The sequence below is a fragment of the Oncorhynchus mykiss genome, chromosome 2, assembly GCF_057628025.1.
Source record: "Oncorhynchus mykiss isolate SJ-2025 chromosome 2, ASM5762802v1, whole genome shotgun sequence".
Lineage (NCBI taxonomy): Eukaryota > Metazoa > Chordata > Actinopteri > Salmoniformes > Salmonidae > Oncorhynchus > Oncorhynchus mykiss.
The window spans coordinates 378,704-517,500 of record NC_143023.1 but is presented as its reverse complement, the minus strand read 5'-3'; the positions used below and the strand labels follow the sequence as shown (position 1 = coordinate 517,500).

The window sequence follows — 138,797 nt, the reverse complement described above, 5'->3', positions numbered from 1 at the left end:
GGTCGCTGGAGGACAGTGTGAGTATCCCCTCTACTCGTCTGTTTTACTTAACCCAGCAACTTCCTTTGGGTCGCTGGAGGACAGTGTGAGTATCCCCTCTACTCGTCTGTTTTACTTAACCCAGCAACTTCCTTTGGGTCGCTGGAGGACAGTGTGAGTATCCCATCTACTTGTCTGTTTTTTATATACTTAACCCAGCAACTTCCTTTGGGTCGCTGGCGGACAGTGTGAGTATCCCCTCTACTTGTCTGTTTTTATATACTTAACCCAGCAACTTCCTTTGGGTCGCTGGCGGACAGTGTGAGTATCCCCTCTACTTATCTGTTTTTATATACTTAACCAGCAACTTCCTTTTTTAGAAAAAAGGAATCTCTTCTTCTGCGTTGAACTGTAGCCCAATGCAGGAACGTTCCCTTTTATTAGAAATTCATGCGTTATTGGTAATTTGGTAATGGACCTCATCACATTATCTGATGGGTTCCCCCCCCCTCCCTCCTTTTCAGCATTCTTTGGTGCACACATGAACGCAGCCATCCATGTCCTGATGTATCTGTACTATGGGCTGGCCTCCTTTGGACCCAAGATCCAGAAGTACCTGTGGTGGAAGAAGTACCTGACTGTCATCCAGATGGTAAGAGATCCGTTTACAGTAACTCGATTCTGATGGATTGACAGTAAGTCAGTCATGGCATTATGTCATATCATAACTACTGGGTTGCTGGACTATTCAGTTAATGAACCTCGAAGGCAGAAGCTGTTCTTCTTCTCTACCCTGGAGAGATCATGAAAACCAGCTGGTCTTCTTCTCTACCCTGGAGAGATCATGAAAACCAGCTGGTCATCTTCTCTACCTGGAGAGATCATGAAAACCAGCTGGGTCTTCTTCTCTACCTGGAGAGATCATGAAAACCAGCTGGTCATCTTCTCTACCTGGAGAGATCATGAAAACCAGAAAGGTTGTGTTTCACCTTCTTCCCTCAGATTGCCTTCTACATGTCCTCAGTTGAATATCCCTGTCGTACTGTACAGAGCATTCGGGAAGAATTCAGACCCCTTATTCCACATTTTGTTACGTTACAACGTTTTTTTTCTCCACTCATCAATCTACCCACAATATCTCAGACAGGCTGGCACTAACAGGCCAAGCTGTTTGATCTTATTATACCTCCCACATAGCACCCTATTCCCTATACAGCACATGACTTGTAGGTGAAAAAAAAACAGGTTTTTAGACATTTTTGAAAATGTTTTTTTTTTTTTACGGAAATTTGTCACACCTGTATTTGGGGGATTCTTCTCCCATTCTTCTCTGCAGATCCTCTCAAGCTCTGTCAGGTTGGATGGGGAGCGTCGCTGCACAGCTATTTTCAGGTCTCTCCATAGATGTTCGATCGGGCTCTGGTTGGGCCACTCAAGGACATTCAGAAACTTGTCCCGAAGCCACTCCTGCATTGTCTTATCTGTGTGCTTAGGGACGTTGTCCTGTTGGAAGGTGAACCTTCACCTCAGTCTGATGTCCTGAGTGCTCTGTAGCAGGTTTTCATCAAGGATCTCTCTGTACTTTGCTCCGTTCATCTCGAACCTGACTAGTCTCCCAGTCCCTGCTGCTGAAAAACATCCCCACATCATGATGCTGTCACCACCATGTCACCACTGTAGAGATGGTGACAGGTTTCCTCCAGACGTGACACTTAGCATTCAGGCCAAGGAGTTCAATCTTGGTTTCATCAGACCAGAGAATCTTGTTTCTCATAGTCTGAGAGTCCTTTAGGTGCCTTTTGGCAAACTCCAAGTAGGCTGCCATGTGCCTTTTACTGAGGAGTGGCTTCCGTCTGGTCACTGTACCATAAAGGCCTGATTGGTGGAGTGCTGCAGAGATGGTTGTCCTTCTGGAAGGTTCTCCCATCTCCATAGAGGAACTAGGGAGCTCTGTCAGAGTGACCATCGGGTTCTTGGTCACTTCCCTGACCAAGGCTCTTCTTCCCCGATTGCTCAGTTTGGCCGGGTGGCCAGTTCTAGGAAGAGTCTTGGTGGTTCCAAACATCTTCCATTTAAGAATGATGGAGGCCACTGTGTTCTTGCGGACCTTCCAGACATTTTTTGTTACCCTTCCCCAGATCTGTTCCTCGACACAACCCTGTCTCTGAGCTCTACGGAAAATGCCAGCGGTTTAGACATGAATGGCTGTGTGTTGAGTTATTTTGAGGGGACAACAAATTTACACTGTTATACAAGCTGTACACTCACTACTTTACATTGTAGCAAAGTGTCCTTTCTTCAGTGTTGTCACATGAAAAGATATACTCAAATATTTACAAAAAAATGTGAGGGGTGTACTCACTTTTGTGATATACTGTATGTCACTATGGGGTATTGTGATGTCACTATGGGGTATTGTGATGTCACTATGGGGTATTGTGATGTCACTATGGGGTATTGTGATGTCACTGGGGTATTGTGATGTCACTATGGGGTATTGTGATGTCACTATGGGGTATTGTGATGTCACTATGGGGTATTGTGTATAGATTGATAAGGAACATGTTTTTTAAAAATTTAATCCATTTTAGAATAAGGCTGTAACGTAACAAAATGTGTTAAAAGTCAAGGGGTCTGAATACTTTCCCAGAAGACCCTGTAATATAATAAGGTTTGAACTGATCCCTCCCTCCGTCTACCTCAGGTCCAGTTCCATGTTTCTTTCCCCGAAGGCCCTGTAATATAATAAGGTTTGAACTGATCCCTCCCTCCGTCTCTACCTCAGGTCCAGTTCCATGTTTCTTTCCCAGAAGGCCCTGTAATATAATAAGGTTTGAACTGATCCCTCCCTCCGTCTCTACCTCAGGTCCAGTTCCATGTTTCTTTCCCAGAAGGCCCTGTAATATAATAAGGTTTGAACTGATCCCTCCCTCCGTCTCTACCTCAGGTCCAGTTCCATGTCACTTTCCCAGAAGGCCCTGTAATATAATAAGGTTTGAACTGATCCCTCCCTCCGTCTCTACCTCAGGTCCAGTTCCATGTTTCTTTCCCAGAAGGCCCTGTAATATAATAAGGTTTGAACTGATCCCTCCCTCCGTCTCTACCTCAGGTCCAGTTCCATGTTTCTTTCCCCGAAGGCCCTGTAATATAATAAGGTTTGAACTGATCCCTCCCTCCGTCTCTACCTCAGGTCCAGTTCCATGTTTCTTTCCCAGAAGGCCCTGTAATATAATAAGGTTTGAACTGATCCCTCCCTCCGTCTCTACCTCAGGTCCAGTTCCATGTTACTTTCCCCGAAGGCCCTGTAATATAATACGGTTTGAACTGATCCCTCCCTCCGTCTCTACCTCAGGTCCAGTTCCATGTTTCTTTCCCAGAAGGCCCTGTAATATAATAAGGTTTGAACTGATCCCTCCCTCCGTCTCTACCTCAGGTCCAGTTCCATGTTACTTTCCCAGAAGGCCCTGTAATATAATAAGGTTTGAACTGATCCCTCCCTCCGTCTCTACCTCAGGTCCAGTTCCATGTTACTTTCCCAGAAGGCCCTGTAATATAATAAGGTTTGAACTGATCCCTCCCTCCGTCTCTACCTCAGGTCCAGTTCCATGTTACTTTCCCAGAAGGCCCTGTAATATAATAAGGTTTGAACTGATCCCTCCCTCCGTCTCTACCTCAGGTCCAGTTCCATGTTACTTTCCCAGAAGGCCCTGTAATATAATAAGGTTTGAACTGATCCCTCCCTCCGTCTCTACCTCAGGTCCAGTTCCATGTTTCTTTCCCAGAAGGCCCTGTAATATAATAAGGTTTGAACTGATCCCTCCCTCCGTCTCTACCTCAGGTCCAGTTCCATGTTACTTTCCCAGAAGGCCCTGTAATATAATAAGGTTTGAACTGATCCCTCCCTCCGTCTCTACCTCAGGTCCAGTTCCATGTTACTTTCCCAGAAGGCCCTGTAATATAATAAGGTTTGAACTGATCCCTCCCTCCGTCTCTACCTCAGGTCCAGTTCCATGTTTCTTTCCCAGAAGGCCCTGTAATATAATAAGGTTTGAACTGATCCCTCCCTCCGTCTCTACCTCAGGTCCAGTTCCATGTCACTTTCCCAGAAGGCCCTGTAATATAATAAGGTTTGAACTGATCCCTCCCTCCGTCTCTACCTCAGGTCCAGTTCCATGTTACTTTCCCAGAAGGCCCTGTAATATAATAAGGTTTGAACTGATCCCTCCCTCCGTCTCTACCTCAGGTCCAGTTCCATGTTACTTTCCCAGAAGGCCCTGTAATATAATAAGGTTTGAACTGATCCCTCCCTCCGTCTCTACCTCAGGTCCAGTTCCATGTTACTTTCCCAGAAGGCCCTGTAATATAATAAGGTTTGAACTGATCCCTCCCTCCGTCTCTACCTCAGGTCCAGTTCCATGTTACTTTCCCAGAAGGCCCTGTAATATAATAAGGTTTGAACTGATCCCTCCCTCCGTCTGTACCTCAGGTCCAGTTCCATGTTACTTTCCCAGAAGGCCCTGTAATATAATAAGGTTTGAACTGATCCCTCCCTCCGTCTCTACCTCAGGTCCAGTTCCATGTTACCATCGGCCACACTGCTCTGTCCCTCTACATGGACTGTGAGTTTCCCCACTGGATGCACTATGCCCTTATCTGCTACGCCCTCACCTTCATCGCCCTGTTCGGTAACTTCTACTACCAGACGTATCGCCGCACGCCGCGCCAACCCAGGGAGCCCAAGGCCGCCAAGGCTCTGTCTAACAACTGGGTCTCCAACGGGCTGTCCAAGGGACTGGGGAACGGAGCGGGGGTGGTGGTGGTGGGGGGCAAGGTGGAGGCAAAGGAGAGGTCGTCGGGGGTGGACAACGGGAATGGAAGGAGAAAGAGGAAGGGGAGGGCCAAGAGGGATTAGACGGAGGGGAGGGGTGTAGGGCTGAAGGAGGCTGGCACTAACAAGCCTTGCTGTTTGATCTTATTATACCTCCCACATAGCACCCTATTCCCTATACAGCACATGACTTGTAGGTGAAGGTGTGGTAAGAGGCAAGGCTGGAGTCAATTCCATTTCAATTCAGTCAATCTGTGACATTCAAAATTTACAATTTTCCTCATGGGCTTTGATTGGGGAAAATTTGAATTTCAGTTAACTTTCTGCGTTTGGCTGAATTGAAAGGGAAATAACCCCAACCCTGGCAAGAGGTCGCGACGTGTCCAAGGTGACCGTCATTACAACTAATCCAACGTTCAGTAGTTTCTGGTCTGGAAAACAATAACATCAACATGTTCTCTCTCTGTACTGCAGTGTTGAGGTTTGTAGCTAGCTAACCGACTGGGGTATAGCTAGCTAACCCACTGGTTTGTAGCTAGCTAACCCACTGGTTTGTAGCTAGCTGACCGACTGGTTTGTAGCTAGCTGACCGACTGGTTTGTAGCTAGCTGACCGACTGGCTTGTAGCTAGCTAACTCACTGGTTTGTAGCTAGCTGATTTAATGGTGTTTAGTTAGCTGATTCACTGGTGTTTAGCTAACTAACCCACTGGTTTGTAGCTAGCTAACTCGTTGATTCACTAGTTTGTAGCTAGCTGATTCATTGGTGTGTAGCTAGCCGATTCCCTGGTTTGTAGCTAGCTAACCCATTGGTTTGTAGCTAGCTAACCCACTGGTTTGTAGCTAGCTAACCCACTGGTTTGTAGCTAGCTAACCCACTGGTTTGTAGCTAGCTGATTCACTGGGGTGTAGCTAGCTAACCCACTGGTGTGTAGCTAGCTAACCCACTGGTTTGTAGCTAGCTAACCCACTGGTTTGTAGCTAGCTAACCCACTGGTTTGTAGCTAGCTAACCCACTGGTTTGTAGCTAGCTGATTCACTGGGGTGTAGCTAGCTAACCCACTGGTTTGTAGCTAGCTAACCCACTGGTTTGTAGCTAGCTGATTCACTGGGGTGTAGCTAGCTAACCCACTGGTTTGTAGTTAGCTAACCCACTGGTTTGTAGCTAGCTGATTCACTGGTGTGTAGTTAGCTAACCCACTGGTTTGTAGCTAGCTGATTCACTGGTGTGTAGTTAGCTAACCCACTGGTTTGTAGCTAGCTAACCCACTGGTTTGTAGCTAGCTGATTCACTGGTGTGTAGCTAGCTAACCCACTGGTAACAGTTACACTGCTATCTAGAGACAGGAACACACCACACACACACACATAGTTTAAACATTCATTGTGTACGTATGCCTTTTAAAGAATATGACTTACTCATACTGTCATTTTTGTCCTTTGTCCAGATTTGTTGATTCATATTATGTGAGGTAGGCCATTGAATTCTTCAGCCCACCCACACTGTTGCCATAAGCAGAGAGAGAGAGATAGAGATCGGTCAGTTTACATGCCCCATACATGATGTAATTGTTCATTTTTCTCAATAAGACAGACTCAGCTGTTGGCAATCCTAGCCACATGTTGAGATTGCATTAAAAAAAAATGGAGCTCTTGAAATGCAAGCTAAGCTTTATCCAATTACAACTTGGCCAGTTAGACTTGTTTACTTACTGTACATGCTAATAAAAAGCATCACTCATTATTATTAGAAGTGACATTCAGTTAGAGACAGTGGAATCTAGAAGTGACATTCGGTTAGAGACAGCGGAATCTAGAAGTGACATTCGGTTAGAGACAGTGGAATCTAGAAGTGACATTCGGTTAGAGACCGTGGAATCTAGAAGTGACATTCGGTTAGAGACCGTGGAATCTAGAAGTGACATTCGGTTTGAGACAGTGGAATCTAGAAGTGACATTCGGTTTGAGACATTGGAATCTAGAAGTGACATTCAGTTAGAGACAGTGGAATCTAGAAGTGACATTCAGTTAGAGACAGTGGAATCTAGAAGTGACATTCAGTTATAGACAGTGGAATCTAGAAGTGACATTCAGTTAGAGACAGTGGAATCTAGAAGTGACATTCGGTTAGAGACCGTGGAATCTAGAAGTGACATTCGGTTTGAGACATTGGAATCTAGAAGTGACATTCGGTTTGAGACAGTGAAATCTAGAAGAGACATTCAGTTAGAGACAGTGGAATCTAGAAGTGACATTCGGTTAGAGACAGTGGAATCTAGAAGAGACATTCAGTTAGAGACAGTGGAATCTAGAAGTGACATTCAGTTAGAGACAGTGGAATCTAGAAGAGACATTCAGTTAGAGACAGTGGAATCTAGAAGTGACATTCAGTTAGAGACAGTGGAATCTAGAAGAGACATTCAGTTAGAGACAGTGGAATCTAGAAGTGACATTCGGTTCGAGACAGTGGAATCTAGAAGAGACATTCGGTTAGAGACAGTGGAATCTAGAAGTGACATTCGGTTAGAGAGTGGAATCTAGAAGTGACATTCAGTTAGAGACAGTGGAATCTAGAAGCGACATTCAGTTAGAGACAGCGGAATCTAGAAGTGACATTCAGTTAGAGACAGCGGAATCTAGAAGTGACATTCAGTTAGAGACAGTGGAATCTAGAAGTGACATTCGGTTAGAGACAGCGGAATCTAGAAGCGACATACGGTTAGAGACAGTGGAATCTAGAAGTGACATTCAGTTAGAGACAGTGGAATCTAGAAGTGACATTCAGTTAGAGACAGTGGAATCTAGAAGTGACATTCGGTATGAGACATTGGAATCTAGAAGTGACATTCGGTTTGAGACAGTGGAATCTAGAAGAGACATTCGGTTAGAGACAGTGGAATCTAGAAGTGACATTCGGTTAGAGACAGTGGAATCTAGAAGAGACATTCAGTTAGAGGCAGTGGAATCTAGAAGAGACATTCAGTTAGAGGCAGTGGAATCTAGAAGAGACATTCAGTTAGAGACAGTGGAATCTAGAAGTGACATTCGGTTAGAGACAGTGGAATCTAGAAGTGACATTCAGTTAGAGGCAGTGGAATCTAGAAGAGACATTCAGTTAGAGACAGTGGAATCTAGAAGTGACATTCAGTTAGAGACAGTGGAATCTAGAAGTGACATTCAGAGACAGTGGAATCTAGAAGAGACAGTGGAATCTAGAAGAGACATTCAGTTAGAGACAGTGGAATCTAGAAGTGACATTCAGTTAGAGACAGTGGAATCTAGAAGTGACATTCGGTATGAGACATTGGAATCTAGAAGTGACATTCGGTTTGAGACAGTGGAATCTAGAAGAGACATTCGGTTAGAGACAGTGGAATCTAGAAGTGACATTCGGTTAGAGACAGTGGAATCTAGAAGAGACATTCAGTTAGAGGCAGTGGAATCTAGAAGAGACATTCTGTTAGAGGCAGTGGAATCTAGAAGAGACATTCAGTTAGAGACAGTGGAATCTAGAAGTGACATTCGGTTAGAGACAGTGGAATCTAGAAGTGACATTCAGTTAGAGGCAGTGGAATCTAGAAGAGACATTCAGTTAGAGACAGTGGAATCTAGAAGTGACATTCAGTTAGAGACAGTGGAATCTAGAAGTGACATTCAGAGACAGTGGAATCTAGAAGAGACAGTGGAATCTAGAAGAGACATTCAGTTAGAGACAGTGGGATCTAGAAGAGACATTCGGTTAGAGGCAGTGGAATCTAGAAGAGACATTCAGTTAGAGACAGTGGGATCTAGAAGAGACATTCGGTTAGAGACAGTGGAATCTAGAAGTGACATTCAGAGACAGTGGAATCTAGAAGAGACAGTGGAATCTAGAAGCGACATTCGGTTAGAGGCAGTGGAATCTAGAAGAGACATTCGGTTAGAGACAGTGGAATCTAGAAGCGACATTCAGTTAGAGACAGTGGGATCTAGAAGAGACATTCGGTTAGAGGCAGTGGAATCTAGAAGAGACATTCAGTTAGAGACAGTGGGATCTAGAAGAGACATTCGGTTAGAGACAGTGGAATCTAGAAGTGACATTCCGTTAGAGACAGTGGAATCTAGAAGAGACATTCAGTTAGAGGCAGTGGAATCTAGAAGAGACATTGGAATCTAGAAGAGACATTCAGTTAGAGACAGTGGAATCTAGAAGCTACATTTGGTTAGAGACAGTGGAATCTAGAAGAGACATTCGGTTAGAGGCAGTGGAATCTAGAAGAGACATTCCGTTAGAGACAGTGGAATCTAGAAGAGACATTCAGTTAGAGGCAGTGGAATCTAGAAGAGACATTGGAATCTAGAAGAGACATTCAGTTAGAGACAGTGGAATCTAGAAGCTACATTTGGTTAGAGACAGTGGAATTTCGTCCGAAATGTTTTCTTGTTTTTTTTATTTCACTGTTCTGTCCTGGTTGCCTCCACATACAATATCACTAGTTGTCTTACTCAGTGAACGTGGAGCTGTTGAGCAGAGCCAAGTAGACATACAGTAACTGTGAAGACGCTGCTATGGAATTTCAGGGCAATTTCAGGGCAAATCAACCAACTAGTCAACTGGGAGACGCTGTTTTATCAACCAATCAAATCGAATGATCGATTGCTGGATTGATTTGATACGCTGTTTAGGCAATATCAGCCGGTCAATGTGTTTAGTTAGTGTACTGTATATATATACTGCTACTGAAGGACCGTGTGCTCTACCTAACCGTGACACGTGTAGAGTACAACGCGACGCAGTCTACTCTAAGAGCAGCAAATTCAACCATGGTATCACGTCATGTAATAATAATGTTATTTCTTGTTTTTTTATTGATTTTTATTGTTCCTGTCTTAAATATAAATAGTTGTTTTCTTCTCCTTCTGAATGGCAAAGTGCTTGTCTGTGTTTCAGTGTTCTTGAAGACTTTTTTTAATTTGTATATTATTGCGTGTTGTATATATTATACGCTGTGTGATTTTGTACATTTTCTGCTTTTTGGGGGGGGGGGGGGGGGCGGAAAAGTTCCCAACTGAATGCCACGATGAGGCAGATATTTCTCTTGCACGTTCTTTTCAAAATGATCATGACTTATTTCAAAACTCACAGATACAAAATAAACAGAATGCCTGTACATACAGTATGTGTTGTCCTCTCCTTCAGCCATTTTAAAAGATATGTGTATGTCTTCGATCACTTCATTATTGTTGTTGAATTTATTACTGCTCGGGGGACAGGAATGGAGTGTGTAAATCGTCACTGCTCTCTGCACCAAGGTCATGTTGAGGCTTGGTCATTCTGAGTAGAGTGCCTTGTCATTCTACCAAGTGAACACCAGAGGGCGCAGTGGTCATTCTGAGTAGAATACCTTGTCATTCTACCAAGTGAACACCAGAGGGCGCAGTGGTCATTCTGAGGAGAATGCCTTGTCATTCTTCCAAGTGAACACCAGAGGGCGTAGTGGTCATTCTGAGTAGAATGCCTTGTCATTCTACCAAGTGAACACCAGAGGGCGGAGTGGTCATTCTGAGGAGAATGCCTTGTCATTCTACCAAGTGAACACCAGAGGGCGTAGTGGTCATTAGAACAGAACAATGTTTTAAAGTCTCCAGCTCGAGAGAAGAATGGGGTTTACACTCCAGAGACTTGTCAATATCTAACCTGTATGTCCACCATGTTTCTGTCTCCTATCCAGTCCAGTCCAGTATCTAACCTGTATGTCCACCATGTTTCTGTCTCCTATCTAGTCTAGTCCAGTATCTAACCTGTATGTCCACCATGTTTCTGTCTCCTATCTAGTCCAGTCCAGTCCAGTATCTAACCTGTATGTCCACCATGTTTCTGTCTCCTATCTAGTCCAGTCCAGTATCTAACCTGTATGTCCACCATGTTTCTATCTCCTATCCAGTCCAGTCCAGTATCTAACCTGTATGTCCACCATGTTTCTATCTCCTATCTAGTCCAGTCCAGTCCAGTATCTAACCTGTATGTCCACCATGTTTCTGTCTCCTATCTAGTCCAGTCCAGTATCTAACCTGTATGTCCACCATGTTTCTATCTCCTATCTAGTCCAGTCCAGTATCTAACCTGTATGTCCACCATGTTTCTATCTCCTATCTAGTCCAGTCCAGTCCAGTATCTAACCTGTATGTCCACCATGTTTCTATCTCCTATCTAGTCCAGTCCAGTATCTAACCTGTATGTCCACCATGTTTCTATCTCCTATCTAGTCCAGTCCAGTCCAGTATCTAACCTGTATGTCCACCATGTTTCTATCTCCTATCTAGTCCAGTCCAGTATCTAACCTGTATGTCCACCATGTTTATATCTCCTATCTAGTCCAGTCCAGTATCTAACCTGTATGTCCACCATGTTTCTGTCTCCTATCTAGTCCAGTCCAGTATCTAACCTGTATGTCCACCATGTTTCTATCTCCTATCCAGTCCAGTCCAGTCCAGTCCAGTATCTAACCTGTATGTCCACCATGTTTCTATCTCCTATCTAGTCCAGTCCAGTATCTAACCTGTATGTCCACCATGTTTCTATCTCCTATCTAGTCCAGTCCAGTTCAGTATCTAACCTGTATGTCCACCATGGTTCTTTCTCCTATCTAGTCCAGTCCAGTCCAGTATCTAACCTGTATGTCCACCATGTTTCTATCTCCTATCTAGTCCAGTCCAGTATCTAACCTGTATGTCCACCATGTTTCTATCTCCTATCTAGTCCAGTCCAGTTCAGTATCTAACCTGTATGTCCACCATGTTTCTTTCTCCTATCTAGTCCAGTCCAGTCCAGTATCTAACCTGTATGTCCACCATGGTTCTATCTCCTATCTAGTCCAGTCCAGTATCTAACCTGTATGTCCACCATGTTTCTATCTCCTATCTAGTCCAGTCCAGTATCTAACCTGTATGTCCACCATGTTTCTATCTCCTATCTAGTCCAGTCCAGTATCTAACCTGTATGTCCACCATGTTTCTATCTCCTATCTAGTCCAGTCCAGTATCTAACCTGTGTAGAGCAGTGACCAGTCAGGGGTTAGTCCTCACTGTCTAACAGTAGGGTAAATTGGTCACATACACATCTTTAGCAGATGTTATTGTGGGTTTAGTGAAAAATGCTTGTGATTTCAGAGGAGATGTTGACACTGCAGTCAGTGAGGAAATAGAAGAGTGTTTTAAATGGCAGCCTATTCCCTACATAGTGCCCTACTTTTGACCAGAGCCCAATGGGTGCATCTAGTACCCTATAAAGGGAATAGGGTCCCATTTGGGGATGCAGCCTAGCTGTTTAATAGATGTGTGGTCCAGGAGGTCACCTACTCCTTCGTGTCACTGATCAGGAGCTCCAAGGACCAATCAGCATCCTTCTTCCTCAGCCCCACGCTTCCTTCACGGAGACAAAGGTTTCCATGGTAACCGTACACCGGCCCGTGGTTCTAAATTAAACTGAGCGTGCCTCTCACACCTCCCTACCACACACACACACACACACACACACACACACGTACGCATACACACACAACCCTCTTCTGTAATCCGTGAGGGCCCCCCACACAGTTGGATGTGTGTGTGTGTGTGTGTGTGTGTGTGTGTGTGTGTGTGTGTGTGTGTGTATATATATATATATATATATATATATATATATGTATATATATGTATGTGTGTGTGTATGTGTGTGTGTGTGTGTGTGTGGTCATGCACTACTAGACAAGAGAGGTGGGTGTTTGTATTGCCAGAGAAGGTTCTTTGTCATTCTGTTACCCAGTACAATAATACTTTATAACTCAATACATGACAGCTGTAATTTTAACAAGCTTCTCCCCTTCAGGCTCCTACATTTCCTCACTGACTGCAGTCTCAACATCTCCTCGGATACAGAGAGAAGATTCCCTGGCCTCACATTCATCTGTGCTTCTTCCTCAGACTATTTAGGCACGTAGAAACGTCTCTTTATAAAAAAAAAAGTCTCAAATATCTGTCCTAGTTCCTGTTATTGGATGGTCCAGAGGACTAATTATGCCTCCATTGTTCCCTCCGCCCCCTTTGTCTCCTCCCTCACACAAGGAGGAGGGGCCTCCTTCAGGGCCAGGCTAGAGCAGACAGGTGTTCATCTATATGCCTGCCTGAAATTATCAGGGAGAGGAGAACAGAGCAGTAGAGACCCAGTAATAAGTCAGATACATACAGTTGATTTATCTCTCAGAAAATCGGATTAAATTGGATCGATGTAAACGTAAGTATTCTTGTGGCGTTTTTCCTTAGCCTACAGGATGTCCTATTACGAAGCAGTAGCTCTAGAATCTGTAGCTCCTCCTACCCCACAGCTTCATTAATTGCTTCATTAATCGCGCATTAATTCATTAATTTTTAATTGCTTCATTAATCGCGTAGCATTTTTTCATGATCCTCACCTATTGGTGTCTGGGCCCCAGACACGCTACACAAACCATGAATAAACATGAAGGATGCAGTCTCAGATGACTCTTCAGATTTACAACAATGCAAGCAGTCTGGATGAGTCTGGGCATGAGGTCATTGTGCTGGTGTTGGGGAAGGAGGAGGGGGAGGTTGACAGAGGGGGGAGGAGGGGGAGGTTGACAGAGGGGGGAGGAGGGGGAGGTTGACAGAGAGGGGAGGAGGGGAGGTTGACAGAGGGGGGAGGAGGGGGAGGTTGACAGAGAGGGGAGGAGGAGGAGGTTGACACAGGGGGGAGGAGGGGGAGGTTGACAGAGGGGGGAGGAGGGGGAGGTTGACAGAGGGGGGAGGAGGAGGAGGTTGACAGAGGGGGGAGGAGGAGGAGGTTGACAGAGAGGGGAGGAGGGGGAGGTTGACAGAGAGGGGGAGGAGGAGGAGGTTGACACAGGGCAGGGTGAAACAAGGTGATAGTATTATTTTTGGGGATGTGAGTTAATCAAGGCCTCTCTGTCTCTACCTCTCTCCCGTGGCGGACCTACGATCAGGCTGTCAAGGGCTGCTCAGCTCATCGCTGATAAGTGTGTGAATTGGACCATGTCCTGTCCTGCTAAGCATTCAAAATGTAACAAGTACTTTTGGGTGTCAGGGGAAAATGTACGGAGTAAAAAAGTATATTATTTTCTTTACGAATGTAGTAAAGTAAAAGATGTCAAAAAAATAAATAGTAAAGTACAGATACGCCAAAACACTACTTAAGTAGTACTTTATAGTACTTTATAGTATTTTTACTGAAGTACTTCACACTACTGGGAGGTTTTGCCTGGCCACTGTGCCCAAGTTAATGAGGCCACATTATTTGGGGATGAACGTGCGAGGTAACCTTCTTTTTGGAGTGATTTGTTTGACAATCAGATGAAAACATCACGTCTGTTTGTGTTTATGGGCACATTTAAAGGTAATACATTTTTACAGTTCAATTACCGTAAAACTTAAATTACCGTAAAACTTAAATTACCGTAAAACTTAAATTACCGTAAAACTTCAATTACCGTAAAACTTCAATTACCGTAAAACTTCAATTACCGTAAAACTTAAATTACCGTAAAACTTCAATTACCGTAAAACTTCAATTACCGTAAAACTTCAATTACCGTATAACTTCAATTACCGTAAAAGTTCAATTACCGTAAAACTTCAATTACCGTATAACTTCAATTACCGTAAAACTTCAATTACCGTAAAACTTCAATTACCGTAAAAGTTCAATTACCGTAAAACTTCAATTACCGTAAAACTTCAATTAAACACAGAATTTCACGATTCTCGCCTGTCCCTTTTAATAGCCGGGCAACGTCACACATTTCAGCAAATAAAAGCCTGTTTCAAATATACGCTGAGTCTAAATTAATTGTTTACGAGGTTACCATGTGTAACAGTTCAACTTCCGTCCCACTCGCCCCGACCCGGGCTCGAACCAGGGACCCTCTGCACACATCAACAGTCACCCACGAAGCATCGTTACCCATCACGCCACAAAAGCCATGGCCCTTGCAGAGCAAAGGGGGAACTACTACCTCAAGGTCTCAGAGCGGGTGATGTCACCGATTGAAACACTATTAGCGCGCACCACCGCTAACTAGTTAGCCGTTTCACAATGGTTACACATGCATTACCATGAATTGTTTACGAGGTTGCCATGCTTTACCTTGAATTGTTTATTAGGTTTAATGTTTGATTTGTTAGATTTAATAATTCAGTAACGACTCTAAAAATTATGGCAATCATCCATTTTATCAACAGTAAGAAACTGCTATCCATTGGCTGCTAAAAGCAGATAACTGCTAGCCATTGGCTGCTGACAGCAGATAACTACTAGCTATTGGCTGCTAACAGCAGATAACTGCTAGCCATTGGCTGCCAACGGCAGATAACTGCTAGCCATTGGCTGCTAATAGCTGAGAACTGCTAGCCATTGGATGCTAACAGCAGATAACTGCTATCCATTGGATGCTAACAGCTGAGAACTGCTAGCCATTGGCTGCTAATAGCTGAGAACTGCTAGCCATTGGATGCTAACAGCAGATAACTGCTAGCCATTGGATGCTAACAGCTGAGAACTGCTAGCTAACTGGCAAGCACAAAAACAGGGAGTACAGACCCCTAGAAATCGGCTGATCGCCCTCTAGTGGCGAAAGTAAGAACCGACGAAAATGCACAGTCAAAGAGGAGAATAGTTGTCGTGTCAAGGAAAAGTTGAAAATAAATCTAAATAGAGGCATACTAAGTCCAAAGATATGTGACACAGTGTGTAACCGATAACACTTTAGTGCAGGAAATTAAGAAATATATTAATACTGGAAGTGAATGCTGGAATTTAAACAATTTAACTACTTAAATGAGCAAAGTTAATAGACGCCTGGCTCAGACAGAAGCCTGTCTCTGATAAGTGCCTGTTGTGTTCGGGGATTTAACAATTCCTGCGCAATTAATTGAAGTTTTACGGTAAAACCCATTATAGGGGGGGCCCTTAGACTGCCCTCTGTCTGGGGCCTCCAAATCAATAAGTCTGCCCCTGTCTCTCTCTGTCTCTCTCTCTGTGTGTGTGTGTGTGTGTGTGTGTGTTTCGCCCTCTCTGTCTGTGATGTCCTCCCATGCTGATACAGCTGTCCTTCAGACTGCAGTTACACAATACCTCAGAATCAGACTAGAGATACACAATACCTCAGGATCAGACTAGAGTTACACAATACCTCAGGATCAGACAAGTTACACAATACCTCAGGATCAGACTAGAGTTACACAAGACCTCAGGATCAGACTGGAGTTATAGGATCAGACTAGAGTTACACAATACCTCAGGATCAGACTAGAGATACACAATACCTCAGGATCAGACTAGAGTTTCACAATACCTCAGGATCAGACTAGAGTTACACAATACCTCAGGATCAGACATGTTACACAAGACCTCAGGATCAGACTAGAGATACACAATACCTCAGGATCAGACATGTTACACAAGACCTCAGGATCAGACTGGAGTTATAGGATCAGACTAGAGTTACACAAGACCTCAGGATCAGACTGGAGTTATAGGATCAGACTAGAGTTACACAATACCTCAGGATCAGACTAGAGTTACACAATACCTCAGGATCAGACTAGAGATACACAATACCTCAGGATCAGACTAGAGTTATAGAATCAGACTAGAGATACACAATACCTCAGGATCAGACTAGAGATACACAATACCTCAGGATCAGACTAGAGATACACAATACCTCAGGATCAGACTAGAGTTACACAATACCTCAGGATCAGACTAGAGTTATAGAATCAGACTAGAGTTACACAATACCTCAGGATCAGACTAGAGTTACACAATACCTCAGGATCAGACTATGTTTACAGGATCAGACTATATTTACAGGATCAGACTGGAGTTACAGGATCAGACTGGAGTTACAGGATCAGACTGGAGTTACAGGATCAGACTGGAGTTACAGGATCAGACTATATTTACGGGATCAGACTATATTTACAGGATACCTCAGGATCAGATTAGAGTTACAGGATCAGACTATATTTACAGGATCAGACTGGAGTTACAGGATCAGACTATATTTACAGGATACCTCAGGATCAGACTGGAGTTACAGGATCAGACTATATTTACAGGATCAGACTGGAGTTACAGGATCAGACTATATTTACAGGATACCTCAGGATCAGACTGGAGTTACAGGATCAGACTATATTTACAGGATCAGACTGGAGTTACAGGATCTACTACAGGAGTTTCTATTGCATCCGGCTAAATCTCATCTCGTTTTTAGGCTTATACATTTTTCTATGTATTGCTTATAAGACATCAAAGTTGGAATAATAACTGGACAATGGCTAACATGTAATCAACTTTTCACTATTTGAGGATGCAGAATATAGAGGCTGAACAGGGTTGATTGGATAACAGGAAGATACAGGAGACATGTTCAAGGGTTCATTTAATGTTGAGTGGATTTCATTTGAGGGGAGGATGGGCCCTGCAGGGATGTAGACATCTGTCATAGTTGACAGGGAGGGTATGGGAGTGGAGAGGTGGGGGAGGAGGTGGAGGAGGTTGGGGGGAGAGGAGAGGAAGAGGGGAAGATGGGTGGAGAGGAGGAGGGGGAGGTTGGGGGGAGAGGAGAGGAAGAGGGGAGGATTGGCCCTGCAGGGATGTAGACATCTGTCATAGTAAGGTCCTCACAGTTGACAGGGAGGGTATGGGAGTGGAGAGGAGGGGGAGGAGGTTGGGGGAGAGGAGAGGAAGAGTGGAAGATGGGTGGAGAGGGGGAGGGGGAGGTTGGGGGGAGAGGAGAGGAAGAGGGGAGGATGGGAGGAGAGGAGGGGGGGTTTGGGGGAGAGGAGAGGAAGAGGGGAGGATGGGAGGAGAGGAAGAGGGGAGGAGGTTGGGGGAGAGGAGAGGAAGAGGGGAAGATGGGTGGAGAGGAGGGGGGAGGTTGGGGGGAGAGGAGAGGAAGAGGGGAGGATGGGAGGAGAGGAAGAGGGGGAGGAGGTTGGGGGGAGAGGAGAGGAAGGGGGGAAGATGGGTGGAGAGGTGGGAGAGGTGGGGGAGGAAAAGTTGGGGGAGGAGGTTGGGGTGGAGAGGAGAGGAAGAGGGGAAGATGGGTGGAGAGGTGGGAGAGGTGGGGAGGAAAAGTTGGGGGAGTGAAACAGTTTCACAACACAGCTTGAGAGAGAGAGAGAGAGAGAGAGAGAGAGAGAGAGAGAGAGAGAGAGAGAGAGAGAGAGAGAGAGAGAGAGAGAGAGAGAGAGAGAGAGAGAGAGAGAGAGAGAGAGAGAGAGAGAGAGAGAGAGAGAGAGAGAGAGAGAGAGAGAGAGAGAGAGAGAGAAGAGAGAGAGAGAGAGAGAGAGAGAGAGAGAGAGAGAGACCCAGAAGGAGAGAGAGAGAGAGAGAGACCCAGAAGGAGAGAGAGAGAGAGAGAGAGAGAGAGACAGACAGACAGACAGACAGACAGACAGACAGACAGACAGACAGAGAGTCTCAGTGACAAGTCGGGAATAAATGGAAAGTGACAATGTTGGCTGGATGTCTTTGGTACTCAGCTTGTTTTGAAACACGGAGGCAGAGTGATAGAATATGCCTCCTTCCAACTGCATGGCAACAGAATGATGTTTAAATGTACACCAAACCAAAACCAATCGATTTCACATTTTAACAAACCATACAACTGGTTGTAGACAGGAACCACGTGTTCAAGGAGGGACACCCCCTTGTTTATCCACCATCAAAAGCCTCTGATATGACTGCCTCTCTCTCTATCTCTCTCTCTCTCTCTCTCTCTCTCTCTGACAATCTTTAAATCAACAAGGTAGTTTTGGTGGCATTATCACCAATTATGGTGCCATAAATCTTTCATTCAGTGAATGCATTATTTGTGTATATCATCATGAGTCCTGCCAGGTGCCAACTAAGCACTTCCAACTTCATCTTCCGGTTAGTCTCTTTGTGCGCCCCTCCCCGAGGTGACGTAATGTACTGTACATTGAAACAGTTTCATTGGTGGTTGGGGCCGTGCGCTCAGAGATTCAGAGGAGGGGAAGTCTCCTCCTCCCCATCACTGTCGCCGGGACACTGCTGGTAAGATGCCCTTTAAATGATAATCATTGTTTTCAATTGGTTAACAAAGAACTCTACTTGTACGAATAACATCAATATATGTTTGTGCTTAGAGAGGACAAAGGGTTTTTAATTGTGTCAATCAATTTGAATCTTGATGCTCGTTAGACCCAGTGTGTGTGTGGTTTCTGTCGGAAACTCACCTCTATTTAGACTACACACTAGGCTGACCATCGAATTCTACACGGTATTCAACTATTGAGTGTACAACAGCGCTCGCATCGTGTAGATTGACCCTTTTTTTTCTGTCGCTCGCTCCTTTATATGCGGGTTTATCCGTTCCATCCGGTTGAGTAATGTCTCATCGGACGTGTCGGACGGCAGGAGTGGAATGACTGCCACGAGCCGGACAGATATTCAAAACACTTTCCCTCGAGCCTCTCGACGATGTTTACTTCTAGAGGTCAAGGCTCCGAAGAATCCTGTCTTTAAAAGAGAGGGAGGGGGGGGAGAGAGAGAGAGAGAGAGAGGGGGGGAGAGAGAGAGAGAGAGAGAGAGAGAGAGAGAGAGAGAGCGAGAGAGAGAGATCTACAGTAGAATGGCTGGACACATGCTTCAGCCTAGTGCAATTTAATTGGCTGATGAGATTTCCAATTACTGCAGCCATTCCCTGCGTGCGTGCGGGCTAGTAGCCTAGTCTGATGGTGTTGGGAGATTCAAATGCTGGATTTAGATGGTTTGCCTCTACTGCAACCTTATTGTGGGTGGATTGGGCCAGTGTTGTTATGAAGGTGCGCTTTACATAGAATATTAATTTCAAATATGCTCTATATTTAAACACCTCTCAAAATAGAGTGGCCTCTCGTTTAGCCTACTTGAGTCTACTTTCAAGAAACGCATGAAAGCAAATCACCACCGGCTTCTCGGCTTCTTTTTCTTTGCATTCGTACTTAAAATAACTATGTGTTCACTGGATTATTTTTCAGACAGAAGAACACAGCGCAGGGAGGGACTGTCTGGGTGATGTGATGTGGATGTAGACTAGGCTATTGAACTGAACGTCCATCCTCTCTGTATGACACCATGAACCCTGCCTCGGGCGGCGCTGCCGACTCCCGCAGCCAGCTAGACAATAGCAACAGAAAGCAGCAGCAACAGCGCGCTTCCTCCCCGGCTGGCGGCAAAGACATTGGATGTAAAGAGACACCGAAATGCAGCACTCCGTCAAAGATCATCACGTCAAAGCAGTGCGGAGGAGGGAGAGGCAACCGCGGCAGCTCCCCGGTCTCCACGGCAACCAGCAAAGACAGACTGTCTTCTTCTTCTAAAGGCGCGGCAAGCGCGGCAGGCGCGGCCCCTGTCCAGTCCGATGGTGCTGAAATCCATACGTTGACCAGGGCGGCGGCGGCGGCTGGGATCGGCAGAGGAGCGGCAGAGGAGCGCAGTAGTCCGTCTGAAGACTCGCGTTGTACTGATATATCGTGTTTGAAGGGGGATACAATACGAGTTGTTTCTGATCAGCCTTGTTCATCCAAATCTCCTAAATTGAAGAACAATAACCCGAGAGGAGGGGGAGGAGAAGGCGAGGCTAGCAGCACAGCGGCCGGCAACAAAAAGAGCTCCGGTAAGAGCAGTGTGGGCTGCGGCCCTGGCTTCTGGAGAGAGGGATGTTTGCAGTCGGAGCTGATCCAGTTTCACCTGAATAAAAGCTTAAAGAAAGGAGGAGGAAAGATGAAGGCGAAGACACCGTCTCCCCCGGAGCCGGTCACGGAAACGGCGGAACCAGAGGATCTCTCCCCTGAGGCCATCGTTAACGAGCCCGAACCGGTACCTGAGCCCGACCAGCTATTTCAGGAGGAGATAGAGAAACTAGAGGATGAAAACGATGAACTAAAGGTATGTCTATATGTCTGCCACTGTCACATCTGTATGGGTTTAAATAACAGCATGTTTTAACAGCTTTAACCTGTTACCCAGGGGCGTCATGCACCCCCAAAATCTGAGGGGCAGAAAGTACATGAGGATGGCTGGGGGGGTTCCGGAGAGGGGCTATGCCCCTGTCCATAAATTGGAGAATTTTGCATTTTTCAAACATCTGAAACAGCTTTTTCCGGCAATCTAGAGCCATAATCATCATGCTTAATTCTATGTCCAAAATGTGTCTTTGTTCCGCATATCTATGTGTACCTCTTGTGTCTGTATCCTCCTGACTGGTGGTTCTTTTTTCAAAGAAACTAAATATGCTTTTCTGCATCTCTGCTCAAATCTTGGTAGAAGATTGAAAGGAATATGAGTCTTATTCAGTACATTTAGTTATTGCTTGATTTTCTAAAGTCTACCAACCTTTACCAGCAGGCATGCCAGCTAAGATAGTTAGACAGGCTAGCTGCTCTAACTTGATAGCCTGAAAATGGCTCCTTGGTAGTTATGAGGTTGGGAGATTGGGAACCTATCTGGGCTAACTAAATAAAATAAATAAATAAATAATAATAAATAAATAAAATAGATAAATAAATACTAGTATTATTAAATAAAATAGATAAATAAATACTAGTATTATTAAATAAAATAGATAAATAAATACTAGTATTATTAAATAAAATAGATAAATAAATACTAGTATTATTAAATAAAATAGATAAATAAATAATAATAATAAATAAATAAAATAGATACATAAATAATAATAATAAATAAAATTGATAAATAATAATAATAATAAATAAAATTGATAAATAAATAATAATAATAATAATAAATAAATAAAATAGATACATAAATAATAATAATAATAATAAATAAATAAAATAGATACATAAATAATAATAATAATAAATAAAATTGATAAATAATAATAATAATAAATAAAATTGATAAATAAATAATAATAATAATAAATAAAATTGATAAATAAAACGTGCTAGTTGTATTACAGAGAAAAAATGAACAAAAAATGTGTACAAATTTGTATTAATACTTAAAAAAAATCCAATTTAAACAGCACAAATCTGAGGGGCACGTGCCCCTGTGCCCCTCCCTATAGGGCATAACGTCTTTGCTGTTGCCTCTATAATGTTGAATTGATTCCTCTAATTGCTGTGTCCCTCTCCATCTTTCTCTCTCTCTCTCATTCGTTCCCATTAGACTGAGATAGAGGAGATGAGAGCGGAGATGGACGAGATGAGAGACACGTTCTACGAAGAGGACGCGTGCCAGCTGCAGGACATGCGTCGCGAGCTGGAGCGAGCCAATAAGAACTGCCGGATTCTCCAGTACCGTCTGAGGAAGGCGGAGAGGAAGAGGATGCGGTTCGCTCAGACCGGAGAGGTAGACGGAGAGCTACTGAGGGCCCTGGAGCAGGACTTGAAGGTAAGACGCCGTCTAGACTCTAGGATAACTAACTTCCTGTAGCTCAGGACCTAAAGCAAGGATATGGATATTATTGATACCATTTGAAAGGAAACACTATGAAGTTTGTGGAAATGTGAAATGAATATAGGAAAATATAACACAGTAGATCTGGTAAAAGAAAATTAAAAGAAAAAAACAACAGTTTTTTGGTATTTTTTTATACCATCATCTCTGAAATGCAAGAGAAAGGCCCATAATGTATTATTCCAGCACAGGCGCAATTTAGATTTTGGCCACTAGATGGCAGCAGTGTATGTGCAAAGTTTTACACTGATCCAATGAACCATTGCATTTCAGTGAGGGGCCAAGTCTCGAGACACCCACAACTTGTTCATTCATCAAAACCAAGCCCTTTCGCGCCAAAGCCAGCAAGTGCGCCAATAATTGAGATCGTGAAAATAGCTAAAATATCTCTAACACCCCAATGAACTTACTGCCTGCACTTAGATTTACCAATGCGTTAGGCTTGTTAAAATACCTGAAGTTGTCTAGACTCTATATGTCACAAGGTAATGTTGTCTAGACTCTACATCTCATAGGTTGTCTAGACTCTATATGTTATAGTTTGTGTCCTGAAGGTAATGTTGTCTAGACTCTATATGTCATAGGGTGTGTCCTGAAGGTAATGTTGTCTAGACTCTGTATGTCATAGGGTGTGACCTGAAGGTAATGTTGTCTAGACTCTATTTGTCATAAGGTAATGTTGTCTAGACTCTATATGTCATAAGGTAATGTTGTCTAGACTCTATATGTCATAAGGTAATGTTGTCTAGACTCTATATGTCATAGGGTGTGTCCTGAAGGTAATGTTGTCTAGACTCTATATGTCATAGGGTTTGACCTGAAGGTAATGTTGTCTAGACTCTATATGTTATAGTTTGTGTCCTGAAGGTAATGTTGTCTAGACTCTATTTGTCATAAGGTAATGTTGTCTAGACTCTATATGTCATAGGGTTTGACCTGAAGGTAATGTTGTCTAGACTCTATATGTCATAGGGTTTGACCTGAAGGTAATGTTGTCTAGACTCTATATGTTATAGTTTGTGTCCTGAAGGTAATGTTGTCTAGACTCTATTTGTCATAAGGTAATGTTGTCTAGACTCTATATGTCATAGGGTTTGACCTGAAGGTAATGTTGTCTAGACTCTATATGTCATAAGGTAATGTTGTCTAGACTCTATATGTCATAGGGTTTGACCTGAAGGTAATGTTGTCTAGACTCTATTTGTCATAAGGTAATGTTGTCTAGACTCTATATGTCATAGGGTTTGACCTGAAGGTAATGTTGTCTAGACTCTATATGTCATAAGGTAATGTTGTCTAGACTCTATATGTTATAGGTTGTGTCCTGAAGGTAATGTTGTCTAGACTCTATTTGTCATAAGGTAATGTTGTCTAGACTCTATATGTCATAAGGTAATGTTGTCTAGACTCTATATGTCATAGGGTGTGTCCTGAAGGTAATGTTGTCTAGACTCTATATGTCATAGGGTGTGTCCTGAAGGTAATGTTGTCTAGACTCTATATGTCATAGGGTTTGACCTGAAGGTAATGTTGTCTAGACTCTATATGTTATAGTTTGTGTCCTGAAGGTAATGTTGTCTAGACTCTATTTGTCATAAAGTAATGTTGTCTAGACTCTACATCTCATAGGTTGTCTAGACTCTATATGTTATAGTTTGTGTCCTGAAGGTAATGTTGTCTAGACTCTATATGTCATAGGGTGTGTCCTGAAGGTAATGTTGTCTAGACTCTATATGTCATAGGGTGTGTCCTGAAGGTAATGTTGTCTAGACTCTATATGTCATAGGGTGTGTCCTGAAGGTAATGTTGTCTAGACTCTATATGTCATAGGGTTTGACCTGAAGGTAATGTTGTCTAGACTCTATATGTTATAGTTTGTGTCCTGAAGGTAATGTTGTCTAGACTCTATTTGTCATAAAGTAATGTTGTCTAGACTCTACATCTCATAGGTTGTCTAGACTCTATATGTTATAGTTTGTGTCCTGAAGGTAATGTTGTCTAGACTCTATATGTCATAGGGTTTGACCTGAAGGTAATGTTGTCTAGACTCTATATGTTATAGTTTGTGTCCTGAAGGTAATGTTGTCTAGACTCTATTTGTCATAAAGTAATGTTGTCTAGACTCTACATCTCATAGGTTGTCTAGACTCTATATGTTATAGTTTGTGTCCTGAAGGTAATGTTGTCTAGACTCTATTTGTCATAAAGTAATGTTGTCTAGACTCTACATCTCATAGGTTGTCTAGACTGTGTCTGCTGTAAACTGTGGACTTTATGAATGCAATTTGATTTGATCCAAATGCCATTCTATTCCCAAAAGGCTTGTGTCTATACAGTTACATATGCATTGCATTCAGAAAGTGTTCAGACCCCTTGACCTTTTCCACATTTTGTTACGTTACAACCTTATTCTAAAACGGATTAAATAAAAACAAATCCTCATCAATCTACACACAATATCCCATAATGACATCACAATACCCCATAATGACATCACAATACCCCATAATGACATCACAATACCCCATAATGACATCACAATACCCCATAATGACATCACAATACCCCATAATGACATCACAATACCCCATAATGACATCACAATATCCCATAATGACATCACAATACCCCATAATGACATCACAATATCCCATAATGACAAAGCGAAAACAGGTTTTAAGAAATCCTGTCAAATGTATAAAAAAATAAAAACAGAAATACCTTATTTACAGAAGTATTCAGACCCTTTCCTGTGAGACTCGAAATTGAGCTCAGGTGCATCCTGTTTCCATTGATCATCCTTGAGATGTTTCTACAACTTAATTGGAATCCACCTGTGGTAAATTCAATTGATTGGACATCATTTGGATAGGCACACACCTGTCTATATAAGGTCCCACAGTTGACAGTGCATGTCAGAGCAAAAACCAAGCTATGAGGTCGAAGGAATTGTCTATATAGCTCCGAGACAAGATTGTGTTGAGACACAGATCTTGGGGAAGGGTACCTAAACATTTCTGCACCATTGAAGGTCTCCAAGAACACAGTGGCCTCCATCATTCTTAAATGGAAGAAATTTAGAGCCACAAAGACTCTAACTAGAGCTGGCCGCCCAGAAGGGCCTTGGTCAGGGAAGTGAACAAGAAACTGATGGTCAGTCTGACAGAGCTCCAGAGTTCCTCTGTGGAGATGGGAGGACCATCAAGGAGGACAATCATCTCTTCAGCACTCCACCAATCAGGCCTTTATGGTAGAGTGGCCAGACGGAAGCCACTCCTCAGTAAAAGGCACATGACAGCCCGCTTGGAAATTGCCAAAAGGCACCTAAAGGACTCTCAGACTATGAGAAAAAAGATTCTCTGGTCTGATGAAACTAAGATTGAACTCCTTGGCCTGGATGCCAAGTGTCACGTCTGGAGGAAACCTGGCACCATCCCTACGGAGAAGCATTGTGGTGGCAGCATCATGCTGTGGGGATGTTTTTCAGCGGCAGGAACTGGGAAACTAGTCAGGATCGAGGGAAAGATGAACGTAGCAAAGTACAGAGAGATCCTTGATGAAAACCTGCTCCAAAGTGCTCAGGACCTCAGACTGGGGTGAAGGTTCACCTTCCAACAGGACAACGACCCTAAGCATACAGCCAAGACAATGCAGGAGTGGCTTCGGGAAAAGTCTCTGAATGTCCTTGAGTGGCCCAGCCAGAGCCCAGACTTGAACTCGATTGAATATCTCTGGAGAGACCTGAAAATAGCTGTGCAGTGACGCTCCCCATCCAACCCGATCGGCAGAGAAGAATGGGAGAAACTCCCCAGATACAGGTGTGCCAAGCTTGTAGCGTCATACCCAAGAAGACGCAAGGCTGTAATCGTTCCCAAAGGTGCTTCAACAAAGAACTGAGTAAATGGTCTGAATACTTATGTAAATGTGATAATTCTGGGTTTTTTAAAACTTATTTTTGCTTTGTCATTATGGGGTATTGTGATGTCATTATGGGTTATTGTGATGTCATTATGGGGTATTGTGATGTCATTATGGGGTATTGTGATGTCATTATGGGGTATTGTGATGTCATTATGGGTTATTGTGTGTAGATTGGTGAGGGTAAAAAACATTTGAATCCATTTAAGAATAAGGTCGGAATACTTTCAGAATGGACTGTAGACTAATAGACCATGGCCCATCTCTCTCACTGTCCCTCTCCCCTCCCTGTCCCTCTCCCCCTCCCTCCCTGTCCCCCTCCCATTTCCTCTCCCTCCCGCTCCCTGTCTGTCTCCCTCTTCCTCCCTGTCTCTCACTGTCCCTCTCCCCTCCCTGTCCCCCTCCCATTTCCTCTCCCTCCCTGTCTGTCTCCCTCTTCCTCCCTGTCTCTCTCCCTCCCCCTCTCCCCTTCCCTTTCCCTCTCCCCCTCCCTCACTGTCTTTCTCCCTCTCCCCTTCCCTCTCCCTCCCTGTCTCTCTCCCCCTCCCTCCCTGTCTCTCCATCTTCCTCCCTGTCTCTCTCCCTCCCCCTCTCCCCTTCCCTTTCCCTCTCCCCCTCCCTCACGGTCTTTCTCCCTCTCCCTTTCCCTCTCCCTCCCTCTCCCCCTCGCTCCCTGTCTCTCTCCCCCTCCCTCCCTGTCTCTCCCTCTTCCTCCCTCTCTCTCCCCCTCCCTCCCTGTCTCTCTGCCCCTCCCTATCACCCCCCCCCCCCTAGGTAGCGAAGGACGTGTCAGTGCGTCTGCACCATGAGTTGGAGAATGTGGAGGAGAAAAGGACGAAGACGGAGGAGGAGAACGAGAAACTAAGGCAAAAGCTGATAGAGGTGGAGGTGACCAAACAGGCCCTGCAAAACCAACTGGAGAAGGCCAAGGAGGTGATGAGGGGGAGGGAAGGGGTGAGGTGGACGGGGGGGGGGGGGTTTAGGGGTAGACAGGGGAGGGTTTGGGTGGTGGGTTAGGGTTAGGTGGAAGTGACCGAACAGGCCCTGCACAACCAGCTGGAGAAGGGGGTGATGAGGACACCTGCTGTCAAGGAGGGCAAGGTTCTGCAGTGTCATGTGGCCGTCTGTGTTCAAACCCAGGTCTCCTGTGTGCCACAACACTGTGTTAGCCTGCCGAGCTAAAGCCGAAGACGTAATAGCTCAGGGAGTTAACACAGGGTCCTGGTTACTCATCACAAGCTTGTTAGTTAAGAGGTTCTGAGAGTCGTGTTTTAATGATCGACAGTCTGTCTGTAAAGCACATTTAACTGTCCACAACAGATTACACCAGCCACGTACAACAGGTAACAGGTGGGCTGATGGTGTGATGTCATCTTTATCCTCTGCAGCTGTCACTGAAGAGGAGAGGAGGCAGGGATGTTCAGAAAGAGAAAAGGATTCCACAGACTCCAATAGAGGTACGGCATCATCGTTATTCGTCAAACTATAATGATGAGAGACAAGACCAAAAAATATCTTCTTCATTCTTCTTCTCTCCTCAGGAGGACAACGAAGATCTGAAATGCCAGCTAGCCTTCATCAAGGAGGAAGCCATTTTAATGAGGAAAAAAATGGCTAAAATTGACAAGGAGAAGGACCGGCTGGAACACGAGCTGCAGAAGTACCGCTCTTTCTACGGGGATGTGGACAGCCCTGGGCCCAAGGGAGAGGCTGGAGGACCAGCCACCACCCGGGAGTCAGAGCTGAAACTGAGACTGAGACTGGTGGAGGAGGAAGCCAACATCCTGGGGAGGAAGATCGTAGAGCTGGAGGTGGAGAATAGAGGACTGAAGGCTGAACTGGAGGACATGAGAGACAGGTAGGCCCAATGGACCCCTAAACCCTAAACCCTTAACCCTACACCCTATAGACTTGATGCACTGAGAGGATTTGACAGGTGTCAGCAATATGGTAGTAGCTCCACCCTGCTCTCTGATAGGCTAGATAGAAGTTTCACCATCTTGCTTATACCAATCAAATCCTCTCAGATCTCCATGTCTTTGTAAATAAACAAGATACATTTGATTGATTGATGCATTGATTTATGTATTGATTGATCAATGTATTTATTGATTTATTGGTTGATTGATGTATTGATTAATGTATTGATGTATTGATGTATTGATTAATGTATTGATGTATTGATTGCTCGATGTGTTGATTGATTGATGTATTGATTGATGTATTGATTGATTGATGCATTGATTGATTGATGCATTGATTGATGTATTAATTGATTGGTGTATTGATGGATTTATTAATGTATTGACTGATGTATTGATTGGTGTATTGATTGATTGATGTGTTGATTGATTGATGTGTTGATTGATTGATGTGTTGATTGATGTATTGATTGATGTGTTGATTGATTGATGTGTTGATTGATGTATTGATTGATGTATTGATTGATGTGTTGATTGATTGATGTGTTGATTGATTGATGTATTGATTGATGTATTGATTGATGTATGTATTGATTTATGTATTGATTGATGTATTGATTGATGTATTGATTGATGTATTGATTGATGTAGTGATTGATTGATGTGTTGATTGATTGATGTATTGATATATTTATTGATTGATGTGTTGATTGATGCATTGATTGATTGCTGTATTGATTTCTGTATTGATTGATGTATGTATTGATTTATGTATTGATTGATTGATGTATTGATTGATGTATTGATTGATGTATTGATTGATCAATGTATTTATTGATGTATTGATTGATGTATTAATTGATGTATTGATTGATTTATTAATGTATTGACTGATGTATTGATTGATGTGTTGATTGATTGATGTGTTGATTGATGTATTGATATATTTATTGATTGATGAATTGATTGATTTATTGATTGATTGATGTATTGATGTATTGATTGCTCGATGTGTTGATTGATTGATGCATTGATTGATGTATTAATTGATGTATTGATTGATTTATTAATGTATTGACTGATGTATTGATTGATGTGTTGATTGATTGATGTGTTGATTGATTGATGTGTTGATTGATGTATTGATATATTTATTGATTGATGTGTTGATTGATGCATTGATTGATTTCTGTATTGATTGATGTATGTATTGATTTATGTATTGATTGATGTATGTATTGATTTATGTATTGATTGATTGATGTATTGATTGATGTATTGATTGATGTGTTGATTGATTGACGTGTTGATTGATGCATTGATTGATTGATGTGTTGATTGACGTGTTGATTGATGCATTGCCAGGGATGAGGTGGCAGGAGGCTCGGCTGAGCATGGCTGCAGCAGGGAGCAGGGAGAGGAACTCAGGGAGCTGAGACAGCAGCTACAGCTGGTGGAGGACGAGGCAGAGCTACTTAGGAGGAACCTGCAGGACGCAGAGGAGGACAACAACAAGGTGGCTCCCAAATGGCACCCTATTCCCTATATAGTGCACTACTTACTACTGCAGGATGTAGAGGAGAACAACAGTGTTAGTCCCAAATTGCACCCTATTCCCTATATAGTGCACTACTTTAGATCCGGGACCAAAGGGCTTTGGTTGAAACTAGTGTGCTATATAGGGAATTAGGGTGCCATTTGGAAAGCAGCTGTTTACATTTTACGTGTGAGTCATGTAGTAGAGTATTTGTCGTTACTGATCACATTTAGCTCTCTCTCTCTCAACACCCCCTCGTAGCAACGTATCGTCAGGTCAAATGGCCACTCATAAGGTTTACCATGTATCTCCTGGGGGAAGGACACCTGGTCTCATAAGGTTTACCATGTATCTCCTGGGGGAAGGACACCTGGTCTCATAAGGTTTACCATGTATCTCCTAGAGGAAGGACACCTGGTCTCATAAGGTTTACCATGTACCTCCTGGGGGGAAGGACACCTGGTCTCATAAGGTTTACCATGTATCTCCTAGAGGAAGGACACCTGGTCTCATAAGGTTTACCATGTATCTCCTAGAGGAAGGACACCTGGTCTCATAAGGTTTACCATGTATCTCCTGGGGGAAGGACACCTGGTCTCATAAGGTTTACCATGTATCTCCTAGGGGAAGGACACCTGGTCTCATAAGGTTTACCATGTACCTCCTGGGGGAAGGACACCTGGTCTCATAAGGTTTACAATGTATCTCCTAGAGGAAGGACACCTGGTTTACCATGTATCTCCTGGGGGAAGGACACCTGGTCTCATAAGGTTTACCATGTACCTCCTGGGGGAAGGACACCTGGTCTCATAAGGTTTACCATGTACCTCCTAGGGGAAGGACACCTGGTCTCATAAGGTTTACCATGTATCTCTTGGGGGAAGGACACCTGCTCTCATAAGGTTTACCATGTATATCCTAGAGGAAGGACACCTGGTCTCATAAGGTTTACCATGTATCTCCTGGGGGAAACACACCTGGTCTCATAAGGTTTACCATGTATCTCCTAGAGGAAGGACACCTGGTCTCATAAGGTTTACCATGTATCTCCTGGGGGAAGGACACCTGGTCTCATAAGGTTTACCATGTATCTCCTAGAGGAAGGACACCTGGTCTCATAAGGTTTACCATGTATCTCCTGGGGGAAACACACCTGGTCTCATAAGGTTTACCATGTATCTCCTAGAGGAAGGACACCTGGTCTCATAAGGTTTATCATGTATCTCCTAGAGGAAGGACACCTGGTCTCATAAGGTTTACCATGTATCTCCTGGGGGAAGGACACCTGGTCTCATAAGGTTACCATGTATCTCCTAGAGGAAGGACACCTGGTCTCATAAGGTTTATCATGTATCTCCTAGAGGAAGGACACCTGGTCTCATAATGTTTATCATGTATCTCCTGGGGGAAGGACACCTGGTCTCATAAGGTTTACCATGTATCTCCTAGAGGAAGGACACCTGGTCTCATAAGGTTTATCATGTGTCTCCTGAGGGAAGGACACCTGGTCTCGTAAGGTTTACCATGTATCTCCTGGGGGAAGGACACCTGGTCTCATAAGGTTTACCATGTATCTCCTAGAGGAAGGACACCTGGTCTCATAAGGTTTACCATGTATCTCCTAGAGGAAGGACACCTGGTCTCATAAGGTTTATCATGTATCTCCTAGAGGAAGGACACCTGGTCTCATAAGGTTTACCATGTATCTCCTGGGGGAAGGACACCTGGTCTCATAAGGTTACCATGTATCTCCTAGAGGAAGGACACCTGGTCTCATAAGGTTTATCATGTATCTCCTAGAGGAAGGACACCTGGTCTCATAAGGTTTACCATGTATCTCCTGGGGGAAGGACACCTGGTCTCATAAGGTTACCATGTATCTCCTAGAGGAAGGACACCTGGTCTCATAAGGTTTATCATGTATCTCCTAGAGGAAGGACACCTGGTCTCATAATGTTTATCATGTATCTCCTGGGGGAAGGACACCTGGTCTCATAAGGTTTACCATGTATCTCCTGGGGGAAGGACACCTGCTCTCATAAGGTTTACCATGTATATCCTAGAGGAAGGACACCTGGTCTCATAAGGTTTATCATGTATCTCCTAGAGGAAGGACACCTGGTCTCATAATGTTTATCATGTATCTCCTGGGGGAAGGACACCTGGTCTCATAAGGTTTACCATGTATCTCCTAGGAGAAGGCCTGATTTAAGCTAAGGTAGTTTTAGTCAGCGTAGTTGAGGGCAGAACTTGAGTCAAGAAAGGTTGCAGGACATAATGGGCTGTGTTCCCATTAGATCCGCTCTTTTTTTGACAGAAGGTAGTTTTATAATTTAAAGTACATCCTGTTTCAATCCCCCCCCCCCACTACTAAATCTGTCTTTTAGGTGACGGGGGAGCTGAACAAGCTGAAGTACAAGGAGGGCTCCAGGCACGGCGCCGGGGGTGGAGGAGGTGGCGCCGGGGCGGCTGCAGACCGGGCCAAGGTGGAGGTCCTGCAGGAGGAGCTAAAGGCTGCCAGGCTGCAGATCAACGAGCTGAGTGGCAAGGTGAGACAGCGTGATGGACTACACTACCCACGATGCTCTGTGGGGGTTTCTAAATCAAATCAAATCAAATGTATTTATATAGCCCTTCGTACATCAGCTGATATCTCAAAGTGCTGTACAGAAACCCAGCCTAAAACCCCAAACAGCAAGCAATGCAGGTGTAGAAGCACAGTGGCTAGGAAAAACTCCCTAGAAAGGCCAAAACCTAGGAAGAAACCTAGAGAGGAACCAGGCTATGTGGGATGGCCAGTCCTCTTCTGGCTGTGCCGGGTGGAGATTATAACAGAACATGGCCAAGATGTTCAAATGTTCATAAATGACCAGCATGGTCGAATAATAATAAGGCAGAACAGTTGAAACTGGAGCAGCAGCACAGCCAGGTGGACTGGGGACAGCAAGGAGTCATCATGTCAGGTAGTCCTGGGGCATGGTCCTAGGGCTCAGGTCCTCCGAGAGAGAGAGAAAGAGAGAAGGAGAGAATTAGAGAACGCACACTTAGATTCACACAGGACACCGAATAGGACAGGAGAAGTACTCCAGATATAACAAACTGACCCTAGCCCCCCGACACATAAACTACTGCAGCATAAATACTGGAGGCTGAGACAGGAGGGGTCAGCGGTCACTTCCATTTTAATTCCTTCCATTCATGTCATTACCTGGAATTCCAATTTCCCTCCATGCTTCTCTGTGAGAACACATTGGAAGTGGAATTTCAGTTTACTTTCCTGAATTGATTGACATGAAATGAAGCTGACAGTTGATGCTAACATAATGCTATCCATCTCTGACGCTAACATAATGCTATCCATCTCTGATGCTAACATAATGCTAATCATCTCTGACACTAACATAATGGTTTCCATCTCTGAAGCTAACATAATGCTATCCTGTCTCTGATGCTAACATAATGCTAATCATCTCTGATGATAACATAATGCTATCCATCTCTGACGTTAACATAATGCTAATCATCTCTGATGCTAACATAATGCTAATCATCTCTGATGCTAACATAATGCTAATCATCTCTGATGCTAACATAATACTATCCTGTCTCTGACGCTAACATAATGCTATCCTGTCTCCTTACCTCTACAGGTGATGCAGATGCAGTATGAGAACCGGGTCCTGCTGTCCAACATGCAGCGCTACGACCTGGCGTCACACCTGGGCATCAGGGCCAGCCCCCGGGAAAGTGACGCAGAGAGTGACGGAGGAGATGACGCCTCCACCTCATCGCGCTTCCCACCCCACCGTAAACGAGAAGGCCCCATCGGAGGGGAGAGCGACTCGGACGAGGTGATACAGCATCGTGCACCACCACAGTGACCCATAATGCTTTGTGTATTAAATATGGTGACAAGCTGACACGCTAAGGTTATCCCGTCTCCCTACCAATCCAGGTGCGTAACATCCGGTGCCTGACCCCAACCCGCACCCTCTACTCCCCCGAGGGCCATTTCCTCCCCCGCAGCCTGAAGGACCGGCAGCAGATGGTAGACATCCGTATAGAAGCAGAGCGGCTGGGCCGGACCGTCGACAGGCTGATAGCAGACACCAGCACCATCATGGCCGAGGCCCGGGTCTATATGGTCTCCAACGGGGAGCTTTACGAGGAGGAAGGGAGCACCGTCAGGGAGCACGAGTTGTTGTACAGGATCACCGCTCAGATGAAGGCCTTCAGGAAGGAGCTGCAGGGTTTTATAGACAGACTGGATGTCCCCAAGCCAGAGGACAAAGAGGAGGAGGAACCACTGTCCGTAAGTTGAACAGAGTTAGAAGCACACCAGGGTTTCCGTTGGCCGGTAATAGTTCCATTGTTTAGTATGCATTGTGGACATGTCAGTATCTACTGTAGGACAGGCCTCTATTTGGTCTGAATGTCAGTATTACATCTACTGTAGGACAGGCCTCTATTTGGTCTGAATGTCAGTATTACATCTACTGTAGGACAGGCCTCTATTTGGTCTGAATGTCAGTATTACATCTACTGTAGGACAGGCCTCTATTTGGTCTGAATGTCAGTATTACATCTACTGTGGGACAGGCCTCTATTTGGCCTGAATGTCAGTATCTACTGTAGGACAGGCCTCTATTTGGTCTGAATGTCAGTATTACATCTACTGTAGGACAGGCCTCTATTTGGTCTGAATGTCAGTATTACATCTACTGTAGGACAGGACAGGCCTCTATTTGGTCTGAATGTCAGTATTACATCTGCTGTAGGACAGGCCTCTATTTGGTCTGAATGTCAGTATTACATCTACTGTAGGACAGGCCTCTATTTGGTCTGAATGTCAGTATCTACTGTAGGACAGGCCTCTATTTGGTCTGAATGTCAGTATTACATCTACTGTAGGACAGGCCTCTATTTGGTCTGAATGTCAGTATCTACTGTAGAACAGGCCTCTATTTGGTCTGAATGTCAGTATTACATCTACTGTAGGACAGGCCTCTATTTGGTCTGAATGTCAGTATTACATCTACTGTAGGACAGGCCTCTATTTGGTCTGAATGTCAGTATTACATCTACTGTGGGACAGGCCTCTATTTGGTCTGAATGTCAGTATCTACTGTAGGACAGGCCTCTATTTGGTCTGAATGTCAGTATTACATCTACTGTAGGACAGGCCTCTATTTGGTCTGAATGTCAGTATTACATCTACTGTAGGACAGGACAGGCCTCTTTGGTCCGAATGTCAGTATTACATCTGCTGTAGGACAGGCCTCTATTTGGTCTGAATGTCAGTATTACATCTACTGTAGGACAGGCCTCTATTTGGTCTGAATGTCAGTATCTACTGTAGGACAGGCCTCTATTTGGTCTGAATGTCAGTATTACATCTACTGTAGGACAGGCCTCTATTTGGTCTGAATGTCAGTATTACATCTACTGTAGGACAGGCCTCTATTTGGTCTGAATGTCAGTATTACATCTACTGTAGGACAGGACAGGCCTCTATTTGGTCTGAATGTCAGTATTACATCTGCTGTAGGACAGGCCTCTATTTGGTCTGAATGTCAGTATTACATCTGCTGTAGGACAGGCCTCTATTTGGTCTGAATGTCAGTATTACATCTACTGTAGGACAGGCCTCTATTTGGTCTGAATGTCAGTATTACATCTGCTGTAGGACAGGCCTCTATTTGGTCTGAATGTCAGTATTACATCTACTGTAGGACAGGCCTCTATTTGGTCTGAATGTCAGTATCTACTGTAGAACAGGCCTCTATTTGGTCTGAATGTCAGTATTACATCTACTGTGGGACAGGCCTCTATTTGGTCTGAATGTCAGTATTACATCTACTGTAGGACAGGCCTCTATTTGGTCTGAATGTCAGTATCTACTGTAGGACAGGCCTCTATTTGGTCTGAATGTCAGTATTACATCTACTGTAGGACAGGCCTCTATTTGGTCTGAATGTCAGTATCTACTGTAGGACAGGCCTCTATTTGGTCTGAATGTCAGTATTACATCTACTGTAGGACAGGCCTCTATTTGGTCTGAATGTCAGTATTACATCTACTGTAGGACAGGCCTCTATTTGGTCTGAATGTCAGTATTACATCTGCTGTAGGACAGGCCTCTATTTGGTCTGAATGTCAGTATTACATCTACTGTAGGACAGGCCTCTATTTGGTCTGAATGTCAGTATCTACTGTAGGACAGGCCTCTATTTGGTCTGAATGTCAGTATTACATCTACTGTAGGACAGGCCTCTATTTGGTCTGAATGTCAGTATTACATCTACTGTAGGACAGGCCTCTATTTGGTCTGAATGTCAGTATTACATCTACTGTGGGACAGGCCTCTATTTGGTCTGAATGTCAGTATCTACTGTAGGACAGGCCTCTATTTGGTCTGAATGTCAGTATTACATCTACTGTAGGACAGGCCTCTATTTGGTCTGAATGTCAGTATTACATCTACTGTAGGACAGGACAGGCCTCTTTGGTCTGAATGTCAGTATTACATCTGCTGTAGGACAGGCCTCTATTTGGTCTGAATGTCAGTATTACATCTACTGTAGGACAGGCCTCTATTTGGTCTGAATGTCAGTATCTACTGTAGGACAGGCCTCTATTTGGTCTGAATGTCAGTATTACATCTACTGTAGGACAGGCCTCTATTTGGTCTGAATGTCATTATTACATCTACTGTAGGACAGGCCTCTATTTGGTCTGAATGTCAGTATTACATCTACTGTAGGACAGGCCTCTATTTGGTCTGAATGTCAGTATTACATCTACTGTAGGACAGGCCTCTATTTGGTCTGAATGTCAGTATTACATCTACTGTAGGACAGGCCTCTATTTGGTCTGAATGTCAGTATTACATCTACTGTAGGACAGGCCTCTATTTGGTCTGAATGTCAGTATTGTTTAATCTGCTTTTAATCTGTTCTCTCTTCCTGTCTTTCTACCATTCTGTTTTCCTGACTCGTCCTGACTCGTCCTGGTCCTGACTCGTCCTCCTTCGCCTCGTCCTGACTCGTCCTGGTCCTGACTCGTCCTCCTTCGACCGTCCTTATTAATCCCACCTAGATGTTTCAACCCATCATTCTGCTCATCCTCATCCTCGTCCTGTTCTCTTCACTCTCCTACGCCACCATCTTCAAACTCGTCTTCCTCTTCACTCTCTTCTTCGTCCTGTAACGTCCGTCTCACTTTGACATAGACACTAATTTTTGTTTAGTCATATTTTTTATTTATTTTATTTTATTTTTATTTTGGAATATTCCCATCTAAGGTCACAAGGGATACGGGACACTATTCCACGTTTCAGCAGTTACTATTTACAAGCTTTCAACACACACTGGAGGAGACCACACACCTCTGGGGCTGAGACACTGGAGGAGACACCACACCTCTGGGGCTGAGACACTGGAGGAGACCACACACCTCTGGGGCTGAGACACTGGAGGAGACCACACACCTCTGGGGCTGAGAGCCTGGAGGAGACCACACACCTCTGGGGCTGAGACACTGGAGGAGACCACACACCTCTGGGGCTGAGACACTGGAGGAGACCACACACCTCTGGGGCTGAGACACTGGAGGAGACCACACACCTCTGGGGCTGAGACACTGGAGGAGACCACACACCTCTGGGGCTGAGACACTGGAGGAGACCACACACCTCTGGGGCTGAGACACCGGAGAAGACAACACACCTCTGGGGCTGAGACACTGGAGAAGACCACACACCTCTGGGGCTGAGACACTGGAAGAGACCACACACCTCTGGGGCTGAGACACTGGAGGAGACACCACACCTCTGGGGCTGAGACACTGGAGAAGACCACACACCTCTGGAGCTGAGAGCCTGGAGAAGACCACACACCTCTGGAGAAGACCACACACCTCTGGGGCTGAGACACTGGAGGAGACACCACACCTCTGGGGCTGAGACACTGGAGGAGACACCGCACCTCTGGGGCTGAGACACTGGAGAAGACCACACACCTCTGGGGCTGAGACACTGGAGAAGACCACACACCTCTGGGGCTGAGACACTGGAGAAGATAACACACCTCTGGGGCTGAGACACTGGAGAAGATAACACACCTCTGGGGCTGAGACACTGGAGAAGACCACACACCTCTGGGGCTGAGACACTGGAGGAGACCACACACCTCTGGGGCTGAGACACTGGAGAAGATAACACACCTCTGGGGCTGAGACACTGGAGAAGATAACACACCTCTGGGGCTGAGACACTGGAGAAGACCACACACCTCTGGGGCTGAGACACCGTATATTATTAGGTGAGTAGACAAGGTTAACAGTGAATGGTCTCTCATCTAACCTTATTTCAGAGGTCCCCCAGAACTCTGATGCAAAAGGCAGGAAGGAACAACCGTGTGCTGTGGGTGAATAGGAGTCCCAGTCTGTAAACCCACACAGTACCTACCTATGTATAGTGTCCATGCATGTACAGTATAGCAGTGTTAGGGACACCTAATCCATCAACAGAGCCTGGAGTACTGTGAAATAGTTACTTATGAGTCCTTAACCAACAATGCAGAGTTTTAAATAAGTAAGTAATAAACTTTTGCTAAATAAACTAAATGAAAACTAGTAAATGCTGCTCCATGTACATAGTCATTGAACATTGGTCACTTTAATAATGTTTATATACTGTTTTACCCACTTCATATATATATATATATATATATATATATATATATACAGTGACTTGCGAAAGTATTCGGCCCCCTTGAACCTTGCGACCTTTTGCCACATTTCAGGCTTCAAACATAAAGATATAAAACTGTATTTTTAAAAAAAAATATATATATATATATATATATATATACATGTATATAACGGATGTGAAACGGCTAGCTTAGTTAGCGGTGGTGCGCGCTAAATAGCGTTTCAATCGGTGACGTCACTTGCTCTGAGACCCTGAAGTAGTAGTTCCCCTTGCTCTGCCGTGGCTTTTGTGGAGCGATGGGTAACGATGCTTCGTGGGTGACTGTTGTTGATGTGTGCAGAGGGTCCCTGGTTTGAGCCCGGGTATGGGTGAGGGGACAGTCTAAAGTTATACTGTTACATATATATATATATATATTGTATTCTAGTCAAGGCTCCTCCTATATAACTACTGCTGAACACTCCTTTTCTATTCCTATACTGTCATAATGTGTATATATATACACACCATCATATACTGAGCATACATGCCACTGCTCGTTCTGATATTTTTGGGGTGTTTTGTTGTGTTTTTGTTAGTGGTTACTGCACTGTTGGACCTAGAGAACATACGCATTTCGCTACAACTGCGATAACATCTGATAAAATATGTGCGCATGACCAATAACATTTGATTTGTGCTGGATATGGACTTGTTTATCCCGTAAATTCTACTGGTTACTGAGACGGTGGGGGCGGGGCGGGGGCGGGGCGGGAACACACGGCGATTCTCATCGGGATATGACGTCATACACGGTATTAAGACCAGCTGTGAGGGAGAAGTACGCGGGGCTTTCGTGGCTCGTCTGGTCGAGTTGTCCAATGCAAAAAAAGGCATCAGGAAAAGATATAGAGAGCTCTGACCAAGACGGTTATTTCCGTTGGATTTAGGGACCACTCTGATTTTCATTAACAATTGACCAGAAAGACCAGTTTTTCTGGATAGCTTATTTTGGTGTTTTTGGTTTTTTGGAGATCTTTAATAAGATATTACACAGCTGGACATTGCATAACAGGTAAGATGTTTTCAGATGTCCCGAATCTATTCAGAGATTTGAAGGCAATGACGGTTCTTGTGAAATAACGGAGCACAGCCTTATATCAAAATAGGAGGCAAACTAACTGCGAATACAGAAACGTGGTTCCAGTGTTTGGCTTGGCTACTGTGTGTGTGTGTGTGTGTGTGTGTGTGTGTGTGTGTGTGTGTGTGTGCGCGCGCGCGCGCGCGCATTGACAGGCTGTGCAACATTTGGCTTCTGATTCTGCGTGTGAAGCCAATAAACAACCGTTAGGCTATAACCAGCGAGCTGAACACATTTATCGCTATGGTCCCGGTCACAACCCGTTTGGATAGCCCGAGTCTACCACTTGATTCACATTCCGCAGTCACAACTTCTTTAGAGCACGCGACACAGTGGTCCCGGTAGTAAACAGACGTGATTAATACCTCTTCAACCGGGTGGCTTCCCGCGCGACCTACTCCCGGCTCCGTTACTTAGTAGTCTACGCTACACAGTGGGGTTATTGAGTAAAAGGATATGCGTGGTTACAGGGTGTAAAAATAGTCCTCAGCTCTTACATCAGTGGGCTATGTGTATTATTGGGTACTCGTCCTGTCCACGTAACAACAACCTACTGGGTGTTCTTCACCCACACGGTGCACTGCACAGGGCAGTAGCCTAGGCGATAACCGTAGCATTTTACTATACTTTTCAATGTAGGAATAATGAATAGCCTACATACGTTTGGATAATAAATCCAGATAGCATCAGTAGAGTTCCGCCGCATAATGACCGATTGTTGACCTTGGCGCGGCGCGGTGACATGGAAGGGACAAATACGCACATCGCTGCATGGGCTGGAGCTGCTGCTGGTTCAGCGTTGAGAGACACGGACACCGCCGGGGAAATCGCCGGCTTCGGATAATTATGCTGCTGCTGCTGCTGAAACTACAACCGAAGGCACCGGTCAACCGAAGGCTGTCATCAGTTTGTGTTTGTTTGTCTCTGCACGTTGAGAAATGTGGAATGCTGCGTTCGGAAATGGGTCAGATTTGCGTAGTGGAGGAGGCGGCGGCGGGTACGTGCCAGCGCAGGACTGGGAATTCGTTCCCTGCTCGCGTCTGGAAAGAGAAAGAGAGAGGGGCAGAGGGAAGAGTCGCAGCCCGTTCAGGACGTTCTCCTCCCCGCCAACAGTCACTCAGTTCTACGAACAGTCTCATCCTGGAACGGTCGGAACATCACCGGAGCTTCCTCGGGGACAAGTTCGGGCGCAAGAGCCAGGGACTCATCACTCCCGTCTGAAAAAGAAGTTTGAACACTTTAAGAAACGCCACGGACAGGACAAGGAAGAATGGATACGAGAGAAGGAGATACTTTTAAGACAAGTTGCTGAGATACAAGTAGGCCTAATTGAAATAATTTCACACTTCAGCACAGGGAGATATTTTATTCTAAGTTTTAGATGATACATCTGGTTCACTACTTGTTGCACCACGATTTTGTTTTTTGTTTCTGAATGTATGTATTGTGGGTCACCAACTACAGCTAACTCTGTTTTGCTGTGTTGATTCTCAGGGCGGGGAGAACAGAAGGATTTTGTTGGATCTGAAGACTGTAGTGGAGGAGGTGCAGCTAGAGGTGAAGAGAGAGGAGTCGAAGAGGTGCGAGCTACAGCTGCAGTACACTAAGGACAGATGTGCCTGGGAACTGGAGAGAGCTGAGCTGAAATGCAGAATCGCACAGGTAAGACTACACTATATGATACTATATGATACAACACTATATGATACAACACTACACTATACTATATGATACTATACTATATGATACTACACTATACTATACGGTACGCCGCTATACTATACTACACAATATGACACAGTACTATACTATATGATACAACACTATACTATACTATATAATACAACACTATACTATACTATACTATATGATACAACACTATGCTATACTATATGATACACCACTATACTATACTATATGATACAACACTATGCTGTACTATACAATATGATACAACACTACACTATACTATATAATATGATACAACACAATACTATACTATATGATACAACACTATACTATACTATACTATATGATACAACACTATACTATATGATACAACACTATACTATACTATATGATACTATACTATATGATACTATACTATACTATATGATACACCACTATACTATACTATGCTATACAATATGATACTACACTATACTATATGATACAACACTACACTATACTATATGATACTATACTATATGATACTATACTAAAATCTTTATACTCTCTTTGGATAATTCATTCCAATCATTTAAAAGTTAACAGCAGGTATTTTGCATGTAAGTTTAAGTATTTTGATACACCACTATACTATACTATACTATACTATACTATACAACACTATAGAATGCAATAGGATGCCTACTTCATCAATTCAATCATACTGCGTAGCAACAGGCAGGTCTTTTCTCATCATGCATAGTCCTTATATATTATCACTATCCACTAGACAGTATTCCATTAGTCTCTTTAGGACACAGTCAGTCATCTCTCTCTATGATATCTCTCTGTGTCAGTACTGTAGGACACAGTCAGCCATCTCCCTCTATATATCTCTCTGTGTCACTACTGTAGGACACAGTCAGCCATCTCCCTCTATATCTCTCTCTGTGTCACTACTGTAGGACACAGTCAGCCATCTCCCTCTATATCTCTCTCTGTGTCAGTACTGTAGGACACAGTCAGCCATCTCCCTCTATATCTCTCTCTGTGTCAGTACTGTAGGACACAGTCAGCCATCTCCCTCTATATCTCTCTCTGTGTTACTACTGTAGGACACAGTCAGCCATCTCCCTCTATATCTCTCTCTGTGTCACTACTGTAGGACACAGTCAGCCATCTCCCTCTATATCTCTCTCTGTGTCAGTACTGTAGGACACAGTCAGCCATCTCCCTCTATATATCTCTCTCTGTGTCACTTCTGTAGGACACAGTCAGCCATCTCCCTCTATATATCTCTCTCTGTGTCACTTCTGTAGGACACAGTCAGCCATCTCCCTCTATATATCTCTCTCTGTGTCACTTCTGTAGGACACAGTCAGCCATCTCCCTCTATATCTCTCTCTGTGTTACTACTGTAGGACACAGTCAGCCATCTCCCTCTATAATATCTCTGTGCCAGTACTGTAGGACACAGTCAGCCATCTCCCTCTATATCTCTCCCTCTGTGTCAGTACTGTAGGACACAGTCAGCCATCTCCCTCTATATATCTCCCTCTGTGTCAGTACTGTAGGACACAGTCAGCCATCTCCCTCTATGTCTCTCTCTGTGCCAGTAACGTAGGGCTCAGTCAGCCATCTTTCAGAGACCTGTGATGTGGTTAGAAGAGTCATGCTGGCATCACATGATGCCAGAGAGAATCAGTGGCTACACAGACTGGGATCTGTGAATGTGTGACCAATCAATTGGATGAGGGGATTCAGGGTCTGAAGAGAGACAGACAGAGACAAACAGAGACAAACAGAGACAGACAGAGACAGACAGAGAGACAGAGAGACAGAGAGGACGGACGGTGTGGAAAGCCCGTCTGGGAAAGTACACAGCTTTTCTCTAAGCTTTCATGTAAACAGGGGATAGATATGACTGATACTAAACATGATATGGACTCATACTAAACATGATATAGACTGATACTAAACATGATATAGACTCATACTAAACATGATATAGACTCATACTAAACATGATATAGACTCATACTAAACATGTAAACAGGGGATAGATATGACTGATACTAAACATGATATGGACTCATACTAAACATGATATAGACTGATACTAAACATGTAAACAGGGGATAGATATGACTGATACTAAACATGATATAGACTCATACTAAACATGATATAGACTCATACTAAACATGATATAGACTCATACTAAACATGATAAAGACTCATACTAAACATGATATAGACTCATACTAAACATGATATAGACTCATACTAAACATGATATAGACTGATACTAAACATGATATAGACTCCTACTAAACATGATATAGACTCATACTAAACATGATATAGACTCATACTAAACATGATACAGACTCATACTAAGCATGATATAGACTCATACTAAACATGATATAGACTCATACTAAACATGATAAAGACTCATACTAAACATGATATAGACTCATACTAAACATGATATAGACTCATACTAAACATGATATAGACTCATACTAAACATGATATAGACTCATACTAAACATGATATAGACTCATACTAAGCATGATATAGACTCATACTAAACATGATATAGACTCATACTAAACATGATAAAGACTCATACTAAACATGATATAGACTCATACTAAACATGATATAGACTCATACTAAACATGATATAGACTCATACTAAACATGATATAGACTCATACTAAACATGATATAGACTGATACTAAACATGATATAGACTCCTACTAAACATGATATAGACTCATACTAAACATGATATAGACTCATACTAAACATGTAAACAGGGGATAGATATGACTCATACTAAACATGATATAGACTCATACTAAACATGATATAGACTCATACTAAACATGATATAGACTCATACTAAACATGATATGGACTCATACTAAACATGATATAGACTCATACTAAACATGTAAACAGGGGATAGATATGACTCATACTAAACATGATATAGACTGATACTAAACATGATATAGACTCATACTAAACATGATATAGACTCATACTAAACATGATATAGACTCATACTAAACATGATATAGACTCATACTAAACATGATATAGACTCATACTAAACATGATATAGACTCATACTAAACATGATATAGACTCATACTAAACATGATATAGACTCATACTAAACATGATATAGACTGATACTAAACATGATAAAGACTCATACTAAACATGATATAGACTCATACTAAACATGATATAGACTCATACTAAACATGTAAACAGGGGATAGATATGACTCATACTAAACATGATATAGACTCATACTAAACATGATATAGACTCATACTAAACATGATATAGACTCATACTAAACATGATATGGACTCATACTAAACATGATATAGACTCATACTAAACATGTAAACAGGGGATAGATATGACTCATACTAAACATGATATAGACTGATACTAAACATGATATAGACTCATACTAAACATGATATAGACTCATACTAAACATGATATAGACTCATACTAAACATGATATAGACTCATACTAAACATGATATAGACTCATACTAAACATGATATAGACTCATACTAAACATGATATAGACTCATACTAAACATGATATAGACTGATACTAAACATGATAAAGACTCATACTAAACATGATATAGACTCATACTAAACATGATATAGACTCATACTAAACATGTAAACAGGGGATAGATATGACTCATACTAAACATGATATAGACTGATACTAAACATGATATAGACTCCTACTAAACATGATATAGACTCATACTAAACATGTAAACAGGGGATAGATACAGACTCATACTAAACATGATATAGACTCATACTAAACATGTAAACAGGGATAGATATGACTCATACTAAACATGATACAGATTCATACTAAGCATGATATAGACTCATACTAAACATGATACAGACTCATACTAAGCATGATATAGACTCATACTAAACATGATATAGACTCATACTAAACATGATAAAGACTCATACTAAACATGATATAGACTCATACTAAACATGATATAGACTCATACTAAACATGATATAGACTCATACTAAACATGATATAGACTCATACTAAACATGATATAGACTCATACTAAACATGATATAGACTCATACTAAACATGATATAGACTCATACTAAACATGATATAGACTCATACTAAACATGTAAACAGGGGATAGATATGACTCCTACTAAACATGATATAGACTCATACTAAACATGATATAGACTCATACTAAACATGTAAACAGGGGATAGATACAGACTCATACTAAACATGTAAACAGGGGATAGATAGATATAGACTCATACTAAACATGTAAACAGGGATAGATACAGACTCATACTAAACATGTAAACAGGGGATAGATACAGACTCATACTAAACATGTAAACAGGGGATAGATACAGACTCATACTAAACATGTAAACAGGGGATAGATACAGACTCATACTAAACATGTAAACAGGGGATAGATACAGACTCATACTAAACATGTAAACAGGGGATAGATACAGACTCATACTAAACAGACCTTTCACTTAACAGAGTAACACAACATCTCCTTACATAGGTCTGGATTTAAAGCATGACTGAAGCATAGAAACTGAATGTGTGTGTACATGCAGAGGGGGTGTGTGTGTGTACATGCAGAGGGTGTGTGTGTGTGTGTGTGTGTACATGCAGAGGGTGTGTGTGAGACAGTGATTGTGGGTGAAGCATGTACTGTAGGCCCCTGTACTGTAGGCCCCTGTACTGTATGACCTAGTCATCTGTCAGGATTCCATGTTGGACCAGTACTATGAATATAAACAGTACAGTCTGTTCACTAACTATTTATGAAGAAGAACTATGCCCAATGTTAAAACTATTCCATGTTCAAAACCCTCCCAGCTTCTAGAATTCACTTGTTGTTGTTCCCCAGGGTTCTGATGGTTCTGTGTGAGTCCACAGTGTTCTATATGAATGAATGATAGTCAGACCACATCAGCTTCTAGAATTCACTTGTTGTTCCCCAGGGTTCTGATGGTTCTGTGTGAGTCCACAGTGTTCTATATTAATGATAGTCAGACCACATCAGCTTCTAGAATTCACTTGTTGTTCCCCAGGGTTCTGATGGTTCTGTGTGAGTCCACAGTGTTCTATATGAATGAATGATAGTCAGACCACATCAGCTTCTAGAATTCACTTGTTGTTCCCCAGGGTTCTGATGGTTCTGTGTGAGTCCACAGTGTTCTATATGAATGAATGATAGTCAGACCACATCAGCTTCTAGAATTCACTTGTTGTTGTTCCCCAGGGTTCTGATGGTTCTGTGTGAGTCCACAGTGTTCTATATTAATGATAGTCAGACCACATCAGCTTCTAGAATTCACTTGTTGTTCCCCAGGGTTCTGATGGTTCTGTGTGAGTCCACAGTGTTCTATATTAATGATAGTCAGACCACATCAGCTTCTAGAATTCACTTGTTGTTCCCCAGGGTTCTGATGGTTCTGTGTGAGTCCACAGTGTTCTAAATGAATGAATGATAGTCAGACCACATCAGCTTCTAGAATTCACTTGTTGTTCCCCAGGGTTCTGATTGTTCTGTGTGAGTCCACAGTGTTCTATATGAATGATAGTCAGACCACATCAGCTTCTAGAATTCACTTGTTCCATCAGAGTTCTGATGGTTCTGTGTGAGTCCACAGTGTTCTATATGAATGAATGATAGTCAGACCACATCAGCTTCTAGAATTCACTTGTTGTTCCCCAGGGTTCTGATGGTTCTGTGTGAGTCCACAGTGTTCTATATGAATGAATGATAGTCAGATCACATCAGCTTCTAGAATTCACTTGTTGTTCCACCAGTGTTCTGATGGTTCTGTGTGAGTCCACAGTGTTCTATATGAATGACTGGAATGTTGGTCTGGCATAGCCTGGCGATGTGCAGGGAGGGGTTAGCTCCATTGTAAAAGCTGTTTTCTCCTCTCAGCCACATTTTAGTTTATAGACAGTTATACAAAGCCTGTGGTTGTCTCAAAGAGCTCCCTATTTCCTATGGGTCCTGGTCAAAAGTAGTGCACTAGTCAAAAGTAGTGCACTGCTGTATGTAGGGAATAGGGTGCCATGCATCCTGTGCCTTCAGGCTACCAGGAGTTACCACTAATCATCCTGTGTCTTCGGGCTACCAGGAGTTACCACCAAGCATCCTGTGTCTTCAGGCTACCAGGAGTTACCACCAAGCATCCTGTGTCTTCAGGCTACCAGGAGTTACCACTAAGCATCCTGTGTCTTCGGGCTACCAGGAGTTACCACCAAGCATCCTGTGTCTTCGGGCTACCAGGAGTTACCACCAAGCATCCTGTGTCTTCGGGCTACCAGGAGTTACCACCAAGCATCCTGTGTCTTCAGGCTACCAGGGTTTGCCACCAAGCATCTTGTGTCTTCGAGCTACCAGGGCCTACCACCAAGCATCTTGTGTCTTCGAGCTACCAGGAGTTACCACCAAGCATCCTGTGTCTTCGAGGCTACCAGGAGTTACCACCAAGCATCCTGTGTCTTCGAGCTACCAGGGCCTACCACCAAGCATCCTGTGTCTTCGGGCTACCAGGAGTTACCACCAAGCATCTTGTGTCTTCGAGCTACCAGGGCCTACCACCAAGCATCATGTGTCTTCGGGCTACCAGGAGTTACCACCAAGCATCTTGTGTCTTCGAGCTACCAGGGCCTACCACCAAGCATCTTGTGTCTTCGAGCTACCAGGGCCTACCACCAAGCATCTTGTGTCTTCGAGCTACCAGGGCCTACCACCAAGCATCTTGTGTCTTCGGGCTACCAGGAGTTACCACCAAGCATCTTGTGTCTTCGGGCTACCAGGGCCTACCACCAAGCATCCTGTGTCTTCGGGCTACCAGGAGTTACCACCAAGCATCTTGTGTCTTCGAGCTACCAGGGCCTACCACCAAGCATCCTGTGTCTTCAGGCTACCAGGGCCTACCACTAAGCATCCTGTGTCTTCGAGGCTACCAGGGCCTACCACTAAGCATCCTGTGTCTTCGAGGCTACCAGGGCCTACCACTAAGCATCCTGTGTCTTCGAGGCTACCAGGGCCTACCACTAAGCATCCTGTGTCTTCGAGGCTACCAGGGCCTACCACTAAGCATCCTGTGTCTTCGGGGCTACCAGGGCCTACCACCAAGCATCCTGTGTCTTCAGGCTACCAGGAGTTACCACTAAGCATCCTGGGGCTCAGCCGGATATTTGCAGGCATATTTGTCCACATACTTTAGATGTTTGTCGAGCAGAAACATCTCAGTCGTCCTTCCAGCCCCACCGCTCCCTGAGGAATGTACTTGACGTTGTAACTCTGTACAGCGTTGGCTGGTTGGTTGAGTCTCCTATTAATAGAGAGAGACCACCATGACACGGTCACTTTTACACACACTCACACTAACAGAGAGAGAGAGACACACACACACACACACACACACACACACACACACACACACACACACACACACACACACACACACACACACACACACACACACACACACACACACACACACAGAGACACACACACACACTGTCCAGTCCTACAGTAGCAGGAGATGGCTGCTCCTGTGTGTTTATTATATGTCTACCAGCCTGTCTCCTCTGTGTTTTACTGTCTGTCTGTCTACCAGCCTGTCTCCTCTGTGTTTTACTGTCTGTCTGTCTACCAGCCTGTCTCCTCTGTGTTTTCCTGTCTGTCTGTCTGCCAGCCTGTCTCCTCTGTGTTTTCCTGTCTGTCTACCAGCCTGTCTCCTCTGTGTCTTACTGTCTGTCTACCAGCCTGTCTCCTCTGTGTCTTACTGTCTGTCTACCAGCCTGTCTCTTCTGTGTCTTACTGTCTGTCTACCAGCCTGTCTCCTCTGTGTCTTACTGTCTGTCTACCAGCCTGTCTCCTCTGTGTCTTACTGTCTGTCTGCCAGCCTGTCTCCTCTGTGTCTTACTGTCTGTCTGCCAGCCTGAACTGTAAGCCTCTAGTCTCTTGTTGATACAGGTCCTTCTGGAATATTCATCCCTCACTGCCAAGAAGAGCATCAGCCTCCGTCTCAGTTTAACCTCTGAGTTACAGGGGTAGCAGCTCTCTCTCTCTCTCTCTCTCTCTGTCTCTCTCTCTGTCTCTATCTCTGTCTCTCTGTCTCTGTGTGTGTGTGTTCATGTTTGGGTCAGGAATAAACTGGACAGCGCCAGTCCCATCCTGCCACTGCAATTACACTGAGCGTTCAAGGACCTCAGACAGACAGAGGACGCTTCCCAAATGGGACACTAGTCCCTATATGGTGCACTATCGGCCCTGGTCAAAAGTAGTTCACTATATATTGAATAGGATGCCATTTTAGATGGTAGTCTATGTCTACTTACTACAGAGAGAGGCATTGTCCTGGTCTCATTCCAGCTCCACAGACAGAGTAGTTTCTCTAATGGATATATTGACCAGACAGAGTAGTTTCTCTAAGGGATATATTGACCAGACAGAGTAGTTTCTCTAAGGGATATATTGACCAGACAGAGTAGTTTCTCTAAGGGATATATTGACCCGACAGAGTAGTTTCTCTAAGGGATATATTGACCAGACAGAGTAGTTTCTCTAAGGGATATATTGACCAGACAGAGTAGTTTCTCTAAGGGGTATAATGACCAGACAGAGTAGTTTCTCTAAGGGATATATTGACCAGAGTAGTTTCTCTAAGTGATATATTGACCAGATAGAGTAGTTTCTCTAAGGGGTATAATGACCAGACAGAGTAGTTTCTCTAAGGGGTATAATGACCAGACAGAGTAGTTTCTCTAAGGGATATATTGACCAGAGTAGTTTCTCTAAGGGGTATAATGACCAGACAGAGTAGTTTCTCTAAGGGGTATAATGACCAGACAGAGTAGTTTCTCTAAGGGATATATTGACCAGAGTAGTTTCTCTAAGGGATATATTGACCAGAGTAGTTTCTCTAAGGGATATATTGACCAGACAGAGTAGTTTCTCTAAGGGGTATAATGACCAGACAGAGTAGTTTCTCTAAGGGATATATTGACCAGAGTAGTTTCTCTAAGTGATATATTGACCAGATAGAGTAGTTTCTCTAAGGGATATATTGACCAGAGTAGTTTCTCTAAGGGATATATTGACCAGAGTAGTTTCTCTAAGGGATATATTGACCAGACAGAGTAGTTTCTCTAAGGGGTATATTGACCAGACAGAGTAGTTTCTCTAAGGGATATATTGACCAGAGTAGTTTCTCTAAGGGATATATTGACCAGACAGAGTAGTTTCTCTAAGGGATATATTGACCAGACAGAGTAGTTTCTCTAAGAGATATATTGACCAGACAGAGTAGTTTCTCTAAGGGATATATTGACCAGAGTAGTTTCTCTAAGGGATATATTGACCAGACAGTGGTTAGAGGGGGGTGACAGGGTAGCCTAGTGATTAGAGCGTTGGACTAGTAACCGAAAGGTTTCTAGTTCAAATCCCCGAGCTGACAAGGTACAAATCTGTTGTTCTGCCCCTGAACAAAGCAGTTAACCCACTGTTCCTCGGTAGGCCGTCATTGTAAATAAGAATTTGTTCTTAACTGACTTGCCTAGTTTTTTAAAAATGTACTCCCCTTTTCAACAACTACTCTGTAGATGGGTCCAGAGGCTGTATCTGTCCAGAGACAGGGAGATAGCTGTAAATGGGTCCAGAGACAGGCAGGGAGATAGCTGTAGATGGATCTACAGCTATCTCCCTGGGTCTACAGCTATCTCCCAGGGAGATGGGTCCAGAGACAGACAGGGAGATAGCTGTAGATGGGTCCAGAGACAGACAGGGAGACAGCTGTAGATGGGTCCAGAGACAGACAGGGAGAGAGCTGTAGATGGGTCCAGAGACAGACAGGGAGACAGCTGTAGATGGGTCCAGAGACAGACAGGGAGACAGCTGTAGATGGGTCCAGAGACAGGGAGATGGGTCCAGAGACAGACAGGGAGATAGCTGTAGATGGGTCCAGAGACAAACAGGGAGACAGGACCACAGACAGGAAAGGAACTGTGTAGAGGCAGCTGTGATATCCTGTCAGATGATGAGAGAGGGAGACAGAGGGAGGAGAGGTTGACCATGAACTCCTCTGAGTTATGATCTTTTAATCCCTTCCATCCGTTCTCTGAATTCTCCCTTTTCCTCTCCTCCCTCTGGTCCTTCTCTCCCTCCGTCCCTCTTCCTGACACTCCCTGACATTCTCTCCCACCTAATTCTCTTGCCTGCCATCTCTCCCTGCCTGCCTCTCTCTCTACTCCCCCTTCTCCATCTCCCTCCCTCTCTCTCTCTACTCCTCCATCTCCCTCTCTCTCTCCCTGCCTGCCTCTCTCTCTACTCCCCCTTCTCCATCTCCTTCTCTCCCTGCCTCTCTCTCTCTCTCTCTACTCCTCCTTCTCCATCTCCCTGTCTCTCTCCCTACCTGCCTCTCTCTCTACTCCCCTTTCTCCATCTCCCTCTCTCCTTGCTTCTCTCCATCTCCTTCTCTACCTGCCTCGCTCTCTACTCCCCTTTCTCCATCTCCCTCTCTCCCTGCCTGCCTGCCTCTCTCTCTACTCCTCCTTCTCCATCTCTCTCTTCCTGTCCAGTTGGAGGCTAGAGGAGGTCCTGTCATTGAGCTGGGGCTGAGAACTCAGAGTCCAGAGCCCAGGGAGAGTCCTCTACAGCGGGGGGACAGAGAGCAGCAGAGGAGGCTGCTGGTCGACACCCACACGGCCGCCATGGACCTGCGCTGTCGGCTGGAGCTCAGCGAGAAGGGCTGGGTCCGAGAGAAGTCTGAACTGATGGAGAGATTCAACTCTGAGAGGAAGGAGTGGGAGAGCCAGCTGGGAGACATGCAGAGGAAAATAGAGGAGGTGAGAGGAGGGAGGAGGGGAGGGGAGGAGAGGAGGGGAGGGGATGAGAGGAGAGGAGGGAGGGGAGGGGAGAGGAGGTGAGAGAGGAGGGGGGGAGAGGTGAGAGGAGGGGAGGGGAGAGGAAGGAATGGGAGAGCCAGCTGGGAGACATGCAGAGGAAAATAGAGGAGGTGAGGGGAGGGGAGGTGAGAGGAGGGGAGGGGAGGGCAGAGGAGGGGAGGAGCGGAGAGGAGGGGAGGAGGAAGGAGTGGGAGAGCCAGCTGGGAGACATGCAGAGGAAAATAGAGGAGGTAAGGCGAGGGGAGGTGAAAGGAGGGGAGGAGAGGAGGGGAGGGGAGGTGAAAGGAGGGGAGGGGAGGTGAGAGGAGGGGAGGAGGGGAGGGGAGGGGAGAGGAAGGAATGGGAGAGCCAGCTGGGAAACATGCAGAGGAAAATAGAGGAGGTGAGAGGAGGGGAGGGGAGAGGAGGGAGGAGGGGAGGGGAGAGGAAGGAGTGGGAGAGCCAGCTGGGAGACATGCAGAGGAGGTGAGAGGAGGGGAGGAGGAAGGAGTGGGAGGAGAGTGAGAGGTGGGAGGAGAGTGAGAAGGGGGCGGAGAGAGGTGGGAGGAGAGAGGTGGGAGGAGAGTGAGAGGGGGGAGGAGAGAGGGGGAGGAGAGTGAGAGGGGGAGGAGAGAGGGGGGAGGTGAGAGGTGGGAGGGGAGGTGAGAGGTGGGAGGAGAGAGAGAGGTGGGAGGAGAGTGGGGGGAGGAGAGTGAGAGGGGGGAGGAGAGTGAGAGGGGGGAGGAGAGGTGGAGGAGGGAGGAGAGTGAGAGGGGGGAGGAGAGTGAGAGGGGGAGGAGAGTGGGGGGAGGAGAGTGAGAGGGGGGAGGAGAGTGGGGGGAGGAGAGTGAGAGGGGGGAGGAGAGGTGGAGGAGGGAGGAGAGTGAGAGGGGGGAAGAGAGTGAGAGGGGGAGGAGAGAGGGGGGAGGAGAGAGGGGGGAGGAGAGAGGTGGGAGGAGAGAGGGGGGAGGAGAGGTGGAGAAAGGGAAGGAGATGAGAAGGCAGTGGGTTGCTAGTGAATGGAGGAGCCATCCAAAACAAAAGGCTTCAAATCTGAAACACTCAGGCTAGGAGTAGCTAGGAGAGGCTAGGGGAGTCTAGGGGAGTCTAGGAGAGGCTAGGGGAGGCTAGGAGAGGCTAGGAGAGGCTAGGAGAGGCTAGGGGAGTCTAGGGGAGTGTAGGAGAGGCTAGGGGAGGCTAGGAGAGGCTAGGAGAGGCTAGGAGAGGCTAGGGGAGGCAAGGAGAGGCTAGGAGAGGCTAGGGGAGGCTAGGGGAGGCTAGGGGAGGCTAGGGGAGGCTGGGAGAGGCTAGGGGAGGCTAAGGGAGGCTAGGAGAGACTAGGGGAGGCTAGGAGAGGCTGGGGGAGTCTAGGAAAGGCTGGGAGAGGCTAGGGGAGGCTAGGAGAGGCTAGGGGAGGCTAGGAGAGGCTAGGAGAGGCTAGGGGAGTCTAGGAGAGGCTGGGAGAGGCTAGGAGAGGCTAGGAGAGGCTAGGGGAGGCTAGGGGAGGCTAGGGGAGGCTAGGAGAGGGGAGGCTAGGGGAGTCTAGGAGAGGCTAGGGGAGTCTAGGGGAAGCTAAGGGAGGCTAGGAGAGGCTGGGAGAGGCTAGGGGAGGCTAGGAGAGGCTAGGGGAAGCTAAGAGAGGCTAGGGGAGGCTAGGAGAGGCTAGGCGAGGCTAGGAGAGGCTAGGAGAGGCTAGGAGAGGCTATGAGAGGCTAGGAGATTAGCTTCCTAATGAGAAGAGAAATACAAAAGGAACAATCTGCTTTGAACCAACATGTGGCTCTCATTTGGCCTCCCGAGAAAAAAAAGAAACACAGAGGAAAAATAGAGAGACAGAGAGACATGTTTACCACAGCATAGTCCTCACCTCACTACAGAGAGACATGTTTACCACAGCATAGTCCTCACCTCACTACAGAGAGACATGTTTACCACAGCATAGTCCTCACCTCACTACAGAGAGACATGTTTACCACAGCATAGTCCTCACCTCACTACAGAGAGACATGTTTACCACAGCATAGTCCTCACCTCACTACAGAGAGACATGTTTACCACAGCATAGTCCTCACCTCACTACAGAGAGACATGTTTACCACAGCATAGTCCTCACCTCACTACAGAGAGACAGAGAGACATGTTTACCACAGCATAGTCCTCACCTCACTACAGAGAGGCACAGAGACATGTTTACCACAGCATAGTCCTCACCTCACTACAGAGAGACATGTTAACCACAGCATAGTCCTCACCTCACTACAGAGAGACATGTTTACCACAGCATAGTCCTCACCTCACTACAGAGAGACATGTTAACCACAGCATAGTCCTCACCTCACTACAGAGAGACATGTTTACCACAGCATAGTCCTCACCTCACTACAGAGAGACATGTTTACCACAGCATAGTCCTCACCTCACTACAGAGAGACATGTTTACCACAGCATAGTCCTCACCTCACTACAGAGAGACATGTTTACCACAGCATAGTCCTCACCTCACTACAGAGAGACATGTTTACCACAGCATAGTCCTCACCTCACTACAGAGAGACATGTTTACCACAGCATAGTCCTCACCTCACTACAGAGAGACATGTTTACCACAGCATAGTCCTCACCTCACTACAGAGAGGCATGTTTACCACAGCATAGTCCTCACCTCACTACAGAGAGACATGTTTACCACAGCATAGTCCTCACCTCACTACAGAGAGACAGAGAGACATGTTTACCACAGCATAGTCCTCACCTCACTACAGAGAGACATGTTTACCACAGCATAGTCCTCACCTCACTACAGAGAGACATGTTTACCACAGCATAGTCCTCACCTCACTACAGAGAGACATGTTTACCACAGCATAGTCCTCACCTCACTACAGAGAGACATGTTTACCACAGCATAGTCCTCACCTCACTACAGAGAGGCATGTTTACCACAGCATAGTCCTCACCTCACTACAGAGAGACATGTTTACCACAGCATAGTCCTCACCTCACTACAGAGAGACATGTTTACCACAGCATAGTCCTCACCTCACTACAGAGAGACATGTTTACCACAGCATAGTCCTCACCTCACTACAGAGAGACATGTTTACCACAGCATAGTCCTCACCTCACTACAGAGAGACATGTTTACCACAGCATAGTCCTCACCTCACTACAGAGAGACAGAGAGACATGTTTACCACAGCATAGTCCTCACCTCACTACAGAGAGACATGTTTACCACAGCATAGTCCTCACCTCACTACAGAGAGACATGTTTACCACAGCATAGTCCTCACCTCACTACAGAGAGACATGTTTACCACAGCATAGTCCTCACCTCACTACAGAGAGACATGTTTACCACAGCATAGTCCTCACCTCACTACAGAGAGACATGTTTACCACAGCATAGTCCTCACCTCACTACAGAGAGGCATGTTTACCACAGCATAGTCCTCACCTCACTACAGAGAGACATGTTTACCACAGCATAGTCCTCACCTCACTACAGAGAGACAGAGAGACATGTTTACCACAGCATAGTCCTCACCTCACTACAGAGAGACATGTTTACCACAGCATAGTCCTCACCTCACTACAGAGAGACATGTTTACCACAGCATAGTCCTCACCTCACTACAGAGAGACATGTTTACCACAGCATAGTCCTCACCTCACTACAGAGAGACATGTTTACCACAGCATAGTCCTCACCTCACTACAGAGAGGCATGTTTACCACAGCATAGTCCTCACCTCACTACAGAGAGACATGTTTACCACAGCATAGTCCTCACCTCACTACAGAGAGACATGTTTACCACAGCATAGTCCTCACCTCACTACAGAGAGACATGTTTACCACAGCATAGTCCTCACCTCACTACAGAGAGACATGTTTACCACAGCATAGTCCTCACCTCACTACAGAGAGACATGTTTACCACAGCATAGTCCTCACCTCACTACAGAGAGACATGTTTACCACAGCATAGTCCTCACCTCACTACAGAGAGACAGAGAGACATGTTTACCACAGCATAGTCCTCACCTCACTACAGAGAGACATGTTTACCACAGCATAGTCCTCACCTCACTACAGAGAGACATGTTTACCACAGCATAGTCCTCACCTCACTACAGAGAGACATGTTTACCACAGCATAGTCCTCACCTCACTACAGAGAGACATGTTTACCACAGCATAGTCCTCACCTCACTACAGAGAGACATGTTTACCACAGCATAGTCCTCACCTCACTACAGAGAGACAGAGAGACATGTTTACCACAGCATAGTCCTCACCTCACTACAGAGAGACATGTTTACCACAGCATAGTCCTCACCTCACTACAGAGAGGCATGTTTACCACAGCATAGTCCTCACCTCACTACAGAGAGACATGTTTACCACAGCATAGTCCTCACCTCACTACAGAGAGACATGTTTACCACAGCATAGTCCTCACCTCACTACAGAGAGACATGTTTACCACAGCATAGTCCTCACCTCACTACAGAGAGACATGTTTACCACAGCATAGTCCTCACCTCACTACAGAGAGACATGTTTACCACAGCATAGTCCTCACCTCACTACAGAGAGACATGTTTACCACAGCATAGTCCTCACCTCACTACAGAGAGACATGTTTACCACAGCATAGTCCTCACCTCACTACAGAGAGACATGTTTACCACAGCATAGTCCTCACCTCACTACAGAGAGACATGTTTACCACAGCATAGTCCTCACCTCACTACAGAGAGGCAGAAAGACACAGAGAGGCAGAGAGACAGAGAGGCAGAGAGACAGAGAGGCAGAGAGACAGAGAGGCACAGAGACAGAGAGGCACAGAGACAGAGAGGCACAGAGACAGAGAGGCACAGAGACAGAGAGGCACAGAGACAGAGAGGCACAGAGACAGAGAGACATAGAGGCACAGAGACTGAGAGGCACAGAGAGGCAGAAAGAAACAGAGAGGCAGAAAGACACAGAGAGGCAGAAAGACACAGAGAGGCAGAAAGACACAGAGAGGCAGAAAGACACAGAGAGGCAGAAAGACACAGAGAGGCAGAAAGACACAGAGAGGCAGAAAGACACAGAGAGGCAGAGAGACAGAGAGGCACAGAGACACAGAGACAGAGAGGCACAGAGACAGAGAGGCACAGAGACAGAGAGGCACAGAGGCAGAAAGAAACAGAGAGGCACAGAGACAGAGAGGCACAGAGAGGCAGAGAGACAGAGAGGCACAGAGACAGAGAGGCAGAAAGACACAGAGAGGCACAGAGGCAGAGAGACACAGAGAGACATAGACACAGAGACAGAGAGACCTATATAGGGAACAGAGTGCCATTTGGGAGGCATCCATTATGAAATATTTCTCCAGATTGGGGGGGTGGTAGGAGGGGAAAGGTCATTCGTTCAGTTTAGCACTCTGAGTCTGTGGTCAGTTGTATTTTTCTCTGGGTGCGTATCCTAAGGAGTGAGTTGTGTGTTTCTCTGGGTGTGTATCCTAAGGAGTGAGTTGTGTGTTTCTCTGGGTGTGTATCCTAAGGAGTGAGTTGTGTGTTTCTCTGGGTGTGTATCCTAAGGAGTCAGTTGTGTGTTTCTCTGGGTGTGTATCCTAAGGAGTGAGTTGTGTGTTTCTCTGGGTGTGTATCCTAAGGAGTGAGTTGTGTGTTTCTCTGGGTGTGTATCCTAAGGAGTGAGTTGTGTGTTTCTCTGGGTGTGTATCCTAAGGAGTCAGTTGTGTGTTTCTCTGGGTGTGTATCCTAAGGAGTGAGTTGTGTGTTTCTCTGGGTGTGTATCCTAAGGAGTGAGTTGTGTTTCTCTGGGTGCGTATCCTAAGGAGTGAGTTGTGTTTCTCTGGGTGCGTATCCTAAGGAGTGAGTTGTGTGTTTCTCTGGGTGCGTATCCTAAGGAGTGAGTTGTGTGTTTCTCTGGGTGTGTATCCTAAGGAGTGAGTTGTGTTTCTCTGGGTGTGTATCCTAAGGAGTGAGTTGTGTTTCTCTGGGTGTGTATCCTAAGGAATGAGTTGTGTTTCTCTGGGTGTGTATCCTAAGGAGTGAGTTGTATTGTAGTGGTTTCTGTCGTGTTTTCCAGTTGTGTTTCTCTCTGGGTGCGTATCCTAAGGAATGAGTTGTGTTTCTCTGGGTGTGTATCCTAAGGAGTGAGTTGTATTGTAGTGGTTTCTGTCGTGTTTTCCAGTTGTGTTTCTCTGGGTGTGTATCCTAAGGAGTGAGTTGTGTGTTTCTCTGGGTGTGTATCCTAAGGAGTGAGTTGTGTTTCTCTGGGTGTGTATCCTAAGGAGTGAGTTGTGTGTTTCTCTGGGTGTGTATCCTAAGGAGTGAGTTGTATTGTAGTGGTTTCTGTCGTGTTTTCCAGTTGTGTTTCTCTGGGTGCGTATCCTAAGGAGTGAGTTGTGTGTTTCTCTGGGTGTGTATCCTAAGGAGTGAGTTGTGTTTCTCTGGGTGTGTATCCTAAGGAGTGAGTTGTGTGTTTCTCTGGGTGTGTATCCTAAGGAGTGAGTTGTGTGTTTCTCTGGGTGTGTATCCTAAGGAGTGAGTTGTGTGTTTCTCTGGGTGTGTATCCTAAGGAGTGAGTTGTGTGTTTCTCTGGGTGTGTATCCTAAGGAGTGAGTTGTGTTGTTGTGGTTTCTGTCGTGGTTTCCAGATGTGTTTTTATGTATGGGATCAATGCCTTTATTTCTATGGCTGTGTACTCCATACTTCTGTAACCTAAATGTCATCTACTTCAGCACCAAAAGTCATTATATCACGAGAGGGCCATAAACAATGGCTAGTAATGCCACGTACTCCATGAAAGGTAAAAGTCATTATATCACGAGAGGGCCATAAACAATGGCTAGTAATGCCACGTACTCCATGGAAGGTAAAAGTCGATATATCACGAGAGGGCCATAAACAACGGCTAGTAATGCCACGTACTCCATGAAAGGTAAAAGTCGTTATATCACGAGAGGGCCATAAACAATGGCTAGTAATGCCACGTACTCCATGAAAGGTAAAAGTTGATATATCACGAGAGGGCCATAAACAATGGCTAGTAATGCCACGTACTCCATGAAAGGTAAAAGTCGATATATCACGAGAGGGCCATAAACAATGGCTAGTAATGCCACGTACTCCATGAAAGGTAAAAGTCGATATATCACGAGAGGGCCATAAACAATGGCTAGTAATGCCACGTACTCCATGAAAGGTAAAAGTCGTTATATCACGAGAGGGCCATAAACAATGGCTAGTAATGCTGCGTACTCCATGAAAGGTAAAAGTTGTTATATCACGAGAGGGCCATAAACAATGGCTAGTAATGCCACGTACTCCATGAAAGGTAAAAGTCGATATATCACGAGAGGGCCATAAACAATGGCTAGTAATGCCACGTACTCCATGAAAGGTAAAAGTCGATATATCACGAGAGGGCCATAAACAATGGCTAGTAATGCCACGTACTCCATGAAAGGTAAAAGTCGTTATATCACGAGAGGGCCATAAACAATGGCTAGTAATGCCACGTACTCCATGAAAGGTAAAAGTCGTTATATCACGAGAGGGCCATAAACAATGGCTAGTAATGCCACGTACTCCATGGAAGGTAAAAGTCGATATATCACGAGAGGGCCATAAACAATGGCTAGTAATGCCACGTACTCCATGAAAGGTAAAAGTTGATATATCACGAGAGGGCCATAAACAATGGCTAGTAATGCCACGTACTCCATGAAAGGTAAAAGTCATTATATCACGAGAGGGCCATAAACAATGGCTAGTAATGCTGCGTACTCCATGAAAGGTAAAAGTCGATATATCACGAGAGGGCCATAAACAATGGCTAGTAATGCCACGTACTCCATGGAAGGTAAAAGTCGATATATCACGAGAGGGCCATAAACAATGGCTAGTAATGCCACGTACTCCATGAAAGGTAAAAGTCATTATATCACGAGAGGGCCATAAACAATGGCTAGTAATGCTGCGTACTCCATGAAAGGTAAAAGTCATTATATCACGAGAGGGCCATAAACAATGGCTAGTAATGCTGCGTACTCCATGAAAGGTAAAAGTCGATATATCACGAGAGGGCCATAAACAATGGCTAGTAATGCCACGTACTCCATGAAAGGTAAAAGTCATTATATCACGAGAGGGCCATAAACAACGGCTAGTAATGCCACGTACTCCATGAAAGGTAAAAGTCGATATATCACGAGAGGGCCATAAACAATGGCTAGTAATGCCACGTACTCCATGAAAGGTAAAAGTCGATATATCACGAGAGGGCCATAAACAATGGCTAGTAATGCCACGTACTCCATGGAAGGTAAAAGTCGTTATATCACGAGAGGGCCATAAACAATGGCTAGTAATGCCACGTACTCCATGAAAGGTAAAAGTCGATATATCACGAGAGGGCCATAAACAATGGCTAGTAATGCCACGTACTCCATGAAAGGTAAAAGTCATTATATCACGAGAGGGCCATAAACAATGGCTAGTAATGCCACGTACTCCATGAAAGGTAAAAGTCATTATATCACGAGAGGGCCATAAACAATGGCTAGTAATGCTGCGTACTCCATGAAAGGTAAAAGTCGATATATCACGAGAGGGCCATAAACAATGGCTAGTAATGCTGCGTACTCCATGAAAGGTAAAAGTCGATATATCACGAGAGGGCCATAAACAATGGCTAGTAATGCCACGTACTCCATGAAAGGTAAAAGTCATTATATCACGAGAGGGCCATAAACAATGGCTAGTAATGCCACGTACTCCATGGAAGGTAAAAGTCGTTATATCACGAGAGGGCCATAAACAATGGCTAGTAATGCCACGTACTCCATGAAAGGTAAAAGTCGATATATCACGAGAGGGCCATAAACAATGGCTAGTAATGCCACGTACTCCATGAAAGGTAAAAGTCATTATATCACGAGAGGGCCATAAACAATGGCTAGTAATGCCACGTACTCCATGAAAGGTAAAAGTCGATATATCACGAGAGGGCCATAAACAATGGCTAGTAATGCCACGTACTCCATGAAAGGTAAAAGTCGATATATCACGAGAGGGCCATAAACAATGGCTAGTAATGCCACGTACTCCATGGAAGGTAAAAGTCGTTATATCACGAGAGGGCCATAAACAATGGCTAGTAATGCCACGTACTCCATGAAAGGTAAAAGTCGTTATATCACGAGAGGGCCATAAACAATGGCTAGTAATGCCACGTACTCCATGGAAGGTAAAAGTCGTTATATCACGAGAGGGCCATAAACAATGGCTAGTAATGCCACGTACTCCATGAAAGGTAAAAGTCGTTATATCACGAGAGGGCCATAAACAATGGCTAGTAATGCCACGTACTCCATGAAAGGTAAAAGTCGATATATCACGAGAGGGCCATAAACAATGGCTAGTAATGCCACGTACTCCATGAAAGGTAAAAGTCGATATATCACGAGAGGGCCATAAACAATGGCTAGTAATGCCACGTACTCCATGAAAGGTAAAAGTCGATATATCACGAGAGGGCCATAAACAATGGCTAGTAATGCCACGTACTCCATGGAAGGTAAAAGTCGATATATCACGAGAGGGCCATAAACAATGGCTAGTAATGCCACGTACTCCATGAAAGGTAAAAGTTGTTATACATTTCTGAGGTCTCGTCATTTTTCAGGACACAAACTCAAGTACACAGTACAAATATGATCCAATATTTTCAGTATTTTATACAGCGTATTTCCTATTCAACAAATCTGTATATGAATAAGGCTTGAAATGACTTATATTTTTTTCAAAATATACTAGAATGGATTTTATAAAATGACTTTAACCTGTAGAGTATGCCTTGTTAGTGGCTCAACCAGTAAGGTTTCAGCCAGGACTTGATGGACAGTCGGAAGACCGAATGAAATGGTAGGAGGGAGGGACATGCAGGCGGTTAGAGACGTACTCCTGTGTCCGTGGTAACCAGGGCTAGGTCTTTTCCATCTACGGTGTCCACAGATCGATTTATAAAACGTGAAAATGTCTGTCGGGAAAAAACCCGGTACCAGAACTACGCAGGACTTTTACATTGAAGAGTTTGAAGCTTAAACATAATATTAACACTCACAGACCTGGAATGAGATTCTGTTTCTGTGGTAACACCTTACTTCACGCCTTACAGATGTGAAACGTTGTGATTCTGCCCTAATGCATCGTGGGCAAGACCTGTGAAAGCATTTCCCACTGGCCACACACTGGTTGAATCCACGTTGTTTCTAGTCGTCATTTCCCACTGTCCACACACTGGTTGAATCCACGTTGTTTCTAGTCGTCATTTCCCACTGGGCACACACTGGTTGAATCCACGTTGTTTCTAGTCGTCATTTCCCACTGTCCACACACTGGTTGAATCCACGTTGTTTCTAGTCGTCATTTCCCACTGTCCACACACTGGTTGAATCCACATTGTTTCTACATCATTTCCCACTGTCCACACACTGGTTGAATCCACGTTGTTTCTACATCATTTCCCACTGTCCACACACTGGTTGAATCCACGTTGTTTCTTGTCGTCATTTCCCACTGTCCACACACTGGTTGAATCCATGTTGTTTCTAGTCGTCATTTCCCACTGTCCACACACTGGTTGAATCCACGTTGTTTCTAGTTGTCATTTCCCACTGGCCACACACTGGTTGAATCCACGTTGTTTCTAGTCGTCATTTCCCACTGTCCACACACTGGTTGAATCCACGTTGTTTCTAGTCGTCATTTCCCACTGGCCACACACTGGTTGAATCCACGTTGTTTCTAGTCGTCATTTCCCACTGGCCACACACTGGTTGAATCCACGTTGTTTCTAGTCGTCATTTCCCACTGTCCACACACTGGTTGAATCCACGTTGTTTCTAGTCGTCATTTCCCACTGTCCACACACTGGTTGAATCCACGTTGTTTCTACATCATTTCCCACTGTCCACACACTGGTTGAATCCATGTTGTTTCTAGTTGTCATTTCCCACTGTCCACACACTGGTTGAATCCACGTTGTTTCTACATCATTTCCCACTGTTTCTACATCATTTCCCACTGTCCACACACTGGTTGAATCCACGTTGTTTCTAGTCGTCATTTCCCACTGTCCACACACTGGTTGAATCCACGTTGTTTCCACATCATTTAAATGATATGACTCTCTCTTCCTAGATGTACAAGGAGGTGAAGGTGAGGCGCGAGGTATCTGGGGAGATGAGAGAACCTGTCGGAGAGATTACAGAGGAAGTCACCCTGAATGTCAGCGTACATACCACCAGCACAGGATCCAGCATGCTTAGCGACAACTCGACTTCCGACCCCCAGAGCAGCAGCAGCAGCCAATCAGAGCCCACCAACCAACGCGGCTCCTACCCCCGTCGTCACCGCAACGACGACTTCGCCGCCCACAGAAACCGGGCGGATCACCGTGGCGACAGAGGAAACCCCCGTAACTATGACGACTGTGTCGGTAACCAGGAAGTGGACATGGCGGAACTGGAGGCCATCCTGCGAGGGGTTGACAGAGACTCTCCCTCTAAAGGGGGTATGGTTAATGTCCGTCGCTCCTCCCACGGTGGATCTAGTGTAGGAGTGACCCACAACACAGGGATGATCTCCGGGACATGGAGTGACAAGATGGAGAATACTACAGCCCTCAATGCCGTGAGTCACCACAACGTTCTGTCGTCTATGGCTCCACCCTCTGAAGTCTATTTTGGTCTTTAGTAATGTACATCTCTCCTTCTCTCTCCCTCTCTCCTCTACTCTCTCTCTCCTTCTCTCTCCCTCCCTTCCCGCTTTCTCTCTCCCTCCCTCCTCTACTCTCTCCCTCTCTCCTTCTCTCTCCCTCCCTCCTCTACTCTCTCCCTCTCTCCTTCTCTCTCCCTCCCTCCTCTACTCTCTCCCTCTCTCCTTCTCTCTCCCTCCATCCTCGCTCTCTCTGTCCTTCTCTCTCCCTCCCTCCTCTACTCTCTCCCTCCTCTACTCTCTCCCTCTCTCCTTCTCTCTCCCTCCCTCCTCTACTCTCTCCCTCTCTCCTTCTCTCTCCCTCCATCCTCGCTCTCTCTGTCCTTCTCTCTCCCTCCCTCCTCTACTCTCTCCCTCTCTCCTTCTCTCTCCCTCCCTCCTCTACTCTCTCTCTCCTTCTCTCTCCCTCCCTCCTCTACTCTCTCTCTCTCCTTTTCTCTCCTTCTCTCTCCCTCCCTCCTCTACTCTCTCCCTCTCTCCTTCTCTCCCTCCCTCCTCTACTCTCTCTCTCCTTCTCTCTCCCTCCCTCCTCTACTCTCTCTCTCTCCCTCCCTCCCTCCCTCCTCTACTCTCTCCCTCTCTCCTTCTCTCTCTCTCCCTCTACTCTCTCCCTCTCTCCCTTCCTCCCTCCATCCTCGCTCTCTCTGTCCTTCTCTCTCCCTCCCTCCTCTACTCTCTCCCGCTCTCCTTCTCTCTCCCTCCCTCCCTCCTCCTCTCTCCCTCCCTCCTCTACTCCCTCTCTCCTTCTCTCTCCCTCCCTCCTCTACTCTCTCTCTCTCCCTCCTCTCTCTCCTTCTGTCTCTCTCTCTCTCCTCTCTCTCTCTCTCCTTCACTCTCTCTCCCTCCTTTCTCTCTTTCTGTCTCTCTCCTCTCTCTAGGCCCTGAAGGAGATAGCCCGTGTGAGTGAAGAGCTGTGTAGCTACCAGGATGAGATCAGCAGGAAGTCCGGAGGGGACAAGAGGTAAAACTATATCAACAAACTGTTCCCTGTATAGGGCACTACTTTTGACCATGGCCCATAGGGCCGAGTACTGGTTAGATCCAGCCAAGTGCCATAGGGCTCTGTATAGGGAATAGGGTTCCGTTTGGTATACAGACACTGTCTACCGATGGCTGGATCTAACCAGTACTCGGCTGGGAGCACCATGGCACTTGGCTGGATCTAACCAGTACTCGGCTGGGAGCATCCTGGCACTTGGCTGGATCTAACCAGTCCTCGGTTGGGAACACCTTGGCACTTGGCTGGATCTAACCAGTACTCGGCTGGGAGCACCTTGGCACTTGGCTGGATCTAACCAGTTCTCGGCTGGGAACACCATGGCACTTGACTGGATCTAACCCCTTCTCTGTGTTAAATACCTGGGATACACGCTGTGCTTTTTAAACCCTCCATCCAGAACTAAAATGTTGCATTACGAACCACTGGTTCAAATACCAGGCATGCTTGGTCTGCTCCATTTGCCTTAGCAGCCACCAGTCATTATATGAAATACCTGAGAATCCTGGGATGCTGGCTGTGCTTTGTAACGGTATGGACTTCCTCTCTCTCTGTTCCGTCCTCTGCTCTAGGAGTCACTGTTTCAAATACCTGGGCTGTTTGCTGGGCTTTGTGAGCCCATTCTGCTTGATCTCTCCTAGAGTTGAATTGTTTGAAATAGCTTAGATGCTCGCTGTATTTTAGTAATGTAATGACCTTTTGCTTTCTCCCTGTGTTTTGATTCCCTCTGCCTTAAGGGGTCGAACCGAGTCCTCGTATTTCCCCGAGGTTGATCATGTTACGACCAGAGAGAGAATGGAGGACCCTGCCTTCAACCTGACGCAGCTGGTAGCTGACCTCAGGGCCCTGGAAGAGGAGAACTGGTTGTCCATCAAGAAGGACCCCACCAGGGGCCCCAGTCACCTCAAGGACCCCGCCAGGGGCCCCAGTCACCTCAAGGACCCCGACAGGGGCCCCAGTCACCTCAAGGACCCCGCCAGGGGCCCCAGTCACCTCAAGGACCCCACCAGGGGCCCCAGTCACCTCAAGGACCCCACATCCAAGCCCTCTGAGAGGGAGAGAGAAGCACCTCCGCTCCCCCCTCTGCTGGTTCCTCCTCCTATCCCTCCTCGGACAACATCATGGTACCTCGCCAGCCCCTCCCCTGAACTACAACTACACGTCCCAGAATCCCTCAGTGGCTCAGGCAGGAAGTGCCACAGCCCCTGTCTCCCGTTAGACAGGAAGTGCAGCAGCAGCCCATCGATAGTGAGGAAGTTCGAGGCGATGCTGCAGGAGAACGAGGGGAAAGTTCTGACGGAGGCGGGGTTTACCACCTGCGCTGTTCCCGTTAACTCCCGTTGCAACGTGGGCTGTTGCCACAACCGCTGGCCCTGCGACGGCAGCAGCAAGTCGTCCACCTACGTGCCTGTCCATAAGAGCCTGTCTGAAGTCAACATAGTGAGTGCTGCTGGGAAGGACTTGATCCACGACTACAGGCCCGTTGAGAAACCTAGAAGTCCTAGAAGCCCTGAGAGAGAGAGTCATATACAACCTGGAAACAAAGACCTAGCAGTTTCACACATCTGTCTTGACCTTACCTTAGAGTTACCCCCTCCAGGCTCCAACCCTCCAGACTCCAAACCTCCAGACTCCAACCCTCCAGGCTCCAACCCTCCAGGCTCCAACCCTCCAGGCTCCAACCCCCCAGGCTCCAACCCTCCAGGCCACAGTAGGAATATGATGCTGGAACAGGCCACTGCTGAGTTTAACAGGACTCTCTTCCAGGCTGAGATGGGTCGAGGGATGGAGGACGATGATGTAGAGGACAGTTTTACATCAGCGGGTGTCTCTAAAAGGGGCATACCAGACGGTACGACGGTATGTGGCGAGGTCACACACGGGGTCAACAGGGAGACGAACTTTGACCTCCCGCCACGGCACGCCACAGAGGTCAGACAGAAGGAGGTGATCTGTGACATCACAGCTCAGAAGCTGAGTTCAGGGATCAAACTGAGCCAGGCCCTGCCCCCATCTGACCCTCATCCAGGGGTCACTGTCAGGACCTTTGATCCCCCTGCCACCTCTGACCTTTCACCCCAACACCCAGAAGTTGCGTTTAGGAACATGCCTTCTAACCCGGCAACACACTGCCCTGAGGTCAAACACAAAGCTGGCCCCCCCAACAGCCTGTCTAAGCCCACACTGCACAGGTCCATCTCTAGTGAATACAAGCAGCCTGCCCAGACTACACACACGGCTCCAGGACCAGAGGTGAGTGCCAGTCCTAAGAGGGACATCAAGGCCCAAGGAGCGAGGCCTCATTCCGTTAAGTCATGCCCAGCTCCCCAGCCTCCTACAAACCTCAGGCCGAGGCAGGTTGGGCAACCTGGGTGTCGCTCAACCACAACGCAGGACATCCTTAAAGCTGGATCTGTGGGGTCAGGACTCCGTGTGCCTGGGGGGTCAGGACTGCGTGTGCCTGGGGGGTCAGGACTCCGTGTGCCTGGGGGGTCAGGACTCCGTGGTGTAATGAGCGACCAGCCCTGGAAGCCCTTGACTCTGGCTGCGTTACGTCCATCTGACTCCAGGTCTAATTACGGAGCTGTGGAGAGGATCCTGAAGAGCTATGAGAACACTGCCTGGAGCCAGCGGTACCAGAACCATACCCAACCCACTGAGTCCAGTCCTAACCCTGGTCTCAGCCCCAGTCCTAACCCTGGTCTCAGCCCCAGCCCTAACCCTGGTCTCAGCCCCAGCCCTAACCCTGGTCTCAGCCCCAGCCCTAACCCTGGTCTCAGCCCCAGCCCTAACCCTGGTCTCAGCCCCAGCCCTAACCCTGGTCTCGGACCCAGCCCTAACCCTGGTCTCAGCCCCAGCCCTAACCCTGGTCTCAGCCCCAGCCCTAACCCTGGTCTCAACCCCAGCCCTAACCCTGGACCCAGCCCCCGTCTCAGCCCCAGCCCTAACCCTGGTCTCAACCCCCGTCTCAGCCCCAGCCCTAACCCTGGACCCAGCCCCCGTCTCAGCCCCAGACCAAACTCTGGTCTCAACCCCAGCCCTAACCCTGGTCCCAGCCCCAGCCCTAACCCTGGTCCCAGTCCCAGACAGGAAGAGGAACTCATGGATCTTCTGGAGGAGATGATAGACAAGGATTACTGGGATCAGTCAGGCCCTGCCTCTGGACACTCCTCCCACACACACTCTCACCACAGCCAGCTGACCAGCTCCCACAGAGAGACAAGGCTAACCATGCAGGTGGGTACAGCGTTAAAACGCAAACGCATGAATACACACACACACACACACACACACACACACACACACACACACACACACACACACACACACCATTGTGTTTATTCTGTGGAATAGTTTGACTTGTTGATCAAACCTCTCTAAAACATTTAACTGGCAAAATCTGCATCCCAGAATGGTTCCTCTGGGTCCTGGTTAATGGTCCCCTAGTTCCTATGGGTCCTGGTTAATGGTCCCCTAGTTCCTCTGGGTCCTGGTTAATGGTCCCCTAGTTCCTATGGGTCCTGGTTAATGGTCCCCTAGTTCCTATGGGTCCTGGTTTATGGTCCCCTAGTTCCTATGGGTCCTGGTTAATGGTCCCCTAGTTCCTCTGGGTCCTGGTTAATGGTCCCCTAGTTCCTATGGGTCCTGGTTAATGGTCCCCTAGTTCCTATGGGTCCTGGTTAATGGTCCTCTAGTTCCTATGGGTCCTGGTTAATGGTCCCCTAGTTCCTATGGGTCCTGGTTAATGGTCCCCTAGTTCCTATGGGTCCTGGTTAATGGTCCCCTAGTTCCTATGGGTCCTGGTTTATGGTCCCCTAGTTCCTATGGGTCCTGGTTGATGGTCCCCTAGTTCCTATGGGTCCTGGTTAATGGTCCCCTAGTCCCTATGGGTCCTGGTTAATGGTCCCCTAGTTCCTCTGGGTCCTGGTTAATGGTCCCCTAGTTCCTCTGGGTCCTGGTTAATGGTCCCCTAGTTCCTATGGGTCCTGGTTAATGGTCCCTATGGGTCCTGGTTAATGGTCCCCTAGTTCCTATGTGTCCTGGTTAATGGTCCCTATGGGTCCTGGTTGATGATCCCCTAGTTCCTATGGGTCCTGGTTGATGGTCCCCTAGTTCCTATGGGTCCTGGTTGATGGTCCCCTAGTTCCTATGGGTCCTGGTTGATGGTCCCTATGGGTCCTGGTTGATGGTCCCCTAGTTCCTATGGGTCCTGGTTGATGGTCCCCTAGTTCCTATGTGTCCTGGTTAATGGTCCCTATGGGTCCTGGTTGATGGTCCCCTAGTTCCTATGGGTCCTGGTTGATGGTCTCCTAGTTCCTATGGGTCCTGGTTAATGGTCCCCTAGTCCCTATGGGTCCTGGTTAATGGTCCCTTAGTTCATATGGGTCCTGGTTAATGGTCCCCTAGTTCCTATGGGTCCTGGTTAATGGTCCCCTAGTCCCTATGTGTCCTGGTTAATGGTCCCCTAGTTCCTATGGGTCCTGGTTAATGGTCCCCTAGTTCCTCTGGGTCCTGGTTAATGGTCCCCTAGTTCCTATGGGTCCTGGTTAATGGTCCCTATGGGTCCTGGTTAATGGTCCCCTAGTTCCTATGTGTCCTGGTTAATGGTCCCTATGGGTCCTGGTTGATGATCCCCTAGTTCCTATGGGTCCTGGTTGATGGTCCCCTAGTTCCTATGGGTCCTGGTTGATGGTCCCCTAGTTCCTATGGGTCCTGGTTGATGGTCCCTATGGGTCCTGGTTGATGGTCCCCTAGTTCCTATGGGTCCTGGTTGATGGTCCCCTAGTTCCTATGTGTCCTGGTTAATGGTCCCTATGGGTCCTGGTTGATGGTCCCCTAGTTCCTATGGGTCCTGGTTGATGGTCTCCTAGTTCCTATGGGTCCTGGTTAATGGTCCCCTAGTCCCTATGGGTCCTGGTTAATGGTCCCTTAGTTCATATGGGTCCTGGTTAATGGTCCCCTAGTTCCTATGGGTCCTGGTTAATGGTCCCCTAGTTCCTATGGGTCCTGGTTAATGGTCCCCTAGTCCCTATGTGTCCTGGTTAATGGTCCCCTAGTTCCTATGGGTCCTGGTTAATGGTCCTCTAGTTCCTATGGGTCCTGGTTAATGGTCCCCTAGTTCCTCTGGGTCCTGGTTAATGGTCCCCTAGTTCCTATGGGTCCTGGTTAATGGTCCCCTAGTTCCTCTGGGTCCTGGTTATAGGTCCCCTAGTTCCTATGTGTCCTGGTTAATGGTCCCTATGGGTCCTGGTTAATGGTCCCCTAGTTCCTATGTGTCCTGGTTAATGGTCCCTATGGGTCCTGGTTGATGGTCCCCTAGTTCCTATGGGTCCTGGTTGATGGTCCCCTAGCTCCTATGGGTCCTGGTTAATGGTCCCCTAGTCCCTATGGGTCCTGGTTAATGGCCCCTTAGTTCCTATGGGTCCTGGTTAATGGTCCCTATGGGTCCTGGTTAATGGTTCCTATGGGTCCTGGTTAATGGTCCCCTGGTTCCTATGGGTCCTGGTTAATGGTCCCTATGGGTCCTGGTTAATGGTCCCTATGGGTCCTGGTTAATGGTCCCTATGGGTCCTGGTTGACAGTAATACCATCCAGGGTTCCATTAATGGTCCCTATGGGTCCTGGTTAATGGTCCCCTAGTTCCTATGGGTCCTGGTTAATGGTCCCTATGGGTCCTGGTTAATGGTCCCCTAGTCCCTATGGGTCCTGGTTAATGGTCCCTTAGTTCCTATGGGTCCTGGTTAATGGTCCCTATGGGTCCTGGTTAATGGTCCCTATGGGTCCTGGTTAATGGTCCCTATGGGTCCTGGTTGACAGTAATACCATCCAGGGTTCCATTAATGGTCCCTATGGGTCCTGGTTAATGGTCCCTATGGGTCCTGGTTAATGGTCCCCTAGTTCCTATGGGTCCTGGTTGATGGTCCCCTAGTTCCTATGTGTCCTGGTTAATGGTCCCCTAGTTCCTATGTGTCCTGGTTAATGGTCCCCTAGTTCCTATGTGTCCTGGTTAATGGTCCCCTAGTTCATATGGGTCCTGGTTAATGGTCCCCTAGTTCCTATGTGTCCTGGTTAATGGTCCCCTAGTTCCTATGGGTCCTGGTTAATGGTCCCCTAGTTCCTATGGGTCCTGGTTAATGGTCCCCTAGTTCCTATGGGTCCTGGTTAATGGTCCCCTAGTTCCTATGTGTCCTGGTTAATGGTCCCCTAGTTCCTTTGTGTCCTGGTTAATGGTCCCCTAGTTCCTATGGGTCCTGGTTAATGGTCCCCTAGTTCCTATGGGTCCTGGTTAATGGTCCCCTAGTTCCTATGGGTCCTGGTTAATGGTCCCCTAGTTCCTATGGGTCCTGGTTAATGGTCCCCTAGTTCCTATGGGTCCTGGTTGATGGTCCCCTAGTTCCTATGGGTCCTGGTTAATGGTCCCCTAGTTCCTATGGGTCCTGTTTAATGGTCCCTATGGGTCCTGGTTGACAGTAATACCATCCAGGGTTCTATTAATGGTCCCCTAGTTCCTATGGGTCCTGGTTAATGGTCCCCTAGTTCCTATGGGTCCTGGTTAATGGTCCCCTAGTTCCTATGGGTCCTGGTTTATGGTCCCCTAGTTCCTATGGGTCCTGGTTAATGGTCCCCTAGTTCCTATGGGTCCTGGTTAATGGTCCCCTAGTTCCTATGGGTCCTGGTTGACGGTCCCCTAGTTCCTATGGGTCCTGGTTGACGGTAGTACACTCCAGGTAAAAGGGGACCTCACTCTAGTCTGAGGACAACACCGCTGGGAATGGTGTTTATGTGCAGAAGGACAGAGGCCAAAGCCTACTGGTTGGCTGCAATGCGGCCCATTTCACTTTTAACAGCCTTGTAACAAAGGAACCAAGAAGTTAACTTGGCAGGAAGACACTCTAACCTCCAAATCCAACCGTTTCATCTTAAGTCTCTCACTCTCTCACTCTCACCCCCCCTCTCGCTCTCTCACTCTCACACCCCCCCCCTCTCTCTCTCTTGCTCCCCCTCTCTCTCTCTTTCTCTCTCTCACCCCCCCTCTCGCTATCTCACTCTCACCCCCCCCCCCCCCCCCTCTCTCTCTCTTGCTCCCCCTCTCTCTCTCTTTCTCTCTCTCACCCTAACTCTCAGTTGGAAGCGAAAGGTTTCTGGTCCTGTGTTTTGTAACTACAGAAATATCTCCAGCCAGCCAGCTGCCTCTGAGCCCCCCCCCCTCCCCCCAGACCACAGGAATGAAACCTCCCTTTAGATGAAACTGCTGTAATGTAATGCAAATGTTTCTGAAAGCATGAGAGTCAGTCAGTGATTAGCAGACCTATTAGATTGGCCATCAGAGAGAGAGAGAGAGAATGTAGTGGAACTAGAAGCTCAGAATGAGATGGTCATCAGAGAGAGAGAGAGAATGTAGTGGAACTAGAAGCTCAGAATGAGATGGTCATCAGAGAGAGAGAGAGAGAGAGAGAATGTAGTGGAACTAGAAGCTCAGAATGAGATGGTCATCAGAGAGAGAGAGAGAGAGAGAGAATGTAGTGGAACTATAAGCTCAGAATGAGATGGTCATCAGAGAGAGAGAGAGAGAGAGAATGTAGTGGAACTAGAAGCTCAGAATGAGATGGTCATCAGAGAGAGAGAGAGAGAGAGAGAATGTAGTGGAACTAGAAGCTCAGAATGAGATGGTCATCAGAGAGAGAGAGAGAGAGAGAGAATGTAGTGGAACTAGAAGCTCAGAATGAGATGGTCATCAGAGAGAGAGAGAGAATGTAGTGGAACTAGAAGCTCAGAATGAGATGGTCATCAGAGAGAGAGAGAGAGAGAGAATGTAGTGGAACTAGAAGCTCAGAATGAGATGGTCATCAGAGAGAGAGAGAATGTAGTGGAACTAGAAGCTCAGAATGAGATGGTCATCAGAGAGAGAGAGAGAGAGAGAATGTAGTGGAACTAGAATCTCAGAATGAGATGGTCATCAGAGAGAGAGAGAGAGAATGTAGTGGAACTAGAATCTCAGAATGAGATGGTCATCAGAGAGAGAGAGAGAGAATGTAGTGGAACTAGAATCTCAGAATGAGATGGTCATCAGAGAGAGAGAGAGAGAATGTAGTGGAACTAGAATCTCAGAATGAGATGGTCATCAGAGAGAGAGAGAGAGAATGTAGTGGAACTAGAAGCTCAGAATGAGATGGTCATCAGAGAGAGAGAGAATGTAGTGGAACTAGAATCTCAGAATGAGATGGTCATCAGAGAGAGAGAGAGAGAGAGAGAATGTAGTGGAACTAGAAGCTCAGAATGAGATGGTCATCAGAGAGAGAGAGAGAGAGAGAATACAGTGGAACTAGAAGCTCAGAATGAGATGGTCAACAGAGAGAGAGAGAGAATGTAGTGGAACTAGAATCTCAGAATGAGATGGTCATCAGAGAGAGAGAGAGAATGTAGTGGAACTAGAATCTCAGAATGAGATGGTCATCAGAGAGAGAGAGAATGTAGTGGAACTAGAATCTCAGAATGAGATGGTCATCAGAGAGAGAGAGAGAGAGAGAGAATGTAGTGGAACTAGAAGCTCAGAATGAGATGGTCATCAGAGAGAGAGAGAGAGAGAGAGAATGTAGTGGAACTAGAAGCTCAGAATGAGATGGTCATCAGAGAGAGAGAGAGAGAGAGAGAATGTAGTGGAACTAGAAGCTCAGAATGAGATGGTCATCAGAGAGAGAGAGAGAATGTAGTAGAACTAGAAGCTCAGAATGAGATGGTCATCAGAGAGAGAGAGAGAGAGAGAATGTAGTGGAACTAGAAGCTCAGAATGAGATGGTCATCAGAGAGAGAGAGCATGTAGTGGAACTAGAAGCTCAGAATGTGATGGTCATCAGAGAGAGAGAGAGAGAGAGAATGTAGTGGAACTAGAATCTCAGAATGAGATGGTCATCAGAGAGAGAGAGAGAGAATGTAGTGGAACTAGAATCTCAGAATGAGAAGGTCATCAGAGAGAGAGAGAGAGAATGTAGTGGAACTAGAATCTCAGAATGAGATGGTCATCAGAGAGAGAGAGAGAGAATGTAGTGGAACTAGAATCTCAGAATGAGATGGTCATCAGAGAGAGAGAGAGAGAATTTAGTGGAACTAGAATCTCAGAATGAGATGGTCATCAGAGAGAGAGAGAGAGAATGTAGTGGAACTAGAAGCTCAGAATGAGATGGTCATCAGAGAGAGAGAGAATGTAGTGGAACTAGAATCTCAGAATGAGATGGTCATCAGAGAGAGAGAGAGAGAGAGAATGTAGTGGAACTAGAAGCTCAGAATGAGATGGTCATCAGAGAGAGAGAGAGAGAGAGAATACAGTGGAACTAGAAGCTCAGAATGAGATGGTCAACAGAGAGAGAGAGAGAATGTAGTGGAACTAGAATCTCAGAATGAGATGGTCATCAGAGAGAGAGAGAGAATGTAGTGGAACTAGAATCTCAGAATGAGATGGTCATCAGAGAGAGAGAGAGAATGTAGTGGAACTAGAATCTCAGAATGAGATGGTCATCAGAGAGAGAGAGAGAATGTAGTGGAACTAGAATCTCAGAATGAGATGGTCATCAGAGAGAGAGAGAGAGAGAGAGAATGTAGTGGAACTAGAATCTCAGAATGAGATGGTCATCAGAGAGAGAGAGAGAGAGAATGTAGTGGAACTAGAATCTCAGAATGAGATGGTCATCAGAGAGAGAGAGAGAGAATGTAGTGGAACTAGAAGCTCAGAATGAGATGGTCATCAGAGAGAGAGAGAGAGAGAGAATGTAGTGGAACTAGAATCTCAGAATGAGATGGTCATCAGAGAGAGAGAGAGAGAGAGAGAGAATGTAGTGGAACTAGAAGCTCAGAATGAGATGGTCATCAGAGAGAGAGAGAGAGAGAGAATACAGTGGAACTAGAAGCTCAGAATGAGATGGTCAACAGAGAGAGAGAGAGAATGTAGTGGAACTAGAATCTCAGAATGAGATGGTCATCAGAGAGAGAGAGAGAATGTAGTGGAACTAGAATCTCAGAATGAGATGGTCATCAGAGAGAGAGAGAGAATGTAGTGGAACTAGAATCTCAGAATGAGATGGTCATCAGAGAGAGAGAGAGAATGTAGTGGAACTAGAATCTCAGAATGAGATGGTCATCAGAGAGAGAGAGAGAGAGAGAGAATGTAGTGGAACTAGAATCTCAGAATGAGATGGTCATCAGAGAGAGAGAGAGAGAGAATGTAGTGGAACTAGAATCTCAGAATGAGATGGTCATCAGAGAGAGAGAGAGAGAATGTAGTGGAACTAGAAGCTCAGAATGAGATGGTCATCAGAGAGAGAGAGAGAGAGAGAATGTAGTGGAACTAGAAGCTCAGAATGAGATGGTCATCAGAGAGAGAGAGAGAGAGAGAGAATGTAGTGGAACTAGAAGCTCAGAATGAGATGGTCATCAGAGAGAGAGAGAGAATGTAGTGGAACTAGAAGCTCAGAATGAGATGGTCATCAGAGAGAGAGAGAATGTAGTGGAACTAGAAGCTCAGAATGAGATGGTCATCAGAGAGAGAGAGAATGTAGTGGAACTAGAAGCTCAGAATGAGATGGTCATCAGAGAGAGAGAGAGAGAATGTAGTGGAACTAGAAGCTCAGAATGAGATGGTCATCAGAGAGAGAGAGAGAGAGAGAATGTAGTGGAACTAGAATCTCAGAATGAGATGTCATCAGAGAGAGAGAGAGAGAGAGAGAGAATGTAGTGGAACTAGAATCTCAGAATGAGATGTCATCAGAGAGAGAGAGAGAGAGAGAGAGAATGTAGTGGAACTAGAATCTCAGAATGAGATGGTCATCAGAGAGAGAGAGAGAGAATGTAGTGGAACTAGAATCTCAGAATGAGATGGTCATCAGAGAGAGAGAGAGAGAGAGAGAGAGAGAGAGAATACAGTGGAACTAGAATCTCAGAATGAGATGGTCATCAGAGAGAGAGAGAGAGAGAGAGAGAGAATGTAGTGGAACTAGAATCTCAGAATGAGATGGTCATCAGAGAGAGAGAGAGAGAGAGAGAATGCAGTAGAACTAGAATTTCAGAATGAGATGGTCATCAGAGAGAGAGAGAGAGAATGTAGTGGAACTAGAATCTCAGAATGAGATGGTCATCAGAGAGAGAGAGAGAATGTAGTGGAACTAGAATCTCAGAATGAGATGGTCATCAGAGAGAGAGAGAGAGAGAGAGAATGTAGTGGAACTAGAATTTCAGAATGAGATGGTCATCAGAGAGAGAGAGAGAGAATGTAGTGGAACTAGAATCTCAGAATGAGATGGTCATCAGAGAGAGAGAGAGAATGTAGTGGAACTAGAATCTCAGAATGAGATGGTCATCAGAGAGAGAGAGAGAGAGAGAGAGAATGCAGTAGAACTAGAATTTCAGAATGAGATGGTCATCAGAGAGAGAGAGAGAGAATGTAGTGGAACTAGAATCTCAGAATGAGATGGTCATCAGAGAGAGAGAGAGAATGTAGTGGAACTAGAATCTCAGAATGAGATGGTCATCAGAGAGAGAGAGAGAGAGAGAGAATGTAGTGGAACTAGAATTTCAGAATGAGATGGTCATCAGAGAGAGAGAGAGAGAATGTAGTGGAACTAGAATCTCAGAATGAGATGGTCATCAGAGAGAGAGAGAGAATGTAGTGGAACTAGAATCTCAGAATGAGATGGTCATCAGAGAGAGAGAGAGAGAGAGAGAATGCAGTAGAACTAGAATTTCAGAATGAGATGGTCATCAGAGAGAGAGAGAGAATGTAGTGGAACTAGAAGCTCAGAATGAGATGGTCATCAGAGAGAGAGAGAGAGAGAGAGAGAATGTAGTGGAACTAGAAGCTCAGAATGAGATGGTCATCAGAGAGAGAGAGAGAGAGAGAGAGAGAATACAGTGGAACTAGAAGCTCAGAATGAGATGGTCATCAGAGAGAGAGAGAGAGAAAGAGAATATAGTGGAACTAGAAGCTCAGAATGAGATGGTCATCAGAGAGAGAGAGAGAGAGAGAGAGAGAATGTAGTGGAACTAGAAGTTCAGAATGAGATGGTCATCAGAGAGAGAGAGAGAGAATGTAGTGGAACTAGAATCTCAGAATGAGATGGCCATCAGAGAGAGAGAGAGAATGTAGTGGAACTAGAAGCTCAGAATGAGATGGTCATCAGAGAGAGAGAGAGAATGTAGTGGAACTAGAAGCTCAGAATGAGATGGTCATCAGAGAGAGAGAGAGAGAATGTAGTGGAACTAGAAGCTCAGAATGAGATGGTCATCAGAGAGAGAGAGAGAGATAATGTAGTGGAACTAGAAGTTCAGAATGAGATGGTCATCAGAGAGAGAGAGAGAGATAATGTAGTGGAACTAGAAGCTCAGAATGAGATGGTCATCAGAGAGAGAGAGAGAATGTAGTGGAACTAGAATCTCAGAATGAGATGGTCATCAGAGAGAGAGAGAGAGAGAGAATGTAGTGGAACTAGAAGCTCAGAATGAGATGGTCATCAGAGAGAGAGAGAGAATGTAGTGGAACTAGAAGCTCAGAATGAGATGGTCATCAGAGAGAGAGAGAATGTAGTGGAACTAGAAGCTCAGAATGAGATGGTCATCAGAGAGAGAGAGAGAGAATGTAGTGGAACTAGAAGCTCAGAATGAGATGGTCATCAGAGAGAGAGAGAGAGAGAGAGAGAGAATGTAGTGGAACTAGAATCTCAGAATGAGATGGTCATCAGAGAGAGAGAGAGAGAATGTAGTGGAACTAGAAGCTCAGAATGAGATGGTCATCAGAGAGAGAGAGAGAGAATGTAGTGGAACTAGAATCTCAGAATGAGATGGTCATCAGAGAGAGAGAGAGAGAATGTAGTGGAACTAGAATCTCAGAATGAGATGGTCATCAGAGAGAGAGAGAGAGAATGTAGTGGAACTAGAAGCTCAGAATGAGATGGTCATCAGAGAGAGAGAGAGAGAGAGAATGTAGTGGAACTAGAAGCTCAGAATGAGATGGTCATCAGAGAGAGAGAGAGAGAGAGAGAGAGAATGTAGTGGAACTAGAAGCTCAGAATGAGATGGTCAACAGAGAGAGAGAGAGAATGTAGTGGAACTAGAATCTCAGAATGAGATGGTCATCAGAGAGAGAGAGAGAGAATGTAGTGGAACTAGAATCTCAGAATGAGATGGTCATCAGAGAGAGAGAGAGAGAATGTAGTGGAACTAGAAGCTCAGAATGAGATGGTCATCAGAGAGAGAGAGAGAGATAATGTAGTGGAACTAGAAGTTCAGAATGAGATGGTCATCAGAGAGAGAGAGAGAGATAATGTAGTGGAACTAGAAGCTCAGAATGAGATGGTCATCAGAGAGAGAGAGAGAATGTAGTGGAACTAGAATCTCAGAATGAGATGGTCATCAGAGAGAGAGAGAGAGAGAGAATGTAGTGGAACTAGAAGCTCAGAATGAGATGGTCATCAGAGAGAGAGAGAGAATGTAGTGGAACTAGAAGCTCAGAATGAGATGGTCATCAGAGAGAGAGAGAATGTAGTGGAACTAGAAGCTCAGAATGAGATGGTCATCAGAGAGAGAGAGAGAGAATGTAGTGGAACTAGAAGCTCAGAATGAGATGGTCATCAGAGAGAGAGAGAGAGAGAGAGAGAGAATGTAGTGGAACTAGAATCTCAGAATGAGATGGTCATCAGAGAGAGAGAGAGAGAATGTAGTGGAACTAGAAGCTCAGAATGAGATGGTCATCAGAGAGAGAGAGAGAGAATGTAGTGGAACTAGAATCTCAGAATGAGATGGTCATCAGAGAGAGAGAGAGAGAGAATGTAGTGGAACTAGAATCTCAGAATGAGATGGTCATCAGAGAGAGAGAGAGAGAATGTAGTGGAACTAGAAGCTCAGAATGAGATGGTCATCAGAGAGAGAGAGAGAGAGAGAATGTAGTGGAACTAGAAGCTCAGAATGAGATGGTCATCAGAGAGAGAGAGAGAGAGAGAATGTAGTGGAACTAGAATCTCAGAATGAGATGGTCATCAGAGAGAGAGAGAGAGAATGTAGTGGAACTATAATCTCAGAATGAGATGGTCATCAGAGAGAGAGAGAGAGAGAGAATGTAGTGGAACTAGAATACGATGAGGGAGATGAGAGAGCTGTGGGTTGGTAGACCACTACATTGCTGCCTGCTATACGATGAGGGAGATGAGAGAGCTGTAGGTTGGTAGACCACTACATTACTGCCTGCCATACGATGAGGGAGATGAGAGAGCTGTGGGTTGGTAGACCACTACATTGCTGCCTGCTATATGATGAGAGAGCTGTGGGTTGGCAGACCACTACATTACTGCCTGCTATATGATGAGGGAGATGAGAGAGCTGTGGGTTGGTAGACCACTACATTACTGCCTGCCATACGATGAGGGAGATGAGAGAGCTGTGGGTTGGTAGACCACTACATTGCTGCCTGCCATACGATGAGGGAGATGAGAGAGCTGTGGGTTGGTAGACCACTACATTGCTGCCTACCATACGATGAGGGAGATGAGAGAGCTGTGGGTTGGTAGACCACTACATTGCTGCCTGCTATATGATGAGGGAGATGAGAGAGCTGTGGGTTGGTAGACCACTACATTACTGCCTGCCATACGATGAGGGAGATGAGAGAGCTGTGGGTTGGTATACCACTACATTGCTGCCTGCCATACGATGAGGGAGATGAGAGAGCTGTGGGTTGGTAGACCACTACATTGCTGCCTGCCATACGATGAGGGAGCTGAGAGAGCTGTGGGTTGGTAGACCACTACATTGCTGCCTGCCATACGATGAGGGAGATGAGAGAGCTGTGGGTTGGTAGACCACTACATTGCTGCCTGCTATATGATGAGGGAGATGAGAGAGCTGTGGGTTGGCAGGCCACTACATTGCTGCCTGCTATATGATGAGGGAGATGAGAGAGCTGTGGGTTGGTAGACCACTACATTGCTGCCTGCTATATGATGAGGGAGATGAGAGAGCTGTGGGTTGGCAGACCACTACATTGCTGCCTGCTATATGATGAGGGAGATGAGAGAGCTGTGGGTTGGTAGACCACTACATTGCTGCCTGCCATACGATGAGGGAGATGAGAGAGCTGTGGGTTGGTAGACCACTACATTGCTGCCTGCCATACGATGAGGGAGATGAGAGAGCTGTGGGTTGGTAGACCACTACATTGCTGCCTGCTATATGATGAGGGAGATGAGAGAGCTGTGGGTTGGCAGACCACTACACTGCTGCCTGCTATATGATGAGGGAGATGAGAGAGCTGTGGGTTGGTAGACCACTACATTGCTGCCTGCCATACGATGAGGGAGCTGAGAGAGCTGTGGGTTGGTAGACCACTACATTGCTGCCTGCTATACGATGAGGGAGATGAGAGAGCTGTGGGTTGGTAGACCACTACATTGCTGCCTGCCATACGATGAGGGAGATGAGAGAGCTGTGGGTTGGTAGACCACTACATTGCTGCCTGCCATACGATGAGGGAGATGAGAGAGCTGTGGGTTGGTAGACCACTATATTGCTGCCTGCTATAGGATGAGGGAGATGAGAGAGCTGTGGGTTGGCAGACCACTACACTGCTGCCTGCTATATGATGAGGGAGATGAGAGAGCTGTGGGTTGGCAGACCACTACATTGCTGCCTGCTATATGATGAGGGAGATAGACAGAAAGCAGATGAGAGAGCTGTGGGTTGGCAGACCACTACACTGCTGCCTGCTATATGATGAGAGAGCTGTGGGTTGGCAGACCACTACCCTGCTGCCTGCTATATGATGAGGGAGATGAGAGAGCTGTGGGTTGGCAGACCACTACATTGCTGCCTGCTATATGATGAGGGAGATGAGAGAGCTGTGGGTTGGTAGACCACTACATTGCTGCCTGCTATATGATGAGAGAGCTGTGGGTTGGTAGACCACTACATTGCTGCCTGCTATATGATGAGGGAGATGAGAGAGCTGTGGGTTGGTAGACCACTACATTGCTGCCTGCTATATGATGAGGGAGATGAGAGAGCTGTGGGTTGGTAGACCACTACATTGCTGCCTGCTATAGGATGAGAGACAGTGTCTGACAGACCACTACATTGCTGCCTGCTATAGGATGAGGGACAGTGTCTGACAGACCACTACATTGCTGCCTGCTATAGGATGAGGGACAGTGTCTGACAGACCACTACATTGCTGCCTGCTATAGGATGAGAGACAGTGTCTGACAGACCACTACATTGCTGCCTGCTATAGGATGAGGGACAGTGTCTGACAGACCACTACATTGCTGCCTGCTATAGGATGAGAGAGCTGTGGGTTGGCAGACCACTACATTGCTGCCTGCTATAGGATGAGGGACAGTGTCTGACAGACCACTACATTGCTGCCTGCTATAGGATGAGAGACAGTGTCTGACAGACCACTACATTGCTGCCTGCTATAGGATGAGAGACAGTGTCTGACAGACCACTACATTGCTGCCTGCTATAGGATGAGAGAGCTGTGGGTTGGCAGACCACTACATTGCTGCCTGCTATAGGATGAGGGACAGTGTCTGACAGACCACTACATTGCTGCCTGCTATAGGATGAGAGACAGTGTCTGACAGACCACTACATTGCTGCCTGCTATAGGATGAGGGACAGTGTCTGACAGACCACTACATTGCTGCCTGCTATAGGATGAGGGACAGTGTCTGACAGACCACTACATTGCTGCCTGCTATAGGATGAGGGACAGTGTCTGACAGACCACTACATTGCTGCCTGCTATAGGATGAGGGACAGTGTCTGACAGACCACTACATTGCTGCCTGCTATAGGATGAGGGACAGTGTCTGACAGACCACTACATTGCTGCCTGCTATAGGATGAGGGACAGTGTCTGACAGACCACTACATTGCTGCCTGCTATAGGATGAGGGACAGTGTCTGACAGACCACTACATTGCTGCCTGCTATAGGATGAGGGACAGTGTCTGACAGACCACTACATTGCTGCCTGCTATAGGATGAGAGACAGTGTCTGACAGACCACTACATTGCTGCCTGCTATAGGATGAGGGACAGTGTCTGACAGACCAATCAACCTGCACATGTCCTCTACTGTATACTTGTTGTTGTTGTTGAATGTCTGGTTGTTTTGACCCTTGGTTGTTGTTGTTACTGTTGTCCCTTTGACAATGTTGATTCTTATTATCTTAATAATGTAAATATCTAAAGTTAAGCTTTGACAACATGTACATTGTTACATCATGTTTAAAGCTCAATTTAAATATAATGATTATATAAAGTGTAATATTGGGATGCAAACGGACACAGTAGTGGTGTCTTCTTCCTTTAAACCCAGAACCATGTGTATGAGGGGGATCCTTCTGTTTCAAAGTAGGCTTTTGTTTTAAGACAACCGAGAACCTCTCTCTCTCTCTCTGTGTGACCCTGATTTAGCTCAACCTTGCACTAAAAGGTTGACTATCTTAGGGCCCGGGAATCAATCGGTCTGAGACACTGCATCTCAGTGCTAGAGGGGGTCACTACAGACCCTGGTTCAGTGGTCTAATGCACTGTATCTCAGTGCTAGAGGTGTCACTACAGACCCTGGTTCGAATCCCAGGCTGTATCACAACCGGCCGTGATTGGGAGTCCCGTAGGGCGGAGCACAATTGGCCCAGCGTTGTCCGGGTTTTGGCCCCGGTGTAGGCCGTCATTGTAAATAAGAATTTATTCTTAAACTGACTTTCCCTAGATATATAAAGGTTACATCATTATTATTATTATTATTATTATTATTAAGTATCACTTTCTCAGTATCCCGTCTCTATGCAACAGACTGACAGTAGCCAAGAAGTAGAGTTAGGTGCTCAAGGGGGCTACAGAGGACGAAGGTAGGAGATCATATGGAAAGTATTCCAACTCAAATGTTGTTCTGAAGTGAAATAGAGTCGATGGCCGAGGGCTGCAGATGACCTGGAGAAATGTAGCCTACTGTTCCTGCTCAAAATAATGTTTTTATGGCTGATTGGAGTGAGGAATGTTTGTTAATTCTCTTTCTCTCTCATGCTCTCCCCCACTCTCTCTGTCTCTCCCTCTCTCTCGCTCTCCCCTTCTGTCTCTCTCTCCCCCTCTCTCTCGCTCTCTCTTTGTCTTTCCCCCTCTCTCGTTCTCTCTCCCCCTCTCTCGTTCTCTCTCCCCCTCTCTCTCTCTCCCCCTCTCTCTCTCCCTCTCTCTCTCTCCCCCTCTCTCTCTCCCTCTCTCTCTCTCTCACTCCCCCTCTCTCTTTCTGTCTTTCCCCCTCTCGTTTTCTCTCCCCCTTCTCTCTCTCTCTTTTTGTCTCTCCCCTTCTGTCTCTCTCTCCCCCGCTCTCACGCTCTCTATCGCTCTGTCTCTCCCCCTCTCTCTCGCTCTGTCTCTCTGTCTCTCTGTCTCCCTCTCTGTCTCTCTCTCTTCCCTCAGGAGTGTAAAGTATCTTCCAGCTCCTCATCAGTCCAGAAGAATTTCTCTCGTCCGGCCTGTCCAGCCAACCGCCGCCCCCCGTCACGCTGGGCTAGTTGTTCCCCCTCCACCTCTTCCTCCTCCTCCACCTCCTCCTCCTCCACCCCTATAAACCAGCCCTCTTCCGGCTCCGCCCACAAACACACCTCATTCTCCTACTCAGCCTATCACACGGAGACAGTCATCATCTGACCCCCAGCTGACCCTGTGTCTGAACCAATAAGATGCCTTTCGTTACTGTACGTACTCTGACATTTCTGACATCCTTCCTTGATTCCTTCACATCGAAGGTCCGAGTCGGGGGGGTGGGGGGTGGGGGGGGACCTTTTCCTCCACCGCCTCTATACGTACCGAGACTGTTACTTCTACAACCAATCAGACGATCCAAGAGCTTCAGCTGTGGACCAACGTGGAGTTGGTTCACCGATCATCTTCAGAATGTAATCTCATCGACTAGCGGAGGAGACGTTTCATGTATTCTACTATAGCAACTCCAGGATCCCCAATGCTGACTGTACCTCTGTGGCTTAATGTGCATCCCAAATGGCACCCTATTCCCTATATAGTGCGCACTATTTTAGACCAGAGCCCATAGTGCCATAGGGGGCTTTTTGGTCAAAAGTAGTGCACTAAATAGGGAATAGGGTGCCATTTAGGAGGCTAATATATTCAACGCCTTTCATTTCACATACTCTCTTTAACTTGACATGTTGCATAATAATTACAGTATTACAGAATAAATGTTCGTTATTCTTTACCTTTCTGATATCAGATGGGATTACATAAATCGGGCCTGTTTCTTCATATTTACCAAAGGTGTCGTCTACAGCTTCTCTTCTCTCTCTAAAAAAAAAAAGGACTGATGAGTTTCTATGCTTTTATTTGATTGGACATCGCCGGCTGTTGTCGGGCAGGATAGCCGACTAGCTCCTTGTGTGTTAGCGCTTCCTGTTTGTTGGGGGGGGCCATGCTTAAAGGGGCAATCTGCAGTTCATACAAAAAAAACACTTTACTAATAGCAGAATTACCCCTTTTTTTTAAATATATTTTTAAATTTTATTTTTAACTTGATGAAATGGACAACAAACCCTTTCTACTGGTGGTCTCTGTAACCGATGGTTACCTACCCGGCCCTATTGACTAATACCACAGTCTGTTGAATCGACGTGGTCGTGACCTCGTGGTCTCTGTAACCGATGGTTACCTACCCGGCCCTATTGACTACAGTCTGTTGAGTCGATGTGGTGGTGACCTCGTGACCTCGTGGTCTCTGTAACCGATGGTTACCTACCCGGCCCTATTGACTAATACCACAGTCTGTTGAATCGACGTGGTGGTGACCTCGTGACCTTGTGGTCTCTGTAACCGATGGTTACCTACCCGGCCCTATTGACTAATACCACAGTCTGTTGAATCGACGTGGTGGTGACCTCGTGACCTCGTGGTCTCTGTAACCGATGGTTACCTACCCGGCCCTATTGACTACAGTCTGTTGAGTCGATGTGGTGGTGACCTCGTGACCTCGTGTCTATATCATGAACGTGATGCCTTTGCTGTTTTTAATTTGTGTAATAAATGTAGCTACATATTTACCGTCTACTTCTTAATTAATACGTCTGGATTACAATTTATATTATAATAATAATAATGTGTATTCTTCTCATATTCAAAAATCCTGTTTTTGAAACGTTTTTTTGGGGGGGGGGGGGTTTCGTGTTTTGTATTTTCAGGTATTTAGACTACTGAGTTGTTGGAGCTGAGAACATAAACATTTCTCTACACCCACCATAACATCTGATAAATATGTTTTGTATTGTCAGGTATTTAGACTACTGAGTTGTTGGAGCTGAGAACATAAACATTTCTCTCCACCCACCATAACATCTGATAAATATGTTTTGTATTGTCAGGTATTTAGACTACTGAGTTGTTGGAGCTGAGAACATAAACATTTCTCTACACCCACCATAACATCTGATAAATATGTTTTGTATTGTCAGGTATTTAGACTACTGAGTTGTTGGAGCTGAGAACATAAACATTTCTCTACATCCACCATAACATCTGATAAATATGTTTTGTATTTTCAGGTATTTAGACTACTGAGTTGTTGGAGCTGAGAACATAAACATTTCTCTACACCCACCATAACATCTGATAAATATGTTTTGTATTGTCAGGTATTTAGACTACTGAGTTGTTGGAGCTGAGAACATAAACATTTCTCTCCACCCACCATAACATCGGATAAATATGTTTTGTATTGTCAGGTATTTAGACTACTGAGTTGTTGGAACTGAGAACATAAACATTTCTCTACACCCACCATAACATCTGATAAATATGTTTTGTATTTTCAGGTATTTAGACTACTGAGTTGTTGGAGCTGAGAACATAAACATTTCTCTCCACCCACCATAACATCTGATAAATATGTTTTGTATTTTCAGGTATTTAGACTACTGAGTTGTTGGAACTGAGAACATAAACATTTCTCTACACCCACCATAACATCGGATAAATATGTTTTGTATTGTCAGGTATTTAGACTACTGAGTTGTTGGAGCTGAGAACATAAACATTTCTCTACACCCACCATAACATCGGATAAATATGTTTTGTATTTTCAGGTATTTAGACTACTGAGTTGTTGGAGCTGAGAACATAAACATTTCTCTACACCATAACATCTGATAAATATGTTTTGTATTGTCAGGTATTTAGACTACTGAGTTGTCGAAGCTGAGAACATAAACATTTCTCTCCACCCACCATAACATCTGATAAAAATGTTTTGTATTGTCAGGTATTTAGACTACTGAGTTGTTGGAACTGAGAACATAAACATTTCTCTCCACCCACCATAACATCTGATAAATATGTTTTGTATTGTCAGGTATTTAGACTACTGAGTTGTTGGAACTGAGAACATAAACATTTCTCTACACCATAACATCTGATAAATATGTTTTGTATTGTCAGGTATTTAGACTACTGAGTTGTTGGAACTGAGAACATAAACATTTCTCTCCACCATAACATCTGATAAATATGTTTTGTATTGTCAGGTATTTAGACTACTGAGTTGTTGGAGCTGAGAACATAAACATTTCTCTACACCATAACATCTGATAAATATGTTTTGTATTTTCAGGTATTTAGACTACTGAGTTGTTGGAACTGAGAACATAAACATTTCTCTACACCCACCATAACATCTGATAAATATGTTTTGTATTGTCAGGTATTTAGACTACTGAGTTGTTGGAACTGAGAACATAAACATTTCTCTACACCCACCATAACATCTGATAAATATGTTTTGTATTGTCAGGTATTTAGACTACTGAGTTGTCGGAACTGAGAACATAAACATTTCTCTCCACCCACCATAACATCTGATAAATATGTTTTGTATTGTCAGGTATTTAGACTACTGAGTTGTTGGAGCTGAGAACATAAACATTTCTCTACACCCACCATAACATCTGATAAATATGTTTTGTATTGTCAGGTATTTAGACTACTGAGTTGTTGGAGCTGAGAACATAAACATTTCTCTCCACCCACCATAACATCTGATAAATATGTTTTGTATTGTCAGGTATTTAGACTACTGAGTTGTTGGAGCTGAGAACATAAACATTTCTCTCCACCCACCATAACATCTGATAAATATGTTTTGTATTGTCAGGTATTTAGACTACTGAGTTGTTGGAGCTGAGAACATAAACATTTCTCTCCACCCACCATAACATCTGATAAATATGTTTTGTATTGTCAGGTATTTAGACTACTGAGTTGTTGGAGCTGAGAACATAAACATTTCTCTACACCCACCATAACATCTGATAAATATGTTTTGTATTGTCAGGTATTTAGACTACTGAGTTGTTGGAGCTGAGAACATAAACATTTCTCTACACCCACCATAACATCTGATAAATATGTTTTGTATTGTCAGGTATTTAGACTACTGAGTTGTTGGAGCTGAGAACATAAACATTTCTCTACACCCACCATAACATCTGATAAATATGTTTTGTATTGTCAGGTATTTAGACTACTGAGTTGTTGGAACTGAGAACATAAACATTTCTCTACACCCACCATAACATCTGATAAATATGTTTTGTATTGTCAGGTATTTAGACTACTGAGTTGTTGGAACTGAGAACATAAACATTTCTCTACACCCACCATAACATCTGATAAATATGTTTTGTATTGTCAGGTATTTAGACTACTGAGTTGTTGGAACTGAGAACATAAACATTTCTCTACACCCACCATAACATCTGATAAATATGTTTTGTATTTTCAGGTATTTAGACTACTGAGTTGTTGGAGCTGAGAACATAAACATTTCTCTCCACCATAACATCTGATAAATATGTTTTGTATTGTCAGGTATTTAGACTACTGAGTTGTCGGAACTGAGAACATAAACATTTCTCTCCACCCACCATAACATCTGATAAATATGTTTTGTATTGTCAGGTATTTAGACTACTGAGTTGTTGGAGCTGAGAACATAAACATTTCTCTACACCATAACATCTGATAAATATGTTTTGTATTGTCAGGTATTTAGACTACTGAGTTGTTGGAGCTGAGAACATAAACATTTCTCTCCACCCACCATAACATCTGATAAATATGTTTTGTATTGTCAGGTATTTAGACTACTGAGTTGTTGGAGCTGAGAACATAAACATTTCTCTCCACCCACCATAACATCTGATAAATATGTTTTGTATTGTCAGGTATTTAGACTACTGAGTTGTTGGAGCTGAGAACATAAACATTTCTCTACACCCACCATAACATCTGATAAATATGTTTTGTATTGTCAGGTATTTAGACTACTGAGATGTTGGAGCTGAGAACATAAACATTTCTCTACACCCACCATAACATCTGATAAATATGTTTTGTATTGTCAGGTATTTAGACTACTGAGTTGTTGGAACTGAGAACATAAACATTTCTCTCCACCCACCATAACATCTGATAAATATGTTTTGTATTGTCAGGTATTTAGACTACTGAGTTGTTGGAACTGAGAACATAAACATTTCTCTACACCCACCATAACATCTGATAAATATGTTTTGTATTTTCAGGTATTTAGACTACTGAGTTGTTGGAGCTGAGAACATAAACATGTCTCTCCACCCACCATAACATCTGATAAATATGTTTTGTATTGTCAGGTATTTAGACTACTGAGTTGTTGGAGCTGAGAACATAAACATTTCTCTCCACCATAACATCTGATAAATATGTTTTGTATTGTCAGGTATTTAGACTACTGAGTTGTCGGAACTGAGAACATAAACATTTCTCTCCACCCACCATAACATCTGATAAATATGTTTTGTATTGTCAGGTATTTAGACTACTGAGTTGTTGGAACTGAGAACATAAACATTTCTCTACACCATAACATCTGATAAATATGTTTTGTATTGTCAGGTATTTAGACTACTGAGTTGTTGGAGCTGAGAACATAAACATTTCTCTACACCCACCATAACATCTGATAAATATGTTTTGTATTGTCAGGTATTTAGACTACTGAGTTGTTGGAACTGAGAACATAAACATTTCTCTCCACCCACCATAACATCTGATAAATATGTTTTGTATTTTCAGGTATTTAGACTACTGAGTTGTTGGAGCTGAGAACATAAACATTTCTCTACACCCACCATAACATCTGATAAATATGTTTTGTATTGTCAGGTATTTAGACTACTGAGTTGTTGGAGCTGAGAACATAAACATTTCTCTACACCCACCATAACATCTGATAAATATGTTTTGTATTTTCAGGTATTTAGACTACTGAGTTGTTGGAGCTGAGAACATAAACATTTCTCTACACCCACCATAACATCTGATAAATATGTTTTGTATTGTCAGGTATTTAGACTACTGAGTTGTTGGAGCTGAGAATATAAACATTTCTCTACACCCACCATAACATCTGATAAATATGTTTTGTATTGTCAGGTATTTAGACTACTGAGTTGTTGGAGCTGAGAACATAAACATTTCTCTACACCCACCATAACATCTGATAAATATGTGACCAATATAGATTTGATTTGATTTGATCCACTTTGACACCCAGCCAATCATCTGCTTCCTTCCCGTTTGAGCGATTACCATGGCGATGACAACTATCCCACAAGTTGCCGGGCTGATCCATCATTCTGAAGAGGGGGTTGATTTCATCCGTCTACTCCAGGGACTCAGGAGTTGACTGGGCTGATCCATCATTCTGAAGGGGGGGTTGATTTCATCCGTCTACTCCAGGGACTCAGGAGTTGACCGGGCTGATCCATCATTCTGAAGGGGGGGTTGATTTCATCCGTCTACTCCAGGGACTCAGGAGTTGACCGGGCTGATCCATCATTCTGAAGGGGGGGTTGATTTCATCCGTCTACTCCAGGGACTCAGGAGTTGACTGGGCTGATTTACGTCCCAAATAGCATATACCTTATTCCCTATGAAGTGCACTACTTTAAAACAAGACTTTGGACTCCAGGGCCCTGATCAAAAGTAGTGCACTATATAGGAAATAGGGAGCCGTTTGGGACGCAGGCCTAGATTCCCTATTCCCTCCCTCCCTCCCTCCCTCCCTCCCTGGGGGGGGGGGGGGGGGACAGACCCGGCTCCCTGGGGGGGGGCCAGACCCGGCTCCCTGGGGGGTGGGGGACCAGACCCGGCTCCCTGGAGCCGGGGGGGGGGGGGGGGGGGGGCAGACCTGGGTTAAACACTACTTAAAATCTTTCAAATACCTTTTGAGTGTTTTCTCTAGCCTTCCTAGAGAGCCAGCTGTGTGGGGTTTATTGTTTTGGCACCTTTTCCTATTGGTCCGTTAAGCCAGGCAAGCTGAATGAAATGATTTCAAATAGTAGTTGAACCCAGGTGGTGGACAGACACCTGAGCCCAGGCTGTCTAAACTTGGCACCCTGCGCTGATAGAAATAGCATGCGTTTAGCCACGATGTCTCGGTGCCTGAAATCCTACCCCTCCACTGGGTCTGGTGATAGAAGCCCAGTCCTGACCTCTCCTTCCCTGGGATGGGTTCCTGTTTCTGGGTCTGGTGATAGAAGCCCAGTCCTGACCTCTCCTTCCCTGGGATGGGTTCCTGTGTCTGGGTCTAGTGATAGAAGCCCAGTCCTGACCTCTCCTTCCCTGGGATGGGTTCCTGTTTCTGGGTCTGGTGATAGAAGCCCAGTCCTGACCTCTCCTTCCCTGGGATGGGTTCCTGGGTCTGGGTCTGGTGATAGAAGCCCAGTCCTGACCTCTCCTTCCCTGGGATGGGTTCCTGGGTCTGAGTCTGGTGATAGAAGCCCAGTCCTGACTTCTCCTTCCCTGGGATGGGTTCCTGGGTCTGGGTCTGGTGATAGAAGCCCAGTCCTGACCTCTCCTTCCCTGGGATGGGTTCCTGTTTCTAAGTCTGGGTCTGGGTGGGACGTGGGAGGGAGGGGGCTCACGTGTTCGCCTAAGCACCCAGTCAGTCTGTAAAACAGTAAACAAACCTGGACTTCATTCTGCATAGTGACAGACAGACATGGGCCCAGGGGAGAGCTCCACCAGGCAGACAGACATGGGCCCAGGGGAGAGCTCCACCAGGCAGACAGACATGGGCCCAGGGGAGAGCTCCACGAGGCAGACAGACATGGGCCCAGGGAAGAGCTCCACCAGGCAGACAGACATGGGCCCAGGGGAGAGCTCCACCAGGCAGACAGACATGGGCCCAGGGGAGAGCTCCACCAGGCAGACATGGGCCCAGGGGAGAGCTCCACCAGGCAGACAGACATGGGCCCAGGGGAGAGCTCCACCAGGCAGACAGACATGGGCCCAGGGGAGAGCTCCACCAGGCAGACAGACATGGGCCCAGGGGAGAGCTCCACCAGGCAGACAGACATGGGCCCAGGGGAGAGCTCCACGAGGCAGACAGACATGGGCACAGGGAAGAGCTCCACCAGGCAGACAGACATGGGCCCAGGGGAGAGCTCCACCAGGCAGACAGACATGGGCCCAGGGGAGAGCTCCACCAGGCAGACAGACATGGGCTGTCTATCTTCATTCTACATAGTGACAGTCACATATAGATAGACATGGTAAAGAGATGGTAGGGTAGGTACATTTAGCTCCATACACTACCTGTCAAACAACAGTCAGTCTCCTAAACACACAGAGCGGACACACACACACACACACACGAAGAACAGACACACACCTTGTACTATAGCAGCTGTGACAGCATCTTTATGGTGTTTAGGGCACTCCCTCTCAAACAGCTGTTCTCTGGTCCACAGGTCCTCTCCACAAGTTCCCGAGCGTGTGTGTGTGTGTCCCACCGCCCTCCGACCCCTGACATCCGAACCCTGACCTCCGACCCTTCTCTCTAGGAGTCCTAGGGCCCCAGCGGTTTGGGTTCCACTGAGGGCTGTGGCATCTGCCAACCTGCCATCCATCCTGCCCTGAAATAGACATTCTACTGAACAGACACGTTGACATTCAACTCAACTGCAAGAGAGAGTGTGTGTGTGTGTGTGTGTGTGTGTGTGTGTGTGTGTGTGTGTGTGTGTGTGTGTGTGTGTGTGTGTGTGTGTGTGTGTGTGTGTGTGTGTGTGTGTGTGTGTGTGTGTGTGTGTGTGTGTGTGTGTGTGTGTGTGTGTGTGTGTGTGTGTGTGTGTGTGTGTGTGTGTCCTGGGTCTTATCTCAGGAAGGTTTTAGTACCATGCTGACTCCAGCACATTCCCAGACTTCCTGTGTTGCAGCAGACAGCCGAGTATCAACCTGGTGATGCATCACTTAGTGGCCTGTCCTCTTCCGTCTCCCTCACTCCTTCCCTCTGTTTCTCTCTCTCAGCCTCTCTCCCCCTCCCTCCCCCTCCTCCCTCCCCCTCCCTCCCTCCCTCCCTCCATCCCCCCCTCCCTCCCTCCATCCCCCCCTCCCTCCCTCCCTCCACCCCCCCCCCCTCCCTCCCTCCCTCCATCCCCCCCTCCCTCCCTCCCTCCATCCCCCCCTCCCTCCCTCCCTCTCTCTCTGTGTTTCTCTCTCTCTCTCAGAGCCACACGCTCCTCTCTCCATTAGCCTGACTGTAATTTCAGACGGACTCCATCCTCTAACAGAAACTGCATGGTAACATCCTCCTCAGCGGGATAGATGATCAAGCCTAAACCCATTCAACCTGTTCCTCTTTGATCAAAAGGCTTGGTTCATTATTCACGTCCATATATGGAGATGTGCTGTATATACAATATGTATAGAACTGACCTATCAGACAAGCAGACGACATAGTGTCATCACTCACTCCATGCCAATTGGTTTAACTAAATTGCCACTGCCTGCCTGAGGAGACCACAAGGCTGTCCTGTCACTCAGTATCCAGGTGGTTGTTGACCCTGGTGACTTCTTGTTCCGTACAGTAGGAGGTAGAGCAGAGTCCTAGAGTCTGGAACGACTGGGGTAGGGCAGAGTCCCAGAGTCTGGAACGACTGGGATAGGGCAGAGTCCCAGAGTCTGGAATGACTGGGATAGGGCAGAGTCCTAGAGTCTGGAATGACTGGGATAAGGCAGAGTCCTAGACTCTGGAATGACTGGGATAGGGCAAAGTCCCATAGTCTGGAATGACTGGGATAGGGCAGAGTCCCAGAGTCTGGAACGACTGGGATAGGGCAGAGTCCTAGACTCTGGAATGACTGGGATAGGGCAGAGTCTGGAATGACTGGGGTAGGGCAGAGTCCTAGAGTCTGGAATGACTGGGGTAGGGCAGAGTCCCAGAGTCTGGAATGACTGGGATTGGGCAGAGTCCCAGAGTCTGGAACGACTGGGATAGGGCAGAGTCCCAGAGTCTGGAACGACTGGGATAGAGCAGAGTCCTAGAGTCTGGAACGACTGGGATAGAGCAGAGTCCTAGAGTCTGGAACGACTGGGATAGGGCAGAGTCCCAGAGTCTGGAACGACTGGGATAGAGCAGAGTCCTAGAGTCTGGAATGACTGGGATAGGGCAGAGTCTGGAATGACTGGGGTAGGGCAGAGTCCTAGAGTCTGGAATGACTGGGGTAGGGCAGAGTCCCAGAGTCTGGAATGACTGGGATTGGGCAGAGTCCCAGAGTCTGGAACGACTGGGATAGGGCAGAGTCCCAGAGTCTGGAACGACTGGGATAGAGCAGAGTCCTAGAGTCTGGAACGACTGGGATAGGGCAGAGTCCCAGAGTCTGGAACGACTGGGATAGGGCAGAGTCCCAGAGTCTGGAACGACTGGGATAGGGCAGAGTCCCAGAGTCTGGAATGACTGGGATAGGGCAGAGTCCCAGAGTCTGGAAGGACTGGGATAGGGCAGAGTCCCAGAGTCTGGAACGACTGGGATAGGGCAAAGTCCCATAGTCTGGAATGACTGGGATAGAGCAGAGTCCTAGAGTCTGGAACGACTGGGATAGGGCAGAGTCCCAGAGTCTGGAATGACTGGGATAGGGCAGAGTCCCAGAGTCTGGAATGACTGGGATAGGGCAGAGTCCCAGAGTCTGGAATGACTGGGATAGGGCAGAGTCCCAGAGTCTGGAATGACTGGGATAGGGCAGAGTCCCAGAGTCTGGAAGGACTGGGATAGGGCAGAGTCCCAGAGTCTGGAACGACTGGGATAGGGCAAAGTCCCATAGTCTGGAATGACTGGGATAGAGCAGAGTCCTAGAGTCTGGAACGACTAGGGTAGGGCAGAGTCCCAGAGTCTGGAATGACTGGGATAGAGCAGAGTCCTAGAGTCTGGAACGACTAGGGTAGGGCAGAGTCCCAGAGTCTGGAATGACTGGGATAGAGCAGAGTCCTAGAGTCTGGAACGACTAGGGTAGGGCAGAGTCCCAGAGTCTGGAATGACTGGGATAGAGCAGAGTCCTAGAGTCTGGAACGACTAGGGTTGGGCAGAGTCCTAGAGTCTGGAACGACTGGGGTTGGGCAGAGTCCCAGAGTCTGGAATGACTGGGATAGAGCAGAGTCCTAGAGTCTGGAACGACTAGGGTTGGGCAGAGTCCTAGAGTCTGGAACGACTGGGGTTGGGCAGAGTCCTAGAGTCTGGAACGACTGGGATAGGGTCCCAGAGTCTGGAATGAAACATGAGGTGATGGAGGAGGATGAATGGCACGACAGTGGGGCCTCAGGATCTCGTCACGGTATCTCTGTGCATTCAATTTGCCATCGATAAAATGCAATTGTGTTCATTGTCCGTATTCACAGGTCTGCTATTCACAGGTCTGCTATTCACAGGTCTGCTATTCACAGGTCTGCTATTCACAGGTCTGGTATTCACAGGTCTGCTATTCACAGGTCTGCTATTCACAGGACTGCTATTCACAGGACTGCTATTCACAGGTCTGATATGCACAGGTCTGGTATTCACAGGTCTGATGTTCACAGGTCTGGTATTCACAGGACTGCTATTCACAGGACTGCTATTCACAGGTCTGGTATTCACAGGTCTGGTATTCACAGGTCTGGTATTCACAGGTCTGATATTCACAGGTCTGGTATTCACAGGTCTGGTATTCACAGGACTGCTATTCACAGGACTGCTATTCACAGGTCTGGTATTCACTCTCAATGGTGCATCTGTAGACGTTTGTGAGGGTCTTAGGGACCAAGACAAATTTCTTCAGCCTCCTGAGGTTGAAGAGGCTCTGTTGCGACTTCTTTGCCACACTGTCTGCGTGGCTGGACCATATCAGGTTGTCTGTGATGTGGACGGGGGGCGTGCTCTCTCTGTTGCATCCTGTACTCCACGGTCAGATCCTTCTTTGTGTTGACGTTGAGGGAGAGGTTATTTTTCTAGCACCACTCTCCCAGTGCCCTCACCTCCTCCCTGTAGGCGGTCTCGTCGTTGTTGGTAATCAGGCCTACTACTGTTGTGTCGTCTTCAAACCAGTCATGGGTGAACAGAGAGTAGGGGGGGGGGGTGAGCATGCACCCTTGTGGGGCCCCCGGTGTTGAGGATCAGCGTAGTGGAGGTGTTGTTGCCTACCTTCACCACCTGGGGGCGTCCTGTCTCCCTCTCTCCCCATCAGTCTATGGAATAACTTGCTGTCTCCATGACGATACTATCCGACCAGTAGAGACAGTCCTCCCTTATGTGATCAGAGTCATACATCTACAATATGTCTGTATGTTTGTCTTGCTATTCTTACCTTCTTACCGTTACAGGGCTGCTATTGGCTATCAGGTCGTTCAGCTCAGTAGCTCCTTACCGTTACAGGGCTGCTATTGGCTATCAGGTCGTTCAGCTCAGTGGCTCCTTACCGTTACAGGGCTGCTATTGGCTATCAGGTTGTTCAGCTCAGTGGCTCCTTACCGTTACAGGGCTGCTATTGGCTATCAGGTCGTTCAGCTCAGTGGCTCCTTACCGTTACAGGGCGGCTATTGGCTATCAGGTCGTCCAGCTCAGTAGCTCCTTACCGTTACAGGGCTGCTATTGGCTATCAGGTCGTTCAGCTCAGTGGCTCCTTACCGTTACAGGGCTGCTATTGGCTATCAGGTCGTTCAGCTCAGTGGCTCCTCGTCTCCCTCTCTTTATGTCTTATTGTGTTTTTGCAGAATAAACATCACCTGAGTTAGACACAGTATGAACATCACCTGTTAGATACAGTATAAACATCACCTGTTAGACACAGTATAAACATCACCTGTTAGACACAGTATAAACATCACCTGTTAGACACAGTATGAACATCACCTGAGTTAGATACAGTATAAACATCACCTGAGTTAGACACAGTATAAACATCACCTGAGTTAGACACAGTATAAACATCACCTGAGTTAGACACAGTATAAACATCACCTGAGTTAGATACAGTATAAACATCACCTGAGTTAGACACAGTATAAACATCACCTGAGTTAGACACAGTATAAACATCACCTGTTAGACACAGTATAAACATCACCTGAGTTAGACACAGTATAAACATCACCTGAGTTAGATACAGTATAAACATCACCTGTTAGACACAGTATAAACATCACCTGAGTTAGACACAGTATAAACATCACCTGAGTTAGACACAGTATAAACATCACCTGTTAGACACAGTATAAACATCACCTGTTAGATACAGTATAAACATCACCTGAGTTAGACACAGTATAAACATCACCTGAGTTAGACACAGTATAAACATCACCTGTTAGACACAGTATAAACATCACCTGAGTTAGACACAGTATAAACATCACCTGAGTTAGATACAGTATAAACATCACCTGTTAGACACAGTATAAACATCACCTGAGTTAGACACAGTATAAACATCACCTGTTAGATACAGTATAAACATCACCTGTTAGACACAGTATAAACATCACCTGTTAGACACAGTATAAACATCACCTGTTAGACACAGTATAAACATCACCTGAGTTAGACACAGTATAAACATGACCTGAGTTAGACACAGTATAAACATCACCTGTTAGACACAGTATAAACATCACCTGTTAGACACAGTATAAACATCACCTGAGTTAGACACAGTATAAACATCACCTGAGTTAGATACAGTATAAACATCACCTGTTAGACACAGTATAAGCATCACCTGAGTTAGATACAGTATAAACATCACCTGTTAGACACAGTATAAACATCACCTGAGTTAGACACAGTATAAACATCACCTGAGTTAGACACAGTATAAACATCACCTGAGTTAGACACAGTATAAGCATCACCTGAGTTAGATACAGTATAAACATCACCTGTTAGACACAGTATAAACATCACCTGAGTTAGACACAGTATAAACATCACCTGAGTTAGATACAGTATAAACATCACCTGTTAGACACAGTATAAACATCACCTGAGTTAGACACAGTATAAACATCACCTGAGTTAGACACAGTATAAACATCACCTGAGTTAGATACAGTATAAACATCACCTGTTAGACACAGTATAAACATCACCTGAGTTAGACACAGTATAAACATCACCTGAGTTAGATACAGTATAAACATCACCTGAGTTAGACACAGTTTGACCAGAGCTCAGAGTGACGAAACAACAAACAGGGCATTCTACAGATATAGGCCGACCCATAGATGAAAGAGCTGTACTTCAGAAGCACTATCAGTATGTGTGATTGTAGAATAAGCCTGGCCTTCTCTCGGGATCAGTCAGATTGGGTTAGTGTTGATGTGGGACCAATCCCATATCACTTGAGAGAAGTTGATTTACTGTAATCTGAGTTCTGAATCCAACCTCTCTGCTGGGGGGGGGGGGTAACCAACTATGTGTTATTACAAAAGCCTCCTCTCCTGACTGAATAAGGACCTGCAAGCTGAATGTGTTCCTCAGACAAGAGTGCTTTGTTTATAACAGGGTATTGAATGGAGGCAGGCAGAAGGAAGCTCTGTTCCTACTGCCATGTGATCTTACACACTGTGTGGAGACACTATAGCAGAATTATGGTTGGTGTGTGTTTTATATCAAACATCCAATCTGCTAAACTAAGGAGACAACCCTTACATGAATATAAAGTGAACTGCAAAGATTTTTTTCCCCACAAATAAAGGAAAATCAGGAGGAGGGAGAGAGGAAAGGTTGGGATATCAGGAGGAGGGAGAGAGGAGAGGTGGGGATATCAGGAGGAGGGAGATAGGAAAGGTGGGGATATCAGGAGGAGGGAGAGAGGAAAGGAGGGGATATCAGGAGGAGGGAGAGAGGAAAGGAGGGGATATCAGGAGTAGGGAGAGAGGAAAGGTGGGGATATCAAGAGGAGGGAGAGAGGAAAGGAGGTGATATCAGGAGGAGGGAGAGAGGAGAGGTGGGGATATCAGGAGGAGGGAGAGAGGAGAGGTGGGGATATCAGGAGGAGGGAGATAGGAAAGGTGGGGATATCAGGAGGAGGGAGAGAGGAAATGAGGTGATATCAGGAGGAGGGAGAGAGGTGGGGTTATCAGGAGGAGGGAGAGAGGAAAGGTGGGGATATCAGGAGGAGGTAGAGAGGAAAGGTGGTGATATCAGGAGGAGGTAGAGAGGAAAGGAGGTGATATCAGGAGGAGGGAGAGAGGAAAGGTGGGGATATCAGGAGGAGGGAGAGAGGAAATGTGGGGATATCAGGAGGAGGGAGAGAGGAAAGGTGGGGATATCAGGAGGAGGGAGAGAGGAGAGGTGGGGATATCAGGAGGAGGGAGAGAGGAAAGGTGGGGATATCAGGAGGAGGGAGAGAGGAAATGAGGTGATATCAGGAGGAGGGAGAGAGGTGGGGATATCAGGAGGAGGGAGAGAGTAAAGGTGGGGATATCAGGAGGAGGTAGAGAGGAAAGGTGGGGATATCAGGAGGAGGGAGAGAGGAGAGGTGGGGATATCAGGAGGAGGGAGATAGGAAAGGTGGGGATATCAGGAGGAGGGAGAGAGGAAAGGAGGGGATATCAGGAGGAGGGAGAGAGGAAAGGAGGGGATATCAGGAGGAGGGAGAGAGGAAAGGTGTGGATATCAGGAGGAGGGAGAGAGGAAAGGAGGGGATATCAGGAGGAGGTAGAGAGGAAAGGTGGGGATATCAGGAGGAGGGAGAGAGGAGATGTGGGGATATCAGGAGGAGGGAGATAGGAAAGGTGGGGATATCAGGAGGAGGGAGAGAGGAAAGGAGGGGATATCAGGAGGAGGGAGAGAGGAAAGGAGGGGATATCAGGAGGAGGGAGAGAGGAAAGGTGTGGATATCAGGAGGAGGGAAAGAGGAAATGAGGGGATATCAGGAGGAGGGAGAGAGGAAAGGAGGTGATATCAGGAGGAGGGAGAGAGGAAAGGTGGGGATATCAGGAGGAGGTAGAGAGGAAAGGTGGTGATATCAGGAGGAGGGAGAGGAAAGGAGGTGATATCAGGAGGAGGGAGAGGAAAGGAGGGGATATCAGGAGGAGGGAGAGGAAAGGAGGTGATATCAGGAGGAGGGAGAGGAGGAGGGGATATCAGGAGGAGGGAGAGGAAAGGAGGGGATATCAGGAGGAGGGAGAGGAAAGGTGGGGATATCAGGAGGAGGGAGAGGAAAGGAGGTGATATCAGGAGGAGGGAGAGGAAAGGTGTGGATATCAGGAGGAGGTAGAGAGGAAAGGTGGTGATATCAGGAGGAGGGAGAGGAAAGGAGGTGATATCAGGAGGAGGGAGAGGAAAGGAGGGGATATCAGGAGGAGGGAGAGGAAAGGAGGGGATATCAGGAGGAGGGAGAGGAAAGGAGGTGATATCAGGAGGAGGGAGAGGAAAGGAGGGGATATCAGGAGGAGGGAGAGGAAAGGAGGGGATATCAGGAGGAGGGAGAGGAAAGGTGGGGATATCAGGAGGAGGGAGAGAGGAGAGGTGGGGATATCAGGAGGAGGGAGATAGGAAAGGTGGGGATATCAGGAGGAGGGAGAGAGGAAAGGTGTGGATATCAGGAGGAGGGAGAGAGGAAAGGAGGGGATATCAGGAGGAGGGAGAGAGGAAAGGTGTGGATATCAGGAGGAGGGAGAGAGGAAATGAGGGGATATCAGGAGGAGGTAGAGAGGAAAGGTGGGGATATCAGGAGGAGGGAGAGAGGAGAGGTGGGGATATCAGGAGGAGGGAGATAGGAAAGGTGGGGATATCAGGAGGAGGGAGAGAGGAAAGGAGGGGATATCAGGAGGAGGGAGAGAGGAAAGGAGGGGATATCAGGAGGAGGGAGAGAGGAAAGGTGTGGATATCAGGAGGAGGGAAAGAGGAAAGGAGGGGATATCAGGAGGAGGGAGAGAGGAAAGGTGGGGATATCAGGAGGAGGTAGAGAGGAAAGGTGGTGATATCAGGAGGAGGTAGAGAGGAAAGGAGGTGATATCAGGAGGAGGGAGAGAGGAAAGGTGGGGATATCAGGAGGAAGGAGAGAGGAAATGTGGGGATATCAGGAGTAGGGAGAAAGGAAAGGTGGGGATATCAGGAGGAGGGAGAGAGGAGAGGTGGGGATATCAGGAGGAGGGAGAGAGGAAAGGTGGGGATATCAGGAGGAGGGAGAGAGGAAATGAGGTGATATCAGGAGGAGGGAGAGAGGTGGGGATATCAGGAGGAGGGAGAGAGTAAAGGTGGGGATATCAGGAGGAGGTAGAGAGGAAAGGTGGGGATATCAGGAGGAGGGAGAGAGGAGAGGTGGGGATATCAGGAGGAGGGAGATAGGAAAGGTGGGGATATCAGGAGGAGGGAGAGAGGAAAGGAGGGGATATCAGGAGGAGGGAGAGAGGAAAGGAGGGGATATCAGGAGGAGGGAGAGAGGAAAGGTGTGGATATCAGGAGGAGGGAGAGAGGAAAGGAGGGGATATCAGGAGGAGGTAGAGAGGAAAGGTGGGGATATCAGGAGGAGGGAGAGAGGAGATGTGGGGATATCAGGAGGAGGGAGATAGGAAAGGTGGGGATATCAGGAGGAGGGAGAGAGGAAAGGAGGGGATATCAGGAGGAGGGAGAGAGGAAAGGAGGGGATATCAGGAGGAGGGAGAGAGGAAAGGTGTGGATATCAGGAGGAGGGAAAGAGGAAATGAGGGGATATCAGGAGGAGGGAGAGAGGAAAGGAGGTGATATCAGGAGGAGGGAGAGAGGAAAGGTGGGGATATCAGGAGGAGGTAGAGAGGAAAGGTGGTGATATCAGGAGGAGGGAGAGGAAAGGAGGTGATATCAGGAGGAGGGAGAGGAAAGGAGGGGATATCAGGAGGAGGGAGAGGAAAGGAGGTGATATCAGGAGGAGGGAGAGGAGGAGGGGATATCAGGAGGAGGGAGAGGAAAGGAGGGGATATCAGGAGGAGGGAGAGGAAAGGTGGGGATATCAGGAGGAGGGAGAGGAAAGGAGGTGATATCAGGAGGAGGGAGAGGAAAGGTGTGGATATCAGGAGGAGGTAGAGAGGAAAGGTGGTGATATCAGGAGGAGGGAGAGGAAAGGAGGTGATATCAGGAGGAGGGAGAGGAAAGGAGGGGATATCAGGAGGAGGGAGAGGAAAGGAGGGGATATCAGGAGGAGGGAGAGGAAAGGAGGTGATATCAGGAGGAGGGAGAGGAAAGGAGGGGATATCAGGAGGAGGGAAAGGAAAGGAGGGGATATCAGGAGGAGGGAGAGGAAAGGTGGGGATATCAGGAGGAGGGAGAGAGGAGAGGTGGGGATATCAGGAGGAGGGAGATAGGAAAGGTGGGGATATCAGGAGGAGGGAGAGAGGAAAGGTGTGGATATCAGGAGGAGGGAGAGAGGAAAGGAGGGGATATCAGGAGGAGGGAGAGAGGAAAGGTGTGGATATCAGGAGGAGGGAGAGAGGAAATGAGGGGATATCAGGAGGAGGTAGAGAGGAAAGGTGGGGATATCAGGAGGAGGGAGAGAGGAGAGGTGGGGATATCAGGAGGAGGGAGATAGGAAAGGTGGGGATATCAGGAGGAGGGAGAGAGGAAAGGAGGGGATATCAGGAGGAGGGAGAGAGGAAAGGAGGGGATATCAGGAGGAGGGAGAGAGGAAAGGTGTGGATATCAGGAGGAGGGAAAGAGGAAAGGAGGGGATATCAGGAGGAGGGAGAGAGGAAAGGAGGTGATATCAGGAGGAGGGAGAGGAAAGGAGGGGATATCAGGAGGAGGGAGAGGAAAGGAGGTGATATCAGGAGGAGGGAGAGGAAAGGTGTGGATATCAGGAGGAGGTAGAGAGGAAAGGTGGTGATATCAGGAGGAGGGAGAGGAAAGGAGGTGATATCAGGAGGAGGGAGAGGAAATGAGGGGATATCAGGAGGAGGGAGAGGAAAGGAGGGGATATCAGGAGGAGGGAGAGGAAAGGAGGTGATATCGGGAGGAGGGAGAGGAAAGGAGGGGATATCAGGAGGAGGGAGAGAGGAAAGGAGGGGATATCAGGAGGAGGGAGAGAGGAAAGGTGTGGATATCAGGAGGAGGGAGCGAGGAAATGAGGGGATATCAGGAGGTAGAGAGGAAAGGTGGGGATATCAGGAGGAGGGAGAGAGGAGAGGTGGGGATATCAGGATATCATTTCCATTTTTTTTTAAATGTATTTTTTATTTATTTAATTTTTTTCAGCCCCTGTCCCCGCAGAAGGCCTTTTGGCTGTTGGTAGGCTGTCATTGTAATTAAAATGTTGTTCTTAACTGACTTGCCTAATTAAATAAAGGTTAAATAAAAATAAAAGTTGAGAAAAAAAAGGAGGTGAACTGATAGCACGGCATGTTTGAATCATTTTTGAACGACATATATAATTACTAGACGGTACGGTGAACCGAAAAATGAGTGTATACCACAATTCTCTTTGGTAAAACTACATAGAATCAATCATTCTGAATGATGGGAGTGTTCGCTTGCCCTCGTGTGTCGGTTCCAGCGAAGTGCAGCTGGCCAAGTTCCTTGTTCACTGGTTCATGTTTCCGGGGGGCGAGGTTTCAATGTAACACCACAACATTGAGCTATCAAACAGCACAGGTTTGTGAAATATTTTAAGATGTCGCTTCTTATGTTATGTCACCTAATTATCAGGTTGTTAGGGACGTTTTCTCCACAGTACTTTTGGGGATGTTAAAGTCTACGCTGTTAGAAATCCACATTTTTATAAAGAGGATATAACTGAAGGACATGGTTAGTCAGCTAGCTCTTGCCCATCGCTCGAAGGCAACAACAATAAGGTGCCTCTGCACGGGCCAGATGCGCATGCGTAGATCTCTTAGTTGGGACCGGACGCATGCCCTTGGACCTGAGCTACTGTCTATCTGCCTCAGTTAGCACAGACAGAGGACTATTATGGACTGGTAGCTGCACACATACGACCTAGCAACCAACTCTGGCCAACTGTTTTACAGTTCAATAACAGTGCTGATTCCTCTCTGTTTCCCTCCCTTGCTCTTCCTCTCCTTTTTGTTTCTCTCTCTCCTCCTCTTCCTCAGTCCCTCTCCTGTCTGTTTCTATCCCTCCATACTTCTCTCCTACCTTTCCCTGGTAGCAGCATGGTTCTGTCTGCAGCCAGGCAGCACCTCCTCAGGGGCAGTCGGCTTGGTGCCTGGGGGCAGCACCTCCTCGGGGGCAGTCGGCTTGGTGCCTGGGGGCAGAACCTCCTCAGGGGGATTGGATCAGTTTACACCGCTGCCAAGGGGTTCCAGGAGAAGGAGATCAGAGAGAAACTCCAAGCTTTCCCTGGGGGATCTATAGACCTTGTCAAACAGGAGTCGGGCATCGCGGTACTGACCGTCAACAACCCTGCTCGCATGAACGCTTTCTCTGGTATGGAAGCACTGCCTAATGTTATATTGTATTAATTGATCCGAGTGTTGCTCTTTGCTGACCTGCAATTCAGACTAAATATCACTCCGGTTCTCTTTGGTTTTCTCTTCACCAAACGGAGTGAAAAATATATTTCAGTTTATATTTCCGAGTCTTTGTTTCTCCTGAGAATGACAGTGGAACAAAGGGGGCTGGTGCTCAATGAACTGGGTTGTGTTGAGTAGGGCACACTGTAGCAAAACGTTTAGCAACAGATGACCAAAAAAAAAAAACAAGTGTTTATTTGGATCTCCATTAGCTTTTGCAGAAGCAGCAGCTGCTCATCCTGGGAGGTCCACAAAAACAACACAAAACAAGACAACAGAACACTGATACACTGATGGACAAGGACTTACAATTATAAACCATTTAACAATACAACAAAACAATGTGTGTTTGTTTGTGTCCCCTCACAGTCTCCGTCGTTCCATGAGATATTGTTTAATCTGTTTTTTTTAAAAGGTAATTTTGCTGTTCACTTGAGAAATTGGGAGATGGGAGTTCCATGCGATCATGGCTCTGTGTAATACTGTGCGTTGCCATGCATTCAGTTTGGACTTGGGGACTGTGAAGAGACCCCTGGTGGCATGTCTTGTGGGGTATGTACAGGTGTCTGAAGAGACCCCTGGTGGCATGTCTTGTGGGGTATGTATGAATGTCTGAAGAGACCCCTGATGGCATGTCTGGTGGGGTATGTATGGGTGTCTGAGCTGAATGTTATTTGATTATGCAGACTATCTAGAATTTTCATCACATGAAAACTAGAAGAGAAGCAGTTCTTCTCTCGTCAATCCTCCACCTCATATTGAACATGTTCATGTTGTACCTCCGTGTTTCACTCAGGTTCAAAACGTTTTATCCCTACTGAACACTACCCTGTTTTCTCCAGGTTCCATGATGGTGGAGCTGGAGGAGAGGGTGTCCCAACTAGAGGAGTGGACGGAGGGCAAAGGTCTCATCATCCAGGGGGCTGCTGGGACATTCTGCTCTGGGTCAGATCTCAACGCAGTCAGGGCTATATCCAACCCTCAGGTCAGTCCTCAATGTTGTCAAGATATATCCAACCCTCAGGTCAGTCCTCAATGTTGTCAGAGATATATCCAACCCTCAGGTCAGTCCTCAATGTTGTCAGAGATATATCCAACCCTCAGGTCAGTCCTCAATGTTGTCAGAGATATATCCAACCCTCAGGTCAGTCCTCAATGTTGTCAGAGATATATCCAACCCTCAGGTCAGTCCTCAATGTTGTCAGAGATATATCCAACCCTCAGGTCAGTCCTCAATGTTGTCAGAGATATATCCAACCCTCAGGTCAGTCCTCAATGTTGTCAGAGATATATCCAACCCTCAGGTCAGTCCTCAATGCTGTCAGAGATATATCCAACCCTCAGGTCAGTCCTCAATGTTGTCAGAGATATATCTAACCCTCAGGTCAGTCTCTCTGAGGTTCTCTCTCTGAAAGACCAGTAGAAAGCTCAGTGAACAGTTTTTATTCACTTGGGGCACTCCTACTTCCATCCAATCTGACTTCCTAAACCACGTGTCAAACTCATTCCACGGAGGGCCGAGTGTCCTTCTTTCCTTCCTTGGTTGATGAATTAAGGTCACTAATTAGTCAGGAAGTCCCCTCACCTGGTTGTCTAGGTCTTAATTGAAAGAGAAACCCCCCCCCAAAACCAGCAGACACTACCAGGCCCTCCATGGAATGAGTTGGACCTCCTGGTCTAAAACGAAGCGTCTTGTCTTTCAGGATGGGATGAAGATGTGTACGTTCATGCAGAATGCCCTGACCAGACTACTGAGGTAGTTACACACTACCCTCTGTGGTAGAAGGTTCTAGATCGGCGTGTCACACCAGATGCTCTGTGCCACACTAACCCACGTGTTCTCTGTTGAAGGCTACCTCTGTTGTCTGTAGCTCTGGTGGAAGGGAACGCACTGGGGGGAGGAGCTGAACTCACTACTGCCTGTGACTTTAGGTACAGTAACGTGACTCATTGTCCATAGATATCACCATTGTGTTTATTAACCTTTAGGCCTACATCCAGATAGTGGAGAAAAGAAGAGTTCACATAAAAAGGCCTTTTCTAGAAATATAAAAAAAACAAATCCACCAAGTTTCCAATCTGTAAAAAACCAACTTCCCGGTCTCTCCCTGCTAGGTTGATGGCGCCGGGCGGTGTGATCCAGTTTGTCCATAAACACATGGGTCTGGTCCCTGGCTGGGGCGGTGCAGCTAGATTGGTACGCATCGTAGGCGGCCAGAACGCCCTGAAGATGCTGGGTGGCGCTTTGAAAATAGACCCAGAGATGGGGCTTCAGATTGGGCTTGCGGACGGGGTCCTGGAAGGTTCCCTGGCTGGGTCTGGAGCCAATGCCCTCCTGGAGGCAGAGCAGTGGTTGGGATGCTACACCGCGGGTCCAGCCCCGGTCATCAGAGCCATAAAGAGCGTGGTGGTGTCTGGGAGAGAGCTCCCCCTGGAGGTGGCCCTGGGGACTGAGAGGGACGTGTTCGGGACAGTGTGGGGAGGACCGGCTAACCTACAGGCTCTGGCCACTAAGGCCAAACACAAGTGAATTGACTAGTCTTGCGATTACATTGTAGTCTCGTGCTAATGTTCTGGAGAAACCTAGAACGTCTGGAGTGGAAGTCGTGAACCAACCCACACCGAGACTGAACTGGAACATTAGGATGGGCTGTAGAGGGTCTGAACTCAACCAGAACACACTGAACTAGTGTATTCATTCTGACAATTATGTTGTTAAAAAAAAGGGTATCTTAAAAACAGAAGCAAATGAATCCTACTTATACTATAGTTTTAGTTGGGAAATGTTTTGAACCCATTAGGCAGAATGAATACATCCCTGAACTGTGCTCTGGGAGTTTGACAGTACCCAATGACAGATTTATATTGCTGTGTTGTGAGTGACCACTAACAATCTATTATTTCAGTGAAGGAATTGTTGTCGACTGTTGGGACCAATTATATGGTCCCCATCTAAAAGTGGTAATGTTTATTACAGGAGAGTCCGATACACTAGTTGTGACATGTGAAGATGGTATTGTGCCTTTTGGCCTTTGTGGCTCTACTACAGTCCATTAACACCGGGGTGACTGAACACCATTGGGTGACCCAACACCAGGGGGGTGACCCAACGCCGGGGGGGTGACCCAACGCCGGGGGGGGTGACCCAACACCAGGGGGTGACCCAACACCAGGGGGGTGACCCAACACCAGGGGGGGGTGACCCAACACCAGGGGGGGGGGGGGGGGGGGGGGGGGGGGTGACCCAACGCCAGGGGGTGACCCAACGCCAGGGGGTGACCCTCTTCATTACAATGCAAGCTTGATGTAGAAAAAAAAAAAAACACGAGTGCCCACATTTCTTAGTCTCTTCCACAATTTCTTCCATTGTACTACAATTACATGTCAATGACTAAACATATGACAAAAACAACTGGGTCATCTTGAAGTCGATTTATTTATACCAAAATACATCTACAGAGAAACGGAAGTGACTAGACTACTAGACTACTTCTCCCCCTGTGGCTGATCAGGCATACTCCTGATGATGTCTGAGTCCCCTGTGGATGATTAGAAAATAATGACAAGTTACATTCTAGAAACCAGTAGTGAGAGAATAACAGTTTACACACACACACACTCACCAGGGTCAATGATGGCCAGGGTACAGACTCTGAAGTACTTTCCACAGGCCGTGCCAAGCTCTATGTTGTTCCCACTGTAGTGGTGGACCCCAGTCTTAGCCAGCATCGCATAGTACTCGATCTCTGATTTCCTACCGGGAGAAGAGTTCAAATCACTTTTAGGGTGGGTTCACTTTAGTTCAATATCAGTGCTGAGCCCAGTCACTTTTAGGGTGGGTTCACTTTAGTTCAATATCAGTGCTGAGCCCAGTCACTTTTAGGGTGGGTTCACTTTAGTTCAATATCAGTGCTGAGCCCAGTCACTTTTAGGGTGGGTTCACTTTAGTTCAATATCAGTGCTGAGCCCAGTCACTTTTAGGGTGGGTTCACTTTAGTTCAATATCAGTGCTGAGCCCAGTCACTTTTAGGGTGGGTTCACTTTAGTTCAATATCAGTGCTGAGCCCAGTCACTTTTAGGGTGGGTTCACTTTAGTTCAATATCAGTGCTGAGCCCAGTCACTTTTAGGGTGGGTTCACTTTAGTTCAATATCAGTTCTGAGCAGGACTGCGTAATCTTCCCTGAGGGAAAGAGGCTTCTGCTCCAGCCAAGTAGTAGCACACCTGATTAAAATAAATCAGTCAATTTAAATAAATTCATCAGGCCCTAATCTATAGATTTCACACAACTGTGAACACAGAGATATGAATCTGTTGGTCACAGACACCTTATCCAAAATAAGGTAAGGGCGTGGATCAGAAAACCAGTCCGTATCTGATGTGACAAACCATTTACCTCATGCAGTGTGACACATCTCCTTCACATAAGAGTTAATCAGGCTGTTGATTGTGGCCTGTGGAATTTTGTCCCACTCTAATTGGAACACATGTCGATCCAGAGTGGAGGAGCGTATGCAGGCCATGACAGAACGGGACATTACCAGCCTTCCGGGAACTGTGTACAGATTTCTTGCGACATGGGGCCCATTCATCGTCGTGCTGAAACAATGGGGCCTCGGGATCTCATCATCTACATCCCTGTGTATTCAAATCGCCATCGTGTTTGTTGTCCGTAGCTTATGCCTGCCCCATGCTATAACCCCACCTCCACCACGATGACACTCTGTTCACAACGTCATGCCTGCCCCATGCTATAACCCCACCTCCACCACGGGGCACTCTGTTCACAACGTTGACGTCAGCAAACCGCTTGACCACACAACAACGCCAAACGCACCGGGTACAGTTGGAACCGGGGATTCATCCGTCTAGAGAGCACTTCTTCAGCGCGTCATTGGCCACTGAAGGTGACCATTTACCCACTGAAGTCGGGTTACGACGCCAAACTGCATTCAGGTCAAGACCCTGGTGAGGTGAGGACGACGAGCACTAGGCTACCCTGGCGCCTCTACACTCTAACCACTAGGCTACCCTGGCGCCTCTACACTCTAACCACTAGGCTACCCTGGCGCCTCTACACTCTAACCACTAGGCTACCCTGGCGCCTCTACACTCTAACCACTAGGCTACCCTGGCGCCTCTACACTCTAACCACTAGGCTACCCTGCCGCCTCTACACTCTAACCACTAGGCTACCCTGCCGCCCCAATGTTGTTGTTTAATCAGCTTCTTGATATGCCACATCTGTCCGGTGAATAGATTATTTTTAGCGAAGGCAAAAATGCTCACAACAGGGTTTTTAAAAAAACTAATTGACTAACACTTCACATGTTGCGTTTATATTTTTGGATCAGTGTAGTTACCTGAGGGCAGGTGTGTTGTTGGCCAGGATGACCAGCTTGGCTTTGCCCTGACGGATCATCCTCTGAGTCTGTTTGTAGCCCAGTACGTATTTACCACTCTTCATCACCAGCTGAAGACGAGAGTTGATGGACTCCAGGGACTTTTTCTGGGGAGAGAAACTGATTTAGAGACCAACTGTCGGAAAGTTGGCCTTCTGACAGTCGGGCTGCTTTTAGCCCACGACTGCATAAATAGGCTCCCGAGTGGCGCAGCGGTCTAAGACACTGCATCTCAGTGTCACTACAGACCCTGGTTCAGCGGTCTGAGGCACTGCATCTCAGTGTCACTACAGACCCTGGTTCAGCGGTCTGAGGCACTGCATCTCAGTGTCACTACAGACCCTGGCTCAGCGGTCTGAGACACTGCATCTCAGTGCTAGAGGCGTCACTACAGACCCTGGTTCAGCGGTCTGAGACACTGCATCTCAGTGTTAGAGGCGTCACTACAGACCCTGGTTCAGCGGTCTGAGACACTGCATCTCAGTGCTAGAGGCGTCACTACAGACCCTGGTTCAGCGGTCTGAGACACTGCATCTCAGTGCTAGAGGAGTCACTACAGACCCTGGTTCAATTCCAGGCTGTATCACAACCTGCTGTGATTGGGAGTCCCATAGGGCGACACACAATTGTCCCAACTTCGTCCAGGGTAGGCCATCATTGTAAATAAGAATTTGTTCTTAATTTACTTAGTTAAATAAAAAAGGTTAACTTTGTTTTTTTTTTAATGACAGAACACAAGGCAGTCCATGTGTAACAGTCTAGCTTCCGTCCCTCTCCTCACCCCAACCAGGGACCCTCTGCACACATCAACCACAGTCACTGGCGGCCCTTGTAGCTCAAGGGGAACAACTACTTCAAGGTCTCAAAGCGAGTGACGTCACTGATTGAAACGCTATTAGCGCGCACCACCGCTAACTAGCTAGCCATTTCACATCGGTTACACATGCATCATGGCATGTCAATATAGACCAGGCGAGGGCCCGGTTTCACAAAAGCATCTTACGACTAACTTCATCGTTAGAACCTTCGTATGAGCAATGTTAAAAACCTCCGAGCCGTTTCCCTAAAACCAGCACTACTAAAGTTGTACTTAAACGCGAGTTATTTATCGACTGCCGCAGACCACTCGTAGAAAAAGCTAAGTGCGTCGTTGCCTGCGTTTTTTCCCCCTACTGCGTCACTTTATACACAGAAGATCTCGCTAAACACAGAATCCAGATGTGGATCTGTCTCTGTGTGACCGCGGATAACTTCACAACGAAGTTGCCTACAAATACACAGTTGCCAAAGTCTTTAGAATTGTTACAAGCAAGGTGAGAAAATATTAGCTTAAAATGAGAACCGCGATGACTGCATTAAAGTGAATACGGTATATGCTACACAGGCCTACATATGTCCCTGATATCTAAGTCAATGTAATGTTCATTTCAATGGGGTTTCATTTGACTATTAGGTCCAATGTATTTGAACGGAGAACGCTTACCCGAGAATGAACGCTGCCTTTATTACACATGCCGCAACGACGCACCTACCGAACGTTGTCGTGGTGTTTCGGGAAACGCATGTTACATCTAGCGACCTAGGAAAGACGCATCGTAGACACTCGTAAGCCTAAAGTTCCTTCGCTAACCCGAAAGCGGACCCTGCTTGGTCACTCAACACTGGGATAAATTAACATTTACCCATCACCGATTAAGTTTAAGGATGTGCGCAAACATTTCTATAATAAATGAACGATTTTTCCAATCTCAAACTCACAGTTTTCTTAGTGGCCACCATGTCTTCAGTTTAGATGTTACTAGCCAACCTAAACGAGGGTATCACATGCAAGAATGAGTGATTACAATCTTGTGTTGACATCAACCGGAGAGTTTCGCTAAACGCACAGCAATCTACACTGTCCGGTAGTTGAATGAAAGAAGGAGAATTACCTCCCAGACTACAGTGCGTGTGTTTGGGAAAACATAGCATCGCGAGAAGTGGAGCGAGATGTGGAGTGAGACTTGCACCAGATTTGAAAACATCTCAGTCCTAAACACACACAGTTCATTAGGAGGACGAGGAGACTGTCGTCTGTGTACTGGTACAACACGATATAGCTCTTTGCAATGTCCGACATTTTGCCTTTTGGCTAGAAGTTTAGTAAACAACACTTCGAAACGGATTAACTTTCTTTCTGAAACAATAACTAGGTAAGTAACGTTAACTAGTTTTCTACGTAACGTTAACGTCTGTCTCAGGCTTGTATATATATGCATTACATTTTAGTATGTATTTCAAGGTGAGTTGCTAACATTTAGTATATTAACTTTAAGCTAGTAATCCAATTGTTTAACAAGCAAAGCTAACTAGTAATAATACAACAAACAATGGACTCTACATTGCAATCACATTCTGAAATTGCTACTGCTTTTTAACATTTTTGTTTTTGACGCCAGCCAGCCTTTCAGCCAGCCAGTCAGCCAGCCAGCCTTTCAGCTAGCCAGTCAGCCAGCCAGCCTTTCAGCTAGCCAGTCAGCCAGCCAGTCAGCCAGCCAGCCTTTCAGCTAGCCAGTCAGCCAGCCAGCCTTTCAGCTAGCCAGTCAGCCAGCCAGCCTTTCAGCTAGCCAGTCAGCCAGCCAGTCAGCCAGCCAGCCTTTCAGCTAGCCAGTCAGTCAGCCAGCCAGTCAGCTAGCCAAGCAGTCAGCTAGCCAGCCTTTCAGCCAGCCAGCCAGCCAGCCTTTCGGCTAGCCAACCAGTCAGCTAGCCTTTCAGCTAGTCAGCCAACCAGCCAGCCAGTCAGTCAGCCAACTAGCCAGCGGGCTAATGGGTCTCTAGGGAGAGAGAAGGAGCCAGTGTCCCCAGCCTCAGTCGAGGGTTTTTTTTGGCGGTCGCAGTGCAGTTTTGAGCGGGCGACTGGGAGCCATGGAGATATCCAGCCGGAACAGTTTAAAACCCCCAAAACGACGGGATTTAAATGCCGTTTATCTACAGCATAGCAACTACGGAGTTGTTGTCACTGTCGTCGACTGCTAGTTAGCTTCTGGCTGTTTGTTTTATCCACTTGGAAGGTTAAAAGTAACTACTCTCATAACCTGTTAACTATTGACCACTTTTTAATTTTATTAAAAAAAATAGATATATTATATCTAGATATATTTGTATTTACCAAAATTAAGTACAGTTTACATGTTTGTTTAATTTGAGCTAACTAGCTAGCTACATGAATTAACTTAAAGCTAACGTTAGCTAGTTAGCTTGTTTACAACAAAAGTGACGTAACCCTTTTTGTCTAACTGCATAGTTTTTCCAATTGTCTTCTCACAGATCAGTTTGAAACACCAGACCCGTCAACCCGGTGAAATATCTGTGTTTCTACATCTGAAAGGGAGTATGGAGCACTGTCTCAGACCAGATGTCAATTTCCACAACCTCAAAGACCCGCAATATGGAGCTTGTCATGACAGCGGATACCTGGACAGCGGCTACAGCTCTAAGATTGAGAGCGGAGAGGATTTTGACCTCTCGAAGTGTTTATCTTCTGATGACGGTTATCACGAAACGCCTAAAGAGAACGTTTCACGGAAATGCGAACCTCTGTCACCCAGAAAGAACAGACGACAAGCGGGCGTCAGAAGTCCACGGAAAGACTTCCTGAAGGAGCAGCCGTTGAAGAACGGCTGGTGCGAAACGCCTAAAGTATCCAGGAGAGAGCCGTTGCTGAGAAGACGTCTCCTCGTGTCTAAAACTGCAGACGATACAGAAACGCCGCGCACGACAGGGACTGACTCGTCATCCAACGGGAGAACCGAACACGGCTCAACTGAGGTCTTTGACCTGCCGGGTGCTTTGGCTTCAAGCACTTTAAAACCAGAAGACGTGCTTCTGTCCGGCAGGAAACTGCGCCTCCTCTTCTCTCTCGTAAGAACCTCGACACTCGAAGATGGCAAATGCAACATGGCCAACGTCACTCTCTTTGAGAGAAAGGCCTGGGCTACGTCGCTCTCAGATGCAGACCTGGAAGAGAGCGTCGGTCCCTCAGACCTCCTTACCACGGAGATGCCGGAGACCCCGCGCTATAGCAGATTAACGCCCTCGGCCGAAGACGACTTCCAGACTCCGGTCAACAACGACGTAGCGGCTAACCTCTCGGACAGCCTGAGTGTCCTGAGCACCCCTGCTCCTAAATACCACTTTGACACCCCTTCCTCCACCCCTACTCGTAAACACTACAACCGCTCTGTGTCTGAGGACAGCGGCTTCAGCTCCTTGGCTCTGGATAAATCCCAGGACTCCACGGTAGACAATGATGGTTCTTTCCAGGAGCTGCTGCTGTTGTCGTCGGGTAGCTCCAGGTGCAAGGAGACCCCCAGCAGGCTGGCTGAGACGATGAAGAGGAGGTAGGCCAGATGGCTTTTTGACTTCCGTTGAACGCCCTAGAACAGTGTTTCTCATCGACAATCCTTGACTACCCTCAACAGTATATACAAATGTGTGCTGTTTGGGGGGAGGGGGTTGAGAAAGTTGAGTTGTGAAACATTGCTGTAGAACGTTTTAGTGTTGTATGTTTATGGTGTTTTTGTAGCTAATAATTGTCATATTTAATAATTTTAGTTGTACTTGGTGTAATTCAGTTTGTTGCTTGCTTCCATTTTTTTTTTGTGAAGTCGTTTATGATCATCAAAAATTCTGATCATCAGGTCCAGACTGGAGCGCCAGCGTCGCCTCTCCACTCTCCGAGAGGGGGGTTCCCAGTCTGAGGGGGACCGGGACGTGAGGAACCTGGCAGGCCACAGAACTCATCGCAGAGAGAAGAAGAACATCGTATCCCAGGAACATCTGGAGCGCAGCATCTTCAAGGAGGATGACGACAGTGACGTCTTCCCGGATGTGACGCCGCCGAAAACAACAACAACAACCACCGCTAAGCTAGAGGACCTGTCCTTCACGCCGGCCCTGCAGATGGTCCGGGCCCTGTCCCAGAGGACATCCAGGATGTTGCTGGAACGCACCAGTCTGGAGGAACTGCTGAGGGTCTCTGAGAAGGAGGCCTTCAGGACCACCATGCCCCTGGCTGGGCTGATCGGCAGGAAGATGGGCCTGGGGAAGGTAGACATCTTTACCGAGCTGAAGAGGAAGAATCTCAGACACATCCTGGCTAAGATTCTCAATCAGCTGTCCTCTGAAGATGTCTATAGGTGAGGATTTTAATACAGTATCTCCAGAAAAGACTCATACCCCTTCACTTATTCCACATTTTGTTGTGTTTACAGCCTGAATTTAAAAAAAATGGATTTAATGAATGTTTTTGTTCCCTTACCATAATGACAGTGAAAACATGTTTTTTTTTTTAAATAGAAATTGTAGCAAATTTATTGAGAATTTTGGTCGGACGGCCAGCTCTAGACAGAGTCTGGGTAGTTCAGATATAACCTGTCAACTCTGATATAACCTGTCAACTCTGGGACCCTCATATAGACGGGTGTGTTTCTCTCTCTAAAATCAATGTCCAAACTGTTGAATTGGATACAGGTGGGACTCCAATCGGGTTGTAGCGACGCCTCGCGGATGATCGAAGGAAATCGGGATGCACCCGAGCCCATTTTGGAGTGTCGTAACAAAGGGCTCTGAATACTTAACTAAATAAGACTTCTGTATTTCATTTTGATAAAATGTGTGGACGGATTCAAAACATGTTTTCAACTTTTTGTATTTATTTTATTTTATTTTTGACCTTTATTTAACCAGGTAGGCTAGTTGAGAACACCTTTATTTAACCAGGTAGGCTAGTTGAGAACACCTTTATTTAACCAGGTAGGCCAGTTGAGAACACCTTTATTTAACCAGGTAGGCTAGTTGAGAACACCTTTATTTAACCAGGTAGGCCAGTTGAGAACACCTTTATTTAACCAGGTAGGCCAGTTGAGAACACCTTTATTTAACCAGGTAGGCTAGTTGAGAACACCTTTATTTAACCAGGTAGGCTAGTTGAGATCACCTTTATTTAACCAGGTAGGCTAGTTGAGAACACCTTTATTTAACCAGGTAGGCCAGTTGAGAACACCTTTATTTAACCAGGTAGGCTAGTTGAGAACACCTTTATTTAACCAGGTAGGCTAGTTGAGAACACCTTTATTTAACCAGGTAGGCCAGTTGAGAACACCTTTATTTAACCAGGTAGGCTAGTTGAGAACACCTTTATTTAACCAGGTAGGCCAGTTGAGAACACCTTTATTTAACCAGGTAGGCTAGTTGAGAACACCTTTATTTAACCAGGTAGGCCAGTTGAGAACACCTTTATTTAACCAGGTAGACTAGTTGAGAACAAGTTCTCATTTGCAACTGTGACCTGGCCAAGATAAAGCACAGCAGTGTGACACAGACAACACAGAGTTACACATGGAGTAAACAATTAACAAGTCAATAACACAGTAGAAAAAAAGGGGAGTCTATATACACATTGTGTGCAAAAGGCATGAGGAGGTAGGCGAATAGTTACAATTTTGCAGATTAACACTGGAGTGATAAATGATCAGATGGTCATGTACAGGTAGAGGTACTGGTGTGCAAAACAGCAGAAAAGTAAATAAATAAAAACAGTATGGGGATGAGGTAGGTAAATTGGGTGGGCTATTTACCGATAGACTATGTACAACTGCAGCGATCGGTTAGCTGCTCAGATAGCAGATGTTTGAAGTTGGTGAGGGAGATAAAAGTCTCTAACTTCAGCGATTTTTGCAATTTGTTCCAGTCACAGGCAGCAGAGAACTGGAAGGAAAGGCGGCCAAATGAGGTGTTGGCTTTAGGGATGATCAGTGAGATACACCTGCTGGAGCGCGTGCTACGGGTGGGTGTTGGCATCGTGACCAGTGAACTGAGATAAGGCAGAGCTTTACCTAGCATGGACTTGTAGATGACCTGGAGCCAGTGGGTCTAGTGACGAATATGTAGCGAGGGCCAGCCGACTAGAGCATACAAGTCGCAGTGGTGGGTGGTATAAGGTAACAAAACGGATGGCACTGTGATAGACTGCATCCAGTTTGCTGAGTAGAGTGTTGGAAGCTATTTTGTAGATGACATCGAAGTCGAGGATCGGTAGGATAGTCAGTTTTACTAGGGTAAGTTTGGCGGCGTGAGTGAAGGAGGCTTTGTTGTGGAATAGAAAGCCGACTCTAGATTTGATTTTAGATTGGAGATGTTTGATATGAGTCTGGAAGGAGAGTTTAGAGTCAAGCCAGACACCTAGGTACTTATAGATGTCCACATATTCTAGGTCGGAACCATCCAGGGTGGTGATGCTAGTCAGGCGTGCGGGTGCAGGCAGCGAACGGTTGAAAAGCATGCATTTGGTTTTTACTAGCGTTTAAGAGCAGTTGGAGGCCACGGAAGGAGTGCTGTATGGCATTGAAGCTCGTTTGGAGGTTAGATGGCACAGTGTCCAAGGACGGGCCGGAAGTATATAGAATGGTGTCGTCTGCGTAGAGGTGGATCAGGGAATCGCCCGCAGCAAGAGCAACATCATTGATATAACTTTGTCATTTTGTTGAGGGGTATTGTGTGAAAATGGGTGAGAAACAAGACCATTTTGAATTCAGGGCTGTAAACACAACGAAACATGTGGAATAAGCCCAGGGCTATATGAATACTTTCTGAAATGTGTGTGTGTGTGTGTGTGTGTGCAAACACATATGTGTAATCAAAACGCTTGCTAGAACATTCTATTACCACGTCATTGTCATGACATTGTCGCGTGTGTTGCGTTCTCCTGGTCTACAGGGTCGGTCAGGTGTCCCGGAGCTGGGATGAGATCATAGTTCAGAACAAGATGTCCAGCCGCAGGAGGAGACACTACCTGATGGACGTCAAGGCCTCTCTGGAGGTGAGGTTGTCTCCTGTAACCGTGTTTCAGCATTGATCTAGAAAAGCACTTTAGTCTGGGGCCACTATTATTAGTGTCTCAGTAGGAGTGCTGATCTAGGATCAGGTCCCGTCTGTCCATGTAGTCTTATTCATTAGGATCTAGGATCAGGTCCATGAGTCTTATTCATTATGATCTAGGATCAGGTCCCGTCTGTCCATGTAGTCTTCGTCATTAGGGTCTAGGATCAGGTCCATGTAGTCTTAGTTATTAGGGTCTAGGATCAGGTCCGCGTGGGGTCTAGGATCAGGTCCGCGTGGGGTCTAGGATCAGGTCCGCGTGGGGTCTAGGATCAGGTCCGCGTGGGGTCTAGGATCAGGTCCATGTTGCCAGTAGGGTCTAGGATCAGGTCCATGTAGGGTCTAGGATCAGGTCCATGTCGTCTTAGCCAGTAGGGTCTAGGATCAGGTCCATGTAGGGTCTAGGATCAGGTCCATGTAGGGTCTAGGATCAGGTCCATGTAGGGTCTAGGATCAGGTCCATGTCGTCTTAGCCAGTAGGGTCTAGGATCAGGTCCCTGTCGTCTTAGCCAGTAGGGTCTAGGATCAGGTCCATGTAGGGTCTAGGATCAGGTCCATGTCGTCTTAGCCAGTAGGGTCTAGGATCAGGTCCATGTAGGGTCTAGGATCAGGTCCGTGTCGTCTTATTCAGTAGGGTCTAAAGGACAAACTGATCCTAGATCACCACTCCTACTGAGCCTCTTTATGAATACAGCTCCAGTCAGATGTTCTATATATATATATATATATTTAATACAGGGCTACTTTCACCAACACTGTTCATTCCCTGTGTGTGTGTGTGTGTGTGTGTGTGTGTGTGTGCAGCTTGGCAGTGCAGTCCATGTCCCTGATGCAGAGACCAGGTTGACCCTGCCGAGCCGGTCTGTCCTGAAGTCAGTCCAGGCCCAGTCCAGGACCCCCAGTACCAGCATCCGTGGTACCCCCCAGTCAGGAACGGGCACTTCAACCCCCGTCCAGCACAACTCCGCCAGCAAACAGGACCTGTTTATACAGGTGAGTCCCCTGTGTCATGTTATGTGGCCCTACGTTTCAGGTATATTTAATAAAAAATAAGACATTAGTTTATGGCCGCGATGAATTAAAACAGCATTCGAAACACACATCCAACTAACGTCGCTATTTTAATGATGCCTCGTTTATCAAGTCAGCCAAATGTGGATCCTTCCCTGTAGACAAGGACACTAGCTCTGTTGTAGTGGATCCCTCCCTGTAGACAAGGACACTAGCTCTGTTGTAGTGGATCCCTCCATGGAGACAAGGACACTAGCTCTGTTGTAGTGGATCCCTCCCTGTAGACAAGGACACTAGCTCTGTTGTAGTGGATCCCTCCCTGTAGACAAGGACACTAGCTCTGTTGTAGTGTGGATCCTTCCCTGTAGACAAGGACACTAGCTCTGTTAGGTTGTGGATCCTTCCCTGTAGACAAGGACACTAGCTCTGTTAGGTTGTGGATCCTTCCCTGTAGACAAGGACACTAGCTCTGTTGTAGTGGATCCCTCCCTGTAGACAAGGACACTAGCTCTGTTGTAGTGGATCCCTCCCTGTAGACAAGGACACTAGCTCTGTTAGGTTGTGGATCCTTCCCTGTAGACAAGGACACTAGCTCTGTTAGGTTGTGGATCCTTCCCTGTAGACAAGGACACTCGCTCTGTTGTAGTGGATCCCTCCCTGTAGACAAGGACACTAGCTCTGTTATAGTGGATCCTTCCCTGTAGACAAGGACACTCGGTCTGTTGTAGTGGATCCCTCCCTGTAGACAAGGACACTAGCTCTGTTGTAGTGGATCCCTCCCTGTAGACAAGGACACTAGCTCTGTTATAGTGGATCCTTCCCTGTAGACAAGGACACTCGGTCTGTTGTAGTGGATCCCTCCCTGTAGACAAGGACACTAGCTCTGTTGTAGTGGATCCCTCCCTGTAGACAAGGACACTAGCTCTGTTAGGTTGTGGATCCTTCCATGTAGACAAGGACACTAGCTCTGTTAGGTTGTGGATCCTTCCCTGTAGACAAGGACACTAGGTCTGTTAGGTTGTGGATCCCTCCCTGTAGACAAGGACACTAGCTCTGTTGTAGTGGATCCCTCCCTGTAGACAAGGACACTAGCTCTGTTGTAGTGGATCCCTCCATGGAGACAAGGACACTAGCTCTGTTGTAGTGGATCCCTCCCTGTAGACAAGGACACTAGCTCTGTTGTAGTGGATCCCTCCCTGTAGACAAGGACACTAGCTCTGTTGTAGTGGATCCCTCCCTGTAGACAAGGACACTAGCTCTGTTGTAGTGTGGATCCTTCCCTGTAGACAAGGACACTAGCTCTGTTAGGTTGTGGATCCTTCCCTGTAGACAAGGACACTAGCTCTGTTAGGTTGTGGATCCTTCCCTGTAGACAAGGACACTAGCTCTGTTGTAGTGGATCCCTCCCTGTAGACAAGGACACTAGCTCTGTTGTAGTGGATCCCTCCCTGTAGACAAGGACACTAGCTCTGTTAGGTTGTGGATCCTTCCCTGTAGACAAGGACACTAGCTCTGTTAGGTTGTGGATCCTTCCCTGTAGACAAGGACACTCGCTCTGTTGTAGTGGATCCCTCCCTGTAGACAAGGACACTAGCTCTGTTATAGTGGATCCTTCCCTGTAGACAAGGACACTCGGTCTGTTGTAGTGGATCCCTCCCTGTAGACAAGGACACTAGCTCTGTTGTAGTGTATCCCTCCCTGTAGACAAGGACACTAGCTCTGTTAGGTTGTGGATCCTTCCATGTAGACAAGGACACTAGCTCTGTTAGGTTGTGGATCCTTCCCTGTAGACAAGGACACTAGGTCTGTTAGGTTGTGGATCCCTCCCTGTAGACAAGGACACTAGCTCTGTTAGGTTGTGGATCCTTCCTTGTAGACAAGGACACTCGCTCTGTTAGGTTGTGGATCCTTCCCTGTAGACAAGGACACTAGCTCTGTTAGGTTGTGGATCCTTCCCTGTAGACAAGGACACTCGCTCTGTTAGGACACTAGCTCTGTTAGGACACTAGGTCTGTTGTAGTGGATCCCTCCCTGTAGACAAGGACACTAGCTCTGTTAGGTTGTGGATCCTTCCCTGTAGACAAGGACACTAGCTCTGTTAGGACACTAGCTCTGTTAGGACACTAGGTCTGTTGTAGTGGATCCCTCCCTGTAGACAAGGACACTAGCTCTGTTGTAGTGGATCCCTCCCTGTAGACAAGGACACTAGCTCTGTTGTAGTGTGGATCCTTCCCTGTAGACAAGGACACTAGCTCTGTTGTAGTGGATCCCTCCATGGAGACAAGGACACTAGCTCTGTTGTAGTGGATCCCTCCCTGTAGACAAGGACACTAGCTCTGTTGTAGTGGATCCCTCCCTGTAGACAAGGACACTAGCTCTGTTGTAGTGGATCCCTCCCTGTAGACAAGGACACTAGCTCTGTTGTAGTGTGGATCCTTCCCTGTAGACAAGGACACTAGCTCTGTTAGGTTGTGGATCCTTCCCTGTAGACAAGGACACTAGCTCTGTTAGGTTGTGGATCCTTCCCTGTAGACAAGGACACTAGCTCTGTTGTAGTGGATCCCTCCCTGTAGACAAGGACACTAGCTCTGTTGTAGTGGATCCCTCCATGGAGACAAGGACACTAGCTCTGTTGTAGTGGATCCCTCCATGTAGACAAGGACACTAGCTCTGTTGTAGTGGATCCCTCCATGGAGACAAGGACACTAGCTCTGTTAGGTTGTGGATCCTTCCCTGTAGACAAGGACACTAGCTCTGTTAGGTTGTGGATCCTTCCCTGTAGACAAGGACACTCGCTCTGTTGTAGTGGATCCCTCCCTGTAGACAAGGACACTAGCTCTGTTATAGTGGATCCCTCCCTGTAGACAAGGACACTAGCTCTGTTAGGTTGTGGATCCTTCCATGTAGACAAGGACACTAGCTCTGTTAGGTTGTGGATCCTTCCCTGTAGACAAGGACACTAGGTCTGTTAGGTTGTGGATCCCTCCCTGTAGACAAGGACACTAGCTCTGTTGTAGTGGATCCCTCCATGTAGACAAGGACACTAGCTCTGTTGTAGTGGATCCCTCCATGGAGACAAGGACACTAGCTCTGTTGTAGTGGATCCCTCCCTGTAGACAAGGACACTAGCTCTGTTGTAGTGGATCCCTCCCTGTAGACAAGGACACTAGCTCTGTTGTAGTGGATCCCTCCCTGTAGACAAGGACACTAGCTCTGTTGTAGTGTGGATCCTTCCCTGTAGACAAGGACACTAGCTCTGTTAGGTTGTGGATCCTTCCCTGTAGACAAGGACACTAGCTCTGTTAGGTTGTGGATCCTTCCCTGTAGACAAGGACACTAGCTCTGTTGTAGTGGATCCCTCCCTGTAGACAAGGACACTAGCTCTGTTGTAGTGGATCCCTCCCTGTAGACAAGGACACTAGCTCTGTTAGGTTGTGGATCCTTCCCTGTAGACAAGGACACTAGCTCTGTTAGGTTGTGGATCCTTCCCTGTAGACAAGGACACTAGCTCTGTTGTAGTGGATCCCTCCCTGTAGACAAGGACACTAGCTCTGTTGTAGTGGATCCCTCCCTGTAGACAAGGACACTAGCTCTGTTAGGTTGTGGATCCTTCCCTGTAGACAAGGACACTAGCTCTGTTAGGTTGTGGATCCTTCCCTGTAGACAAGGACACTCGCTCTGTTGTAGTGGATCCCTCCCTGTAGACAAGGACACTAGCTCTGTTATAGTGGATCCTTCCCTGTAGACAAGGACACTCGGTCTGTTGTAGTGGATCCCTCCCTGTAGACAAGGACACTAGCTCTGTTGTAGTGGATCCCTCCCTGTAGACAAGGACACTAGCTCTGTTATAGTGGATCCTTCCCTGTAGACAAGGACACTTGGTCTGTTGTAGTGGATCCCTCCCTGTAGACAAGGACACTAGCTCTGTTGTAGTGGATCCCTCCCTGTAGACAAGGACACTAGCTCTGTTAGGTTGTGGATCCTTCCATGTAGACAAGGACACTAGCTCTGTTAGGTTGTGGATCCTTCCCTGTAGACAAGGACACTAGGTCTGTTAGGTTGTGGATCCCTCCCTGTAGACAAGGACACTAGCTCTGTTAGGTTGTGGATCCTTCCTTGTAGACAAGGACACTCGCTCTGTTAGGTTGTGGATCCTTCCCTGTAGACAAGGACACTAGCTCTGTTAGGTTGTGGATCCTTCCCTGTAGACAAGGACACTCGCTCTGTTAGGACACTAGCTCTGTTAGGACACTAGGTCTGTTGTAGTGGATCCCTCCCTGTAGACAAGGACACTAGCTCTGTTAGGTTGTGGATCCTTCCCTGTAGACAAGGACACTAGCTCTGTTAGGTTGTGGATCCTTCCCTGTAGACAAGGACACTAGCTCTGTTGTAGTGGATCCCTCCCTGTAGACAAGGACACTAGCTCTGTTGTAGTGTGGATCCTTCCCTGTAGACAAGGACACTAGCTCTGTTAGGTTGTGGATCCTTCCCTGTAGACAAGGACACTAGCTCTGTTAGGTTGTGGATCCTTCCCTGTAGACAAGGACACTAGCTCTGTTAGGTTGTGGATCCTTCCCTGTAGACAAGGACACTAGCTCTGTTAGGACACTAGCTCTGTTAGGACACTAGGTCTGTTGTAGTGGATCCCTCCCTGTAGACAAGGACACTAGCTCTGTTAGGTAGTGGATCCTTCCCTGTAGACAAGGACACTAGCTCTGTTGTAGTGGATCCCTCCCTGTAGACAAGGACACTAGCTCTGTTAGGACACTAGCTCTGTTAGGACACTAGGTCTGTTGTAGTGGATCCCTCCCTGTAGACAAGGACACTAGCTCTGTTAGGTAGTGGATCCTTCCCTGTAGACAAGGACACTAGCTCTGTTAGGTTGTGGATCCTTCCCTGTAGACAAGGACACTAGCTCTGTTAGGTTGTGGATCCTTCCCTGTAGACAAGGACACTAGCTCTGTTAGGACACTAGCTCTGTTAGGACACTAGGTCTGTTGTAGTGGATCCCTCCCTGTAGACAAGGACACTAGGTCTGTTGTAGTGGATCCTTCCCTGTAGACAAGGACACTAGCTCTGTTAGGTTGTGGATCCTTCCCTGTAGACAAGGACACTAGCTCTGTTAGGTTGTGGATCCTTCCCTGTAGACAAGGACACTAGCTCTGTTGTAGTGGATCCCTCCCTGTAGACAAGGACACTAGCTCTGTTAGGTTGTGGATCCTTCCCTGTAGACAAGGACACTAGCTCTGTTAGGTTGTGGATCCTTCCCTGTAGACAAGGACACTAGCTCTGTTAGGTTGTGGATCCTTCCCTGTAGACAAGGACACTAGCTCTGTTAGGTCTGTTAGGACACTAGGTCTGTTGTAGTGGATCCCTCCCTGTAGACAAGGACACTAGCTCTGTTAGGACACTAGGTCTGTTGTAGTGGATCCCTCCCTGTAGACAAGGACACTAGGTCTGTTGTAGTGGATCCTTCCCTGTAGACAAGGACACTAGCTCTGTTAGGTTGTGGATCCTTCCCTGTAGACAAGGACACTAGCTCTGTTAGGTTGTGGATCCTTCCCTGTAGACAAGGACACTAGCTCTGTTGTAGTGGATCCCTCCCTGTAGACAAGGACACTAGCTCTGTTAGGTTGTGGATCCTTCCCTGTAGACAAGGACACTAGCTCTGTTAGGTTGTGGATCCTTCCCTGTAGACAAGGACACTAGCTCTGTTAGGTTGTGGATCCTTCCCTGTAGACAAGGACACTGGCTCTGTTAGGTCTGTTAGGACACTAGGTCTGTTGTAGTGGATCCCTCCCTGTAGACAAGGACACTAGCTCTGTTAGGACACTAGGTCTGTTGTAGTGGATCCCTCCCTGTAGACAAGGACACTAGGTCTGTTGTAGTGGATCCTTCCCTGTAGACAAGGACACTAGCTCTGTTAGGTTGTGGATCCTTCCCTGTAGACAAGGACACTAGCTCTGTTAGGTTGTGGATCCTTCCCTGTAGACAAGGACACTAGCTCTGTTGTAGTGGATCCCTCCCTGTAGACAAGGACACTAGCTCTGTTAGGTTGTGGATCCTTCCCTGTAGACAAGGACACTAGCTCTGTTAGGTCTGTTAGGACACTAGCTCTAATCTGTTTTATATTGTGTTTTCCGTCCTCCTAGGTGGCCAAAACCCTCTTCACCGACGAATGTCTGAAGCCCTGCCCTCGGTGCCGGCACCCTGCTCGGTGTCACTCGGTGAAGATGGAGGCCGTGTGTAGCAGCGTTGACTGTGGATTCCGGTTCTGTACCGGCTGCCTTTGTGCCTTCCACGGATCCAGAGAATGCGCCAGCCTGTCGGCCAAGAGACGCAGCAAGATGGACGTTCTTCCCGGGAGCGCTCGGAGCAAACGCAATGTCAGGAGATTGTGAATGTGTTTTTTTTTTTTAATTAATTTTTTATGTTTCGTTGTTTTGCAATTATTTGTACTTCCTGTCCCCTCTTTTTTTAAAAATGTGTTTAGCTTGGATATGTTTTTAATTATGGGTCGGAGAGGAGCTGAGAGAGGAGAATCAATCAGAGATGAAATGGCTGCTGAATGCTGGGCTCCTCCATCGACGTTACCAGAATGTTGTTTTCTCTTCTCAACTGAACTTCCATGGTTTTTATATGAATGTTTCTGTACATTGTCTACATTTATTTTAATAAAGTTGTACTTTTTACATATTTTATTTGCCGTTGTCTCATAGGCATGTGAACAGGGACAAATCGTCCGGCGCCGACGCTCGTCTTGTGTGGCAGGGCTTGCGGACCACAAAGGGAGGCCCAGCCGCGAGCTGCCCAGTGACACGAGCCTAAATCAGACGAGCTAAATCACTTCCTATGCTCGGCTTCGAGGCAAGCAACACTGAGGCATGCATGAGAGCATCAGCTGTTCCGGACGACTGTGTGATCACGCTCTCCGTAGCCCGACGTGAGTAAGACCTTTTTAAACAGGTCAACATTCACAAGGCTGCTGGGGCCAGATGGATTACCAGGACGTGTGCTCCGGGCATGTGCTGACCAACCTGCAGGTGTCTTCACTGACATTTTCAACATGTCCCTGATTGAGTCTGTAATACCAACATGTTTCAAGCAGAACACCGTAGTCTCTGTGCCCCAAAACACAAAGGCAACCTGCCTAAATTACTACAGAACCCATAACACGTCTGTAGCCATGAAGTGCTTTGAAAGGCTGGTCATGGCTCACATCAACAGCATCATCCCAGACACCCCTAGACCCACTTCAATTAACATACCGCCCCAACAGATCCACAGATGATGCAATCTCTATTGCACTCCACACTGCCCTTTCCCATCTGGACAAGAGGACCACCTATATGTGACAATGCTGTTTATTGACTGCAGCTCAGCATTCAACACCATAATACCCTCAAAGCTCATCACTAAGCTAAGGACCCGGGGACTAAACACCTCCCTCTGCAACTGGATCCTGGACTTCCTGACGGGCCGCCCCCAGGTGGTAAGGGTAGGCAACAACACGTCTGACACGCTGATCCTTAACACTGGGGCCCCTCAGGGGTGTGTACTTAGTCCCCTCCTGTACTCCCTGTTCACCCATGACCGCACGGCCAGGGACGACTCCAACACCATTAAGTTTTCCAACGACACAACGGTGGTAGGCCTGATCACCGACAACGACGAGACAACCTATAGGGACGAGGTCAGAGACCTGGCCATGTGGTGCCAGGACAACAACCTCTCCCTCAAAGTAATCAAGACAAAGGAGATGACTGTGGACTACAGGAAAAGGAGGGCCGAGCCACGCCCCCATTCTCATCGACGGGGCTGCAGTGGAGCAGGTTGAGAGCTTCAAGTTCCTAGGTGTCCACATCACCAACAAACTAGAATGGTCCAAACACAGTAAGACAGTCGTGAAGAGGGCACGACAAAGCCTATTCCCCCTCAGGAAACTAAAAAGATTTGACATGGGTCCTGAGATCCTGAAAAGGTTCTACAGCTGCACCATCGAGAGCATCCTGACCGGTTGCATCACTGCCTGGTACGGCAATTGCTCGGCCTCTAACCGCAAGGCACTTCAGAGGGTAGTGTGTACGGCCCAGTACATCACTGGGGCCAAGCTTGCTGCCATCAAGGACCTCTACACCAGGTGGTGTCAGAGGAAGGCCCTACAAATTGTCGAAGACCCCAGCCACCCCAGTCATAGACTGTTCTCTCTACTACCGCAGGCATGTGGTACCGGAGTACCAAGTCCAGGACAAAAAGGCTTCTCAACAGTTTTTACCACTCAAGACATAAGACTCCTGAACAGCCAATCAAATGGCTACCTGGACTATTTGCATTGTGTGGTCCCCCCCACCAACCCCTATTTTACTCTGCTGCTACTCTGTTTATCATATATGCACTGTCACTTTAACCATATCTACATACTACCTCAATCAGCTTAACTAACAGGTGTCTGTATAGAGCCTCTCTACTGTATATATGTACATGCTACCTCCAATCAGCCCGACTAACCGGTGTCTGTATACAGCCTCTCTACTGTATATAGCCTCTCTACTGTATATAGCCTGTCTTTTTACTATTGTTTTATTTCTTTACCTACCTAATATTTTTTTTTGTTTGCACTATTGGTTAGAGCCTGTAAGTAAGCTACACCTGTTGTATTCGGTAAATAAACTTTGTCAAATCAATGTGTTTTGTATAACACCGCTGTGTGGAAATATTTATTTTTGTCGTTATGGCGCCCTCTACTGGTTGTCGTTCACTTGACTGTCGCACGCACTGAGAAAGTACTACGGTCTATTTCCTCTCTGAAATAGAATACATGTCGGTGTGCATAGTAGCGTGCTATGGTTAATCATCTCTACTTTAGTATGAGAAGACTGAATAAAATGCAATATATTTAGTAGTTTTAAAACTGGATAAACTAGCACTCCAGTTATTGTTTCCTCAGCGTCACGAGTTACTGCTCCCCTCTTCTGCAATGTGATTGAGTTCACTTCCATAGCAACCCCTCTGTCGGTAATTACACACTGAACGGTCTGGTGACGGCGGGTCAGAGGTGTTCAGGGTTAGGTAAAGGTCCCCCTGGCTGAGGTTTCTGGGTGAATTATAACTAAGGACAACTGAAGTACATAAAAGTGAAGAATGTTGGGGAAGATTACAACAGGTGAGTTCCGGGAATTCAAGAAAAATCTGAATTAAAACTCCGCGGTGAGAGAACTTTCAACGTTAAAAACAACTATGAACTTTCAATGCGTTCAAGACAACTAAGAACTGGGGGTGAGCGCTTTGTGACTGGGGAAAATCGTTTTGAACCGTCATCCAACTCGGAATTTCAAGTCGGGAACTCGGGCCTCTTTCTTGAGCTCTGAGTTCAAGATCCCCGACGTCATGATTTGAGCTCGGTTCCCGAGTTTTCGGTTGTCTTGGACGCTTTGGAAGTCGGGGATTTCCGAGTTTATCTGAAGGTGGCATCAGTTGTCTTAAATTTTATTTTAATTTTTCTTCCATAGATCCACCTTACCTTACCATCGATAATTTTGTGAGTAACCTATTTATAAAAATATATATTTTAAAAAACGAATACCTTTTTCTAAACGTTTCAACATGTCACACTATGGACTACTGTACTGTTATTTGAACAACTTTTAATATGACTTTATGGTTCTGGCAAGGGATTTAAAGTGAATGCTGTAGCCCCCCCCCCCCCCCCCCCCCCCATATCAACACATTGAAAACGAATTAACCGATGTCTTCTGTTCGATGTCCACAGGAGGAATGTCTGGCTTCTGATGATGTTCTGGTGCACTTCTTTAACTGCTTCCTCAGTCTACCTGTAAACACATCCGGTCACATTTCTACTTTGCCATATTATTTACTTTATTCAGTAACAAAAGTGTTTATTTTCACCGTGGGATGAATGCCAGAACTTTTGTAAAGCACAACGATGTTGAAAATTGTTATTATGCTTGTGGATTTGTCTTGATTTCACCTTTCCTCAAACGGTTGATCAGATTTTAAGATAATTTACTAATTATTATAATTTAAGTACATGGGCTACTCTTTCTCTGTATCTATTCTGTCAGATTCTGAGAAAATAATGTCCCAAATGTCCCGGTTTCCTTCCAACCCAGTCGTTCCCTGAGTGTGTACAGTACAACCAGGCGACTGGTGGGTTTGAGGTGGTCAGTGATGCAGCGGAGGCTCTGTCTAGGAGGATCAGGTCAGCCCTGCAGTACTTTAAATCACAACCTCTGACGGACCCAACAGAGCTGACTGCTAGACCTGTGGTGGACAACCACTACACTGTTCTGGTCAGTTCACATTCTCCTGTTCCTTTATGGAATGTCATCTTGATATAGAATACTGCATTGTGGGGTGGGGGGGGGGGGGCTTTCAAGTGATTATTTCACTGTACTGTTTTAACACCTATTGTATTCTGTTCAATTGACAAATCAACTTTGATTTTGATTTGCCAACCACTACATTGCCCTCATAAGTTTTAATCAAACTATAGAGGATTGCTTTAAAAATGTTTTTAAAAAATGCAAGTATTTTCAAGTTTCTCATCAGATTAGTTGGTTGATTTAATGAAATTGAGTTTTATGAAATCAGACACCTGTGTGTGTGTTTGACATCATCTAAATTAGAATAATAATCATTGTCTTAACAGTGCTTGGACAGAGAACAGGGAGTGGAGTGGATCCTAAAAGAAAGACTACCCTTGTTTATTGAAAGTGACTGCTACTTCGAGTACAGGTAATCCCCCATGTTTTATTACTGGGGGTCATACCACCTGTTGATGCATGTCTTGATATCAACACGGCCCTTTATCCTGATCCATGTCTGTCCTGACTTCATCAATCACATTGATTTATAAAGCCATTCTTACATCAGCCGATGTCACAAAGTGCTGTACAGAAACCCCAGCCTAAAACCCCAAACACCAAGGAATGCAGGTGTAGAAGCACGGTGGCTAGGAAAAACTCCCTAGAAAGGCCAGAACCTAGGAAGAAACCGGGTGGAGATTGTTGCACCCTGTTGCACCCTCGACAACCGCTGTGCCGGGTGGAGATTGTTGCACCCTCGACAACCGCTGTGCCGGGTGGAGATTGTTGCACCCTCGACAACCGCTGTGCCGGGTGGAGATTGTTGCACCCTCGACAACCGCTGTGCCGGGTGGAGATTGTTGCACCCTGTTGCACCCTCGACAACCGCTGTGCCGGGTGGAGATTGTTGCACCCTCGACAACCGCTGTGCCGGGTGGAGATTGTTGCACCCTCGACAACCGCTGTGCCGGGTGGAGATTGTTGCACCCTCGACAACCGCTGTGCCGGGTGGAGATTGTTGCACCCTGTTGCACCCTCGACAACCGCTGTGCCGGGTGGAGATCAAAGGTTCATAGATGACCAGCAGGGTCAGATAATAATAATCACAGTGGTTGTCGAGGGTGCAACAGGTCAGCACCTCAGGAGTAAATGTCAGTTGGCTTTTAATAGCCGATCATTCAGAGTATCTCTACCGCTACCGGGACAGGAAGCACGTCCGGTGAACAGGTCCATAGCTGCAATCAGAACAGTTGAAACTGGAGCAGCAGCACGGCCAGGTGGACTGGGGACAACAAGGAGTCATCAGGCCAGGTAGTCCTGAGGCATGGTCCTAGGGCTCAGGTCCTCCAAGAGAGAAAGACAGAAAAGGAGAGAGAGAGAATTAGAGCATACTTAAATTCACACAGGACACCGGATAAGACAGGAGAAATACTCCAGATATAACAGACTGACCCTAGCCCCCCGACACATAAACTACTGCAGCATAAATACTGGAGGCTGAGACAGGAGGGGTCAGGAGACACTGTGGCCCCATCCGAGGACACCCCCGGGCAGGGCCAAACAGGCAGGATATAACCCCACCCACTCTGGTAAAGCACAGCCCCCACACCACTAGAGGGATATCTTCAACCACCAACTTACTGAGACAAGGCTGAGTAGAGCCCACGAAGATCTCCCCCACGGCACAAACCCGAGGGGGCGCCAACCTGAACAAGAAGATCACATAAGTGACTCAACCCACTCAAGTGACACACCCCTCCTAAGGCCCCCATGAAAGAGCCCCAGTAAGCCAGTGACTCAGCCCCTGTAATAGGGTTAGAGGCAGAGAATCCCAGTGGAAAGAGGGGAACTGGCCAGGCAGAAACAGCAAGGGCGGTTCGTTGCTCACCTTCACACTCCTGGGCCAGACTACACTCAATCATATGACCCACTGAAGAGATGAGTCTTCAGTAAAGACTTAAAGGTTGAGACCGAGTCTGCGTCTCTCACATGGGTAGGCAGCCATTCCATAAAAATGGAGCTCTATGGGAGAAAGCCCTGCCTCCAGCTGTTTGCTTAGAAATTCTAGGGACAATTAGGAGGCCTGCGTCTTGTGACCGTAGCGGATGTGTAGGTATGTACGGCAGGACCAAATCGGAAAGATAGGTAGGAGCAAGCCCATGTAATGCTTTGTAGGTTAGCAGTAAAACCTTGAAATCAGCCCTTGCCTTGTCTTGATGTCAGCACTGCCCTCATCCTGATCCTGCCTGTCCCTACTTCTACCCAACCTATAGGTCTACTTCTACCCAACCTATAGGTCTACTTCTGGCCCAACCTATAGGTCTACTTCTGACCCAACCTATAGGTGTACTTCTACCCAACCTATAGGTCTACTTCTACCCAACCTATAGGTCTACTTCTATTCTATTCCATCCTATTCCATTCCATTATATTCTATTCCATCCTATTCCATTATATTCCATTCCATTATATTCTATTCTATTATATTCCATTCCATTCCATTCTATTCCATTCTATTCCATTCCATTATATTCCATTCTATTCCATTCTATTCCATTATATTCTATTATATTCCATCCATTCCATTATATTAGATTCTATTCCATTCCATTATATTCCATTCTATTATTTTCTATTCCATTATATTCCATTCCATTCTATTCCATTCTATTATTTTCTATTCCATTATATTCCATTCCATTTCGTTATATTCCAATCTATTCCATTCCATTCTATTATATTCCATTATATTCTATTCCATTCCATTATATTCCATTATATTTCATTCTATTCCATTCCATTATATTCCATTCTATTCCATTCTATTCCATTCCATTATATTCCATTATATTCCATTCTATTCCATTATATTCCATTCCATTATATTCCATTCTATTCCATTATGTTCCATTCCATTATATTCCATTATATTCCATTCCATTATATTCCATTCCATTATATTCCATTCTATTCCATTATATTCCATTCCATTATATTCCATTCTATTCCATTATATTCCATTCTATTCCATTCTATTCCATTCCATTATATTCCATTATATTCCATTATATTCCATTCCATTATATTCCATTATGTTCCATTATATTCCATTATATTCCATTCCATTATATTCCATTATATTCCATTCCATTATATTCCATTATATTCCATTATGTTCCATTATATTCCATTCCATTATATTCCATTATGTTCCATTCCATTATATTCCATTCCATTATATTCCATTCTATTCCATTCCATTATATTCCATTATATTCCATTCTATTCCATTCCATTATATTCCATTCTATTCCATTCTATTCCATTCCATTATATTCTATTCCATTATATTCCATTATATTCCATTCTATTCCATTCTATTCCATTCCATTCTATTCCATTATATTCCATTCCATTATATTCCATTCTATTCCATTCCATTCTATTCTATTCCATTATATTCCATTCTATTCTATTCCATGATATTCCATTATATTCCATTCCATTATATTCCATTATATTCCATTCCATTCTATTCCATTATATTCCATTCTATTCCATTCCATTATATTCCATTATATTCCATTCTATTCCATTCCATTATATTCCATTCTATTCCATTATATTCCATTCCATTATATTCCATTCTATTCCATTCCATTCTATTCTATTCCATTATATTCCATTCTATTCTATTCCATGATATTCCATTCTATTCCATTCCATTATATTCCATTATATTCTATTCCATTCTATTCCATTCCATTCTATTCCATTCCATTCCATTCTATTCCATTCTATTCCATTCCATTATATTCCATTCCATTCTATTCCATTCTATTCCATTCCATTCTATTCCATTCTATTCCATTCCATTCTATTCCATTCTATTCCATTCCATTATATTCCATTCTATTCCATTCCATTCTATTCCATTCCATTATATTCTATTCCATTCTATTCCATTCCATTCTACTCCATTCCATTCCAATCTTTTCTATTCTATTATATTCCATTATATTCCATTCCATTCTATTCCATTCCATTCCATTCTATTCCATTCCATTCTATTCCATTCCATTCCATTCCATTCCATTATATTCTATTCCATTCTATTCCATTCCATTCTATTCCATTCCATTCTATTCCATTCCATTCTATTATATTCCATTCTATTCCATTCCATTATATTCCATTCCATTCCATTCCATTATATTCCATTCCATTATATTCCATTCCATTCCATTCTATTCCATTCCATTCTATTCCATTCCATTCCATTCTTTTCTATTCTATTATATTCCATTCCATTCTATTCCATTCCATTCTATTCCATTCCATTCTATTCCATTCCATTCTATTCTATTCCATTCCACTATATTCCATTCCACTATATTCCATTCCGTTCTATTCCATTCCATTATATTCCATTCCATTCTATTCCATTCCATTCTATTATATTCCATTCCATTCTATTATATTCCATTATATTCCATTCCATTCTATTCCATTCCATTCTATTCCATTCCATTATATTCCATTCCATTATATTCCATTCCATTATATTCTATTCCATTATATTCCATTCCATTCTATTATATTCCATTCTATTCCATTCCATTCTATTATATTCCATTATATTCCATTCCATTATATTCCATTCTATTCCATTCTATTCTATTCCATTCCATTCCATTCTATTATATTCCATTCTATTCCATTCCATTATATTCCATTCCATTCTATTCCATTCCATTCTATTCCATTCCATTATTTTCTATTCTATTCTATTATATTCCATTATATTATATTCTATTCTATTCCATTCCATTCCATTCTATTCCATTCCATTCTATTCCATTCCATTCCATTCTATTAAATTCCATTCTATTCCATTCCATTATATTCCATTCCATTCCATTCCATTCCATTCTTTTCTATTCTATTCTATTATATTCCATTATATTATATTCTATTCTATTCCATTCCATTCTATTCCATTCCATTCCATTCTATTCCATTCCATTATATTCCATTCCATTATATTCCATTCCATTATATTCTATTCCATTCTATTCCATTCCATTCCATTATTTTCTATTCTATTATATTCCATTCCATTATATTCCATTCTATTCCATTCCATTCTATTCCATTCCATTATATTCTATTCCATTCCATTCTACTCCATTCCATTCCAATCTTTTCTATTCTATTATATTCCATTATATTATATTATATTCTATTCCATTCCATTCTATTCCATTCCATTCTATTCCATTCCATTATATTCCATTCCATTATATTCTATTCCATTCTATTCCATTCCATTCTATTCCATTCCATTCTATTCCATTCCATTCTATTATATTCCATTCTATTCCATTCCATTATATTCCATTCCATTCTATTCCATTCCATTATATTCCATTCCATTATATTCTATTCCATTCCATTCTATTCCATTCCATTCTATTCCATTCCATTCCATTCTTTTCTATTCTATTATATTCCATTACATTCTATTCCATTCCATTCTATTCTATTCCATTCCATTATATTCCATTCCACTATATTCCATTCCGTTCTATTCCATTCCATTATATTCCATTCCATTCTATTCCATTCCATTCTATTATATTCCATTCCATTCTATTATATTCCATTATATTCCATTCCATTCTATTCCATTCCATTATATTCCATTCCATTATATTCCATTCCATTATATTCTATTCCATTCTATTCCATTCCATTATATTCCATTCCATTCTATTCCATTCCATTATATTCCATTCCATTCTATTCCATTCCATTCTATTATATTCCATTCCATTCTATTATATTCCATTATATTCCATTCCATTCTATTATATTCCATTCTATTCCATTCCATTATATTCCATTCCATTCTATTCCATTCCATTCTATTCCATTCCATTATTTTCTATTCTATTCTATTATATTCCATTATATTATATTCTATTCTATTCCATTCCATTCTATTCCATTCCATTCCATTCCATTCTATTCCATTCCATTCTATTCCATTCCATTCCATTCTATTAAATTCCATTCTATTCCATTCCATTATATTCCATTCCATTCTATTCCATTCCATTCTATTCCATTCCATTCCATTATTTTCTATTCTATTCTATTATATTCCATTATATTATATTCTATTCTATTCCATTCCATTCTATTCCATTCCATTCCATTCTATTCCATTCCATTATATTCCATTCCATTATATTCCATTCCATTATATTCTATTCCATTCTATTCCATTCCATTCCATTATTTTCTATTCTATTCTATTATATTCCATTATATTATATTATATTATATTATATTCCATTCCATTCTATTCCATTCCATTCTATTCCATTCCATTCCATTCTATTAAATTCCATTCTATTCCATTCCATTATATTCCATTCCATTCTATTCCATTCCATTCTATTCCATTCCATTCCATTATTTTCTATTCTATTCTATTATATTCCATTATATTATATTCTATTCTATTCCATTCCATTCTATTCCATTCCATTCCATTCTATTCCATTCCATTATATTCCATTCCATTATATTCCATTCCATTATATTCCATTCCATTATATTCCATTCCATTCCATTATATTCTATTCCATTCTATTCCATTCCATTCTATTCCATTCCCTTCCATTATTTTCTATTCTATTATATTCCATTATATTATATTCCATTCCATTCTATTCCATTCCATTCCATTCTATTCCATTCCATTATATTCCATTCTATTATATTCCATTATATTATATTCTATTCTATTCCATTCCATTCTATTCCATTCCATTCCATTCTATTCCATTCCATTATATTCCATTCCATTATATTCCATTCCATTATATTCTATTCCATTCTATTCCATTCCATTCTATTCCATTCCATTCCATTATTTTCTATTCTATTATATTCCATTATATTATATTATATTATATTCCATTCCATTCCATTATATTCCATTCCATTCCATTCCATTCCATTCCATTCCATTCCATTCCATTCCATTATATTCCATTCCATTCCATTCCATTCCATTCCATTCTATTCCATTCCATTCCATTATATTCCATTCCATTCTATTCCATTCCATTCCATTCTATTCCATTCCATTCCATTCCATTCTATTAAATTCGATTCTATTCCATTCCATTATATTCCATTCCATTCTATTCTATTCTATTCTATTATATTCCATTATATTATATTCTATTCCATTCCATTCTATTCCATTCCATTATATTCCATTCCATTATATTCCATTCCATTATATTCCATTCCATTATATTATATTCTATTCTATTCCATTCATAGCTTTGTCTGACCCTCCATTCCTGCACTTTGTGACAAATGTTGTTTAAAAGGCTTTTATAAATAACGTTTTGATTGATTGATGTGTGTTTGATGCTTGACGGTGTTTCCCAAGGTTAGCGAAGCTGCTCTCTCAGTGGGGCCCTCAGGGCTGGAACCAGAAGAGTGATGGTACCTCAGTCCAGCCCCCTGTCACCACAGAGCCTGTCTGTCCTTCCCCTGGGCCCGATGACAGAGAGACCCTGATGAAGGTCCTCTATGTGTCACTGGGACAGGTCAGCAGATCCTGCTTATTCACATAGATGGTATATCTCAGTATGATGTCAATATGGTTCAGTACAGCGGAGATGATATATCTCAGTATGATGTCAATATGGTTCAGTACAGCGGAGATGATATATCTCAGTATGATGTCAATATGGTTCAGTACAGCGGAGATGATATATCTCAGTATGATGTCAATATGGTTCAGTACAGCGGAGATGATATATCTCAGTATGATGTCAATATGGTTCAGTACAGCGGAGATGATATATCTCAGTATGACGTCAATATGGTTCAGTACAGCGGAGATGATATATCTCAGTATGACGTCAATATGGTTCAGTACAGCGGAGATGATATATCTCAGTATGACGTCAATATGGTTCAGTACAGCGGAGATGATATATCTCAGTATGACGTCAATATGGTTCAGTACAGCGGAGATGATATATCTCAGTATGACGTCAATATGGTTCAGTACAGCGGAGATGATATATCTCAGTATGATGTCAATATGGTTCAGTACAGCGGAGATGATATATCTCAGCATGATGTCAATATGGTTCAGTACAGCGGAGATGATATATCTCAGTATGATGTCAATATGGTTCAGTACAGCGGAGATGATATATCTCAGTATGATGTCAATATGGTTCAGTACAGCAGAGATGATATATCTCAGTATGATGTCAATATGGTTCAGTACAGCAGAGATGATATATCTCAGTATGATGTCAATATGGTTCAGTACAGCAGAGATGATATATCTCAGCATGATGTCAATATGGTTCAGTACAGCAGAGATGATATATCTCAGTATGATGTCAATATGGTTCAGTAAAACACTAGTTTACTTTATATACTGTGTATGATCCAGGTATTTCTCTGTCTCTGTCACCCCAGGCAACACTTCCCTGTAGTCACACTGGGTGTGTTTGTGTTCTTTGTGTGTCTGCAGGCCTCGGTAACAGACATGTTGACAACGGCTAAGGACAAGGACAAGCGGCTGCCTGTCTGTACCCGGTCTGTGAGAACCCCGGTGTGCTCCCTGGGCCGGGAGGGACAGAGGGGTCCGGCCTCAGCCTGCTTCTCCTGCATCCCTGACTCAGAGTCCTACGCCCTGTCCTCCTCACTCCTCGTCTCCTTTCCTGTCTCCTCTTCGCTCCCGGACTGTCCTCTCTGCTCTTCACTTCTAGACTCGGACAAGAGACGGGGAGACCACAGCGCAGAGCAGGAGATGAATGTCTACCTCACAGAGACAGAGGCAAAGACAGAGAGAGAGGCAGGAACTATAGATGAGGATAATGGGGAACCCAAGCCCCAGAGTCCCGCCTGTTCTACCACTGATGAGGAGACGGGTGGTCCCCACACAGAGAGCCCCTGTGAGGGAGGTTCAGCCACCAGCCACAGCAGACTGAAGGAGCAGCAGGAGGAGGGTGAAGGGTCAGAGGAGGAGAATGACCATGACCTTGAGTTCTATGATGTCACTGCTAGTATCCATAGTGATAGACAGGGCCTTGGTGACTTTAAGGACTTCTTAAAGGGAACACTAGGAGAGAAGCTTTTGCGTCTGTGGATGGATATAGAGAGACTGAAGACCCTACAGGACGACAGGAGGAGAATCAGGTATTCATGAACACATTCAGTACTTCATAAACACATTCAGTACTTCATATACACATTCAGTACTTCATATATACATTCAGTACTTCATATACACATTCAGTACTTCATATACACATTCAGTACTTCATATATACATTCAGTACTTCATATACACATTCAGTACTTCATATATACATACATTCAGTACTTCATATACACATTCAGTACTTCATATACACATTCAGTACTTCATATACACATTCAGTACTTCATATACACATTCAGTACTTCATAAACACATTCAGTACTTCATATACACATTCAGTACTTCATATATACATTCAGTACTTCATATACACATTCAGTACTTCATATACACATTCAGTACTTCATATACACCTTCAGTACTTCATAAACACATTCAGTACTTCATATACACATTCAGTACTTCATATACACATTCAGTACTTCATATACACATTCAGTACTTCATAAACACATTCAGTACTTCATATACACATTCAGTACTTCATATACACATTCAGTACTTCATATACACATTCAGTACTTCATAAACACATTCAGTACTTCCATTAAAGGTCCAATGCATCAGTTTTTATCTCAATATCAAATCACATTTCTGGGTAACAATGAAGTACCTTACTGTGATTGTTTTCAATTAAAATGGTCAAAATGAAAGAAATATATCTTCTTGACAAAAGGCAATTTCTCAAGTCAAAGTGTTGCTCGGATTGTCTGGGAGTGGCCTGAGTGGGGAGGGGAAAACAGAACATTTTCTCTTATTGGCAGAGAGGTTTGGAACTCTCTTTCTGATTGGTCTATTAACTAATTCACCGCACGGTGATGTCACCATGGAAGGCCAAAACTCCATCCCACCAAAACAGGCTGACATTTCAAAGCTCATAGTGTGAAAATATATATAAAACACAGTAATTTCGTTGTTTTGACTGCACTGGGCCTTTAACCCATAACTCCTAACTTTCACCTTCACCTTAACCCTGACCCCAACCCTTAACCCATAACTCCTAACCTTCACCTGAACCCTGACCCCAACTCTTAACGCCAACCCCT

At 45.6% G+C, this 138,797-nt stretch overlaps 7 protein-coding genes and 1 long non-coding RNA gene across 21 annotated transcripts in view; 6 read left to right on the top strand and 2 right to left on the bottom strand.

Moving 5' to 3' along the window:
- LOC149984739 (very long chain fatty acid elongase 4-like) overlaps nucleotides 1-6,547 on the top strand; it is a 14,315-nt gene extending 7,768 nt beyond the window's left edge. For 2 of the 3 annotated variants that reach the window (XM_090215788.1, XM_090215793.1), the window contains exons 6-7: nucleotides 504-631; nucleotides 4,547-6,547. In XM_090215788.1, coding sequence (XP_090071914.1) covers nucleotides 504-631; nucleotides 4,547-4,891 — 473 coding nt within the window. In that variant the 3' untranslated portion in view covers nucleotides 4,892-6,547. Of the gene's footprint in view, nucleotides 1-503; nucleotides 632-2,926; nucleotides 2,990-4,546 lie in introns of those variants that run through there. The other variant, XM_090215798.1, reaches the window with a different exon arrangement.
- A 12,258-nt stretch (nucleotides 6,548-18,805) lies between these two features.
- LOC149984738 (microtubule cross-linking factor 3-like) lies at nucleotides 18,806-36,886 on the top strand. Of its 2 annotated transcripts, XM_090215775.1 has the most exons (11): nucleotides 18,806-18,886; nucleotides 19,852-20,761; nucleotides 22,010-22,234; nucleotides 26,993-27,151; nucleotides 27,607-27,675; nucleotides 27,760-28,076; nucleotides 29,506-29,656; nucleotides 32,065-32,226; nucleotides 33,328-33,528; nucleotides 33,633-33,989; nucleotides 36,776-36,886. In XM_090215775.1, exons 2-11 carry the CDS (start codon nucleotides 19,949-19,951, stop codon nucleotides 36,884-36,886), a joined length of 2,565 nt encoding a protein of 854 aa, XP_090071901.1. In that variant the 5' UTR covers nucleotides 18,806-18,886; nucleotides 19,852-19,948. The 2 variants fall into 2 exon arrangements, with proteins under 2 accessions (XP_090071901.1, XP_090071905.1); XM_090215779.1 differs by lacking the exon at nucleotides 18,806-18,886 and having other exon boundaries at nucleotides 19,832-20,761.
- A 97-nt stretch (nucleotides 36,887-36,983) lies between these two features.
- Nucleotides 36,984-84,267, top strand: mtcl3a (MTCL family member 3a). 8 transcript variants are annotated; one of them, XM_090215746.1, is made up of 8 exons: nucleotides 39,658-40,829; nucleotides 41,005-41,172; nucleotides 51,879-52,145; nucleotides 63,407-63,898; nucleotides 64,861-64,943; nucleotides 65,717-66,579; nucleotides 66,625-68,216; nucleotides 83,442-84,267. In XM_090215746.1, exons 1-8 carry the CDS (start codon nucleotides 40,449-40,451, stop codon nucleotides 83,670-83,672), a joined length of 4,077 nt encoding a protein of 1,358 aa, XP_090071872.1. In that variant the 5' UTR covers nucleotides 39,658-40,448; the 3' UTR covers nucleotides 83,673-84,267. The 8 variants fall into 8 exon arrangements, with proteins under 8 accessions (XP_090071882.1, XP_090071868.1, XP_090071877.1 ...); XM_090215756.1 differs by lacking the exon at nucleotides 39,658-40,829 and adding an exon at nucleotides 36,984-37,998 and having other exon boundaries at nucleotides 65,717-68,216; XM_090215742.1 differs by having other exon boundaries at nucleotides 39,178-40,829; nucleotides 65,717-68,216.
- On the bottom strand, nucleotides 83,804-85,094 carry LOC149984737 (uncharacterized). The gene is made up of 2 exons (XR_016490580.1): nucleotides 84,994-85,094; nucleotides 83,804-84,740 (listed from the first exon to the last, which is right to left on the bottom strand). It is a non-coding gene; the product is annotated as an uncharacterized LOC149984737 (long non-coding RNA).
- Nucleotides 85,095-102,871: 17,777 nt separating this feature from the next.
- Nucleotides 102,872-107,235, top strand: LOC149984736 (ethylmalonyl-CoA decarboxylase-like). Its single transcript, XM_090215729.1, has 6 exons — nucleotides 102,872-102,945; nucleotides 103,404-103,737; nucleotides 104,666-104,808; nucleotides 105,527-105,579; nucleotides 105,675-105,755; nucleotides 105,939-107,235. Exons 2-6 carry the CDS (start codon nucleotides 103,464-103,466, stop codon nucleotides 106,351-106,353), a joined length of 966 nt encoding a protein of 321 aa, XP_090071855.1. The 5' UTR covers nucleotides 102,872-102,945; nucleotides 103,404-103,463; the 3' UTR covers nucleotides 106,354-107,235.
- Nucleotides 107,236-107,240: 5 nt separating this feature from the next.
- LOC149984735 (large ribosomal subunit protein eL30-like) lies at nucleotides 107,241-111,145 on the bottom strand. 2 transcript variants are annotated; one of them, XM_090215737.1, is made up of 4 exons: nucleotides 110,983-111,145; nucleotides 109,186-109,331; nucleotides 107,447-107,577; nucleotides 107,241-107,362 (listed from the first exon to the last, which is right to left on the bottom strand). In XM_090215737.1, exons 1-4 carry the CDS (start codon nucleotides 111,001-111,003, stop codon nucleotides 107,310-107,312), a joined length of 351 nt encoding a protein of 116 aa, XP_090071863.1. In that variant the 5' UTR covers nucleotides 111,004-111,145; the 3' UTR covers nucleotides 107,241-107,309. The 2 variants fall into 2 exon arrangements, with proteins under 2 accessions (XP_090071863.1, XP_090071858.1); XM_090215732.1 differs by lacking the exon at nucleotides 110,983-111,145 and adding an exon at nucleotides 110,708-110,851.
- LOC110510284 (F-box only protein 43) lies at nucleotides 111,145-124,848 on the top strand. Its single transcript, XM_036937994.2, has 6 exons — nucleotides 111,145-111,416; nucleotides 112,531-113,603; nucleotides 113,904-114,401; nucleotides 116,980-117,082; nucleotides 117,946-118,134; nucleotides 124,305-124,848. Exons 2-6 carry the CDS (start codon nucleotides 112,597-112,599, stop codon nucleotides 124,551-124,553), a joined length of 2,046 nt encoding a protein of 681 aa, XP_036793889.2. The 5' UTR covers nucleotides 111,145-111,416; nucleotides 112,531-112,596; the 3' UTR covers nucleotides 124,554-124,848.
- A 2,315-nt stretch (nucleotides 124,849-127,163) lies between these two features.
- The window catches only part of LOC110510416 (regulator of G protein signaling 22), an 83,728-nt gene continuing 72,094 nt past the window's right edge, over nucleotides 127,164-138,797 (top strand). For all 3 annotated transcript variants that reach the window (XM_090215706.1, XM_090215703.1, XM_090215710.1), the window contains exons 1-7: nucleotides 127,164-127,315; nucleotides 127,662-127,690; nucleotides 127,922-127,984; nucleotides 128,283-128,462; nucleotides 128,822-128,907; nucleotides 135,952-136,111; nucleotides 137,059-137,726. In XM_090215706.1, the coding sequence (XP_090071832.1) occupies nucleotides 127,294-127,315; nucleotides 127,662-127,690; nucleotides 127,922-127,984; nucleotides 128,283-128,462; nucleotides 128,822-128,907; nucleotides 135,952-136,111; nucleotides 137,059-137,726 (1,208 nt within the window). In that variant the 5' untranslated portion in view covers nucleotides 127,164-127,293. The remainder of the gene's footprint in view (nucleotides 127,316-127,661; nucleotides 127,691-127,921; nucleotides 127,985-128,282; nucleotides 128,463-128,821; nucleotides 128,908-135,951; nucleotides 136,112-137,058; nucleotides 137,727-138,797) is intronic.

Coding starts and splice junctions, on each gene's coding strand:
- LOC149984738 (XM_090215775.1), top strand. CDS start 19,949: ATGAACCCTGCCTCGGGCGGCGCTGCCGACTCCCGCAGCCAGCTAGAC. Junction 20,762..22,009: donor ATGAAAACGATGAACTAAAG/GTATGTCTATAT, acceptor CGTTCCCATTAG/ACTGAGATAGAGGAGATGAG. Junction 28,077..29,505: donor CTGGAGGACATGAGAGACAG/GTAGGCCCAATG, acceptor ATGCATTGCCAG/GGATGAGGTGGCAGGAGGCT.
- mtcl3a (XM_090215742.1), top strand. CDS start 40,449: ATGTGGAATGCTGCGTTCGGAAATGGGTCAGATTTGCGTAGTGGAGGA. Junction 41,173..51,878: donor TGAAATGCAGAATCGCACAG/GTAAGACTACAC, acceptor CTTCCTGTCCAG/TTGGAGGCTAGAGGAGGTCC. Junction 63,899..64,860: donor ATACTACAGCCCTCAATGCC/GTGAGTCACCAC, acceptor TCCTCTCTCTAG/GCCCTGAAGGAGATAGCCCG.
- LOC149984736 (XM_090215729.1), top strand. CDS start 103,464: ATGGTTCTGTCTGCAGCCAGGCAGCACCTCCTCAGGGGCAGTCGGCTT. Junction 103,738..104,665: donor TCGCATGAACGCTTTCTCTG/GTATGGAAGCAC, acceptor TGTTTTCTCCAG/GTTCCATGATGGTGGAGCTG. Junction 105,580..105,674: donor GCCCTGACCAGACTACTGAG/GTAGTTACACAC, acceptor TCTCTGTTGAAG/GCTACCTCTGTTGTCTGTAG.
- LOC149984735 (XM_090215732.1), bottom strand. CDS start 110,737: ATGTGTAATAAAGGCAGCGTTCATTCTCGG. Junction 107,578..109,185: donor AACAACACACCTGCCCTCAG/GTAACTACACTG, acceptor TTCTCCCGGTAG/GAAATCAGAGATCGAGTACT. Junction 107,363..107,446: donor CCTGGCCATCATTGACCCTG/GTGAGTGTGTGT, acceptor AATCATCCACAG/GGGACTCAGACATCATCAGG.
- LOC110510284 (XM_036937994.2), top strand. CDS start 112,597: ATGGAGCACTGTCTCAGACCAGATGTCAATTTCCACAACCTCAAAGAC. Junction 113,604..113,903: donor GCTGAGACGATGAAGAGGAG/GTAGGCCAGATG, acceptor TCTGATCATCAG/GTCCAGACTGGAGCGCCAGC. Junction 118,135..124,304: donor AACAGGACCTGTTTATACAG/GTGAGTCCCCTG, acceptor CCGTCCTCCTAG/GTGGCCAAAACCCTCTTCAC.